This window comes from Bos indicus x Bos taurus, chromosome 6 (genome assembly GCF_003369695.1).
Source record: "Bos indicus x Bos taurus breed Angus x Brahman F1 hybrid chromosome 6, Bos_hybrid_MaternalHap_v2.0, whole genome shotgun sequence".
NCBI classification, from domain to species: Eukaryota; Metazoa; Chordata; class Mammalia; order Artiodactyla; family Bovidae; genus Bos; species Bos indicus x Bos taurus.
In genome coordinates, this window is record NC_040081.1 from 117,057,483 (window position 1) to 117,197,261 (window position 139,779).

The window sequence follows — 139,779 nt, forward strand, 5'->3', positions numbered from 1 at the left end:
CCAGAAAGAACGAAGGGATGGAGCCAAAGCAAAAACAACACCCAGTTGTGGATGAGACTGGTGATAGAAGCAAGGTCCGATGCTGTAAAGAGCAATATTGCGTAGGAACCTGGAATGTTAGGTCCATGAATCAAGGACCTAACGTCAAGGAATCTTAGGTCCAGCGAACTAAAATGGACTGGAATGGGTGAATTTATCTCAGATGACCATTACATATACTACTCTGGGCAAGAATCCCTTAGAAGAAATGAAGTAACCATCATAGTCAACAAAAGAATCTGAAATGCAGTACTTGGATGCAATCTCATAAATGACAGAATGATCTCTGTTCGGTTCCAAGGCAAACCATTCAATATCACAGTAATCCAAGTCTATACCCCAACCAGTAATGCTGAAGAAGCTGAAGTTGAACGGTTCTACAAAGACCTACAAGACCTTTTAGAACTAACACCCAAAAAAGATGTGCTTTTCATTATAGGGGACTGGAACGCAAAAGTAGGAAGTCAAGAAACACCTGGAGTAACAGGCAAATTTGGCCTTAGAGTACAGAATGAATAGGGCAAAGGCTAACAGAGTGTCACCAACAGAATGCACTGGTCATAGCAAACACCCTCTTCCAACAACAGGAGAAGACTCTACACATGGACATCACCAGATGGTCAACACCGAAATCAGATTGATTATATTCTTTGCAGCCAAAGATGGAGAAGCTCTATACAGTCAGCAAAAACAAGACTAGGAGCTGACTGGCTGGCTCAGATAATGAACTCCTTATTACCAAATTCAGATTTAAATTGAAGAAAGGGGGAAAACCACTAGACCATTCAGGTATGACCTATATCAAATCCTTTATGATTATACAGTGGAAGTGAGAAATAGACTTAAGGGGCTAGATCTGATAGAGTGCCTGATGAACTATGGACAGAGGTTCGTGACGTTGTACAGGAGGCAGGGATCAAGACCATCCCCAAGGAAAAGAAATGCAAAAAAGCAAAATGGCTGTCTGAGGAGGCCTTGCTGTGAAAAGAAGAGAAGCTAAAAGCAAAGGAGAAAAGGAATGATATACCAATTTGAATGCAGAGTTCCAAAGAATAGCAGGGAGAGATAAAAAAGCCTTCCTCAGTGATCAGTACAAAGAAATAGAGGAAAATAATAGAATGGGAAAGACTAGAGATCTCTTCAAGAAAATTAGAAATACCAAGGGAACATATCATGCAAAGATGGGCTCAATAAAGGACAGAAATGGTATGGATCTAACAGAAGCAGAAGATATTAAGAAGAGGTGGCAAGAATACACAGAAGAACTGTAAAAACATATCTTCATGACCCAGATAACCATGATGGTGTGATCGCTCACTTAGAGCCAGACATCCTGGAATATGAAGTCAAGTGGGCCTTAGGAAGCATCACTATGAACAAAGCTAGTGGGGGTGATGGAATTCCAGTTGAGATATTTCAATTTCTAAAAGATGATGCTGTGAAAGTGCTGCACTCAATATGCCAGCAAATTTGGAACACTCTGCAGTGGCCATGGGACTGGAAAAGGTCAGTTTTCATTTTAATCCCAAAGAAAGGCAATGCCAAAAAATGCTCAAACTACCACACAATTGCACTTATCTCACACGCTAGTAAAGTAATGCTCAAAATTCTCCAAGCCAGGCTTCAGCAATACATGAACCGTGAACTTCCTGATGTTCAAGCTGGTTTTAGAAAAGGCAGAGGAACCAGAGATCAAATTGCCAACATCTGCTGGATCATCGAAAAAACAAGAGTTCCAGAAAAACATCTATTTCTGCTTTATTAACTATGCCAAAGCCTTTGACTGTGTGGATCACAATAAACTGTGGAAAATTCTTCAAAGATGGGAATACCAGACTACCTGACCTGCCTCTTGAGAAGCATATATGCAGGTCAGGAAGCAACAGTTAGAACTGGACATGGAACAACAGACTGGTTCCAAATAGGAAAAGGAGTTCGTCAAGGCTGCATATTGTCACCCTGTTTATTTAACTTATATGCAGAGTACATCATGCAAAATGCTGGACTGGATGAAGCACAAGCTGGAATCAAGATTGCTGGGAGAAATATCAATAACTTAGATATGAAGATGACACCACCCTTATGGCAGAAAGTTAAGAAGAACTAAAGAGCCTCCTGATGAAAATGAAAGAGGGGAGTGAAAAGGTTGGTTTAAAGCCCCACATTCAGAAAACTAAGATCGTGGCATCCAGTCCCATCACTTCATGGTAAATAGATGGGGAAACAGTGGAAACAGTGGCTGACTTTTATATTTTTGGGGCTCCAAAATCACTGCAGATGGTGACTGCAGCCATGAAATTAAGAGACACTTACTCCTTGGAAGGAAAGTTATGACCAACCTAGATAGCATATTAAAAAGCAGAGACATTACTTTGCCAGCAAAGGTCTGTCTAGTCAAGGCTATGGTTTTTGCAGTGGTCACGTATGGATGTGAGAGTTGAACCGTAAAGAAGGCTGAGTGCTGAAAAACTGAAGCTTTCAAACTGTGGTGTTGGAGGAGATCTTGAGAGCCCCTTGGACTTCAAGGGGATCCAACCAGTCCATCCTAAAGGTGATCAGCCAGAGTGTTGATTGGAAGGACTGATGTGGAAGCGGAAACTCCAATACTTTGGCCACCTGATTCGATGAGCTGACTTACTGGAAAAGACTCTGATGCTGGGAAAGTTGAGGGCAGGTGGAGAAGGGGATGACAGAGGATGAGATGGTTGGATGGCATCATGGACTCAACGGACACAAGTTTGAGCAAACTCCGGGAGTGGTGATAGACAGGGAGGCCTGGCGTGCTGCAGTCCATGGTGTCGCAAAGAGCTGGACACGATCGAACGACTAAATTGAACTGATGTAACTGTAAAGCATGTGTCTTCAATTTTGGTTTCCACATGTTTAAAGTTGATGTATAGAAAGGTGATTGATGATTCTGTGCTGCCTACTCCACCAGAGCCCTCTGGAGAGGGAGGAGAGCCCTGCGGCAGTGCAGGGGGTCGAGAGGAGGCGAGGAGGGAGAGCACAAGCCAGCCTCCTGCCTGCAGGGGCCCTCAGGAGGAGGACTGCAGGGAGTCAGGAGAGGTGTGGCCCTCAGGGGAGGAAGGAAGCTGGACAGGAGACTGCCCGCCCACAGGAGAGCTCTTGTGGGAGAGAGGAGGTGGCCCTTCTCTCTTTCCGGCCTTCAGTTCAGTTCAGTTGCTCAGTTGTGTCTGACTCTTTGCGACCCCATGGGTTGTAGCACGCCAGGCCTCCCTGTCCATCACCAACTGCCGGAGTTTGCTCAAACTCATGTCCATTGAGTGGGTGATGCCATCCAACCATCTCATCCTCTGTTGTCCCCTTCTCCTCCTGCCTCCAATCTTTCCCAGCATCAGGGTCTTTTCAAATGAGTCAGCTCTTCACATCAGGTGGCCAAAGTATTAGCACTTCAGCTTCAGCACCAGTCCTTCTAATGATTATTCAGGGCTGATTTCCTTTAAGATTGACTTGTTTTCTGTCTTTGCAGTCCAAGGGACTCTCAAGAGTCTCCTCCAACACCACAGTTCAAAAGCTTCAATTTTTCAGCACTCAGCCTTCTTTATGGTCGAACTCTCACATCCATACATGGACTACTGGAAAACCATAGCTTTGACTACACAGGCATCTGTCAGCAAAGTGATGACTCTGCTGTCTAGGTTGGTCAGAGCTTTTCTTCCAAGGAGCAATTGTCTTTAAATTTCATGGCAGTCACCATCTGTAGTGATTTTGGAGTCCAAGAAAATAAAATCTGTCACTGTTTCCATTGTTTCACCATGTATTCGTCATGAAGTAAGGGGACTGGATGCCATGATCTTAGTTTCTTGAGGGTTGAGTTTTAAGCCAGATTTTCACTCTCCTCTTTCACTTTCATCAAGAGGCTCTTTAGCTCTTCACTTTCTCCCATTAGGGTGGTGTCATCTGCATATCTGAGGTTATTGATATTTCTCCCAGCAATCTTGATTCCAGCTTGTGTTTCATCTAGCCTGGCATTTTATATGATGTACTCTGCATAGAAGTTAAATAAGCAGGGTGACCATATACAGCCTTGACGTAGCCCTTTCCCAATTTTGAACAATCAGTTGTTCCATGTCCAGTTTGATCTGAATACATGTTTCTCAGAAGGCAGGTAATGTGGTGTGGTATTCCCATCTCTTTAAGAATTTTCTACAGTTTGTTTTTCTACAGTTTGATCCACACAGTCAACGGCTTTAGCACATTCAATGAAGCAGAAGTAGATGTTTCCCTGGAATTCCCTTGCTTTTTCTATGATCCAACAGATGTTGGCAATTCGATCTCTGGTTTCTCTACCTTTTCTAAATCCAGCTTGAACATCTGGAAGTTCATGGTTCACATACTGTTGAAGCCTGTGTTGAAGGATTTTGAGCATTACCTTGCTAGCATGTGAAATGAGTGCAATTGTTCAGTACTTTCAACATTCTTTGGCATTGCCTTTCTTTGGGATGGAATGAAAACTGACTTTTTCCAGTCCTGTGTCCACTGTTGAGTTTTCCAAATTTGCTGGCATACTGAGTGCAGCACTTTAACAGCATCATATTTTAGGATTTGAAGTAGCTCAGCTGGAATTCCATTACCTCCACTAGCTTTGTTCATAGTAATGCTTCCTAAGGCGCACTTGACTTCACACTCCAGGATGTCTGGCTCTTAGGTGAGTGATCACACCATTATGTATATACAAATCATTAAGACATTTTCAATAGTTCCTCTGTGTATATCTGCCACTTCTCTGCATCTGCTAGGTTCTTAGCGTTTTTGCCCTTTATTTGCCCTTCTTTGCTTGAATTGTTCCCTTGGGATCCCTGTGTTCAAGCCCACAGAAATCTATATCTCGTGTTTTCTCAGCTGCAAACTGCAGATTCCCAGGTAGGGGGCGGTCACCTGCTCCTCCCTGGCCCACGGTCCCGAGCTCTGGCACAGCCCTTTTCCTGGGCATGAGGACAGGCTAGTCTCCACCTCCCCCTCTGCCCGTCCTCCCTCAGTCCTGCTTCTCTGCAGGGCAGACTCGAGTGGAGTCAAGAGCATCTAGTGCAGTCTAGAGCATTGATTGGAGGCGCTTTGCAAACTGACTCCAGCCTTCTCCTCGAGGTTGGCCTCCAGCCTACAGCTGTTACTTGTTTGGACCTCAGGAAATAGGTGGGTGGGGGTGGCGGAGGGGTTATTTCCACACCCCTTTCAGGAAGTGCGGCCTTTCCGCGAGGCAGTGACTTCCTGGAGCCGCTCCTGACCCACGTGCGTGAGCGCATCCATCGCAGGGCCTCGCGAGGGCATTTTGGTCCCCTTTCAGCCTGACCAGTGGTAACCCCTGCCTGTGGGGCGGGTTCTGACCCGACCCCACCTCCGAGGGCGGTCCTGGCCCATCAGCGCGGCTCCAAAAGTCGGCGGCCCGGGTGCAGCGGCAATGGCGGGGCCGGCGGGAGACTGGCCAGAGGCCGGCGCGGCGACCTCGGTCCGGAGCGCGCTGGGGGGCTACCGCGCCTACGCCCGCCGGTGGGTCTTCCTGCTGGTGATCAGCCTGCTCAGCTGCTCCAACGCCACGGTAGGGGCTGGGCCGCCGGGCCGGCGGGGCAGGGCTGCAGGACAGGCCGGGACCTTGCCGAGCCCGGCCCGTCGACGTCCGGTGCGCGCCGAGCGCCGCTTCCCGTTGGAGAATCGGCCGCTGAGAACTCGCTCGGCCAGTCCCGGGACGCAGCCCTCCAGTTTCGCGACGGCGGAACCGCGGGGGAGGGCCGCCCGCGAGCTCAGCGCAGGCCGGGGGCGGAGAGCCCCTTCCTTGGCGGAGGCTGCGCAGGTAGAGCGGGTGTCCTGTCTGTCCTCGGGGGCCTGAGACCCGCGGTGGTTTCGACAGGATGCCGCTCCTGCCTCCGAAAGGGTCACTGTCCACGGCCACGGAGGGATCCTCCCGCAGTCTCCCTTCTCTGCCAAGTGCGCACCCACTGCAGCCTGGGCACCCGCTCTGCCCCCCTACCTGCCTCTCTTCCCTGGGCCCTGACCGCCCTCCCACGGTTTATGGCTCACTTCCAAGGTCCCTCACCAGAGGTCTTTCTTGCCTGCCCACTCAGTCCCTTTCTTCACAGCCACCCCGCTGGGGTCAGCAGAGACCCTTCAGCTGTTCTAGAACTGACCCCACTGCTGGCAGGGACAGTGCTCATCATCACAGCCCCTGAGACCAGAGAAGCCCCCGCGAGAACCAGGTCTGCCGGTTCCAGGGCCCCAACTCTCCCAACCTGCTGCTCCCCGAGACTCGCCCCTTGAGGGCCGAGGCCCTCTGCCGGCCCAGCACGTGCCACGGCTCAGCCAGCAGACCTTTTTCTGCTCCTCCAGCCCCGGGCTGTGCCATCCTGCGTGCCCTGGACTGCATGCTCTTCCCAACCTGAGGCTAGTGGCTGCCTGTCGAGCGGTCAGGCTGCAGAGCTATGGGGCCCCTGGGTCTCCTCCTGTAGGCTGCTTGAAAGAACACCGTTCAGCCTCACACTGGACCTCAGGGAGTTGGGCAGTGAGGGGTGGCCACAATCATGAAATGCAAAATGGCCGGGGGGTGGGGAGTGGGGCCTGAAGCTCAGGGAAGCCCCGAGTGGCAGAGGTCAGATGTAGAGACTGTGACAAGGCGGGGCTGGCAGGTGAGGGCAGCCCTGAAAGGTACCACCTCGGAGAGGTTCTTGGGCAACAGCTCGTCTTGGACGTCACTGCAACCTGTTCGGGACCTCTTTCCTCCTCCTTGCGGGCCAGCCCTGTGCTGGGACAAGTGCCATGCCCAGCCTGGGACTTCAGAGATGGTTTCTCTGCAGCAATCGGTGGTCTGTGTCTGAACACCGTGAAGCCAGGATGGGTTTGGGTGCAGTGGTTTGAGAGTGCAGAACGGGGGTCTCTCTCAGCCCCCTCCAGCTGCTTCAGTGTCTGGGGGTGGATGTTGGAGGCCGAGGCTGTGCTTCCGCACTTGTCTCGTCCGCAAGTCGTCATGGAGCAGACAGGAATCACACCAGGACTTGTCATGGTTCCCACGGGGGTCGCGGCAGGGAGCTCGGGTCAAGAGGTGCACCCTCGCTTACTCCTCCTGTGGCCAAGTGTGCAGGGCCCTCAGTCCTGGGCAGAGTGGGCAGCATGAAGGGCACGTGGGTGGCGGTTGCAATGAGGCCTCAGTGGCCCTGGAGTGGTCTGGGTGAGGGACAGCGTGGGGGACAGCCACCTACATTTTCAAAGGACGCACAGGGCCTCCCGGCAGGCTGGGAACACATGGAGGAAGTCCGCGTCCTGGGCACACAGTTCCCCCCACGTTGCTGTGTGTGTTTCAGACCTGTCTCCACCCTGCTGGCCACAGGTTCTGGGGGGGACCGAGGGGCGAGGCTGGCAAAGGTGGGCTGCGCTCAGAAGGCATAGCAGCCAGAGCCAGGCTTTCTCGCCGCTGGATCAGCTGGGCAGGAAGCAGGTGGTGGCACCAAGCTCTTTCTGAACCTAGAAGCTCTGTCCTGAGAAAAGGGAAGAAAAGGCAGCTGTTGCCCAAGGTCGCTGTCATGTGGGGCTCTGTGGTCAGAGCTCTGTTCGGGTTAGGAAGGCTGGATCCTGCGGCCTCTGCCGTGGGGGCAGGGTGTGAGGCCTGGGTGAGCTGTGCCTTCTCAGAGGTGGAGTCCGTGGGGCTTTGATTTGTGACACCTTCATTTCTGCACCAGGCCAGGACGCCTCCCCACTCCCTCCTGCAGTAAGCCCTGGTGCACCGGCGTGTCCTCCATGGGCACCGAGTGTCCATGGAATGGCCCCCACAATGTGCTCCTTGGCCTGTCCCATCCGGGCAAACTACATGCCCACGTGACAGGGAGCCGGGGGACCCTCTCCCACCCCCTGGCACTCCAGCTTTGGCCAGCACCCAGTCTAGGCTCCCCCCACCCCGGCATGGTGGCCATCTCTCTTCTGCCGTCAGCCCCAGGCCTTCTCCTCAGAGGGTCAGTCCTGGAGGCCTCGCTGTCCTGCAGGGTCCAGCCAGGTTGTCCGCCTCTGTCTGCCCCGGGAACATGCCTGCAAGGATGGTTCCGGTCCTCTGCCCCGACATGCTGTCTGAGCTCCCAGCTGGTGCCTCCTCTCTGGCCTGACCAAGTGAAGACCCCAGCCCTGATGGGACCCCTGGACCCTTTCTCTCCCTCAGACCAGCCAGCCGTGCCCAGGGCAGCCAGCAGCCGCAGTGTCTGCGGTGCCTGCCCCGGGCTGACTCCAGCCTGTGTCTCGCAGCTGTGGCTCAGCTTCGCACCCGTGGCTGACACGATCGCCCGGCACTTCCTCCTCTCCACCGAGCAGATCAACTGGCTGTCGCTCGTCTATCTCGTGGTGTCCATCCCGTTCGGTATGGTGGCCATCTGGGTTCTGGACTCCGTTGGACTCCGCAGGGCGGTGAGTCAGACCACACACCAGGGCCTGCTCTGGGACAGGCGGGTCCCCAAGCATGGGATCGAGAGCCACCCCCTCCTCCCAAGATCCGAGTCCTCAGGCAGAGCCACTGGGTGGTGAGTGGAGGCTGGGGCAGTGGGGGGCATCCCGGCTGCTGGGCAGCTCTTCTGACCCCACCCTTGCAGACCACCCTCGGCGCGTTCCTGAACTTCTGGGGGAGCATGATCCGCTCCATGCCCTGCATGGCCGTTGACATCCAGGACCCGTTTGTCTTCCTCCTGGGTGGGCAGACCTTCTGCGCCCTGGCCCAGACCCTGGTCATCTTCTCTCCAGCCAAGCTGGCCGCCTTGTGGTTCCCTGAGCACCAGCGAGCCACAGCCAACATGATCGGCACCATGTGTGAGTCTCAGTGAGGCCGGCATCTCCTCTGCTTCAGCGTGTGGCTGGGCGCTTCTGTGCACTCCCCGCTCTGGGGGCCGAGGGCTCCTCCGTGGATGGGGGCCCAGCCTACCTTCCTGAGCTGACGCACATCCCTGTCCATCTAGCAAATGCCCTGGGTATTCTGGTGGCCAACCTGCTGTCTCCCGCTCTGGTGAAGACGGAGGAGGACATCCCCTTGATGGTGAGGGAGCTCACAGGTGCACGCATGTGTGCGCCTCTGCGTATGACGTAGGCTGTGTGTTTGCATGTGTGTGTGTGCATGTTCCTGGGCTGTGTGTGCTAGTGCATGTGTGCGGGGTGGTGGGCTCGTGCACCCACGCTGCCCGTGTGAGTGTGCACTTGCATCTTCTGTGGACACGGCTGAGTGCACCCCGTGTACATGGGGCTTCCTCTGTTGCAAGTACTGGGCACCTTCCGAGCGTCAGGCACAACCCCAGGCTGCTGGGTGTTTTCCTTGGAGGGGAGAGAGCACCAGGGCGGCAAGAGGCTGGCTGCAGGAGGATGAGGCATTGCGAGGGTGGGGATGAGGACGTGGGACCAGAGAGAAAGGCGCTGAGGTGGAGGCGAGACTGAGGGGTGCGGCTGCAGCCAGAAGTGTGTGTCTGCTGAGCAAGGGGAGGGCGGAGGGAAGCGTCAATCCAGGTGGCATGCGGTTGGCTTGATGTGATGGACACCCTGGGGGGATCTGAAGGGAGAGTGATTCCATCTGGTCCAGAACAGCTCAGGGAACGAAAGGTGTGCCTGGAGTGTCCAGGGAGAGAGCCTGGGCTGTGATTCAGCTGGGGAGTGGGGTGCACTGAGGAGTGAGGGGCTTCTAGCTGGGGGATGGTTGGGGTCACTCACAGAGGTGGGAGAGGGGGTCCAGGTGACAGTTGGATAGAGCGCCCAGAGATGGTCGAGCTGAGGCCATCACTGTCGGAGTCACCCTTGGGTGAAATTTTCAAAGCCAGGTTTCTGAATGCAGCAAAGCAGAGGAGGCCCCGAACGGGCCCTGGGCTTGCTGGCGTCCACCTGGAACGACAGGCGAGGCGGGCAGTGAAGAGGCAGCAGCTCGTCTGGAGCCTAGGGAGCAGGCTTGAAGTGCCTGTGTGTGGGTGCGTGCATCCACGGGGACCTGTGCGTGTACACTCATGCCCACGTGCATGAGTGTGCATCCACGGGGACCTGTGTACGTGCATTCACGCCCGTGTGCGTGTATCCACGGGGACCTGTGTGTGCGTGCACTCACGCCCATGTGCACGTGCGTGCATCCAAGGCCACCTGTGTGAGTGCAATCACGCCCGTGTGCATGTGTTTGCATACACAGGGACCTGTGCACGTGCACTCAACGCCTGTGTGCATGTATCCACGGGGACCTGTGTGAGTGCAATCACGCCAGTGTGCGTGTATCCACGGGGACCTGTGCGAGTGCAATCACGCCTGTGTGCGTGTATCCATGGGGACCTGTGCGAGTACAATCACGCTCGTGTGCGTGTATCCATGGGGACCTGTGTGAGTGCAATCACGCTCGTGTGCATGTATCCACGGGGACCTGTACGAGTGCAGTCATGCCCGGGTGCGTGCATCCATGGGGACCTGTGTGCGTGTACTCATGCACACTCTCCCCACAGCTAGGCACCTACATCCTCCCTGCTGGCCTCACATTCCTGTTGGCCATTGCATGCCTCTGGGAGAGTGTGCCCCCCACCCCGCCCTCTGTGGGGGCTGCCCAGTCCACCTCGCTGTCGTTCCTAGCTGGGCTGAAGCTGGTTAGTGCTGCGCGTGCTGTGGGCCCGGGGGGTGGGGGCGAAGAGGGGGAGGGGCAGGCCACCCCTGGAGCCTCCGCCTGTGCTGCGAGGCTCTGGACTGAGCAGCCCCTCCCCTTTAGCTCACGAGGAACAAGGCCTACATGGTCCTGGCTGTGTGCTTTGGGGGCGGCATTGGCATCTTCTCCAACTTCTCAGCCCTCCTGGAGCAGGTCCTCTGCGTGAACGGCTACTCCAGCGTGAGTGCTGGCCCCGACCTGGGGGCCCCCCACCCGGACACAGCCTTGGGGGCCTGTTGACCTGCTGGTGGCTGTGGAGCGGCCCACGAACTTCCCAAGTGCTGTCTCCACACCTCCTGTTAGGGTGCTCCTGAGATGCTGTGAGTCTGGGTCTGCAGACAGTGGGTGGCAGCCATGGGCTGGGGTGCTGGCAGAGCCCGCCTGCTCCCACAGCCCTCCGCCAGCCCTGTGGGTCTGTCTGGTATCAGACTCACAGCATCTCGGCTGTGCCCGCTGTGGTCTGGCTTCAGCACTGGGCATGGGGTTCAGGCCCCGAGTGTTCCCAGTTTCTCAGAGGTGACAGGCGTCGAGGGCGTCTGCAGAAGCCAGGCCCTTTCTCTAGGACTTGTCCAGTTCCTGGGTGGAGGTGAGACAAGGCCGTGGCACACCCAGGGAGGACACCTCCCGTCCCCGAGCCTCCCACATGGTCCTCCTTGGGCCTCGGGTGCTGCTCAGTGACCCTGCCGTGGGTTCCCTGGTGGTGGGGTACACCTGGGAACAGATGGGTTCAGATAATGGACAAGGTGCCCCCTACCCTCCAGGAATTTGCGGGCCTCTGCGGGGCTCTCTTCATTGTGTTTGGAGTCTTGGGGGCAGTGGCTCTGGGCCTGTACGTGGACAGGACCAAGCACTTCACCGAGGCCATCAAGATCGGCTTCTGTCTGACGTCTCTGGCCTGCGTGGCCTTTGCTGTGGTAAGAGTCCTCTTGAGCTGAGACCACCTTGCAGAGGGTGAGAGTGGGGTGCCCCAGGGGTGGGGCAGCTGGCAGGTTGGCCATAACAGACACCCAGACCCACTCAGATCCAGGTGCCCCCGCCGGGGTGTCCCTGGAGTGGTGTGGGCGCTGTGGCCTCTCCAGCCCTGGCACTGCCCTGCCCCCGACAGGGCTCGGCAGGGCCTGGGGTCCAGGCTGGGGCACTCCTGACTCCTGCCCTGCCGGTCTGTGCGGCTTGCTGTCCAGGTGTCTCAGCTGCAGGGACAGACCATCGTGCTGGCCGCCATCTGCTCGCTGCTGGGGTTCTTTGGCTTCTCGGTGGCGCCCGTTGCCATGGAGCTGGCGGTCGAGTGCTCCTTCCCCGTGGGTGAGGGCGCGGCCGCGGGCCTGGTCTTTGTGCTGGGGTGAGTGCCCATTCCCATGGCTTTCCAGGGACCCAGGGACCCTCCCCTTGCCCCCACCCCCAGGACACACCATGGACGACCTGAATGCCTACTGCGTGCTGCCCTTGGGGTCCCTGGGGCAGCACTGGGGTAGGGCTGAGGGCTTCGTGGCTGTGTAGGCAGGCCGGGGGCGTTCTCATCATGGTGCTGCTGACTTCCCTGACCGTGCGCCACGCGGAGCCGTCTGTCTCCACCTGCCAGGATGGCCAGGGCCCGCTGGACTGGAAGGGTGAGGCCCAGGCCAGGAGGCTGACCCCACCCAGCCCTGGAGTCTCCCTTCCACTGGCCTCTTTCTCTTGGCAACCTCCACTGTCCTGGCGGGTGGGTGCAGGGCGCCCACTGAGGGGTGAGGTGGGTTGGGGCGGACCGAGGGCAGCAGGCAGAACCTGGAGCGCAGCCTGGTGGGAGCAGCCCTCACGGGAGCCCACCTGTGACCCCACATGAGCGGTTTTGAAGTGAGATCACAGACAGGAGAGACACAGTAAGAGACGCAGAGAAAGACAGAGATGGAGACAGAAAGCCAGAGAGACAGGAGTGCGGTCATGCTGCACGCCCACGTCCTCAGACCTGGTGGGTGACCCTGGGGCTCACGGCCCCTGGGTCTGCAAACCTGCCTCTTGGGGCCAGGCGGGGATCTGTGCCCAAGGCTGCTCTGGGGTCCCTTGCACCTGGGCGAGTGCCTCAGGCAGCGCTGGGCCGTCTCTCCCTAGCGCCCATGCTGCTGATGGCCGGCCTCTGCGTCCTCTTCAGCTGCCTCTTTGTGCTCCTCTTCCACACACCGTACCGGCGCCTGCAGGCTGAGGCCGACGCCAGCCCCTCCATTCAGGAGGATGAACGCCCAGCAACCGCAGCAGCCCTGGGCCACGCGCCCTACCTGGCAGCCACGCCCTGAGGCTCCACCGTAGCACCCTGGACCCCAGCAGCCCCTTCCTGGAACTGGTGCTCCTGGCCCTGGCTCCTTCCTCCTGGGAGCCCTCCAAGACATCTCAGGGGCCCTGTAGAGGGCCAGAGGCTGGAGAGCAGTTGGCATGAGAAAAAGAGGACCTGGGGATGTGAAGGGGAGGCAGGGACGTGGGCTCTGGTCCCTTTGGCTGGACCTGTTACGACTGAGGCTGGGACAATGTTGGCATCCTGGGGGGACCCAGGGTTGTGGCAGGGGGGCCCAGGGGATTCTCTGTGGCCGTAGCAAGAAGAGCTGCTGCTGTGCAGACAAGAGGCCACTGACCAGGGGTACCCCAGTGGCCACACCAGGCCCAGGGTGGCTACTGCAGGGGCTGGCCTGGCACTGGGGGGGCCAGGGCGAGGGGGGACTGAGTGGGTGTGGGACTCCGAAGGCCCCAGCGTGGCTGAGTGTGGGGTGGACAGGTGTGAGGAAGGCCCTCCTTGAAGGAGCCTGTGCTGGAGCCACCCGTGTCCACCTCTGCTGACCACTGAATGACCAGCCCTCCAGCCTGGTGCCGGCACAGATGGGCAGAGCAGGTGGGGCCAGGCTGGGCAGGAGGTGGAGGGTGGGCCGCAGGCAGACGCTGCTACTCCCTGAAGACCCTCCTGCCCCCAGGGGGTTACCCCTACCCCAGACCTTCTCCACCCCATGGACACTCCCACCCCCAGGAGGACACCTCCGCCCAACAGAGACACTGTTTGTGGGCAGGAAGGTTTGTGGGTTCACATTTATTCAACTGGCCACAGCCCCGTGGGGTGGGGTGCCTCTCGCTCCTCTTCCCAGGGGTGAACATGTGGCCCAGCACCTTGTAGCCCAGGCTGCCTACAGTACCGCTGGTGGAGAACTGGAACATCTGGTCGACCTGCAAGTTTGGTGCGGGGGGTGTCAGGCCCAGGACGGCATGGAGGGAGTGGAGGGTCCCCAAGGCTGCAGCCAGCAGGTGAATTACAGGAACTGGACTCCAGGCTCTGTCTTGTTTGTGTGTGTGGGGGGAAGAAGCTGGGGGAGACCCTGCAGGGAAAGGGGTGGGGCTGCGGCTGGCGTCCCCCTTCCTGGACACTGGGCGTCCCACCCTCCCGATGCTGCAGCTTCTAGGGGCTGAGGCACATCCCCCCGGAGCCCCGAGGGCCATGCTTGGGCCTCACAGAGGGCCTTGGGGAATGACGTAGGGCGCCAGGGGCCAAGCCTCTTCAGCAGTCATGTTGTCGGCCTGGGATGCGAGCTGCCACCTGCTGCTGAGGACAGCAGGGAGGGGCCAGGTTAGGCTGTTCTGGGGAAGGACTGGCCCTGAGCTGGAGCGCTGGCCCCAGAGGAGCCCTCTGATGGGTTCTCATGGGGGCAGGTCTGCCCCCTTCAATCCCACCTGCTCACAGGGCAGGTACCTCTTGGGAGCCTGTCCCTGGGTGAGTCCTGGGCACTAGGGGGGACCGCAGGGAGCCATCCCTGACTGCCACATCCCTGGGGCACCTGTTCATGAGGCTGAAGTAGCCCCCAGAGGGGCTAAAAACCCAGTGATGGTCTGAATGGCAGTGACTGCGGGCCCCACGAGGGTATGGGTGATCGTGCCCTGGGTTTCCCTGAGGGACTCAGGATCCTGGGCAGGCTGATCAAGACCTGAAAGCTGGGGCAGGTGGGGTGGGCCTGGCTTCCTCCCGCCCTGGTGCCCATGGTCATGCTCACTAGTCCTTGTTGGCGCTGCCCTTGCCATCGGGGTCCAGCATCTTCAATGCGCTGAGGACAGTCTCCTCGGGGTCCGTGCCTGCCCACAGGAAGCCTCGAGCCTTGGGCGTCTCAGGTGCTAGTCCTGCCCCTCACCACCCAGGGCTCCACGTCCTTGCCCACTTGATGCTCTCAGTGGCCTTCCCACTCTGAGTGCCTGAGAGACCCTCAGCTCCCACCCCAGGGTACTGTTCTTGGAGTCCCCTTGGTCCTGCCAGGCCCAGAGGTGAGCGATTTCTCAGTGAGGGACAGAGGCCCTACCAGCCAGTGGAGAGGTGGGCCTGGGCTGGGGGCCGTTCCCGGAATGCCAGGTCCTAGAGACTTTCAAGAGGTCTGCAAATTTGGGTTTTATGTGAGATATGCAGACATTAGGTGTCGAGTAAGTGCACACAGAGTGCTGGCAGGCCTGCAGCTGGCCTGGTGCTCACCCTCAGCTGCTCCCCAACACGTTCAGGAACACGGTGAAGTCGATGGGCCCCGAGGCCTCCTTGAACGTGGCATCCAGCTCCTCATCCTTGACTTTGATCTTGCCTGTTGCGGGAATGGGGGATGGGGGTGGGGGTGTCACGGGGCAGGAGTATCAGCTGCCCTGGTGGCCTTGTGGTTGGTACAGGCACCCCGGGGCTGCCCCGCTCCGTCATTCTCCAGGTGTCCCCAACCCCCGTTGCCATGGGAACTGTGTGTAAGCACAGCAGGTTAAGTTGGGTGACTGGCCACCACTGCCCACCTCTGTGCAGCCTCTCTGCACACCTGGGCTGGGTGAGCTGTGTCTTCCCTTGCGCTGACCACAGAGCTGGGGGACAGAATACCCCACCAGCGTGACCCCTGCTTCTCATTTCCTCCCAGAAACGAGGGTGAGGGCCTCTCTAACGTGGACCTTGAAACGTGGGGCTGCAAGGTCCTGAGGGCTGGAGTCGGGATACCGAGGGAGCAGACTCTGCTAGGCCGGCCTTCTCGGGAGGACCTGTGCCCCTTTCTGCCGGGGAGGCTCCAGGGGTGAGGAAACCCTAGCTCTGCCGGGGGCTGGGAATGGGGCCGGTGGTGGGCAGAGGGGCACCCACGGCCGTGCCGCCCCAGGAAGGGGCTCGGGCCACACGGTAGACCTGGCCTGTGAGTCCAGAGGGGCCAGACATGGCCATCCCCTCCGCTGGGAGCCAGCCTGCACTCAGGCTATACTTTGTACCCGGACCCCGGATTCCCTGCCCAAGCCTCGAGCCCCTTCCCGGGCCGTCCCGGGGGCTGGTCTGGGGGGACCGCGGCCCGGACAGGCCTGGATGTGGCTGCGGCCGCACTGGAGCCGCGGGCGGGGCGGGACAGGTAGGAGGGAGCTCGGTTTTTCACTTTGTACAGTGGACTCACAGTTTTCAAATATTTGTACCCGAGGTGTGCGGGCCTCGATTTGTGCTCAACCTGGTTCGAAAATGTCAGGGGACAGGAGGGTCGCACCTGCTGCAGGGAACGCGAACTCGCTGCCCGGCCACTGCCCATGCGGAAGCCGCCGCGCGCCGCGCCTGATGACGTCACCCGGGCGTGCGCGCGGGCCATTTGCCCTCCAGCCGCCAGGGGTCGGCACTCGGCGTCCTCGCCCTGTGGGCGGCGCATGCGCACGCCCGGCCGCGCCTCTGCGTCTGCGTCTCCGCGGTGTTCAGGGCCTTGCGGCATCCTCTTCGGTCCGAATTGTGCTTCCGGCGCGAGGGTCACGGACAGTATGGTTCCGCCGGTGCAGGTCTCTCCGCTCATCAAGGTGAACCAGGCTTCGCAGCCGCCGCCGCTGATCCGCTCTGCGTGGGCAAAGCGCGTGAGCGCCTTGGCGGGGCTTAAGGCCCCGGCCCGGCGCCCCCGACTCTCAGCACCCCCTGCCCTGACCCGGAGGCTGCGACCCCCCATCGGGCCGCGACGCCGCGGGTGTGACCCCCGCTCCCCCTACCCGGCTCCGCGCCCCGGACCCCGTCCCCCTACCCCGCTCCGCGACCCGGACCCCGACCCTGTGGGCTGAGACCCCCCCCCCCCCCGCCCAATCGGGCCCCGACGCCGCGGGCGTGACCTCCACCCCGTCCCCTCTCTCAGCGCCCCGGACCCCGACCCTGTGGGCTGAGACCCCCCAGGGGCGGTCCCCCCTGCCGCCCCTGACCGCTTTTCCCCACAGCTCGGCCGTTACTCCGCCCTGTTCCTCGGCATGGCCTACGGCGCCAAGCGCTACAGTGAGTGTCCGCGGGCGTCTGCGGCCCCCCGGCCGGGGCGGGAGAGGGGCGGCGTGGGAGGCCCCTGACCCGAGACCCGAAAGGGCCGGACCCCCGCGCGCGGCCGGTTGGAGGTTGGCCGGGCAGCACCTTGCAGCAGAGGACTGAGTGCGGGGCGGCTGGGTGCCTGGGGTGGCCGCGGGCGTCCTGTAGCTGCCCTCCGGGTCGGGCTCTCCGTTAGGAGGTGGGTATCAGGCCTTTACCTACATCCAGGTAAAGGAGAGTGGGAATCGGGCGCCCCTGGCACTCAGTGTACCTGAGGATGGCTTTGCCTGTGAACTGAATTCCCTTTAGAGCTTCAGTGGAAGCGTTCACTGGACGCCCCGCCCCCGCCTTCCCTTTGACAGATTACCTGAAACCTCGGGCAGAAGAGGAGAGGAGGCTTGCAGCCGAGGAGAAGAAGAAGCGGGATGAGCAGAAGCGCATCGAGCGGGAGCTGGCGGAAGGTGCTCATGCGTTTGGCTCTCCTAGATTTGTCCCCCGCCCCGCGGGGTTTTCAGAAACAGCTGCTGCTTCATACGGAGCAGCAAGTGGAGAGGAAAGGCTGCCTTCTCCATTTCCACTGGCCCCTGGGCCATCCTCTGCTGAGTGGGGTAGGGGTGGGGAAGGAGAGCCGTTGTTGGGGGCGGGTGCTAACCTGCCTTTAGTGAGGCTCGGCCCCTGGACCTTAGAGGTGAACTGTCTCAGCCTTAGAGGCCACACCACCGGAGCCAGGCTCCATCCTCCCTGACTGCGGCGACAGGTCCCAGTGAGGAAGGCTGAGGATATGGTGGAAACAGAGCATAGCCAGGCTCCATGAGATGAGACGCTGGATGGTTTAACCCCCAAAATCTAAGGTGGCCCTTTGGGGTGGTGGGCCTGTGTAATGGTGTGTTTTCCTTCTAACTTTCCAGCCCAAGAGGATACCATATTGAAGTGAGCCTGCCCTTCTCCTGAGCAGTGTGGCTGAATAAAGTTTTCTGTGCTCTGTGAGTCTCTGACTTTCCTTTATTGTCCCCAGTAGTTTGGTTTCTGGACTCAGACTCAGCTGTATGCCAGTCTTCTCAGATTATGTGCAGTGTGAGTGGAGAGGGATTCCAGAAAAACTAATCAATGATTCAGTGATGGGTGCATAAACCCGGTGGAACACAGAGGAACTTGATCGTTTGCTCTGGGGGCTGGGGGTGGGAATGAGGACGGGAGCCCCTAAGGATGCAGTTTGCAACAGAGGCGCAGCTCGCCCAAGCATCATGGGTGCTGCTGAGCTTCTCCGCTCATCCCTGGCTCAGACCCTTGGACGGGTAGGAAAGGGGGCAGGCTTCGCCACGTGGGAGGAGTGGGGGTGTCCTGATGCCCTTCGAGGTAGAACTTGGATTTCTCTTCTCCTTTTGCACATCCTCCTCCTGACCCCAGGTAGGGGATGTGGCTTCCTAAGGACTTTGCTGGGGTGCAGCTAGCTCTTCACTGGGCTTGGGCCTTTGTGCCTGAGAGGGCAGCAGACTCTGCCCCTGCCGGCTGTGCCTCTTCAAGCCCAGTGCGTGCGTGCCAAGTTGCTCCAGTCGTGTCCAACTCTGTGACACTATGGACTGCAGCCTGCCAGGCTCCTCTGTCCATGGGATTCTCCAGGAAAAGAACACCAGGGTGGGTTGCTGTGCCCTCCCCCAAGGATCTTCCCGACCCTGGGAATGAACCCTTGTCTCTTAGACCTTCTGTGTTGGCAGGAGAGTTCTTTACCACTGACACCACTTGGAAAGCCCACAAATGTTATGTATATAATAAGCGCGCGTGAGGCTTGGTGTCAAAAGTTGCTATTCCAGCTTTGTGCCTGGAGTGGACTTCCTAGGCTTCGAGCCCCAGTTCATTTGTTTTCCCTGTTTTCAGTAAAGGTGAGGCTGGAGTGCATACCCCCTAGGAGATCCTGAGGTTGGTGGGTGGCTGGCACTGGGTCTCTCTGGGAACTGGGGGGGACCCCAGTCCCATGCTCTTGTCCCCAGGTATCATTGTGAGCTGAAGGTTGTGTGGGGCCTGTGGGTCCCCTGCACACTGCTGCCGGGAGCGCTGGGAGAACACGGCATCTGAACCAGCCTTCACCCACGTGACCTTGCAGCACAGTTCGTGGCTGTAGCCAAGGGGAGTTTCCAGTGTCTGGAAACAATTGCTTTGAAGCTAACATTGCAAGTTAAAGTCCTTTATTTCTATCAGATATTTAGCACCCATTTCAAGTGTGAGCTGTGTTTTCTGTCTGGGTCTGACTTGGCTTTTCTTCCCGGCTGAGAACCATTTGGTTCTTGGAGGCGTGTGGTTGCTTCCATGAAGGAAACCTCAGGGGTGCAGGTGGACTTGGGCAGGCCACAGGTGCGGGTCCCTCAGCAAGGTTCAGACCAGGTCCTGGCAGCATTTATTAACACGTTATTTCTGCACAGATCACTGAGCTCTGATCACTGGTCTCACAACCTGGACCTTTCTGGCAGGATTTCTGGTTGGTCACAAATGAATGTCCTCTGCCACATAAAAAAGAGCAGCATGTTTTCTTTTGATTTTATTCTAAATTTCTATTCACATATTTGTTCCTAAACCAGATGAGAACTGGCATCCATGTATCCATTTCTCCACCTGTATACACATAAACACATGTGCAGTTGTGAACATATTCACCCAGTGCTCTCGGACACACAGCTCACAGATCTCCTGGTGGTGTGATTATGTATCCAGAAGTTGGATGAGGGTAAGGTAGGCTACACTGTTCAGATCATTGACTTTAGTTCATAAAAACACAAGCCTTAAAAAAGTTCAAAGTATCCAAAATGGTCTTCAGTCATTTTCTCAGGCTCCCTAACCTCTTGTACCAGTGGTTAGAGGCGGGGTCCCAGGGTGGGGGTGGGGTGTGGGGCAGGGGGCCCGCGGACCACCTCAGAGGATGTGGCAGGTTGAAGACCGGGGTGCCGGGCCGCCATTGCAGATTTCTGTGCCCACTGCAAGAGAAGACAAGACGGTGAGCGAGGACCATGAGTGGCCCAGCGCCTCCATCCTCCCTGCAGGGGGAAGGGCAGGGCAGGGGCTGGTCTGCCTAAGCCGATTAGCCCGGCTGATCCTAATTTAGTTCTGGTGACGCTCCAGCAGTGGCCTCGCAGCTGGCTGGTTTCTGTTGGTTCTCTCCCCTGCAGACGTTTCAGAGAATGGTGATGACAGCTGCAGAGCACAAGCAAGGCTCGAGGACTCTGATGTGGGGGCACCGGCTGGTGCCAATGGAGCCGTGCTCCCACAGTGCTGGGGGTGGGGTGGGAAACAAGCTCTGCGCCCGGGGCGGGAGCACCATGCGTGCTGACCCCTAGCTTGCTTCTTAGGTTCCATGGGTCTGCTGTTTCAGCTCTGAGGCTGGCGTGGGAGCGTAGATAGAGTTTATGAACTACTTAAGAGGGAACCGCTGATGGATGATGGGAACAGAGGACCTGAGTTGGCTTTCCTCCCCTTTATAAAGGTGACTTCCCTCCAGAATCCCTTGACTCGGACCCCGAGCAGGCCTTCAGACCGGGCTCATCAGCCACCCTGAGTCAACCAGCCTGTTCCTAGGGGATGGGCCTCACTCTGGAAGGGTGGCCGTCTGTGCAGCCCAGAGTCCAGGCACCCTGACCACAGGGCCACCCGAAGCCTGCCAGGGCCAGATGAGTGTCGCCTCACACCCGCCCCCTGCAGGCCAGGGCCAGGCTGCGTGGCCTTGGTTGAGGCTGGAGTGGAGCCCAGACCTTTCTTGGCCGTCATCTCTTTCTTCTGGTCCTCCTCCAGGGCCTTCACCTTGGCTTCGTACTCATCGGCCAAGGCCTTCCACTCCTTCCTGTTGTTCTGCAGCCGGTCAAACATGGGCAGGATCTCCTCGTGGAAGCGGGAGAACTCCTGGAAAGGAAACAGAAGTCAGACCACATCCCTAGTGGCTCCTGGGTGGGCTGGGCCAGAGGTGGGGTGCTTAGAGATGCCACATCCCCAGCAAAGACCTAAAAAGGGAGAAGGCCTTGTGGTTTGTGTCCTTGAGGTTGGAACAGGAGCTACAGGGTGAGGTCCTGAAGAACAGAAAACATCCAAGCAGAAAGGACATTCCCTAGCAAGGGGGCTGAGAAGGCTGGGCAGATGTGTGGGTCCTGGGGCTCCTTCACCCTCATGCAGACATCGCATGTCACACAGAGCACATGCTCACACATGCACACGTGTGGACACACAAGCTGTGCGGGTAGATGGAGGCGGGGAAGGCACAGGGGGGCAGTGCCTGGTGGGCCCCGGCAGTGAACCTGAGGACCAGCACGTGCGTCCTGGTCCCGCCTTCCTCCCAGCACTGACTCCAGCCCCTGGTGGAGGCAGAAAAGGGAGCTGGTGCTTCAGTAAAGGGAAGCACAAGGCCTTGGGGGCTGAGGTGGGGAGTGGGACAAGGTGGTCAGAACCCAACACCCTTCTTGGAGTATGGGGCTACCCCTGAGACTGCAGCCAACAGTCATGGCGGCTGACCTTTGGGAGGGCTCTGCCCCCACCCCTGGCCAGTCCCCAGAGCCGAGGTCCAGCGCCTGCGCCAGGTCCTTGGCTCGCATCCCACTGCCCCCGGCTCTGCTCAGCTGTTTGCGGGGCCGGGCGCACCCAGCTGGAGGCTGGACCACCCCCATCTTCCCAGAGCTCAGACCCTGAATGGATGCACCGCACATACCCTGCAGTCGGTGCCTTGACAACACTGTGCAGGCTCTGCATGGGGGTGCCTTTAGATGGGGTTCGGGAAGGGATGTTTGGGGTGTGACATCAGGGTGTGCAGGAGGACGTTCTGGGAGGGAGAGATTGGGGTGGGAAATTTCATGATCCTTCTGAGGAACTGACAGGGAGGGGACCCCCTTGGGGTGAGACTGACGGTTTTGAGTTTCAGTGCAGATTTGAGCGGGGAGGAGCCCCACAGCAGCCCCCGTCTCACCCTTCCCCTGCAAACCCAGCCAGGCCCTGGGCTGCCCTACTCACCTTGTACACAAACGTGCACACGAAGTCGATGAAGCCGACCTGCAGCTTGGGGAGCTCAGCCGCCTTGTTCCGGTCCATCATTGGCTTAAGGGGGAGCAGGGACACCGTGAGGCCTCCAACACCTCCATGAGCCTCAGGACTCAGCTCCACCCCAACGTGATGAGCCTGTCCATGTAGGGCTCACCTTGGAAGGGAAACCCAGGAGCCCCTCCAAGACACTGTGCCATTCTGGGGAGCTGCCCTAGGTGGTGCTGGGCCCCTGCCGCGCCAGCCCTGGTGTGGCGCTTGGAGCCAAGTTCCTCCAGCTCCCCCATGAGCTATCCATGGTCCTGACCCGAGACCTGGCCCCCAGCTCCTAAGGGGCAAAGCCCAGATACTCTGAAGGAGCTGATTTAGCGTCCAGCCTCTGGACTATCCCCCTGAGCTGCCTCCTGGCAGTCTCTTCCTCAAAGCTGCCCGTTGTCTGGAGCTCAGCGTGCTGGAGTGAGTCATGCAGGACCCTAGCGGTCTAGCCCAGGGAGACAGGCTGCCTGTCCTCCCATCAAGATGCCGGGTTGGTCAGGGCACCCTTTCCTGCAGTCTGCACCTGGCCCCCGGTCTTCGCAGCCCCATGCTCAGAGAGCTCGTCAGAGGCTGGAGTTGGCCTGTGAGACCAAACCTCCCTCCGTCTCTTCTGGTCATTGTTGGGCAGTGCTCGTGTCCTTATCCCCATGCAGGTACCAGTTCGGTCTAGCAACAGATTCCTGACCCCCACACTGCTGACCCAAAGATCCTGGCATCCTGTGGGCCTGTGGGCAGATGGAGCTCCAGGTACACCAAGACTGCCTCCCTCTCTCACCTCCACTCCTGTGAGGCCTGGTGACTGTGGGCATGGGTCCAAGCCCCCGTGTCCTTCCAGTAGTGGGCAGTCCTGCTCTGCATACCACCCCAGCCCTGCTGCACACTCCCCACCTCGGCTACTCTCTCCACGGCCACAGCCATGTCCAGGTGAGCCCTGGACTCTGGCCACCACTCCCCCTCCCAGCACTCTTCCCACGGGCCAGGCCTGCCACACCCTGAGCCTCCCTGGAGCAGCTCGCAGCCACACAGGGGCTCACCCCAGAGCTGCCTGGGCCCACGGGGGCTTTCGGCCAGGAGCTGCAGCCTGGCTCTGCAGCTTTGGCAACAGCTTTCCACCTCTGCGGGGGATCACATCTTTACCCAATCCTTGTATTTCCACAACTTTACCCAGATCCAGGCTCACGTCACATGACCCCACAAAGTGAGAGTTAGGCCCCAGGATTCCAGAACCCCCGGGGGTCCCCAGTCTGGGCCCAGCCCCAAGGGCCCTGGGAGCTCCCAAGGGCCGGGACAGGTGTGGAGGATACTGGAGGCGACACTCACGATGGGCTGCTGATCCAGAACCGTCCTCTCCAAGTCCCCTTGCTCCCAGAACTCAGCTGCCACCAGCAGAGCAACCTGAAAGGCGCACAGAAGGCAAGCACCGGTGGGCTCAGCGCTTGCTCAGATACTGTCCTGAGATCCTGCCAGGACGGCCGGGGCCCTCAGCCTTCTGTGTCCCAGACTCTGGTGGCCCAACTACTGAGGCTACACCGCTGTGGTGCCCAGGAGCGCAGCAGCCTCCTCCAGGGTGGCGGCTCTGGCTGGGCCCCAGAGCTGGGCAGCTGCCTTCGCCTCACCTTGCAGACAAGTGGGGCTGTTTCCCTCCCCCAGGCCCCACTTAGATGCAACCCCATGGGGACTGGCAAGACGTCTGGGGACCCACATGACTCTGACCTTGCTCTGGACTTCCCAGGGCTTGGTGATGGCAGACAGGTCACACGCCGTCATCATCATGGCCCTGCGGGCAGATGGAGCTCCAGGTGCGCCCAGCCTGGCCTCCCTCCCTGCCCCACCCTGCAAGGCCTGGTGTCCCTGGGGGCACACAGCCACGCGCCAGCGTCTGCAGTAGTGGGCGCCCCACCCTGTGCACCACTCCAGCCCTCCCCTGTCACCCCAGGCCGCCAGGGATGAGTCAGCAAGCGTTTCCTGGGGGCCCATGATTTACACATAGCTCCTCATTGGGCCCGGAGAAGGTGAAGGCACCCCACTCCAGTACTCTTGCCTGGAGAATCCCAGGGACGGGGGAGCCTGGTGGGCTGCCGTCTATGGGGTCGCTCAGAGTTGGACACCGCTGAGCAACTTCACTTTTCACTTTCATGCATTGGAGGAGGAAATGGCAACCCACTCCAGTGTTCTTGCCTGGAGAATCCCAGGGACGGGGGCGCCTGGTGGGCTGCCGTCCATGGGGTCGCTCAGAGTCGGACACGACTGAAGCGACTCAGCAGCAGCAGCAGCGGCCACACTGGGCCACTGGGACAGGCCTGGGCCTGGACTAGTTCTGAATCTCCACTTTGCAGATGAAAGAGTGGAGGCTCATAACGTGAGCAAATTATTTAACGGTGGACTCGGGCTGTCTGGTCCCAAACCCTGCAGCCTCCCCGAAAGGAGAGCGGCTGGGGTGGGAGCATGGGCGCTGTCCGGAAGTGAGCTGCCCTGCTCTGGGCTCCCAGTCCCGCCCTCGGAGCTTTGCAGGAGGCGCTGCAATCAAGGGGCGGAGCCGCGCGCCTGCTCACATGACGATCTCCTTCCTCGTGGTCTCCAAGGACAGGTAGTCCACCCAGCTCTTCCTGTCCTCGTAGTTCTTGGACTCATCCACAATCTTCTGGAACATCGTCCTTTTTCTGAACCCGAAGGACAAAGGGAGGGAGTCGACCCCTCGCCCCCACCCCCGCAGGACCCCGGCAACGTGTCCTTCTTGGTCTGAGCCCCACCCACCCTCCCAGAGAGGATCCGAGGCCAGAGTCCAGGCCTGGGGCGCCGGAGCGGGGCACGTCTGTCTGGGGCCCCAGGTACCCCTCTACCGGCTCCTTCCCAGCAGGGCCCCGGGGCGCCAGCGGGGCGGTGGGCGGCACCCACTTGAAGTAGAGCGCCAGGTCTGTGGCGATGATGGCGATGTCCATGAGGTGGATCACGTGCTCGTGCTGCCGCCGGTTCAGGTTCTGGTAGATGTTCAGGGTCTGCGGGGGTGTGGGGGGTGCTCCCGTCACAGCCGCGCCCCCTTCTGTGCCTGTCCCCGACTCCCTCCTGGAGGCCGTCCAACAGTCCCTCCCCATGTTGCTGGCCATCTTCTACCCAAGGGTCATGGGCCCCAGACACCGGTGGCCCCGTATTGCACTGGGGGGCATCTAACGCCCACCTTCCCTCAACACCCGGAATATGAGCCCCCGCCCTCAGGGGGCATTTCCAAACTGGAACCACCAGGGGTGCCATCACCCCCATTGCTTCAAAGCCTGCCTCCCTTCTCCAGCCCAGAGCGATGTGGTGTGGTTGCTGGCGGTGGAGGTTCAGGGGAGTGGGCGCAGGTCAGCTGGCCAGGGCCTACGGGAGAGTGAGGGGAGGACACGGACCTCCTCGGAGAGCAGGAACTTCCCGAACTCCAGGTGGTGTCGCTCCAAAATTGAGGAGCCGTGGAGCTTGGCTAAAGGGTTCTGGGACCTGTCACAGAGGTTTGGCTAAGAACAAGCAGCGGGCAGAGGCCCCAGGGCAGCCTGTGTGCCCAGCACCCCAGGGAAGGGGCGGCACCCTCAGAGGGCCCAGGACCCGCGCCTACTTCATCTGGTAGAGGTTGTTGGTGCCCCGATGGTCAATGTCATGGCACAGGCCGGCGGTCACCATGGCAAAGGCCTCCAGGTCCGTGTAGTAGCTCTTCAGCTTGCCTGTCTGCAGAGACAGGTGCCCAGATTCTTGCCCTGCCTGGCCCCCGGGGAGCTCAGTGGAGCCCGCCACCCCTCCCCAGCTTGGGTGCCTGCCACCCGCTTCCGGGCCCTTGAAGGCTGCACCTCCAGGCTCCTCCCAGCCCCGTCAAACAGGGTGCCCTCTCCCCACGCGCGCCCCGGCCACGCACCATGAGCAGCGTGAACATGGTCTGGGCCACGTTGAAGCCGTGGCGCCAGTTGTGGTAGGTGATTCTCCTGTAGCCCTTGCTCACGGAGAACAGGAACCGCACCAGGACCTGCGGGAGGTGAGACACGGGGTCCAGGCACCGCAGTGCCCGGTCCCAGCGACGCATTTCCAGCTGACGGCAGTGTGAAAGGCCCACGTCCCTGCCCGTCCCATGGCCCTCCTGTCCACTGGCCTCCAGCTGCCTTCCTGGGTGGCACCTCGGGGTGGACGAGGGGTGGAAGGGGTGTGGACGGGAGGCATGGAAGAGGGGCGGGCAGGGGGCCGGCGGGGGGTGGAGGAAGGGCGCGTGGGGGGCGGGCTGGGGGGGTGCAGACGACGGTGGACCCAGGGCGAATGAAGGGGGGACGAGGGGCGGATGTGGGTGGGCGGGGAGTGGACGGAAGCGGACGCCGGGCGGACACCGGGGGCAGGGAGCCGGAGGAGCGGAGCTGAGGCCGAGAACACTTCCAACGTCCACAGGATGCCTGGGGCCTCCATCCTGTTGCCAAACCTCAGGTCGGGAAAGGACCCCAGGCGAGGGGCCTGGGATACTTTAGAAGAAAATGTCCATTTCAGCCGTGGGCGTCTGAGTGGGGCAGGATGTGTGGGCACCGGGGCACACAGTGGTGGAGAAAGAGGTGGTTGGTTGCTGAAGGCCCAGAGGCTTAGGGGCAGCAGGAGGGTGAGCCTTCTCCGGACGGGCAGTTGAGTTTGGGTGATAGAACCCGGGCTCAACCACCGCGTCCACAGCCGTTTTTAGGGCCAGAAGTTATCTGGGATTCCTGCATTCTGTTAGTGTTTTCTATAATGTGTTTATGTGTGTTTTCCCTTAGTTTTTACCCCTGCTGCTGCCCCGTGATGTGTGTGATCAGACTGCCTGCAGCCCCGTGGTATCACGCTCTCCGTCCGTCCGTCTGTCCAGCCACGTAGGCTCCACACACTTGCCGTGTGTGTTTTGCCAGCCCACACTGTCCATTCTGTGCGGACATGGCTTGCCCCCAGACTTCCTGCGGGAACTGGGATCCGGATCATCTCTCTGTGACCTCCTGGGAAAGCTGGGACCCTGGATCACAAATGAGCCCTCACCTCCTGGGGGATCTGGAACTTTCGAACCACACCCAGCTCATAGTACATCTGGATACCGCATTTGACCAGCTCCAGTTCCGTGCACTCCAGGTCCGAGAAGTGGAACTCATAGATGTCGAACTTGGCGGGCCCCGGCAGCACTTCCTTCTGTGGGAGGGACGGTGGGGCTGAGGGGCAGGCCCGCCGGAGCCCCGCCTGCTCCTCAGCTTCTCTCAGGGATCCTCTGTCCAGCCTCAGACACGCCAGGTGTCTCTTAACTTTGGCTGCAGCCTGAGGTGCTCTCAGCCCCTCCTGGTTCAACCCTTTCCTCTCCCCTTCTCCCGCCAGTGGCCCAGCAGCAAGAATTTGCCCGCTGGGCAAGTGAAGTTGTGAGGGAAATACAGATACACACATGCGTGGGCACACGCAGATATCGGCAAGGACCTGTGAATACACAGGCAGGTGGAAGGATACACGGACGCACGCGATCACAGGGATGGGCGGGCGTATTCAGCACAGACACCGCAGGACCTCCCTCTGCCACCTGGGGTGGCACCTCCCCTCGCTCAGGGCTCCTTGGGCCCCCGGGGCGGGGCCAGACTCTGACCAGGATTTTCCCCAGCTCGTCCTCCTCGCAGTCGGCAGGCTCCTTCCCGAGGCGTTCTCTGGTTGGCTGGGAGAGAAGACGTGCTATGAGACGGTGATGGCGTCAACTGCACCTTTCGTGGCTGTGGGACTGAGTGATCCCTCGGGGAGCCCCAGCCGGAGCCTCTGGCCTCAGAAACGGTGGCGGCGGCCTCGGGCCGGCTCTTGTTCCCTCCACACCAGTCCAAGCTCTCTGCCTGGACGGTGATGGTGGAGCCCTCACACAGCACGACCAGAGGGGCTGGGGTCCCTGCTAGGGGCCTGCGGCCGGGCAGGGAGCCCCGGGCGGTGTGGTGTGTGCAGGTCTAGGCCACACCCCTGCTCCCCGTGGGAGAGCCGGACGCACCAGGATCAGCTGGATTTCCTCTCTGTCACATCTCACGTGGTACAGGACCATGTCTTGGGCGATGTCCTTGCGGTTCTCCAGCTTGTTCATCTTGTCGTAGGTGTCAGTGTTCAGCACCGACCAGCCCAGGAACTGTGTGAGAGACTGCAGGCGCACGTCACCCCCATGGGCGCCCTCGGGGCCGGCTCCCAGGCCTGGGTCCCACAACCCCCGGGGTCGTCTCCGGAACCCCGCCTGTGACAGGTGTTTACCTCCATCAGGACTTCATCCTGCTCATCGAAGGGCTTCCCGTCCTTCCTGTTGTAAAATGTCGCGACCCCCACGATCTCCTCCTTCTTGTTGACGATGGGCATGGAGAGGACGTTCTTGACGATCCACCCAGAGTCGTCCAGAGGCCCCTCCTGGCGGGAGAGTTGTTCAGAGCTGACCGCTGCCCTGGGTCTGACCCTGGCCTGGGCCTGCTTGTCACCCAGGGAGCGTGAACCTCGCTTCTTCTGCCCTCAAAGGGCAGAGGCTGGGTCCCTGCTCCCATCTGGCGGCCCACCATGCCCGCGAGCCAGCGGTGACCTCTTCCTGGAAGAGGGAAGACGTCCGCCAAGGTGCCTCACCGAGCGAGCGCTGCAGTCACATCGGTTCCCGCTCTTGGAGGCCGCCCCCACCCCGCCTGTCCCTGCGCTCGACTGAATGCTCTGCTGCTAAGTTCCCAATAATTGCCAAACAAGGGGCCTGGCATTCCCCCGGGCCCCACAGACGGTGTGGTGGGTCCCCGCTCACATTCCACTCATGGTTGGCCAGTGAAATATGGACCCTGGCCAGTTCCTGGAGGGGGCCCTGAAAGATAAAGCGCAGTTCCACCCGTCCACGTGACCTGGGCCTCCTTTGGAAAAGAGCCCACCCCGGTAGTGCGTCCCCAGAGGGAGCAGACGTGAACCCTCGCCGGGTGCAGCCGCAACCACCCAAGCAGCAGACCTGTGTGCACGGAACATGCTGTGCTGCCCTTAGCCTGTGAGGTCTGAGGTTGTTTCTTAAGCAGCAAAAACGAATTCAGTCCATCATTTCTGAACCACAACATTTTTTTCCCTAAAGTACAGTACACATTCCATTAATGAATAGACAGATACCTGAAAATTGAACATTTCGTCGGCAGGGGCATTCATAATATTACAGATCTGAAAAAGGATCAGAAACACAATTTCACTTGAAGCGGCCAAATATAGAGTATGATTCTAAAATAGACTGTCCAGTCTGATGAGCTTCTACGTAGGCAAAGCTGGGGCACTTAGGCCTCTGGGAAGGGCTGGGGAACTCACAAAACCGCTTTCTGCCACGTAGGTTGGAAGGCCGCTGGCAAGGGCCCAGTGGTCAGCTGGGGGTGAGCTGTGGGGAGAGAAGCAAAGGGCGGTGGGCAGGCGCTCGGGTGTGTGTGCGCTGATTCCCTTCCCCGGGCTCTGGGTGGGTGTGGGAAGCTGGCAAAGACTTGAAGAAGGGGAGGGCAGGCCAGGGCTGGGTCTGGGGACACCTGAGCTGTGTCGTGCCTCCTTCTCTGCCCGTGAAGAGGCCCCCTCTTCCTGGGAGCCACAGGCTTCCCCCAGGCAGGCCTGGCTCTGGGTCCTGCTTGCTGCATGGGCCCCGCGGGTGGGGTCCTGATGGGCTCTGGGGCTCGTACAGCTGTGCGGCTGTGGGGCTGGAAGTGGCCAGCTGCCGCCCCCTCTCTCCAGGCTGCCCTCAGCTCTGTTGGTTCTGCTGCCCTCTGGGCTGGTCCCTCCAGTCCCACCGCCTGCACCGCCCCCCGCACCCCCCGCCCCCGGCTGTGCAGTGTCAGGCCTCCCTGGAGACTCCGCCTGCGGGCTGGCCGGGTGAACCAAGATGAGACCCTAAGGGCCTCAAAGGCCAGTCGCTGCTGAGAGGGCCACCCGGACAGCTCTGCTGAGCCTTGAGTCCACATCAGTGTTCGTGGGACGTCAGGCCTCCTCGTGACCCCATGCATTTCCTCCCAGACCATTGAGTCAGTCTCTGTCCTGCCTCACCCCGCGGCACAGGGAGCGTCAAAGGGTGTGGGGGCGAGCCAGGGGCTGCGGACTCTGCCGTAACGGGCCCTCAGCCCCGTCCAGCCCGGGCCCTCGGGTAACACTTCTCAGAACCCTGACACTTACGGGATGACCTTGATGTCTTCCTTGCCGTGGAGGATGTAGTCTATGACTTTGTAGAAGAGGATTTCCTGAGAAGCAGACCGCAGAAGGCATGAGGGGCTCCCCGATGGGAACCCCACCACACACACCACACCCACACACATGACACACCACATAAGCCCACATAACGACACGCAGGCACATGCGTGGACTGTGCACATGTGTGGACCATCACTGACTGTCCTGGGACACACGTTTGTCTTCCCTCCAGCCACGTCCCCCACACACAGACTGGCCCGTATCTGTCACACAAGTGCGTGCAGCTGAGCCAGGCCTGTGTGTCCATCTTTCACAAACACACACACACACACCTGTCTCTCTCATATAACTGGGACAAGTTGTGGTCACAGCCGGCCTCTGTGCAGAGATTCCCACATGTACTTGGCTCACAGAACCCTTGGAGTCCCTGAGACAGCCCGTTGCCACCCCACTTGACAAGAGGGGAGATTGGGTCAAGGCTCTGACGTGTGACCCCGGTTGGATGCACAACGTGTGGCTGAGGTATCTGCACACGTCCCTACCCGACTCGCACCCCTACGTGGCCCCGCTCGGGCAGATGTTAGAGCGATTTAAGACGAGGGCAGCAGGTCTGCTCAGCCAGAGCAGATGTTGCTCAGTAAACCAGGCTGACAGCCCTCTTGAGGACCAGGCCTGGCCCTTGGCCCCAGAGCACTGCAAGGGGCTGGCGCTGGGGAGACGTCCTCAGGGGCCTGCCCTCTGGAGCGGTCAGAGGGCCAGGCAGCCCTCCACCCTGTCCTCGCCTCGCCACAGCCTCCCGAGCCTTCCCTCCCACCCGGGTCAGCTGGGGCGACCCCTCCCCATGGTGGAGCTGGGCCAGGAAGCCGGGTGCAGGGCAGGCCTGTCACCCTGCGACTTACTCGGCCGTCAGGTGTGCGGGGGCCCGAGTACGCCTGGGCCTCTCCCATCAGCACGGGCCACACATCAAAGAATTCCTGGAAGAGAAGAGAAGGGAGCGGGGCACCAGCTCAGCGGCAGAGCAGGACGAGGCGGCCAGGGGCCTGTGGGCGCCAGGGCCTCACCTTCTCCTTGGTCATGTCCAGGAGGCCCACCGAGTACCGGTCACAGTTCAGATAGGCCCGTACAGTGTAGAAGGCCTTGTGAAACTGCCTCTCGATGTCTGTCAGCTCCTCAAACACCTTGTTGGCCGACCACAGCAGCACCTGGGGAGTGACACACCACTGCGTCCGTGGCCACACACCCCCGTCTGCACAGCAGCACCCGAGTGAGGTCTGCCACACCCGAGACACACACTTTCACACACGCACACGGAGCCCGGGACGCGGACAGGGGCGCCTCTCCTGGCGTCTCTGCAGGGTGCCAGCGCCTGAGATTTGATCCAGCATGTGGCCCTCGGCTCCCTGCCTCAGGGTCCCCGGAAGCTTCCTGGCAGGTAAGTTCTCCAGGCTTTGGCCACATCCCCGCCACTCACTCCTCGGTGTTGGCCTCAGGCTGTGGTGGTGAGTGAATGAAAATTTAGATCAATTGCCATGAGCTTGAAAGGCAGAGCTCTGACCAGCCAGCCTTCCATAACTAGCCTGTGAGAAGCTGGGGCTTGAGGACACGAATTTGTTGTTTTCGGGACGTCAGGCACTTTTGTGGTCTCTGCAAAGCAAGTTGAGAGCGAGAATGCACTGACACGCTCTAGGAGGGCCTAGCCAGACCCTGCCCGGGACATCAGCCCCCAACCAGGCCGGCTGCTGTGCAGGGTCAGCCTCCTGCCCCCCGCCCCCCACCCCCACCCCCGACCTCTTCAGCAGCGCCCCGGGCCGGACCCTCTAGGCCCCACCCCTTCACACACACTCACCGCCTCCCCGCCTTCTGATCTGTAAGGAGGGCGGCCTGGTGCCCGGTCCCTTCTCCTCCACCACGAGGAGCCAGCCTCCTTGCCTGGCTCCCTTCCTGCCAGTTTGTGAGCATGTGTGACAATGTGTGCATCTGAGAGTGAGTGTGTGCACGTCAGTCACCTGTGCCTCTACCCTAGAGGCCTTCTGAGCTCTTTGGTACCAGTCCTGGTGAGAGCAGAACCCATGTCACAAATGTTGAGGGGTGGGTGGTCGGGTGCCCAGGTATGTCATGGACAGCTGAGCTTGGGGGTGGGGGTGTCTGGGCTGCAAGCCTAATTTTTGAGCCATCTGAGTACTTCAGTCCCAAAACCTGTCCTCTAGGAGAGGGATGGAGTGAGGAGGAAAGGGCGCGGGCATCACAGTGCAGCCTCTAGGGGAGACCTCACTCCAACTCCACCTTGCCCCTCCAGTGCCACAGCTGGACCAAGGGCCAGTCCCCACACTGGATGCTGCTCTGAAGCAGGCTATCTTGGCCCCAAGGAAATGGGTGCTCAGCGGATCAGGCAGCGTGTCCACAGTGGTTTGAAGCCAGGTGTGAGGCCCACCCCAGGCCTCTACCTTCCCCTTCTTCCTTTTTCTCTCTGACTTGAGTCTGGGGTACCGTCTGATGGGATGAAGGCATCTTAGGGGTTACCGGTAGCCACTGCCATACCAGGTTTTAGAGCGTTCCAGCCCCCAGCCAACACCCCGATCCCCCAGCCAGAAGGTCCTCAGCCCCCAGCCAACACCCTGATCCCTTCTGGAACTGCCCCACTGACTGCTGAGTGTTCTAGAACTTCGTCTAAATGGATTCATGCAGTGCCTGTCCCACGCCCACCCCCCTCTGCCTGTCCCACATCTGTCTGGGGCGGCTCTTCCCAGACCAGTCTGCCCTCCTGCCTCTGTGGGCCCTTGGACTGCTTGTCTCGACTGCTGCAAACTGTGTTGTCTCGGTGGTGCCCCTGGAGCCCCTTCTCTGTCTGAGTGACCAGGAGCCTGTGGTTGGCAGGAGCTGCAGTGTAGCCCTTCACAGATTCATCAGGGGCGCTCCTCTTTAATGTTCCAAGATGAAATCTGGGAGGGGCCACTTGGTGACCCTGGAAGTGAGGGGCATCCAGCTGCATCTGGGGACAGATAATGCAGAGGCCTGTGCTGCCCCTGGGGTGGGGAGGCTGGCCTGTGAGGCCTAAGCTCATGCTCATACTATGGGGGGGGGGATATCAGGCCGCTGGGAGGGCAGGGGGCAGATGGGAAAGGTGACCCAGAGGCCCTGGGCAGCTTGAGCTCCCAAGGCCCTTATTTAGGGGCAAGTTCTTCAATCTTAAAGAATTTTGAGAATCACTTGTTAAACACAGCCATTATTCAAGTTAAATAATGTTAACTTAAAAATTAAGAAAATTAGGGAATTCCCTAGCTGCTCACTGGTTGGGACTCTGTACTGTCAGTGCTGAGGGTTTGGGTTTGATCCCTGATCAGGGAACTAAGATCCCACAGGCCACATGGCCAAAGAATGGAAAGAAAAAAAAAAGAAATTACATGAAGGCAAAAATAATAAATATGCAAATGCATGTTTCCCCGTTTCACTACAGGTGACTGTTATCCGTATGCTTATGGCTTCTGACAGTGGAAAGAAGGGTCACCCTATGATACTTCTCCCAGCCATGTGTCCAGCAACATCAGAGTGGGAGCTGCAGGGACAGGAATCAGCCTGCACTGCCCAGGGGGGGCGAGCCCGCCCCACCTTGCTGCTCCCACTCACATGTCCTGACTTCCAAACACTTCCGCATGTTCACAGATCAGGAATACGAGTAGCTTTGAGCCTGGGTGCTCTTTATGTAGCCTTGTGAGTTGGGGCACCTCTCACCTCATCCTGGGAGCGGCAGTGCACATGCTCTGTTTTTATACCAGCCAATGGGTTGTGGACAAAGCATGGTCTGGGCAGCGTGGAGCCAAAGTTCTGTACCCTTGGGGCCTCTCGTCCAGCTGGTGCTGCAACATGGGCCGTGGGAACCGAAGCTACAGCTGGCCAGTCAGCCTCACGCAGCAGATCTGAAATTCCCACATCCCAGGGCCAAGTCTATGATTTCTTTGTTGTTTCTCTTGCCTCTGACTAAAGTGGCCAAGACACCTTCAAAAAGGGGTTGATGGGAGCCCCTGAGGCAGAGTCCATGGGAAGAATGACCAGGGCTGATCGACAGTGATTCTTGACCAGGGAGGGGGCCTAGGACCCTGGAGGATTGCTAAGATCTGTGCGAGGGAGGGGCAGGCCCTGTGCAGAGAAGTGCTTTAATTTGCAACTGGGGCTCCCCTACAGCGTGAGGAAGAAGTGGGCACCAGACTGAATCGCAGGCAATGTGGGAGCCAGGCTTTGTTCATTTCAGTCTTTTCTTTTCAAAGATAGCTGTGAGGTAGAGCTGTGAAGTAATTAGAGTTCTTTAAAATGCTGTTCAGAGTGTAAGGTCTCAGAGGTGGCTTTCTACTGGGGTTAGGCGACATCTGAGTGGAAATCAAAGTATTTAATTGAGACATGAACACCCATTGTTGGAAGTCCCCTTTATAATTCTCACATCTGTACATGAATGTGGTCTGAAGAGCTGGAAACATCGGGTCTCTGGATGGTCGTGTTTCCTAAGTGTCAGGGATTCATTTGCTGGAATGATATTTATTGCCTGCCTTAGGACTGGTATAACTGGATGATAGAACAGACAAAAATCCTTGACTCTTAGAATCATTTTCTAATGCGGGGAGTGTAGGCTAGAACATAAACAAACAAAGCAACCAGATGGCTTGTCACGGGGAAATGAGCAAATGCAGGGGGTCCAGCAGGTGGAGATCGATGGAGGGGGGAGATGCAGGGCTAGAGTGAGGAGGTGCTCAGGTCAGGGGAGACCTGTCTACAAAGGAGCCATGGGATGTGTGGGGCAGTGTTCTTGGCAGAGGGACCAGCAAGTCCATAAGCCCTTGAGAGGAGCATGGCTGGGGCAGGATGGTGGAGTATGGAGAGGTGGGCAGGGGCTGCAGGAGAGGCCCTGAGGGCCCCCCAGTGATAGGACCTAAGTTTTCAAAGTGTGGCTCTGACTGAGTTGAGTTGGGGTGGCTAATGAGAGAGGCAGAAGGAGCGGGACCCTGAGACAGTATGCAGGAAGAGGAGCTGAAAAGTGAGGGTATCCAAAGCAAGGGCTAGGGGCTCAGAACATGACAGGCAGAAAATTAGAAACTTGGCTTCTCCAGAGATCCAACTTCCCTGGAAGGAACACAGCCCCTGGGTGAGATCTGCTGGGGGAAGGTATGTGTGGTGGGGCAGAGTCAGAAGATGCTCCCAGGCTTGCCTCCCACACCCACACCTGGGCTGTGTGGGGTGGGTTTGAATCTTGGCCTGAGGCCACTGCTTGAAGCTGCAGATAAGAATCTGGGGAAATGTCCTCACAGCAGTTAGGTTAAGGGGCCTGGTTGAGAGGAAGCTGAGAGAAAGGCAGCCTCAAAGCCAGGGTAGGATGAAAGCCACTCAGAACCCCTCCCAGGGGGACGGCCAGGCCTCACCAAGGGCAGAGGAGCATGCGGTGAGCATATGGGAAGAAATAAGGGCTGGAATTTAATGAAATACTTGAATACTACCATCCAGGAGGTTCAACACACACCAGATGGGATGAATTCAAAGACACCCAGACTATAATCAAGCTGTTGAAAGATGGAGAGACTCTTGAAAACAATGAGAGAAGAGAATCATCACACACAGGGGATCCTCACTAAGTGTATCAGCAGATTTCTCATCTGCTCTCATTTCAGCACAGAATCTGCTGAAACTTTGGGGACTAGAAGGCAGTGACCTGGTGTATGGTGGTTTAGTTGCTAAGTCATGTCCGACTCTTGCAACCCCATGGACTGTAGCCTGCCAGTCTCCTCTGTCCACGGGATTCTCCAGGCAACTCCACTCCACTGGAGTGGGTTGCCATTTCCTTCTCCAGGGGATCTTCCCATCCCAGAAATCGAGCCTGGGTCTCCTGCATTGCAGGCAGATTATTTACTGATTGAGCTGGTCTTCCCAATCCAGGCATCAAACCCAGCTCTCCCATGTTGCAGGAGGATTCTTTAACAACTGGGCCACCAGGGAAGCCCAGTCTGGTGTATTCAAAGTGCTAAAATTAAAAAAACCAAAAACCTGTCAATTAAGAATCTTGTATCTGGGAAAACTGCCCTTTAAGAGTGAGGGAGGAATTAAGACATCTCCAGAAAAACAAAAGTTGAGGGAATAAATGACCACTACAATTTCGCAGCAAGAAATGCCCTCCAGGTAAAATGAAAGGACCTCAGAACTAGAATTATTATAACAATGAAAACTAAAATATTGCTGAAATAAATTAGAGAAGACACAAATAGTTAGAAAGACATTCTTTGCTCATGAAATAGAAGACCCAATGTTGTTACCATGTCAGTACTACCCAAAGTAACCTACAAGTTCAATTAATCCCTATCAAAATCTCAATGGTGCTTTTGCAGAAGTATAAAAACACATTCTGGAGTTATATAGCAGCTCAAGGGATCGTGAATAGTTAAAACAATCTTGAGAACAACTAAAGCTGGAGGACTCATATTACCTGATTTGAAAACATAGTACAAACCTACGTTAATCAAAACATGATACTGGCATAAAGACAGCCATATAGACCAATGGAAAGCTTACAGAGTCCAAAAATAAACCCTGGCATATATTATTTTTGACAAAAAAATCCAAGACCATTCAATGGGGAAAGAGTTCAGTTCAGTTCAGTTCAGTCACTCAGTCGTGTCTGACTCTTTGCAACCCCATGAACTGCAGCACGCCAGGCCTCCCTGTCCATCACCAACTCCCGGAGTTCACTCAAACTCATGTCCATCGAGTCGGTGATGCCATCCAGCCATCTCATCCTCTGCTGTCCCCTTCTCCTCCTGCCCCCAATCCCTCCCAGCATCAGAGTCTTTTCCAATGAGTCAACTCTTCGCATGAGGTGGCCAAAGTACTGGAGTTTCAGCTTTAGCATCATTCCTTCCAAAGAACACCCAGGGCTGATCTCCTTTAGGATGGACTGGTTGGATCTTCTTGCGAAAGAGTAGTCTTTTCAACAAATGGTGCCAGGAAAACTGGATATCCATAAGCAAAATGATGAAGTTGGACCCTTACCTCACATCATAAGCAAAAATAAACTCAAAATGGATCAAGACCTAAAAGTAAGATCTAAAACTATGAACTTAGAAGAAAATACAGAAAAAAAGCTTCCTGACATTGGATTTGGCAATGATTGCTTCAGTTCAGTCACTCATTCGTGTCCGACTCTTTGCGACCGCATGAACCACAGCACGCCAGGCCTCCCTGTCCATCACCAACTCCCGGAGTCCACCCAAACCCATGTCCATTGAGTCGGTGATGCCATTGAACCATTTCATCCTCTGTCATCCCCTTCTCCTCCTGCCCTCAATCTTTCCCAGCATCAGGGTCTTTTCAAATGAGTCAATTCTTCACATTTGGTGGCCAAAGTATTGGGGTTTCAGCTTCAACATCAGTCCTTCCAATGAACACCCAGGACTGATCTCCTTTAGGATGGACTGGTTGGATCTCCTTGCAGTCCAAGGGACTCTCAAGAGTCTTCTTGCTTATAACTGATTGCTTAGATATAACATTATGACTGACAACAAAAGAAAAAATAGGCAAACTGGACTTCCTGAAAATTAAAAACTTTTGTGCATTGAAAGACACCATTAACAGAGTCAAAAGGGAGGGAGAAAATATCTCCACAGCAGGAGAAAATATTTGCAAATCACACATCTGGTAAGAGATTAATACAAAGATTATGTAGAGAACTACTAAAATTCAACAACAAAAACAAACAGCCAGATTAAAAAATGGGCAAAGAACCTGAATAGACATTTCTCCAAAGAAGAAATACAAATGGCCAATAAACATGAAAAGATGATCAATATCAGTAATCATTAGTTAGTTCAGTCGCTCAGTCTTCTCCGACTCTTTGCGACCCCATGAACTGCAGCACGCCAGGCCTCCCTGTCCATCACCAACTCCTAGAGTTCATTCAGACTCACGTCCATCGAGTCGGTGATGCCATCCAGCCATCTCATCCTCTGCTGTCCCCTTCTCCTCCTGCCCCCAATCCCTCCCAGCATCAGAGTCTTTTCCAATGAGTCAACTCTTCGCATGAGGTGGCCAAAGTACTGGAGTTTCAGCTTTAGCATCATTCCTTCCAAAGAACACCCAGGGCTGATCTCCTTTAGGATGGACTGGTTGGATCTTCTTGCGAAAGAGTAGTCTTTTCAACAAATGGTGCCAGGAAAACTGGATATCCATAAGCAAAATGATGAAGTTGGACCCTTACCTCACATCATAAGCAAAAATAAACTCAAAATGGATCAAGACCTAAAAGTAAGATCTAAAACTATGAACTTAGAAGAAAATACAGAAAAAAAGCTTCCTGACATTGGATTTGGCAATGATTGCTTCAGTTCAGTCACTCATTCGTGTCCGACTCTTTGCGACCGCATGAACCACAGCACGCCAGGCCTCCCTGTCCATCACCAACTCCCGGAGTTCACTCAAACTCATGTCCATCGAGTCGGTGATGCCATCCAGCCATCTCATCCTCTGCTGTCCCCTTCTCCTCCTGCCCCCAATCCCTCCCAGCATCAGAGTCTTTTCCAATGAGTCAACTCTTCGCTTGAGGTGGCCAAAGTACTGGAGTTTCAGCTTTAGCATCATTCCTTCCAAAGAAATCCCAGGGCTGATCTCCTTCAGAATGGACTGGTTGGATCTCCTTGCAGTCCAAGGGACACTCAAGAGTCTTCTCCAACACCACAGTTCAAAAGCATCAATTCTTCGGTGCTCAGCTTTCTTCACAGTCCAACTCTCACATCCATACATGACTACTGGAAAAACCATAGCCTTGACTAGACGGACCTTTGTTGGCAAAGTAATGTCTCTGCTTTTGAATATGCTGTCTAGGTTGGTCATAACTTTCCTTCCAAGGAGTAAGCATCTTTTAATTTCATGGCTGCAGTCACCATCTCCAGTGATTTTGGAGTCCCCCAAAAATAAAGTCAGCCACTGTTTCCACTGTTTCCCCATCTATTTCCCATGAAGTGATGGGACCAGATGCCATGATCTTCGTTTTCTGATTGTTGAACTTTAAGCCAACTTTTTCACTCTCCTCTTTCACTTTCATCAAGAGGCTTTTTAGTTCCTCTTCCCTTTCTGCCATAAGGGTGGTGTCATCTGCATGTCTGAGGTTACTGATATTTCTTCAGGCAATCTTGATTCCAGCTTGTGCTTCTTCCAGCCCAGCATTTTGCATGATGTACTCTGCATATAAGTTAAATAAGCAGGGTGACAATATACAGCCTTGACGTACTCCTTTTCCTATTTGGAACCAGTCTGTTGTTCCATGTCCAGTTGTAACTGTTGTTTCCTGACATGCATACAGGTTTCTCAAGAGGCAGGTCAGGTGGTCTGGTATTCCCATCTCTTTCAGAATTTTCCACAGTTTATTGTGATCCACACAGTCAAAGGCTTTGGCATAGTCAATAAAGCAGAAATAGATGTTTTTCTGGAACTCTCTTGTTTTTTCCATGTTCCAGCAGATGTTGGCAATTTGATCTCTGGTTCCTCTGCCTTTTCTAAAACCAGCTTGAACATCTGGAAGTTCATGGTTCACTATTGCTGAAGCCTGGCTTGGAGAATTTTGAGCATTACTTTACTAGCGTGTGAGATGAGTGCAATTGTGTGGTAGTTTGAGCATTCTTTGGCATTGCCTTTCTTTGGGATTGGAATGAAAACTGACCTTTTCCAGTCCTGTGGCCACTGCTGAGTTTTCCAAATTTGCTGGCATATTGAGTGCAGCACTTTCACAGCATCATCTTTCAGGATTTGAAATAGCTCAACTGGAATTCCATCACCTCCACTAGCTTTGCTCGTAGTGATGCTTCCTAAGGCCCACGTGACTTCACATTCCAGGATGTCTGGCTCTAGGTCAGTGATCACACCATCGTGATTGTCTTGGTTGTGAAGATCTTTTTTGTTCAGTTCTTCTGTCTATTCCTGCCACCTCTTCTTAATATCTACTGCTTCTGTTAGGTCCATACCATTTCTGTCCTTTATCGAACCCATCTTTGCATGAAATGTTCCCTTGGTATCTCTAATTTTCTTGAAGAGATCTCCAGTCTTTCCCATTCTGTGGTTTTCCTCTATTTCTTTGCATTGGTCGCTGAGGAAGGCTTTCTTACGTCTTCTTGCTATTTTTTGGAACTCTGCATTCAGATGCTTCTATCTTTCCTTTTCTCCTTTGCTTTTCGCTTCTCTTTTCACAGCTATTTGTAAGGCCTCCCCAGACAGCCATTTTGCTTTTCTGCATTTGGGGAATGCGGATCAGAACCACAATCACGACTAACACCTGTGAGGATGACGACTGTTCAAACCAAAACAGAAAACGAGTGTTGGCAAGGACGTGGGGAGACCGGGACCCTGTGCACTGTTGGTGGGAACGGAAAATGGCACCGACACTTTGGAAAACAATATGGAGGTTTTTAAAAACATTTATACGGAATTACCATAGGATCCAACGTTTCCACTTCTGGTCATATACTTAAAAGCATCGGAAGCTGGATTTCAAAGAGGTACCTGTGCACCCATGTTCACAGCAGCATTATTCATAATAGCTAAAGTGCCGGAGCAACAGAAGTGTCCATCAACAGATGAATAGAGAAGCAAAATTGTGGTATATACACACAATGGTATACTGCTGCTGCTAAGTCGCTTCAGTCGTGTCTGACTCTGTGCGACCCCATGGACCCCTGGTGGGCTCACCAGGCTCCCCCGTCCCTGGGATTCTCCAGGCAAGAACACTGGAGTGGGTTGCCATTGCCTTCTCCAATGCGTGAAAGTGAAAAGTGAAAGGGAAGTCGCTCAGTCGTGTCCGACTCTTAGCAACCCCACGGACTGCAGCCCACCAGGCTCCTCCATCCATGGGATTTTCCAGGCAAGAGTACTGGAGCGGGGTGCCATTGCCTTCTCCGACAATGGTATACTATTCAGCCCTAAAAAGGAATAAAAGTCTGAACATGCTCCACCATGGATGAACCTTGAGGACATTATGCTCGGTGCAATAAGCTAATCACAGAAAGACAAATACTATAGGATCCCACTTATATGAGCTAAAATCATAGAAACAGAGAACAGAATGTGGTTTCCAGGGGCTGGGATGGGGGATCTGGGGAGTTGGTGTTTAAAGAGGATAGAGTTCCAACTTGGGAATCTGTACAGAGTTCTGAAGATGGATGGTGGTGGTGGTTGCCTGATATGAATGTACTTAATGCCGCTGAACTGTCAATTAAAAATGATTAAGATAGTCGCACACACACCCTGCAGCCCTCACCCCAAATTTTGTCTTCCTTTTCTGGGGACTGGCGATGACTATTCTGTTAGGCCTCCTGTTTGGCCCCTGTTTCATCTCTGACAGGGTCGAGTAGTTTCAGATTAAATTGCTGTTACTACAAGGATACAGCATACACAATTCTGATACAGAATTCAGATACAGAAACCTGTATACAGATACAGAATACCTCATCAAGTTAGATCGGGTAGAGAGAGACTTCTGCTCTGCTAGGCAGGACTATGCGCACACACAGCAGGAAGTCGTTACAGAAGGAAGAGACCTCCGCCCCAGTTCCCAAAAAGTATCTTGAGTATGAAGTCTCTCGGGGGGAACTGTTGAGGGAAGCACACTGACTGAAACCGCCCACCCCGGCCAAGCACCACAGTCACCATGCACATGAGTTATTTTATGACAGGAGGTCCTGGTAATGAACACAGAACTAACAGGCCACAACTGGAAGAGATGGGGAAAGGTCGGAAAGAGACACCATGTGTCTGACCCCCTCTCAGAACCCTTCCTGCTGGCATCCGTCCTGGCTGAGCAATGCGCGCACCACCAGGGAGAACTCTAAGTCACAGTGATTGGCCAAAGACAACCTGGAAACTACCCCTCCCCACAGAACCCGAGACTGAGAGCCACGTGGTGGAGCAGTCCTCCTGCTTTCCCTTACCCTGCTGCTTTCTGCGGGTGCCCTTTCCCAACAAATTCTCTTGCTTTGTCAAAAAAAACGTGTAACAAATTGGCCCCATGCTGTCTTTACACGTAAAGTCCAAACATTCAAGAAGAGCATAACATTACTATGGGCATCCCGTCTGTTACCAAAACCAGTAATGTGATTGTAGAGAAATAATAATGTAATCCACTGTCACTCAAAAAACAGAACAAAACAAACAAACAAGCAAACTATGATTGAGGTAGTAATTTTTTTATGTGTATTTTATCACAAGGAAAATAATTGCGAAAAAAGTAAAAGAATGGAAAAATATATACCATGCTAACACCAATCAAAAGAAAACTGAGGGAGCTATGTTAAGTTTCTACAAAGCAGAAGAAAAGATTTTTCTTCTGCAGAAGAAAAATTATCAGGAGTAAAGAGGGACAGCACAAGCTGGAATCAAGATTGCCTGAAGAAATATCAGTAACCTCAGATATGCAGATGACACCACCCTTATGGCAGAAAGGGAAGAGGAACTAAAAAGCCTCTTGATGAAAGTGAAAGAGGAGAGTGAAAAAGTTGGCTTAAAGCTCAACATTCAGAAAACGAAGATCATGGCATCTGGTCCCATCACTTCATGGGAAATAGATGGGGAAACAGTGTCAGACTTTATTTTTGGGGGACTCCAAAATCACTGGAGATGGTGACTGCAGCCATGAAATTAAAAGATGCTTACTCCTTGGAAGGAAAGTTATGACCAACCTAGATAGCATATTCAAAAGCAGAGACATTGCCAACAAAGGTCCGTCTAGTCAAGGCTATGGTTTTTCCGGTGGTCATGTATGGATGTGAGAGTTGGACTGTGAAGAAAACTGAGTGCCAAAGAATTGATGCTTTTGAACTGTGGTTTGGAGGAGACTCTTGAGAGTCCCTTGGACTGCAAGGAGATCCAACCAGTCCATTCTGAAGGAGATCAGCCCTGGGATTTCTTTGGAAGGAATGATGCTAAAGCTGAAACTCCAGTACTTTGGCCACCTCAAGGGAAGTGTTGACTCATTGGAAAAGACTCTGATGCTGGGAGGGATTGGGGGCAGGAGGGGAAGGAGACGGCAGAGGATGAGATGGCTGGATGGCATCACTGACTGGATGGACATGAGTTTGAGTGAACTCCGGGAGTTGGTGATGGACAGGGAGGCCTGGCGTGCTGCGATTCACGGGGTCGCGAAGAGTCGGACACGACTGAGCGACTGAACTGAACTGAACTGAAAGAGGGGCATTACATAATGATAAAGCGGTCATTTCTCCAAGGAGTCATTAATCCTTAATGTGTATACACCTAACAGCAGGGCATCAGATTGCATAAAGTAAAAACTAATGGAACTGCAAGACACATAGATAAGTCCACTATTATAGTTGGAGACTTCAGTGTTCTTTTTTCAGTTAATTGATAGATCCTGCAGGCAGAAACTCAGTAAGAAAATAGTTGAACTAAACAGCAATGGCTACAATGAATGTCTGCAGACAACTTCATCCGACAGGAGCAGAACACACATTTCTCTCAAGGTCACATGGAACAGTCACCAACATAAACCACATTCTGGGCCACAAAACACGTCTTAACACATTTAAGAGAATTAAAAATCATAAGAATACATTGTCATACCACAGGCGATAAACTAGAAGTCATTAAGAGAAAGATAGTTGGAAAATTCCAAAACAGATTAAACAATACACTTCTAATTAATATATGGATAGAAAAAGAAGTCTCAAGAGAAATTTTGAAAGATTTTAAACTAAGTGAAGATACAACTTAACAAAGTTCGTGGGATACCATGAAAGCAGGGCTTGGAGTGAAATCTATAGCATTGATCGCATGTATTAGAGAAGAAGAACAGTCTAAAATCAGTAACTTAATCCTAGGAAACTAGAAAAAAAGATTATTTTAAGCCTAAAGCAAGCAGAAGGAAATGACTAATCAGTAACAAATATTAAAAACCACTGTATGCCCCCAAGTTTGATAACCTCGATTAAGCAGTTTAGATCAAATGAACGTTTCGGTGCCTCGAAAGGCACAAAGCACCACCACCAGCGCAAGGAGAACAGAATGATCTGAATGGACCTGTAAGTACTGAAGATACTGGATCAATAATTAATGGTCTTCCAAAAGAAAGCACCAGTCTCTGACAGCTTCACTGGTGAATCGTACAAAACATTTAGGGATGAAATTATGCCAATTCACAGCAACCTTTTCCTGAATATAGAAGCAGAAGGAAAACCTCTAAAACTATTCTTTGAGGCCAGCATTACCCTAATATACAAACCAAATAAAGACATTACAAGAAAGAAAACTATAGGCCAAAATTTCTCAAGAACATAGGTACAAAAATTCTTAATAAAATATTAGCGAAACCAACTCAATAGCACATGAAAATAACCATGCCCCAGAACTGAGTGACGGCATGCCTCCCAGGTGTGCGCAGCTGGTCCAGCATTGGACAATCAGTTAATGTAGACCACCATATTACTGGGCGAGAGAGGAAAACATTAACGTGACCATATCAATTGGTGGAGAAAAGTACTGACAAAATCCAACCCTCATTCAGAATAAAATCTCTAAGCAAAGTGTAAATAGAGGGGAAATTTGTCAACTAGAAAAAATTCTACAAAAACCCTTCAGCGAACGTCATATCTGACGGTGAGAAACTGGTTCTTTCCCTAACATCAGGAGCAAGGCAAGGATGGCCGTGTCACCACTCACGGCAGCATCGTACTGAAAGCCCTAGCAGGTGCGCTAGGACAGAAAGAAAGAACAACGGAGAGAGATGGGGAAGGAAGGAATAAAACTGTCTTTACTTGCAGATGACATGATCATTCATGGGAAAATACCAAGGGATCAATTTTTAAAACTTCCTGGAACTAATTATTGTCTTAAGGTTATAAGATAATAAAGTTGACATGTAATGAAAGTCGGTTGCTTCCCTTTATATGAGCAGTGAACTGCTGGCACTTGAAATTAAAAACACAATACCACTTACATCAGCATAAAATTAAATACTTAGGCACAAAGTAACTCAATATGTACTGAATCCATATGCAACTTTGAGAAAACTCTGAAGAAATCAAGGACAATCTAAGTAAACAGATATTCTTCATTCATGAACTGGAAACTCCTTATTGTTAAGACGCCACTTCTCAACCTAATGTGCAGATCTAATCCAGAACCAGTTAAAATGTCAGCGAGCTATTTTGTGCATATGGACAAACTGATTTTAAAATTTATATGGAAAGGCAAAAACCACAAAATAGCCAGTACAATACTGCAAGAAAAAAAAGTTGATATTCCCATCTTCAAGACTATGAAGCTATAGTGATCAGTACAGCATGGTATTGGTGAAAAGTAGGAACACAGATCAATGGAACTGAAAAGAAAGCCCAGAAATAGATGCACACGAACCAGTCAACTGCAGCCTGACAAAGAAACAAAGAAATTCAGTGGGAAAAGGCTGGCCTTTTCACTGACTGTTGTTGGAACAACTGGATAGCATATGCAAAAAATGGTATGTAGACACAAACCTTGCAGCCTTCTTGAGATTAACTCATAGACCTGAGTGTGAAATGCAGAGTATAAAGCTGCTAGAAGGTGGCATAGGACAGAAGCCAGATGACTCTGAGTTTGCTGAGGAGTTTTAAGGTGTAACGCTCAACTACAATCCATCCTAGTAAAGTTATTTAATATATTATGTTTATTAATACAATTAATTATATTGTAATTAACATTATATTTAAATTAATATTATGATTATTAATATTTTACCATATATATTATACTTAATATATCAGTTTATATTAAATAAATTTATTAAAATTAAAAACATGTTTTCAGACTCATGGACAGTGGTTACCAAGGGGAAGGGGGTTGCAGAGGGGTGGAGTGGGAGGGTGGGGTTAGCAGATGTAAGTCACTGTGTATAGGGTGGATAAACAGCAAGGTCCTCCTGTGTAGCACAGGGAACTATGGTCAATACCCTGCTGCTGCTGCTGCTAAGGCGCTTCAGTCGTGTCCGACTCTGTGCGACCCCATAGACCACAGCCCACCAGGCTCCTCCGTCCCTGGGATTCTCTAGGCAAGACCATTGGAGTGGGCTGCCATTTCCTTCTCCAATGCAGGAAAATGAAGAGTGAAAGTGAAGTCACTCAGTAGTGTCCTACTCTGAGCGACCCCATGGACTGCAGCCTACCAGGCTCCTCCGTCCATGGGATTTTCCAGGCAAGAGTACTGGAGTGGGGTGCCATTGCCTTCTCTGAGTCAATACCCTATGGTAAACTATAATGGGGAAGAGTATTTGAAAAAGAATGTATACATATATATAACTGAATAACTTGGTTATATAGCAGAAATTAACATAACATTGTAAATCAACTATACTTCAATTTAAAAAAAGAGAATATAAAACTTTTTTCCCAAATGTACTGGTAAGAGAATGAAAAGACAAGCTATACCACTGGAGAAAATATTTGCAAAATACATATCTGATAAAGGACTTAAAACCCAATGTTACAAAAAACTCTTGAAACTAAACAATAAGAAAAAAACAATCTGATTTCAAACAGGCAAAAGATCTGAACAGACACCTCACCAAAGAGTAGGAAATACAGTTGACAAATAAGTACATGAAAAGATGTCCAAAGTCACTTGTCATGAGAGCTGTGAATCAAAGCAGCGGTAAGAATGAGCAAAAGCTGAAACACTGGCAGAGACGCAGACAGAGCCACAGGGACTTCCGTTCATTGTTGGTGGGGATGTAAAGCAGGACAGCCACTTTGGGACAGTTTCTCACAAACTCATACACAATTATATACCATATTATCCAGCAATCACACTCTTTGGTATTTACTCAATCGAATTGAAAATTCATGCCCACGCAAAAACCTGTCTACAAATGTTTATAGCAGTTTTATTCATGATTGCCCCAAACTGGAAGCAATCAAGATGTCCTTCTATGGGTGAATCGATAAATAAATTGTGATGCATCCAGTCTTTGGTATATTATTCAACAATGAAAAGAACTGGGCTACCAAGCCATGAAAAGACATGCAGGAACCCTAAATGCATATTACCAAGTGAAAGCAGCCAGTCCTGACACCCTCCATACTGTACGACTGCAAGTATATGACAGTCAGCAAAAGGCAAAACTAAGGAGACAGTGAAAATATTAGTTGTCAGGGCTTTGGTGGAGGTGGGGGTTTTTAGGGTGGTGAAATGATTCTTTATGACACTGTATGGGTAGATACATGCCATGATGCACTTGTCGAGATCTATAAAAAGCTACAGCACAAAGAATGAACTGTAATGTTTGCAAATAAAAAATCATTTAGTAGATTGGAGGATTCCAGGAAAGAATGCAGACTGTGACAAGGGAATGCAAGAGACCTCCTCACGGAAGGGGCAGGGAGAGGCGCCGCCCTCAGCATTTTGGAAATGATGGCGCCTGCAAGAGCAAAGACAGAGTGCACACCCTCTGGGCTCTGGTGATGGACTTGCCTTCTGTGGGTCCCAGGTTACAGCTGTGACCCTGCCGCACACGCGCACCGAGAAGGGACAGCCCAAACCAAGAGCAGAGCCGGGAGCCGGGGGAGGGGCCTGAATGACTCGCGAGGGGCGGCGGGAGACATCAGCAGGAGTGAAGACGCAGGTGGCGACGGCAGAAACCGGCTCAGCTGTGCGCACGCGCCCAGGCCTCTGTGCTCCGCCGACGGAGGGCCTGGAAGCCACGCCAAGGTCACACCTGGTGCTCTGGACGTTGTTTCTAAGACTGTCTCCAACAAAAGGAGCCAGTCCCCTTGAGGAATGGGTAATTCCAGGACTGGGCAGAAAAATGCAAAGGAGACAGGAGCATTTTGTAGAGAGTAAGGATGCGCGAGAGTAAGGAAGTTACGTGGGAAGCACTAAGATGCACAGAAGCCCGAAACGAAAAGCCCACCCAGCCGCCTACCAGCTGAACAAAAGCCACGCAGAGTGATGGGTCGGTGGGCATGCAGAGGGCACAGGAGCCACTGGGAAGAGGAGTTGAACAACATAATCAGTCTAGTCATGCTGGGTTACACTAAAGCATAAAGAATACCCCTGTGTCCAGACTAATGGACAAATGATAACAGAAAGAAGGAAGTAGGCATCAGCCTCTGGTACAGCCCCGTCCCCACAGTGTGGAGCCCCCGTCCACCCAGTGGCCCTTCTAAGAGCACTTTGCAGCTGTCCGTGGGCTCTGCCGGCCCCACGCCCGGCCTTGCTCTCAGCCCCACACTGCAGTCCAGCCCTGCTGGCTGCCAGCCCTGCCGGGCCCCCTCTCACCCCCTCCCTCCCCCGAGCGTCCCCCCACCTCCCCCTCTGCACAGAGGAAGGTGGGCCGGACCCCGCTGAGGCCCCGAGGCCTCCTCGCTCAGGGACAAAGCAGACTCCAGTCCTGGAGGCAATTTCTTTCCTGTGTGGCTGGGGCAGAGTCCACCTACAGGCTTGGCTAAAGAGTGCCGGGCCTCTCTGACCCTGCTGTACCTTCATGATCCGCCCCTGCTCCTTCTGGAGAAGGCTGGAGGTGGCTTCTAAGGCGCAGTGGTGACGCCAGGTTTGCAGGTGGTCACAGCCCTGGGCCCGAGGGCAAGGCCACCGGCCTCCCACAGGGTCCTGGCTTCCGTGCCCTCAGCTCCGCATACTCACAGCTCTGACCCACAAGCACAAATCCCTGGGCCCTCTCCCTCAAGGTACCCAGGTGCCCATGGCACCTCGTGCCTCTGTCCCGAGAGACGCCTGGGCGCGTGCGGTACCTGGCCACGGCGAGTCTCGCAGTTGTGCAGGTAGTTCAAGTGGTAGATCTTCAGGTTTAATGTCCCGAAGTTCAGGTATTTCAGGAAAACCTGAAACAGAGGTTGTGGCAGCAGCAGTGAAAAACCCCGGCTTTCAGACGCTCGCCCAGGTATGTGTTTGCAGAGGAGACGCCCAGCGGCTGAGAGCGGGGACCACACGCCCTGCAGCGACCTCGCCTGTGGGCTGACTTGCAGCAGGTGAGCCCCCGGGGCCATGCGAGGAGAGCGGCCACGCAGATACCGCCCCCAGGCACAGGCGTGCGCACCTGGAGGGTCCCCAGACACTCACGTCTTCATCTTCACTTGTGAAACATGGGCCATCCAGCTTGTTCACAGCCATGATCACAGCCACGACATCTTTGCCGTTCATGATGGGTGTGGCCAGGATGTTCCTCGTCACATAGTCGGTCAGCTCATCCGCGAAGGAGCTGAAGTGGGGGCACTACAAGATGAGAGGAGAGAAGGGAGAGGCCATCGCTCTGTGGACCCGGAGTCCTGGTCCCCCTTGTCCCTGGGGGTCACGGCTAAGCTGCCCAGGCCAGTGCTAAGACCCAGGGGGCCACGCCCTGGGTATCAGGAGCCTGGGAAGCATACGCAGACACAGCCCATGGCCTGTGCTGGAGGTTCCAGCTTGGCTCAGTCCTTATCACCCCATCTCAGAGCCAGCGACCCCCAGCTCTCGAACCTCAGACTGCAGAGCTTGGCTACGAGCAGGCCCAGCACCTCCGCATCTGCTGCCGTCCGGCTAACTGGCCTTCCAGATGCCTCCTGAGTCTGTCTAGTCCATGTGTCCCCAAGCTCCTCCTGGTCCAGGCTGCAGTCTCCTCCTGCCCTCAGCCGCCCTGAGCCCGCTTCCATGCTCAGGACCTGTCTGCCAGCCCCGCGGACCTCCTGGGCCCCTGCTCCAGCAGGCATCTGCTCCACGGGGTTTCATGCCCCAACGATGAGACCTCTGTCCATGTCTGGCCCCCAGGGCAGGTTCCCCTGGTCTCGGAGTTGCTCTTCAGGGCCTCTCCCTGGTCAGGGGCCAGTTGAAGAAAATAGCTCATCTGAGCTTTGTCCTGGTCCAGTTGCCCCTTGCAACCTGGACCTCATGCCCAGAAACACCTGCCCGCCTATACCCTTTCCAAGGATTGGCATCCACACACCACCCCAGAGAGGGAACCTGGGCCTTGTCTCCCTGTCCCTCAGACCCAGGCAAGCCCTGTGACTTCTTTAAAGTGCCCCCAACCCTGTGCCTACTGCCCAGGCCTGGGCCTGCCTGCCTCCTGGTCCACCTGCACACAGCAACTGCTCCCCATGACAGTCTACATGCCTCAGTGACGCGGGTTCAGAGACCCTGGCCTTGCCGGGCACCACCACTCTCCTCTGCGTTCGACCTCCGCCCGCTGTCTCCCCACGAGCCCTCGGTTCTCAGCGGCCACCTGGCGGCACCCCCTCCAGCCCCTTGGACCAGAACCTCAGAACCAACAGCACAGGTTTGGGTCGGGGGGTGGGGGGTGGAGGCTCACAGAGGGGAGGGGTGGGATGAAGTGGGGGAGGGGGAGGGAGGGCCGGGGGGCTCTCGGTGCAGCCCCCCAACTTCTGCAGGATGTTTTCCTGGTAATTTACGCTCTGGACCCTCCGATTCTTGGGTGACCCATTTCCTAAAAAGGAAGTGAAGATGAAGCTAATCCCAGAGATTAGCATATTCAGGTCGCTGGACCGAGGCTTGTTTGAGGAGATAAGTTTAAGAGGATTGCAGTCAGGAGTCAGGGGCCTGGGGGTCTGTCCAAAAGTCTGTTTTTGTCTCGAGGGACAAGGGGTTGCAGCTGCTCTGGCAGCGGCCTGTCCCTGTGGGTGCCTCCCTCTGGACCCGTTGCAGCAGGGAGGGGGCGGAGCCGCTCTCAGGCGAGACCTGTGACTCTCCCGAGGGGTTGGGGAGGACGGAAGAGGTGGCCAGCCCTGCCTGTGCCCATCGTGGGGCCCTACCCACATGCCCCGCAGGTGTTGACCCCAGTCCCGCCCCTCGGCCCCTGGGCGCCCTGGGCCAGCTTCTTTATTTTTTATATATTTATTTTTTTTCTGGCGGGGACACTTTTGGATCTCCTCCCCTACCAGGGACTGAATCTCAGGCCACGGCAGAGAAAGCGCAGCATTCTAACCACTAGGCCAGCAGGGAACCTGGACCAACTTCTGAACCTCCAAGCTTGCCCAGCCCGGCAGGCGGTGCGGTCTCTGACGAGGCTGTGAGCTCAGGGCTCTGGGGTCCAGCGGCCCCGCCTTTCTGGGCCTCTGCACTGGTCTCTGCCCAGAGATCTTCCTGCCCTAACCCTGCCCCGGGGGTCGTGCCTCAAGGGGCAGCAGGAGTCCTCCCTGCCACCTCAGGCCTCCCCCGGCAAGCTCTGAGCTGGCTCTGCTCCGCTCGCTGCCCCCGCTCCGCTCGCTACCCCCTAAAACCTGAGCACCCCTGGGGCCTGCGGACCCCACCTCCATCACGTCCTGGACATTCACCATCTTCTTGGTCTGAGCCACGTGGCCCACGACCCCGATGTCCAGCGGGAAGACGATCTCGGAGTCAGGAGGCACCAGGCAGTCCTCCAGGACGCTGTCGGGCTGCACGCTGAAGAGGCGGGTGGCGAGCTCGGCCACACCGTTGCGCTGGCGGTACATGAAGAGGCTGCAGCGGTCGGCGTGCAGGATGGAGCAGAGGCGCCGCAGGATCTTGAAGACCACGCGCTCCATGTTCACGTTCTCCTGCATGTCCTGCACCAGCTCGAACAGGGCCGCGCTCTCCTCCACCTGGCACAGCTCTCGGAAGCTGGTGCAGCCCTCGGGGCACCCGTCCTCGCAGGCATTGGCCACATCCTCCGGGCTCAGCTTCCTCCCAAAGTACTGGTCCGCGAAGCCGGGGTTCTGGTCCAGGAACCTGTGCACCTGCCCCTCACTGAGGCTCATGGTGTCCGGCTGCCCGTCCGAGAGCAGCACCCGCCCCTGCGCACAGGGCCCTCCAGCAAACACTGCCATCAGCAAAGCCTGTCTTAGTGGAGATTACCACGCCAGCTGACCCACCCACGCCTGCCCTCCCTCCCCGTGGGGCCCGGACCGCCTGCTTCCTGGGAACATCAGACCACCTGGGCTGGGGGCTGCGGGGTAATAGCTCAGGGCCTTCTGCCTGTGGCAGAGGTCCTGGCATGGGGGCAGGCCCTCCCACCCACCCCCAGGGAGAGGTGATGGCTCAAATGCCATGAGGGGCCACCCAAGGATCGGGGATGGTCCAGCAGCAGCCCCAGGTCTCCTGGGCCCCCAGACCCGGGCTCAGGTGTGCTGGGCGGCGGGGCAGAGCTCTGCTCGGGGGGTGGGGGTGGACCCCTGACTGCGCCGCCCACCTTGGGGAGGGAAGTGGGGAGAGGGGAGGAGGGGTGGAGGCGGGGCCCCAGTAGGGGGCTATTCTCTGTCAAGAGCCTGCATCTCTAGTTAGGAGTGGTCTCCACGAGTGCCCACCACACTCCTCTCTTCTCGGCCCAGCCCCTACTTGTTGGGACCCTTACTCAGGCTGCCAGGCCCTCTGCTCACACAGAGCCCAGGGTGGCTCTGCCAGCAGTACCCAGTGTTACGGACAAGATCACACCTGAGCGAGCATCTGGGCCTCACACAGGGACCCGTGGGCCCAGACAGCAGCGGGGGCCTCCGGCTGAGCGCCTTGCCACCCTCCCTCCTCAAGGTCCGATCCCAACCTCCTTGTGAGCTGAGATGAGATGAAAAGGCTTGGGTTACAGCTGGAGGACTCACCCCAGGTCTGCCTGACTCTCCAGTTGCAGGAGTTCCTTTCACTTCCCTTCACACAAGAAACCATGTGCAGATATGTGTACATGCCTGTGAGTGCACATACTGGGTGTGCACGAGGATGCATGCATGTGAGTGTGCATGTGTGCTCGGGGACCACAGCGCAGTTAAGGGTAGGAGCTCTGCCCACCAGCGTGCGCATCACTCAGCAAGGTCGGGGGGCTGGTGTTCTGGGCTCGCCTTCTGCAGCAGCCAGAGGGGTGCTGAGCACCCTGGCCAGAGGCGGAAGCTGAGAGGTTTAGCTAGAGACCAAGTCATGGAGGGCCGGGAGGAGAAGGGCCTCGTCTCTTTGTCTTTCTTATGCTACCGTGTCTATGTCGTCATCATGCTCATAACTAGGAGGCAGGGCTGTGTGACTGAGCTGGTGGAAATGTGTGGACGTGACATGCATGTGTGGGCGTCCATCTGTGCGCATGCGTGTGGGAGTGTGGCGCTAGCACCTCCACGGTTGCACAAGCTTGCTCAGCACCAGTCTCCATTCGGGGGGCCTTCCGTGTGGGCCCTGGGCGGGTGCCCGGCAGCTGCATCAGCCACAAAGGCCCAGCTGGCCGAGCTTAGGGTGCTGGCCTGGAGCCGCTCTGTCCCGCCTCCGCTTCTTCACGCAGCAGAGGCCTTTCAGGGCTGCACTGAGGGCCCCACTCTCCCAGATTAGGGAGCGTGGCCACGGCTGGGGGCAGCGAGAGGTGGGGCGGGGGCACAGGTGCCGTGGGCCAGAGCTGCAGAGCTTGGACTGGGGCCCAGGCTGAGGGTCACCTCGCTCTAAATCCAGCCCTGGGAAGCTTCCAGGGCCCCCTCCCACCATGAGCCGGAGTCCAGCCCGCGCTGGATGTGAGGGCCGTGCCCGTGACGAGGTGGCCATCTGGCCAAACGGCCCAGAAGAGCCGGATTTCTGGGGGTGCGTTTCCCAGGCCCTGTGCTCACCCTGCCAGGGGCCACCTTCCCTGTTTCTGCTTTTCCTCTCTCTGCCTCTGCAGGGCTGAGGGAAGGAGGAGTGATTCTCCCCTGTGTGGGGGCAGAGGGCCTGGCCCTGGGCTCGGGGCAGAGCACCCATGCAAGACCCGTGGTGGCCGTGGGTGGGCGTGAAGGGGGCCCACAGTGACTTGCTGGTGGGTTTTGCTGCCCCCTGAAGTGCTCATAGGTATGGGAACTGAGGTGTTAGTGCCCTGAGGAGCCCTGGGCACATGGTGTAAACGCCTGGCCACCTCATCTGCAGGGGGGCTCCTCCCCGGTCACTTCTCAACGTGCCCACTGGTGGGTCCCAGGCTCTTGAGCAGCCCCAGGGGTGGGCTCGATGCAATTAGATGTTCCATTTAGGGGTGCCTTTAAGGTGTGCAGAGAGGGGTGTCCGAGAGGCTCCTGTGGGGTGCACCCGTGAGCTTCACCTTTGAGAGGCAGCTGTGCAGTGCACACGTTGCTGTTCAGTCGCTCAGTCGTGTCCGACTCTGCGACCCCATGGACTGCAGCATGCCAGGCCTCCCTGTCCTCCACCATCTCCTGGAGCTTGCTCAGACTCATGTCCATTGAGTCAACGATGCCATCCAACCACCTCATCCTCTGTTGTCCCCTTCTCCTCCCACTTTCAGTCTTTCCCATCATCAGGGTTTTTTCAAATGAGTCTGTTTTTCACATCAGGTGGCCAAAGTATTGGAGCTTCAGCTTCAGCATCAGTCCTTCCAATGGATACTCAGGACTGATTTCCTTTAGGATGGACTGGTTGGATCTCCTTGTTGTCTAAGGGACTCTTGAGAATCTTCTCCAACAGCACAGTTCAAAACCACCAGTTCTTTGGTGCTCAGCCTCCTTTACGGTCCACCTCTCACATCCGTACATGACCACTGGAAAAACCAGAGCTTTGACTAGATGGACCTCTGTCAGCAAAGTGATGTCTCTGCTTTTTAATACGCTGTCTGGGCTGGTCATGGCTTTTCTTCCAAGGAGCGAGCGTCTTTTAGTTTCATGGCTGCAGCCACCACCTGCGGTGACTTTGGAGCCAAGAAAAGAAGTCCCTCACTGTTTGCCTTTTCCATCTATTTTCCAAGAAGTGACGGGACTTGATGCCATGATCTTCAATTTTTTTGGTGTTCAAGCGTCCATCAGGCACAGCAGGTAACTTCTCCAGGTGAACTTGGAAAGTGTTTGAGGAAATGTGAGGTTCCTGCTAATTTTACCTCATCACAGTGTGGGATTTTATCAGCAAGTCCGCCCGGGGAGCTGTTGACAAGGCGTGTCTGGATAGCTATCGCATGGAGAGAGTTCTAGGTCCTTGTCCCAAACTGTGGAGAGGATGCAGTTTCATAAGGAGCAAGTGCCCTGAAATTAAAATGAACCAGGCAAGAGGCTGGAAAGGGTGAGGAAATCGGAGTTCGCGTTCCGAAATATCATTTACTCTGTGGTGCAGAAAACGGACACGTCCATTAGGACCTTGTCCTTCCACAAGATGTGTCACTGGAGGGATGAGGGGCAGGTGGTAATGTGGGGGGCAGAGGGGAGCTTCAGGGGCTCGGACCCAGGCTGGGGTGGACATGCACCCCTGCCCCCACCCACTGCCCGACACCAGGGCAGACTCTGGCCAGCAAGCCTCTTGGAAATGGAACCAGGAGGTGTGTGGCTCAGCTGTGGTGCACAGGGCAGGGGAGGTGGGGACATGGAGAGAACAGAGGTCACCCTCGGGGGCCTGGAGGGAGCGGATGCGGAGCTGGAAGAGTGGGCCGGGTGAGGGAGCCCCTCTGAGTCTGTGCTGGTCTGGGCAGTGGTGTCAGGAGCCGAAACCTCTTCCCTCTCTGCTGCCATAATCTTCAGAGTAGCATAGACTTGGGTCTCGATGCCTGGAGCCTGCAGCATGGAGTGAGGACCTACACCCTTCCAGGGGGGTGGCTGCAGGGCAGTAGCATGAGCTGCGGGGTGCGCAGAGGGCAGGCACAGCAGCAGGAGGCAGGATTGCTTCCTCCGAAGACGATCGGAACACCCCGGGCCCCGCCCTGCAGGGTCTGCAGAGGCCCCAGGGAGACTAAGGATGACTGCGGTCCTTTGTGAGCCCACCCGCAGCGGCAGGGGCAGTGGTGGTGCCCATGGAGTGGCTGAGTCTCCCGGCTGGGCCAGGGGCTGGCCTTCCAGCCTCAGTCACCTGCCAGCTGACCATGGCTGCAATGTGACCATGGGCAAGACTGGCAGAAGTGCCCAGCTCAGCCCAGCCCAAATGACTGACCCACAGACTATGAGACACGAAGCTGTTTAGGGCACCAAGATCTGGGGCACCTGGTCCTGTCCTGTGTGGCTGATCGCTGAGGAGAGCCCGGGGCAAACACCTCACAGGAGAGTCGCAGTCCTGGGTCAGCATGCTGGGCAGAGAGCACACCCTCGTTCACCAGGAGCCAGAGACGCAGCTAGTCAGGCAGCAGGTGCGACCACTTGGCCCCGGGCCCTGGCACAGCTGAGGAAGGAGGGAGGAGAGGAACGGAGATGCAGTTGTGGCCTCCCCTCCAACCTCCCCTCCCCACTGGCTACGGATTGCCCCACGGGGCATGGGCGCCCCAGCCTGCAGGCGTGTCCCAGCCTGCAGGGGCGGCCACTCAGAAACCTGGGTGGCCTCCCGCCCACCAGGGTGGCAGAAGTGGCAGGGGAAGCAGCCAAGGGGGACTGTGCCTGCCCCCAGCACCAGGCGGGTGGTTGGGGGGCTGAGGTGGACGGGAGACAGGGCCTGGGGAACAACCCTGGGGCCACAGCGGGGTCTGAGGCAATGATCCCATGGGTCAGCACCGAACAGGAGGCAGCTCTCCAACTGACACTGAGCATGTAAGAAGTGACATCGTTGGAGAGCCAGCAACGCCGAGAATCATGCCGCCACCTCCCTGGAGGGGCTGGTGGGTCTAGTGGAGATGCGGCTGCACTCGCTAGAGCCAGGAGCTGTGCCAGGAGCTTTGCCCTTGCTGGCGATGTCGCTCCCTCCAGACTGCCTCCTCTCTGCACTCATGTCCAAGGCAGCGATTCTGTACCCAGACCCAGGGCATGGGTCATCTCTGGCTTTCCATCACTTTTTAGGGGCTGCACACAATTCCATTTTGTGGAGCTTCCCTGATTTACTTACTTAGTCTCCTGTTCATGGACACTTAGGATGTTTCTGTTTGGGTTTTGAGGGGAGGTAAATGCTGCAGACGGTGATTGCAGCCATGAACCTAAAAGATGCTTGCTCCTTGGAAGAAGAGCTATAACCAACCTAGACAGCATATTAAAAAGCAGAGACATTACTTTGCCAACAAAGGTCCGTCAAGTCAAAGCTATGGTTTTTCCAGTACTCATGTATGGATGTGAGAGTTGGACTATAAAGACAGCTGAGCACCGAAGAATTGATGCTTCTGAACTGTGGTATTGGAGAAGACTCTTGAGAGTCCCTTGGACTGCAAGGAGATCAAACCAGTTCATCCTAAAGGAAATCAATCCTGAATATTCATTGGAAGGACTGATGCTGAAGCTGAAACTCCAATACTTTGACCACCTGATGTGAAGAACTGGCTCATTTGAAAAGACCCTGATGCTGGGAAAGATTGAGGGCAGGAAGAGAAGGGACAACAGAGGATGAGATGGTTGGATGGCATCACCAACTCTATGGACATGAGTTTGAGTAAACTCTAGAAGCGACAGGGAGGCCTGGCGTGCTGCGGTCCATGGGGTCACAGAGTAGGACACGACTGAGTGACTGAACTGAACTGATCGAAACACTGTCAGTTCTCCACCCCAGTCCTGGAACAGCAGAGAGCTCAGATAGAGGGAGCGTCACCTTTGCTGCCAGCCCTACAGAGAAGGCGTGACTTCGGGTGCTGGCAGGAGGCCTTGCTAACACTGCCTGCCTCCCTGGCCAGAGCTGGGAGCAGCCCACACTCACTCAGGCCGTTACCTACATGGATCCAGGGCAGAGGGCAGAAGAGATGGAATCCTTCAAGCTTGCAGAATTTTAATAGCTTCGCTTAACTCAATCAGAAAAGGACCTGTGGCTATGACTGCAACCAAGTGGCATTCCGCCTCCATGGGGTGGGTTGGGGGGTCATAGGAGAGCTTTGGGGGCAGGGAAGTAGGGGCAGGCATCCCCATGGCACCACGGGGCTTGATCTTTTTTAAAACTGTAAAGAAGGTCCTGGTGGATCAACTTCTGCCTTTTGTTTTTTTAGCCTGGAATCTGTGAAAGGGAATCTATTTGGAAATAGTCTTCACAGTGGTAATTGCTCAGTTGTGTCTGACTCTTTGTGACCCCATGAACTGTGGCCTGCCAGGCTCCTGTGTCCATAGAATTCTCCAGGCAAGAATACTAGAGTGGGTTGCCATTTCCTCCTCCAGGGGATCTTCCCAACCTAGGGACTGAACCTGGGTCTCTTGCATTGGCAGAAAATTCTTTACTGTCTGAGTCATCAGCGAAGCCCCCTACAGTCTTTGCAGATGTAACCCAGTTAAGATGAGCTCTACTGGATTCAGTTCAGTTCAGTTCAGTTCAGTCGCTCAGTCATGTCTGACTCTTTGTGACCCCATGGACTGCAGCACGCCAGGCCTCCCTGTCCATCACCAACTCCTGGAGTTCACTCAAACTCATGTCCATTGAGTCAGTGATGCCATCTAACCATCTCATCATCTGTCATCTGCTTCTCCTCCCACCCTTGATCTTTCCCAGCATCAGGATCTTTTCAAATGAGTCAGCTCTTTGCATCAGGTGGCCAAAGTATTGGAGTTTCAGCTTCAACATCAGTCCTTCCAATGAATATTCAGGACTTATTTCCTTTAGGATGGATGGTTGGATCTCCTTGCCATCCAAGGGTCTCTCAAGAGTCTTCTCCAACACCACAGTTCAAAAGCATCCATTCTTTGGTGCTCAGCTTTCTTTATAGTCCACCTCTCATATCCATACCTGACTACTGGAGAAACCATAGCCTTGACTAGATGGACCTTTGTTGGCAAAATGATGTCTCTGCTTTTTAATATGCTGTCTAGGTTGGTCATCGGAGAAGGCAATGGCACCCCACTCCAGTACTCTTGCTTGGAAAACCCCATGGACGGAGGAGCCTATTAGGCTGCAATCCATGGGGTCGCTAAGAGTCGGACAGGACTGAGCGACTTCACTTTTCACTTTTCACTTTCATGCATTGGAGAAGGAAATGGCAGCCCACTCCAGTGTTCTTGCCTGGAGAATCCCAGGGACGGGGGAGCCTGGTGGGCTGCCGTCTATGGGGTCGCAGAGTCAGACACGACTGAAGTGACTTAGCATAGTATAGGTTGGTCATAGCTTTTCTTCCAAGGAGCAAGCAACTTTTAATTTCATGGCTGCAGTCACCATCTGCAGCAATTTTGGAGCCCCCCAAAAACATAAAGTCTGCCATTCTTTCCTCATCTATTTGCCATAAAGTGATGGGACCAGATGCCATGATCTTAGTTTCCTGAATGTTGAGCTTTAAGCCAACTTTTTCTCTCTCCTCTTTCACGTTCATCAAAAGGCTCTTTAATTCCTCTTCACTTTCTGCCATAAGGGTGGTGTCATCTACATATCTGAGGTTATTGATATTTCTCCTGGCAATCTTGATTCCAGCTTTTGCTTCGTCCGGCCCAGCATTTCTCATGATGTACTCTGCATAGAAGTTAAATAAGCAGGGTGACAATATACAGCCTTGCTGTACTCCTTTTCTACTGGATTAGGTGTTGTCTTTATAAGAAAAGGTACAGAGGAGAAGGACATTCATGGATGGAGCTGGTCTAAACCAGCCACAGCCTCATCCTAGGGCCAGAGGCTGGCAAGGATCAGCTTGGAGCCACTGACGGCTGCCGCTGGTGAGAGGGAGGCAGCCGGGCCATGCCGGTCAGTCGCGACTCCCTCCTCTAGGGCATGTACAGTGGCTGCCCGGACCTGGCTGTCCTGGGACAGGCAAGTGTGAGGGCAGGGTCAAGGCCGCAGGAGGAAAGAGCTGAGAATGTGAAGGGAAGCTGGAGCCCACCCTCCTCAACAGGTGTTGGCGCAGCCCTTTGACAGCTTTTCTGAGCCTATAGGGGATGTTCAACTGTTATTGTATGAACCAGGGCTCCCCAGAGAAACAGACCAGTGGGTTCTGGGGCCGGAGTGTGACTCTCAGAGTGGGGCCACCATGGGCAGTGTCCGCATGAACAGAGAACAAGCTAAAAGGATGGGCCCTAACTTCAGAGGGGATATAAGACTGACTGAGACAGAAAACTCAGGCGATGACCACAGACACAAGGGCCAAGAGGATACTGAAAAGTCCTGTGACCAAATATTCTGGTTCAAAGGATTTGTCTGCCCAGAAGAAACTGTGACTGCAAGTTAGATAACAAGTACGAAGTTGGGATAAAACACCACTGCCAGCGGGGGTCATAAAGCAGTGGCTGACGGTCTGGTAAGAGGATTAAACTTCATCAGCTCCATCCCTGCAATTGACCTCAGGCAACTGACCTGTGGCTTTGGCTAATGGAATGTGGGAGTGATACCAGGGTGCTTGGCCTTCTCCTATCAACAGAGGCCAGACAAGAAATTCAGGCAAGGCTTTATTGGGGTCCTTGCTGCAGCAGAGGGCAGTGAAGACAAATACGTTCCCAAGAAAAAGAAGTGCAAAAAAGAAAAATGGCTGTCTGAGGACACCTTACAAATAGCTGAGAAAAGAAGAAACGCTAAAGGCAAAGGAGAGAAGGAAAGATAAACCCATCCGAATGCAGAGTTCCAAAGAATAGTAAGGGGACATAAGAAAGCCTTCCTAAGTGATCAATGCAAAGAAATAGAGGAAGACAATAGAAAGGGAAAGACTAGAGATCTCTTCAGGAAAATTAGAGATGCCAAGGGAACATTTTATGCAAAGATGGGCTCAATAAAGAGCAGAAATGGTATGGACCTAACAGAAGCAGAAGATATGAAGAAGAGGTGGCAAGAATACACATAAGAACTGCACAAAAAAGATTTTAATGACCCAGATAACCATGATGGTATGATCACTCACCTAGAGCCAGACATTCTGGATTCTGAGGGGAAGTGGGCCTTAGGAAGTATCACTATGAACAAAGCTAGTGGAGGTGATGGAATTCCAGTTGAGCTATTTCAAATCCTGAAAGATGATGCTGTTAAAGTGCTGCACTCAATATGCCAGCAAATTTGGAAAACTCAGCAGTGGCCACAGGACTGGAAAAGGTCCGTTTTCATTCCAATCCCAAAGAAAGGCAATGCCAGAGAATGCTCAAACTACCACATAATTGCACTCATCTCAAATGTTAGCAAAGTAATGATCAAAATTCTCCAAGTGAGGCTTCAACAGTACATGAACTGAGAACTTCCAGATGTTCAAGTTGGATTTAGAAAAGGCAGAGGAACCAGAGTTCAAATTGCCAACATCCGTTGGATCATTCAAAAAGTGAGAGAGTTTCAGAAAAACATTTACTTCTGTTTTATTGACTATGCCAAAGCTTTTGGCTGTGTGGATCACAACAAACTGGAAAATTCTTAAAGAGATGGGAATACCAGACCACCTTACCTACCTCTTGAAAAATCTGTATGCAGGTCAAGAGCAACAGTTAGAACCGGACATGGAACAATGGACTTGTTCCAAATTGGGAAAAGAGTACGACAAGGCTGTATATTGTTTCCTTTCTATGTAGAATACATCACGTGAAATGCCTGGCTGGATGAAGTAGAAGCTGGAATCAAGATTGCTGGGAGAAATATCAATAACCTCAGATATGCAGATGATACCACCCTTATGGCAGAAAGTGAAGAGGAATTAAAGAGCCTCTTGATGAATGTGAAAGAGGAGAGCGAAAAATCTGGCTTAAAACTCAACATTCAGAAAACTAAGATCATGGCATCTGGTCCCATCACTTCATGGCAAATAGATGGGGAAACAGTGGAAACAGTGGCTGACTTTATTTTTTTGAGCTCCAAAATCACTGCAGATGGTGACTGCAGCCATGAAAGTAAAAGATGCTGTTCCTTGGAAGAAAAGCTATGACCAACCTAGACAGCATATTAGAAAGCAGAGATATCACTTTGTTGACAAACATCCATCTAGTCAAAGCTGTGGTTTTTCCAGTGGTCATGTATGGATGTGAGAGTTGGACCACAAAAAAGGCTGAGCACCAAAGAATTGATGCTTTTGAACTGTGGTGTTGGAGAAGACTCTTGAGAGTCTCTTGGACAGCAAGGAGATCCAACCAGTCCATCCTAAAGGAAATCAGTCCTGAATATTCATTGGAAGGACTGATGCTGAAGCTGAAGCTCTACTACTTTGGCCACATGATGTGAATAACTGACTTATTGGGAAAGCCCCTGATGCTGGGAAAGATTGAGGGCAGAAGGAGAAGGGGATGACAGAGGATGAGATGGCTGGATGGCATCACCGACTCGATGGACATGAGTTTGGGTAAAATCCGGGAGTTGGTGATGGACAGGGAGGCCTGGCGTGCTGCAATTCATGGGGTCGCAGAGTCGGACGCCACTGGGCGACTGAACTGACTGACTGACTGCTCAGAATTTGGCCCAATTGAGCAGGTACGCGGTTATTTTTGGTCCTATGAGTTTGTTTGTATTTTGTTGCTGGAGGAGAGGTGTGCACGTGCGGAAGCGAAGGGGCCCAGGTCCCAGCCTGTCTCAGGAGGAAGCAAGAAAAGCCCTTCTAAACAGCCATGGGGCTCCACTGCCTTTTATCCCTCTTTGCTGAACACATCACATCCCCAAAGGGGCTGTTTGGGTCCTAGAATGAAGAAGACAGACCTGCGACGGGTGAAGTATGAATGAAGGATACTTTGACTGTTGTAAGCCATACTCATCTGAATCTGATTATTATCGCAGCACAGCACAGGAAGTTAACTTCTTTTTTAACCACAGATCAGAGTTGGGTTAATCTTGTTCCCCAGTTCATGACACACTATCACCATTGGTCTAATCCCTCTTGTATTTTATCTTATCCACATGTCCTATTTATCCACCTATCTACCCACCCACCACCCATCTGCTCCCTCAGCTCCTGTCTTCCAGTTTGAGTACTATCTTCTAGTATCTTCCATCAGGTAGCACCTTAAAAAGTTATGGGGGCATATAAAGAAAAAATGAATTTTTTTAATGAATTCAAGTTCAAATTAAGGGAATCAATTCACTCATTGTCAATGTAAGGCACTTATCAATGTTTAAAGGGAAATTAATGCATTAAAAGATTGTATAAGGGCTCCCCCGTCCCTGGGAGTCTCCAGGCAAGAACACTGGAGTGGGTTGCCATTTCCTTCTCCAATGCATGAAAGTGAAAAGTGAAAGTGAAGTCGCTCAGTCATGTCCAAGTCTTCGCAACCCCATGGACTGCAGCCTCCTCCGTCCATGGGATTTTCCAGGCAAGAGTACTGGAGTGGGTTGCCATTGCTTTCTCTGATAAGAAAATAAGAAAGGTCTCAAATCAGAACTAGAAAAGAAAGAGCAAACTAAAGCCAAAGTAAGCAGAAAAAAGAGGGGAAAATAAAAGAGCAGAATCAATGAATATAAAACCAAAAATAAAGAAAATAAATTAGAATGTAGTTTCTGGAAATGACCAAAAACTGACAAACCTCTAGCCAAACTGATCAAGAAAAAAAAAAATGCAGTGAAGGCTGGGCGATGGCAGTCTTGGAAGGCCCGCTTGCAGAAAGACCTGAGCCCGCGGTATCCCCGCGGTAGACTGGATCGGGGTGGTGGGCTCCGGGTCCTGAGGGATGGAGCACCATGCAGGTGACCCTCATGTGTCAGTGCTGCAGTCAGCCTCTGAAACTGGACACGAGCTTCAAGATCCTGGACCATGTCACCATCCAGGAGCTCCTGCCACAGCCCAGCTGAAACCAGGAGAGACCCAGGAGGAAGAGGCTAACTCAGGAGAAGAGCCATTTATTGAAACTCGCCAGGATGGTGTCTCTTGCAGATTCATCCCCCCGGCTAGGATGATGTCCACAGAGAGTGCCAAAAGCTTCAGTCTGATTGGGGAGGCATCCGATGGTGGCACCATGGAGAACCTCAGCTGAAGACTAAAGGTCACTGGGGACCTTTTTGACATTATGTCAGGCCAGACGGATGTGGATCACCCCCTGTGTGAGGAACGCACAGACACTCTTAGACCAGCTGGACACTCAGCTCAACGTCACTGAAAATGAGTGTCAGAACTACAAACGCTGTTTGGAGATCTTAGAGCAAGTGAATGAAGATGACAGCGAACAGCTTGGGTTGGAGCTAAAGGAGTTGGCATTAGAGGAGGCGAGGCTGATCCAAGAGCTGGAAGATGTGGAAAAGAACCGGAAGATAGTGGCGGAAAATCTCAAGAAGGTCCAGGCTGAGGCTGAGAGATTGGATCAGGAGGAAGCTCAGTATCAAAGGGAATACAGTGAATTAAAAGACAACAGCTAGAACTGGATAATGAGCTGAAGAGTGTAGAAAACCAGATGTGTTATACCCAGATGCAGCTGGACAAGCTGAAGAGAACTAATGTCTTTAATGCAACCTTCCACATTTGGCATAGTGGACAGTTTGGTACAATCAATAACTTCAGACTGGGTCGGTGGCCCAGTGTTCCTGTGGAATGGAATGAGATTAATGCTGCTTGGGGCCAGACAGTGTTGCTGCTCCACGCCCTGGCCAATAAGGTGGGGCTGAAATCTCAGAGGTGTCGACTTGTTCCCTCTGGAAACCATTCATATCTGGAGTCTCTGACAGACAAATCTGAGGTCAGTATTCCCCAGTGCTGAATGAACCTGAAGTAGGACCAAAGTGAGCAGAATGGAAGGGATGGGAAGAATGGAAGCAAAACTAGTGTGCAGGTGGGAAAGCTGAACATGGAGCAAGACCCACGACACTGATGGGCAGGGTGGACCCAGCACTGCAAGCAAGACAGAGGGACCACCTGCTCCCTGGAGAAAACGCTGACTCTGATGGTGTGGGGGACTTTCTTGGTGCAGAACTCAAGCCTGCTCTCCAGTCTCAGGGAGGTTTTCCCTTATGTCCTTGGAAAGAAATAGGAATGCTTTCTTTGATCAAATTTTGTAGGAGCCCAGAGACAGATGGGCACCTTACTTAAGAGAGTAAGGCTGAGCTGCTTCCATCACCCCAAAACAAAGCGTTTCCTTTCTTCTGCCTGCCTCCCCTCCCCACGAGTGAGGCGTGCCTAGGAAAACAGTGCAGAGTGCTGCCGCCCTCACTTACCCTCTGCTCCAGGCTTCTCATCTGTTAGGGTGTGTCTCCTGTCCCTGTACTCCGCAATGACAATGAGGCTCTTGTGACAGCCTTCTTGATGCTGGGCTTTCAAGCACATCCAAAATACACTGCTGTCCCTTGCCAAGAGTTAATAGATAAAATGACGTGAATGGTCCCATGATCAAGTCCCTGCCCATTTGCCTGAACTGACTTAACTTAGATCTCAGTTACTAATGAGTTCTGGTGTGTTCACCTGCAGGACAGATGTGGAGAAAGGCAAAATTGAAGATATAGGAGGCAGTGGTGGCTCCTATTACATCAAAACTCAGTTTAACTCTGAGGAACAGTAAAGCTCTCAAGTTCATGCTGATGAATTTTAAGTAGGATCTTGCTTGGGTATTCTCACAGTTTTATAACAAATGACTTTCTTTTTTCCTTAGGAGTTCATTTGCCTTAAAGGCTTTCAATTTTATTTTGTTTGCAAAAAAAGAAACTTTTAAATTCAGGTACTATTAAACAGCATATGTTTACAATACCAAAAGAGAAAAAAAATCCACAAAAGCCACTTTATTTAAAAATATCATATAACAGGTAGTTTCCAGAACCACGACATGCCATGTGTAGCGTCTGGTCTTTGTCACAGTTTTTACTCTTAGCCCCATGCCTTCCTTTCCCTTTGTCTCCTCAAAACAAATAATTTAAGTTTGCCTTTTTTTTTTTTTTAACTGAGTTGAATTGAGATTGATGTGTTTTCACTGGAGTTTGTCTCTCTCAACTTCCTGCACTTAGAACATGAACTAGAAACTTTTGTCTCCACTCAGAGGATAAACAGTGTGAGATACACAGTTGGATAGCATGAGAAAATGACCCAGGCTTTGGTCACCATGTGATGTGATCAGAAGCTTGAAATTGAACACTTCTTACTTGGTTCCAGTACTGAATGCCTGGTCTGCTCTGTGTTAAGAGATATGAAATGGTGTTTGATACTGTTTAAGACCTTGTGGGGAGATTTAATTATTTGTAATAAAAGATCGACTGCAGTCTGGTAACTGCCTAGAGAAAAAAAATGCAGAGTATCAATATTAGGAATGAAAGAGGGAATTTCACTACAGATCCTACAGACATAAAAAAAAAAAACTTAAAAAAATTTAAAACTTTTACTCTTTCAGCTTTATTGAGATATATTTTACATACAATAAAAATCACAACTTTTAAGGGAATATTGTGGACAACTTTATGCCAACAAATCTGAAAATTTTATTGTAATAGACAAAAGACACAAATTACTAATGCTTATTCAAGAAAATTATATAACCTGAATAGCCCTACAACCGCTTTTAAAAATTGAACTTACAGTTAAAATCATCCCAGAAAGAAAACCTTAACCCCACATGGCTTCACAAGTGAATTCTACCAAACACACTGGAGCTCCAGCACTGGTGCGGCTGCCACCTTGCACTGTCACGCCCTGTGTGAGTAAAGCTTGTTCCACCCGGTGCTTGACTGCTTCACGTTTTCCCTGCTGCTGCTGCTGCATCGCCTCAGTCGTGTCTGACTCTGTGCGACCCCATAGACGGCAGCCCACCAGGCCCCGCAGTCACTGGGGTTCTCTAGGCAAGAACACTGGAGTGGGTTGCCATTTCCTCCTCCAATGCATGAAAGTGAAAAGTGAAAGTGAAGTCGCTCAGTCGTGCCCGACTCTTAGCGACCCCATGGACTGCAGCCTACCAGGCTCCTCCATCCATGGGATTTTCCTGGCAAGAGAACTGGAGTGGGGTGCCATCATGTTTTCCCTGGTGATGCCTAAACCAAGATATAGTGAGCAAAAGTATTTGTATTCCTGATAATAGGTACCAGATGCTACTTGCGTGAGAAAAGCCAAGTGGAATTTAGCTCAGGAATACAATGAATGTAATTTACCATACTAACAGACTGAAAAGGAAAAACCATATAATAATCTCAGCAAATACAACAGCAGCAACAACAAAAAGTTGAGAAAACTCATCACTTGTTCATGATTAAAAAAAAACTCTCAGAAAGCTAGAAATAGATTTCAACCCAGTGAAAATTTTCTCCTCAGAAGCTAGAGCATACATCATACTTAAGGATGAAAGATAAAAATGATTTCCCACTGAAATCAGGAACAATAGGAACTTCCCTGGCTGTCTAGTGATTAGGACCCCAAGCTGCCCCTGGTCAGAGAACTAAGACCCCACATGCCATGGCGCAGCTAAAAAAATCAGGAATAAGGCAAGGATTTTTACTCCTGTAACTTCTATTTGCTACTATGCATAGGAAATAGGGTCTAGCCCATATAATAAAGTAAGAAATAGAAATAAAAGGCATGCAGGTGGGGAAGGAAACATTAAAATTGTTTCTACTTACCTGTGATATGATTGTTTATATAGAAAATGTTAAGAAATCTAAAATAGCTGGTAGTATAAGTCAATCTAGCAAGGTTGCAGGTTTAAAAGGCAACTTAAAAGTCAAATATATCTCCATATCCTTGTAACAAACAATTGGACAACAAAAGGTTATTTAAAGTAATAATTAAAGAAGGATTAAGTATATAAAATACTTAAAGGTAGATTTAACAAAACGTGTGCAAGTCCTTTATACTGAAAACTATAAAATATTGAGAGAAATTAATGAAGATCTAAGTAAATGTAGAGATAAACTGTGTTCCTGGAGCAGAAGATTCAATATTGCTAACATATCAGTTATGCTCAAATTAATCTACAGGTTGAATATGATTCCAATCAAAATCATACGGTTAACATTACTAAGAAGACTGCTGGTAACACCAAGGTTTGGTGAAGGGATGGCGTGTGGGAAACTTTCATACACAGCGCAGGGGAATGCAGGACGGCACAGCCACTGTGGAAAACAACTGGTCAGTTTCTTATAAAATTAATATAAACTTAAGACAAAACCTAGAAATTCCACTCCAAGAAAAATTAAAACACACCTTCACAAAAGACTTGTGCATGAAGGTTATTAATTAACGTGTTGATTAACTTGTGATTAACATGTTGATTTGTTAATTAATGTTATTAACTTGTGCATGCACGTTATTAATTAACATGCATTAACATATTAATTCATAATAACTCCATATGGACAAAGTCCATCATTTTATGAATTATAAACAAATTTTGGTGGAATTCTTCTCAACAATAAAAACGAAGCATTGTCAAGTGAAAGAAACCAAACATGAAAGACAATATATTTTATGACTGCAAGTATCTGAAATTTTATACCAAAACTATAGCACGAGAAAGCAGATGAGCAGTTCTGTAGGGCCTTGAGTGGAGCAGAGCATTGCCAGAAAGGGGAACTTTGGGGGTGTTTGGACTATTCCTGTGTCGTGCTGTGGTGGAGACTCACACCAACGTGTACAGTTGTCTAAAGTCACTGAGTCAAACACTTAAAATCAGTGATTGTTATTGCACATAAATTGTATCTCAATAAAAATGGGCACAAAAAGCTGAGCATATACATTATATTACTCATGATCAAATAAAATCCACCCTCAAGTGCATCAGTGCACAAGCATAAGAAAGTTCACAACAGCTTTATTCATAATCTCCCAAACTAGAAACAATCAAATGCTCATCAACAGTAACGTGGATAAACTCTGGCACATTTACACAATGGCTTAGTACCAGCTTTGACAGAGATAAACTAGAGACACAACAGGAGGCATCAAGTTGGATGAAAGAAACAAGATGTGCAACAGTCAGGCTCTATCATTTCACTTGTATAATAAAAAAAAAACGGGCAAAGCCAAACTAAAATGTTCAGGGATGTATACTTAGGTGATTAAAGTACAAATAAACAGAAGGAAGCGGTTCGATGAGGTCAGCAGGACCTCTGGGGGAGGCTGAGGTGAGCTGCACCCTTGAGTCTGCAGTGTTCTGTTTCCTGATTTGGTGGCAAGGACACAGATGCTGGTTTATGTCAGTAAACTGTTACATGCATGTTTTATGGGTTTTTCTGTGGCTCTATTATAAGACAAAAACTTATAAAATAATAAGGTAGATTCTGTGTCTCCAGAATTCACAGGCTCTGATTTGTGAGACTGAGGTCTTCAGATTAACCATCACCTGTGCGGAGGTGGCCGCACTTGTACAGGAAGATCTATACTGACCATTCCCTAAAAAAGGGGCTTAGAATTAATAATGAAAGAAAAATCTGAGCACTTAGCCAGTTAAAAAGATAAAGGAGGAAATACTGAAAAGTAAAATGAAAAACAAATTAGAAAAAATAATTAGAATCAGCCAAATTAATTGAAGTAAACACTGTAGGAAATTGGATTTTACATGCTAATAAATATGTAAATATTGAAATTTAACGTTAATAGGAAAAACATTCTTCACTTGATGCATGATTACTGCTATAATAAAAAAAAAACACACGTGACATTTTAAACCCGTTGTCCTCTCTGGTTCTCTGTTCTTAGACTGCGACAGTTATGTGTCCCGCACAGAGATGCCACGAGGGTCCCTGCGAGCTCGCTTGGTATGTGGTAGGCTTTGTGATTCTTAAAATCACTCCTTGCCACCCACCCCTCCCCACGTAGAGTCATTTCTCATGAGGGTGCTGCTTCTTTCTGGCATGAGCTCCCTGCCTCAGAGTTCACCACGGCCCTCAAGTCACCCCCTGGACCCCACTGTGCCAGGGGCTGTCGGGGGGACAAGCTTCACAGGTGAGCCTGTTGGGGCCTGGGGGAAAGGACTCTGCCAGAAAGCAGGGGAGGGCCTCCCTGGTGGCTCAGCGGTAAAGAATCCACCTGCCAATGCAGGGGACATGGGTTCGAGTCCTGGTCTGGGAAGATCCTACACACCTCGGGACAACACAGCCCATGAGCCACAACTACCAAGCCTGAGCCGCAACTGCTGAAGCCTGTGAGCGCTAGGGCCCGTGCTCTGCACCCTGAAAACCATGGCAGTGAGCCCCGAACACCACACCTAGAGAGTAGGCCCCACTTGCCACAACTGGAGAAAGCCCATGAGCAGCAACAAAGATCCAGCACAGCCATTAAAAAAAAAGCAGTGGAATTAACATCCAAACTATGCATGGGTTGTAGAGCTGAGAGTGGCGCGATGACAGGGTCCCTGGGAGCTTTGTGTGGCAGGGCCTGCAGACTGCTGTCCCTTCCTCCTGCAGACACAGAGGGGAGACAGACACATTCATCAAGATAGCTGACCACTGTCCGCGTTCCAGAGGAGCAGCCAAAAGAGATGGCCAGTCGGCCATCTGCCAGGCTGTGGGGCAGGAGCCCGAGAGTATGTTCTATGAGCACCGTGATGGGGCACCCCGACCCCTACATGCTTCCAGCCCCCAGCCCAGTTTTCTCACAGCAGTGCGTCTAGAACACCCCACAGTACCGGGCCCTTCTAAGGTCTCCTCACCCTCAGGACAAAGTCCGAACTTGCACAGCTCAAGGCCCTTCATGACAGGACACCTGCTGGTCACTGCCTGCAGGGCTCCACACGCTCTGCTTCTGGCTCCTGGCCCGAGTGCCCTCCCTCACTGCAGCAGGGAGGTGGGTCCTCGCCGTCCTGTGGGCCTGGTCTGCGTTACTTGGCCCTGTTCTCCTCGTGAGCAAAACTGGACTGACATGAGATACGTCACAGGACAGCAACCCCAGGTTGGCAGCAGCTTACCCATTCATTCATCTGCTCACTTGTCCACTCCACATGGCCAGGACGGGGCCTGATGGGGAGTCCTGATGGAGAGGGGGTGGGGACAAGCTGGACATGGACCCTGCTTGCACTGAGCCCCCAATATGGTTGGGAAGACAGACATTTAGACCACTGGGAGATCCTGCCTGTGATGGGGAACTTTGGCCAGGAGCTGAGGGGCAGGGAGGCAGGGGTGCAGGGAGGAGGGGTGCAGGAAGGAGGGGGTGCAGGGAGGTGGGGACCAGGGAGGTGGGCAGAGTCTGGGTTTGGGATGGAACACCTCTGTGAGGAGAGCAGAGCCACCTGCCTCAGGGTTCGTTGCCAGGACTAAACTAGAAAGTCTTTGGGAGCACTCTTTTCACTGTTCAAAGGACAGTGGGCACCCAACATAAGAGAGGGCAATTAAGGGAGCTGAAGCTAAGGTCTAAGAAAGGGGACAGCAGAAGCTAGGTGAGGATGTGGCCCGGGGAACATAAAGCAGAAACGGGAACAGCATATGCCAAGGGCTTGCTTTGGTAAGAGGCACCACTCATTTAAGGAACAGTGGTCAGGGGTCGAGTGAAGGGCTGGCAGAAGCAGGCTCTGGAGGAGAGAGGAGGCCAGATCCTGGAGAAATCCTAAACCACGAGCCAGCCTGGGTCCTCGGACTTGAGAGGCTGCTGCACGGCAGCCCCCAGCGTGCGCAGGCCGACTCAGGTCTCCATCCAGGCCGGGCTCAGGACCAGGCAAGGCAGCTCACTTCCTCCAGCAAAGCCTCATCAATCTGGTTGCCGCAGCACAGCATAGGGAATGGAGAAGCTGCTCCATCCTCCACGGAGGTGGCTGCAAACCTCGTCTCCCTGGAAACAGAAATAATCATTGGAAGTCAGCTCATGGCAACTCCGCTCACACGCGTGGGTGCCACGATTATTATACAAGCTGATTTACACACTGTCCTTTAAAACCTATACCCCATAAATGTGAAAGAAAGCTCACTATCCCTACTTTTCTGGCAAGTCGTCCTGCATGAGGAGAGGACTGAACGAGAAGGTTCAGCTGACGCTCTAAAATCTGCACTCCCTGCTAAAAATACAGCGAAACCTGCTCCTTCTCCGCGCAGCCACTGCCGTTCACGTCCGTCCCACGCAAATGTCCAGAGAGACGCACGAAAGGCCTTCACATATATTCACTGGGCAGATGGTTTCCGTGAAACGTGGGCGAGGGTCCCCTTGCGCAGGCTGCCTGGCGAATGCGGATGAGGCTTCCTCCAGACGGGAGGGCCCTCTGGGGGCTGGTGCCCCTGCCCACCGGCCACCGCCGGACATTGTGTAGGAAAGGGCCCGACGCTGTGAGCTCTGGGGGAGCCTCCACGGGCCAGAACTTGCCGAGCGGGCGGCAGGAACGGGGGTGTGTTCTCAAAGCACCCCTGCATCTCCCCCGGCCCCTCCTCCCGCATCGCGTTCCCTAGCTGCTGCGCCGCCCGCTTCCCCGGGATCCAGCGCGAAGTTATTTAACGCTGTAATTAGCCGGTAGGGTGAGTCATCGGTCCCCGGGCCTCGCTGCAGAAGCGGCAGAGCCGGTGTAAAAAGAACCGAGGGCGCTCGGCGCGGTGGGACCTCAGAGGGCTTGCAGGAGACGCGTTCCCAGGCCTCGTTTCAGCAGGCTGGGTGCCCGAGAGGCCCGGGCAAGGCCATCTCCACGCTGTGCTGGGCCCCACGCCTTCCTCTCCCACCGAGAGCGCCGCGTCGGTCGGAAGGAGGCGATTTACCCTCCCCCCCGCGGCACCCCCCCCGCCCCCCCCCCCCCCGCCCAGTCTCCCGCGTTGCTCTCAGGCCGTGAGCCGCCTTCCGATGAATTAACTCATTCGCACCCGCATCTGCGGGCAAGTCCCGCATGATCCCTGAGAATCCCTGAGGGCTCGGACGAGACTCCTCCAGGGCTCCCCGAGGCCTCACTCCCCCGCCCCCGCACTGGGCCCCGCGCTCCCCGGCGGCGCCCTAGGGTCCCGGCACCCGAGCGCCTCCTCCGAGCCCTCCCCTCCACCCCGCAGCCGAACTCCCGCCCTCCTCCCGCGAGTAGCCGGCTCACCCCTGCCCGGGCTCCTCTCTTCCCTTCCGTCCCGCCCGCCACCCCCGCACGCAAACCCCCGCTCCGGGGTCTTCTTTCTTCCCTTCGCCCCGGACTCGCCCCTCCCCGCCCACACTCAGGCGTTCCCCGTAGCCCTCAGCGCGAGGGTCCTCTGTTCCCGCACTCCAAGCCAACTTCCTCAGGCTTCCTGATCTCTGACAGGCGGGGGGCGAGGAGTGAGACCCCAGCCCTGTGGCCTGCGGAGCGCGCCCGCGGGGGCCCGAGAGGTGGGAGGTGCAGGGGGTGGGGCCTGGGGGCGTCAGGGGCGGGCGCCCAGGGGTGGGGAGCGGCGTGCCCAGAGAGGCCGGGGCGCTACTCGGGGGAAGAAGGCGGAGAGACGCGGCGCGGGGGGCTTCTCCTTGCGGGGGTGTCCGAGGGGTGTCCTACCGGCGACGCGGGTTGGGGGGGCGGGGGAGGGCGGTGCCTGGGCCGGGCGCGCCGGGCCGCGGGCGGTGGGGGGAGCTGAGCGTCCTGGGAGGGGCGCCGCGGGCTGGGGAGGGGGCGCGCGCGCCCTGCGGTCCTCCGCGCCGCATCGGTTCCCTGCGCGGGGCCGCGGCGGCGGCGGCGGCGGGAGGCGGAGGATGCGGGCTCCGACTGCGGCGGCGGCGGCGGCGGCGGCGCGGGCCCGGGAGGACGCGGGAGGATGAGGAGGAGGCCGGCGGTCCGGCCGCGCGGCGCCGGGAGGAGGCGCAGGCGGCGGGGGCGGCGGCGGGCGGCGGCGGGCGCGCGGGGTGCGGGCCGGCTCGGGCGCGGAGGATGAAGTGGAGCGTCCGCGGGGCCTGCGCCGCGCTCTCCTCCTGCCTCCTGCTCGCCTGCGCGCTCAGCGCCGCCGCCGTCGGCCTCAAGTGCTTCTCGCTGGGCTCGGAGCTGCGCGGGGAGCCGTTCCGGCTAGGGGCGGCCGCCGGCGCCTTCTATTCGGGGCTGCTGCTGGCCGCCGGCCTCTCGCTGCTCGGCGCCGCCCTGCTCTGCTGCGGGCCCCGGGACGCGCCCCTCGCGGGGCCGGGCCCGGGCCCGGGCCCGGGGCTAGGGGTCGCCGCCGGCTCCGCGGGGAGTGCGGAGGCCGCGCCGGGCGACCCGGGGGGCGCCGCTGGGCCCTCGGGGCCGGTGAGCAGCCAGAACCTGCTCCTGCTCGGCGTCCTCGTCTTCATGCTCGGGGTCCTCAGCGCCTTCGCGGGCGCCGTGATCGACGGCGACACCGTGTCCCTGGTGGAGCGCAAGTATTCCCACTACTGCCTGCCGCCGCGCGCGCCGGCCGCGGCCCCCGGCCCGGCCCCGGGCCCTGCAGCCGCCGGCCCCGGCCCGGCACCCGGCGCGCCGCGCACCCGCGGCACCCTGGACAGCGCCACCTCCGCCAAGTGCCGCCAGCTGAAGGACTACCAGCGCGGCCTGGTGCTCTCCACCGTCTTCAACTCGCTCGAGTGCCTCCTGGGCCTGCTCAGCCTCCTGCTGGTCAAGAACTACAAGTCGTCGCAGGCCCGGCGAGGCCGGCGCGGCCGGCGGAAGGGAGGACGGGCCCTGGCGCGGTCCCGCGGCGGCCCGGGGCTCCGCGCGCAGCCGCCCGCCTCCCGGGCGCGGCGGGGCCGGCGGGGCCGGCGGGGGCGGAGGCTGCAGCCGCGGCCCAGCGAGGCTTCCATCCTGTCTCCGGAGGAGTCGGACTTCGCCGCCCCGGGGGACTGCGCGGGCTTCGCGACGCACCACGCGGTCTCCTACATCAACGTGGGCGTCTTCCACGCGTTTGACGAGGCGGGCGTGGAGGTGTGCTGCGGGGGGCACCCGTCTGTGGAGCTGCCGGGGTACGCGCCCTCGGACCCCGACCTCAACGCCTCCTACCCCTACTGCTGCCGCCCGCCCTGCGAGGCGGCGCGCCCCTGGGAGCCGGGCCGGGCCTGCTGAGCCCCTGGGCCTGTGCGGACGGCCGTGCCCGTCTCCCTGCCCTGCCGCGGCGGCGAGGGAGGTGGGGGGCTGGCGGGGCGCAAAGCCAAGCCTCTCCGTGGCGCCGCAGCTTCAGGGCGGTCTGGCCCAGCGCCTCTGGGGGCTCCCCGCCGCGAGACTGGCCCTCCAGTACTATTATTTCTGTGTTTGGGAGGTTTCTCTTCTTTTCTGTGTCTGCTCGTATCCGGACTCCATTTTAAAGTTTACAACAAATGTTTTGGGGTTGGCTCGCCCCCACCGCACTTCTCTTTGGCAAGTCCGTTCCCTGGGCGCCCCCGAGGCCCAGGCCCGGGTGAAAGCTCACCCAGCGAGCGGGAAGAACGCTGACTGAGAGGACAGAAAGACGGAGCGGCTGATACTGTCGGAATGGAAGACGTGAAGAAGCACCCACAGCAACACTTTGTACACGGATGTGCCTGCTTTTGTTGATAACTTTCTTACTGTAAAGCTCTCCATAAACAGTGAAAATGTTTGGTAAATTTATTGCAATTTAAAATTGGTGAGTTCCTTTATTAAATTAATTGCTATGTTATTGGAGATATTCATCAAATTGGGGTTAGAGAATGTCAACACACAAATCAATTTGGGGGGAAAATGATTGAATTTGGTTGACAGATATGAGTTTGAACAGTTGTATTATGCTAGATGGTTGGCTAAGTCCAACCTCTTTCTGAGGCTAAATTTCTGTCTGTATATCAGGTCCCATACATTTCTTTTTCTGGACACTGGAGATTGGGTTTTTACGGCAAAACTGAGCTTATTTTGGTTAATACATATGAACAATCCAATCCTATTTTGGAAATCACAGTCATAGTTTTTCTGGCAAAGATTATTATCCTGTTGGTTAATTCAGTAATCTGGTAATTTTGGACATTATAGCATTTCATTTGAAATATACCCCTTAAATAGCCTTAATTGATGTGAAGGTCATACTTTTAAATCATTAGGATAAACTTGTGTGTGCCTATTTAAACACAACGTGAAACGTGTTCCGAACAGTGGTGAAATGTGTTTCTGCCCAGTCCTGTGGTTCTGACTGGGATCCAGGTAGGCTCTGGGTCTTGGGGAAAGGTGATCCAACTACCGTGTGCTGGAATTGTGGTGCCAGGCAGGTGTGCTGCTAATTCTGAACATGCTGTAAGCAGAGTCCCACTTTGGCCCAAATGGTGTGACCCTCCTGCAAAAAGAGTTGAGGATTCACCCTGTGCTCTGCTAGGGTGAGCACAGCACAGGACACTTGAAGTGAGAAAAGCTAAGGAAATAATGTGTAATCTCTCTAAAGTGTATAGGGGTCCACTTCTAATTGTGGAAAAACAGCCAGACTTGGTGTTGGAGATGTGGTTTCCAGGTGTGGGCTCTGGGATGAGACCAGCTGCCCTGCCCAAGGCCAGAGTTCCTCTGTACCCCAGGTGACCGAGTCCAGCATCTAACCATGACCGGCAGGGCTGCCCAGCTGCAGCAGAGGCTGCTAGAGAGGAGAGGCCCGCTATCCACGCAGAGAAGTGGAGACCTGCCACTGTTCAGTGGAGGTGGCAAAGCTGTTATGCTGATGCTTGGACAATTACTTAGAAACTTGGGGATTCTGATCAAAGGGGCCTTGGGCAATGACTTCTCCTTGTTATGTTGATGCCATCCGAGAAAAAAGAATCATTCCGGGCCAATCTCCCAGGTCCTCATACCCAGACCTCTTCACATAGTGTCCATACTAGGCCTTGAGATTCAGCCAGGCTGAGGGCTCAGCCCAACTAGTTCCCCTGAGGGTCCTTATCACCTGATCCCCCGCCCCGGCCCCCACACCACCAGCCCACTGGCCATCAACCTAAGCAGAAAAAGTGATAAGTGGCAGCAAAAGAGACTTTTGAAAAGCTTTTCCCCATCTGCCTAGATCAAATCAATAAGGCAGGGCTGCTCGCCACTCATGGAGCACAGACCTCAGGTGCAGCTGCAAGGCTGACTTCCCAGAACCACATGAGGAGGCAGCCAAGCCAGGGTGTGCCCAGTGAGTGGGCACATGGTGAGCTCTTGCGGAAGGCTGCTGGGCAGGGACCACTGGAACAGAGCAAACTCTTGAACAGCGCGGACATCTGATGTCAGACCTTCCTGTATCCTTCCTGTTTCCTGAGGTTCTGTCTCACACGATTTGTCTTTCAAACATGCAGGCAAAATCAATGACCTCTCTCAAGTTTCAGACTTTCATTGGGATGGGACAGAAGGCAGAATGGGATGGGGCAACTGAGGGCATCTAGGGGTACAGACAGTGGCTTCCCCCTGTCAAATGTACGTGTGACCAAGAAGCTAGATGGGATTTTTAAAGATGTGTTTCTAACTCCAGAATATGGTTAAGTCCGCTTTATAGAGGCTGATATAATGATATGGGATCCCAGCGTTTTATTTTTTAAAGTTTGCTAAAGAAATAAAACCTTCAATATCCCTTCACTCAAATTGTTCTGAAGACTAGCACTCAGGGAGGCAGTGGAGAGTCACCACCTTGCTTCCTTCTAATTGCTTGTGATGGCTCCAGAGTCCTGGGAGGTTAGCCAGCTCATTCATGCTTTTTCTCCTTTTTGAAAATTTATATTAGTTGTTTAGAATTGATTCTTATGCTCCTTGGAAAATAATGCCAGCTCTTGGAGCGTTTTTGAAATATGGGTCTTATTCTACTTTTCAGAATAATAATAAACTCTTGGCCTGGTGGAAGCCAAACCAAGAGTTTATATCATGGTGAAATACCAAACTTAAATAAACACATTTTTGTGTTTTTACTTTGTTTAATGCTCTTTGTAAGTTATTTTAAACATAAAGTTTGTTTACATTTAAAAGAATGACTTAATTAACAGCACATGACACAGTCACCAGACAAACCTGTGTTTTCTTAGTGTTGATGAACAAGTGCTCCTAGGGTGCCCGGGCTCATGTGCCTTCCTCAGGCAGAGGAGGTGCTCCTGGCCACACAAATCTAGACTTCAAAACTGAATTTTTGACTGATATAATTAAGCAATCATTTCATTTAAAAAGTTAGTAAATGATGCTTGTGGTGAAGATCAAACTGCTGGTTATCAATGTTTTTACTCTTGGCTAGTGTCATGATGCCATACAGGTGGGAACCTCAAATATGTGCAAATGCACACACATGCACACATGTGTGCATGCATACATGTGCATGCAGTGTACACAAAACCACACGTGCACAGGTGTGCATATGCGTGGGTATGAGTATATGCACATACATATGATTGTACATGCAGGAATACATTTGTGACAGATGCATGCACATATGATCATGTGCACATATTACATGAGTGTGCCAGCACATAGGAATGCACACATGCATCTGTGCACACATATACCTGTGTTTACACTCCCAGACATAACATTTGCAAACACATGCACCAGTGCATGAACACACACACACACACACACACACACACACACACACACACTGACTCCTGGTGTCTGAGGGCCAGGCCAGTGGCCTGCCTGGGACACCAGGAGCTCTAGGTGCCGTGTGTCGGTGGAGTGGCCTGGCTGTGGGCTGGTACCCCTGGCTGAGGCATCGTGGAGCATGCTCGTGGGGAGCACTCCTTGGAGGATTCTGTGGGTGCTGAGCTGCATGTCAGCCTGCACACTCTGTCATATCCAGGTGGGATACGCTGGTGGGATGGCTCCTCACCCAGATGCCAGCACAGCACAGCCAGCCACACCAGGGCAGCGTTGAGGTTGGGGCCAGTGTTGGTGGGAGTGTGCAGGTCAAGTTCCCAGGCTCCAGGGCAGCAGTGTTGCAGAGACCTCTGAGTGACCTCCAGGGAGCCCTGCTCTGGGCACAGGCCCCTTGCAAGCCCTCAATGTTATTGCCTCAAAGCACCATTTTCTCACCAAAATATGAATGAAAATAAATAAGAGACTCTAAGCAAAATGAATTCTGGCACATAAATAAGTAGAAATTCTTTATATACCTGTGAACTTCTTTTTATAGGAGAGGGAGCCAGCAGCCTAATGTTAGGTGGTTCATTTTCTGGATGATATGATATCTTTGTTTAATTTGCCACTTTTCAGCACAGTAATTACAGTAAAAACTCACCAAAATGGAAAATAAAAATCTAACTTTGAAAAGTAGTGCCCATACATCCTTACATCCCCAGTTTGAATTCTAAGGACTTCCTGGGGATGGTGGGAGAAAGCCTGGGGGTTCCTGTCACTGTTTTTAATGGTTTTCTCAAAATCTCCACATCTGGAGGGTCATCCTCACACAGGTGAGTTTCATCTAGAGAAATTCTGTCTCTGCCTTTTCATCTACCGTCGCTCCTCTGCAGAATGCCAACAGAAATCCTGTTCCTTTTGAATTGATGAAGTCTGTGTTAGAGCAAAACACTTTCCACACAACGGTCACTTCCTCTCTGTCTCTGGGTGACTCTGGTCCTGGTCCAGCAGACTGTGTGGTCAAGCCACCTGGGCTACATCAAGGGCAGGAGCGCCAAACAGGCCGGTCAGGGATGGAGGCCACTGTGGCCCTTCCCTGTGCTACCTGTGGCTGCAGGAGGGGGCCCTGCTCCCGACACCCAGGCCCAGCTTTGACCTGTGCACCTGCTGTGTGCTCACACTATTCCTACAACACCAGCCTGGGTCCTTTATCAGCTCCACTCCTGATAAAACTTTCTTCTAAAACATGTGTCAGATTGTTGTCCTTCCCAGGAACTTTCAAGAACTACCTTTTCTGAAGAAAAAGTAAAACCTCATGGACCTGACCCAGTCTGACCTTTCAGCCTTCTCTGTGGGGCACAGGGGGCTCTTGTCTGGGGCCCAGAGAATAAGTAGGTGTGGAGACTGAAGCTGGTGTGCACTATGGACATGTCAGGAGGAGGGTGTACAGTGGGGAGGCAAACCCACTGGTGTCGCTGAGCAGGGAAGATGATATGGAGTACCAGGATGTAGGCCAGGAACATTTCAGAGGCCTGGACCATCGCAGAAGCCTGGACCACCTCAGGGGCCTGGATCGTCTCAGGGGCTGGGACCATCGCATGGACCTGGACCATCTCAGGGTCTGGATCAATTCAGGGGCCTGGACCATATCAGGGCATAGACCATCTCAGGTGCCTGGACCATCTCAATGACGGAACCATCTCAGGGACGTGGACCATCTCAGTAACTTGGACCATCTCAGGGCCTCGACCATCTCAGGGACCTGGGACATCTCAGGGAACTGGACCATCTCAGGGGATGGGACCATCTCAGAGGCCTGGACCATCTCTGGGGCGTGGACCATCTCAGAGTCCAGGACCATCTCAGGGGCCTGGATCATCTCAGGGCCTGGATGATCTCAGGGACATGGACCATCTCAGGGCATGTAACATCTCAGGGGCCTGGATCATCTCAGAGGCTGGGACCGTCTCAGGGCCTGGACCATCTCGGTGACCTGGACCATCTCAGGGACCTGGACCATCTCAGAGGCTGGGACCATCTCAGGGGCCTGGACCATCTTAGTGACCTGGACCATCCAGGGACCTGGACCATCTCAGGGGCCTGAACCATCTCAGGGACTGGACTATCTCAGGGACCTGGACCATCTCAGTGACCTGGACCATCTCAGGGGCATGGACCATCTCAGGGCAAGGGCCATCTCAGGGGCCTGGACCATCTCAGAGGTCGGGACCATCTCAGAGGCTGGGACCATCTCAGGGGCCTGGACCATCTTGGTGACCTGGACCATCTCAGAGGCTGTGACCATGTCAGGGGCCTGGACCATCTCAGGAACTGGACCATCTCAGGGACCTGGACCATCTCAGGGCAAGGACCATCTCATGGGCCAGGACCATCTCAGGGGCCTGGACCATCTCAGGGGCCTGGACATCTCAGGGGCCTGGGCCATCTCAGAGGCCAGGGCCATCTCAGGAGCCTGGACCATCTCAGCACCTGGACCATCTCAGGACCTGGATCATCTCAGGACCTGGACCATCTCAGGGGTCTGGACCATCTCGGTGACCTGGACCATCTCAGGGGCGTGGTCCATCTCAGAGGCTGGGAACATGTCAGAGGCCGGGACCATCTCAGGGGCCGGGATCATCTCAGGGGCTGGGACCATCTCAAGAGCCTGGACCATGTCAGAACCTGGAGCATCTCAGGGACCTGGAGCATCTCAGAGATCTGGACTATCTCAGGGCATGGACCATCTCAGGCGGCTGGACCATCTCAGAGGGCTGGAACATCTCAGGGGCCTGGACCATACAGGGGCCTAGACCATCTTGGTGACCTGGACGATCTCATGGGCCTGGACCATCAGGGACCTGGACCATCTCAGGGGCCAGGACCATCTCAGTGACCTGGACCATCTCAGGGGCATGGATCATCGCAAGGCATGGACCATCTCAGGGGCCAGGACCATCTCAGAGATTTGGACCATATCAGAGACCTGGACCATATCAGGGACCTGGACCATCTAGGGACCTGGATCATCTTGGTGACCTGGACCATCTCAGGGACCTCGACCATTTCAGGGGTCTGGACGATCTCAGGGACCTGGACGATCTCAGGGGCATGGAAAATCTCAGAGGCTGGGACCATCACAGGGGCCTGAACCATCTCAGGGCATGGACCATCTCAGGGGCCTGGACCATCTCAGGAACTTGGACCATTGCAGGGGCCTGGACCATCTCAGAGGCCTGTATTATAGCAGGAGCGTGGACCATCTCAGGGACCTGGACCATCTCAGAGGCCTGTATTATCTCAGGGGCCTGGACCATCTCAGGGGCCTGGACCATCTCAGAGGCCTGGACATATCAGGGACCTGGACCATCTCAGGGGCCTGGACCATCTCAGGGCCTGGACCATCTCAGTGGCATGGACCATCTCAGGGGCATGTACCATCTCAGAGGCTGGGACCTCTAAGGGGCCTGGACCATCTCTGGGCGTGGACCATTTCAGGGACCTGGACCAGCGCAGGCACCTGGATCATCTAGGTGACCTGGACTATATCAGGGACCTGGACCATCTCAGGGGCCTGAACCATCTCAGGGCCTGGACCATCTCAGGGATATGGACAATCTCAGGGCAAGGAGCATCTCACGGGCCAGGACCATCTCAGGGGCCTGGACCATCTCAGAGGCCTGGACATCTCAGGGACCTGGACCATCTCAGAGGCCTGGACCATCTAAGGGGCCTGGATTGTCTCAGGGGCCTAGACCATCTCAGAGGCCTGGACATCTCAGGGACCTGGACCATCTCAGAGGCCAGGACCATCTCAGGAGCCTGGACCATCTCAGGACCTGGACCACCTCAGGGGCTTGGACCATCTCGGTGACCTGGACCATCTCAGGGTCCTCGACCATCTCAGAAGCCAGAGGCATGTCAGAGGCCGGAACCATCGCTGGGTCGGGACCATCTCATGGACCTGGACCATCTCAGGGACCTGGACCATCTCAGGGACCTGGACCATCTCAGGGTCTGGACCATCTCTGGCGACTGGACCATCTCAGGGACCTGGCCATCTCAGGGTCTGGACCATCTCAGGGGCCTGGACCATCTCAAGCGGCCGGGACCATCTCAGAGGCTGGGCCCATCTCAGGAGTGTGGACCATCTCAGTGACCTGGACCATCTCAGTCTGGAACAATCTCAGAGGCTGGGACCATCTCAGGAGCATGGACCATCTCAGAGGCCTGGACCATTTCAGGGGCCTGGACCATCTCAGGGGCCTGGACCATCTCAGGGACCTGGACCATCTCAGGGGCCTGGACCATCTCAGGGCGTGGACCATCTCAGGGGGCTGGACCATCTCAGAGGCTGTGACCATCTCAGGGGCCTGGACCATCTTGGTGACCTGGACCATCTCAGGGACCTGGACCATCTCAGGGCCTGGACCATCTCAGGGGCATGAACCATCATCAGGGCATGGACCAATCAGGGGCATGGGACATCTCAGAGGCTGGGACCATCTCAGGGGTCTGGACCATCTCAGGGCGTGGACCATCTCAGGGGCCTGGACCATCTCAGCGACCTAGACCATCGCAAGGGCCTGGAACATCTCAGGGACCTGGACCATCTCAGGGTCTGGACCATCTCAGAGGCCTGGACCATCTCAGGAACCTGGACCATCTCAGAGGCCTGGACCATCTCAGGGACCTGGACCATCTCAGGGCCTGAACCATCTCAGGAGCATGGACCATCTCAGGAGCATGGACCATCTCATGGCATGGACCATCTCAGGGACCTGGACCATCTCAGGGACCTGGACCATCTCAGGGACCTAGACCATCTCAGTGACCTGGACCATCTCAGGGGCATTGACTATCTCAGGGCATGGAGCATCTCAGGGGCCAGGACCATCTCAGAAGCTGGGACCATATCAGGGACCTGGACCATCTTGGTGACCTGGACCATCTCAGGGGCCTGACCATCTCAGGGTCTGGACCATCTCAGGGACCTGGATCATCTCAGGGCGTGGACCTTTTTAGAGGCGTGGACCATCTCAGAGGCAGGGATCATCTCAGAGGCCTGGATCATCTCAGGGACCTGGACCATCTCAGGGCGTGGACCATCTCAGAGGCCTGGACCATCTCAGAGGCCGGGATAATCTCAGAGGCCTGGACCATCAGGTACCTGGACCATCTCAGTGACCTGGACCATCTCAGGGCCTAGACCATCTCAGAGGCATGGACCATCTCATGGCATGGACCATCTCATGGGCTGGGACCATCTCAGAGGCTTGGACCATCTCAGGGGCCTGGACCATCTCAGGGGCCTGGAGCATCTCAGGGCGTGGACCATCTCAGGGGCCTGGACCATCTCAGCGACCTAGACCATCGCAAGGGCCTGGAACATCTCAGGGACCTGGACCATCTCAGGGTCTGGACCATCTCAGAGGCCTGGACCATCTCAGGGGCCTGGACCATCTTGGTGACCTGGACCATCCAGGGACCTGGACCATCTCAGGGGCCTGAACCATCTCAGGGACTGGACTATTTCAGGGAACTGGACCATCTCAGTGACCTGGACCATCTCAGGGCCTGGACCATCTCAGGGATATGGACAATCTCAGGGCAAGGAGCATCTCACGGGCCAGGACCATCTCAGGGGCCTGGACCATCTCAGAGGCCTGGACATCTCAGGGACCTGGACCATCTCAGAGGCCTGGACATATCAGGGACCTGGACCATCTCAGGGGCCTGGACCATCTCAGGGCCTGGACCATCTCAGTGGCATGGACCATCTCAGGGGCATGTACCATCTCAGAGGCTGGGACCTCTAAGGGGCCTGGACCATCTCTGGGCGTGGACCATTTCAGGGACCTGGACCAGCACAGGCACCTGGATCATCTAGGTGACCTGGACTATATCAGGGACCTGGACCATCTCAGGGGCCTGAACCATCTCAGGGCCTGGATCATCTCAGGGATATGGACAATCTCAGGGCAAGGAGCATCTCACGGGCCAGGACCATCTCAGGGGCCTGGACCATCTCAGAGGCCTGGACCATCTCAGGGACCTGGACCAACTCAGGGACCTGGACCATCTCAGTGACCTGGACCATCTCAGGGCATGGACAATCTCAGGGACATGGACCATCTCATGGCATGGACCATCTCAGGGGCTGGGACCATCTCAGAGCGTGGACCATCTCAGAGGCCTGGATCATCTCAGGGGCCTGGACCATCTCAGAGGCCTGGATCATCTCAGGGTGTGGACCATCTCAGAGGCTGTGACCATCTCAGTGGCCTGGACCATCTTTGTGAACTGGACCATCTCAGGGACCTGGACCATCTCAGGGACCTAGACCATCTCAGTGACCTGGACCATCTCAGGGGCATTGACTATCTCAGGGCATGGAGCATCTCAGGGGCCAGGACCATCTCAGAAGCTGGGACCATATCAGGGACCTGGACCATCTTGGTGACCTGGACCATCTCAGGGGCCTGACCATCTCAGGGTCTGGACCATCTCAGGGACCTGGACCATCTCAGGGCGTGGACCTTTTTAGAGGCGTGGACCATCTCAGAGGCAGGGATCATCTCAGAGGCCTGGATCATCTCAGGGACCTGGACCATCTCAGGGCGTGGACCATCTCAGAGGCCTGGACCATCTCAGAGGCCGGGATAATCTCAGAGGCCTGGACCATCAGGTACCTGGACCATCTCAGTGACCTGGACCATCTCAGGGCCTAGACCATCTCAGAGGCATGGACCATCTCATGGCATGGACCATCTCATGGGCTGGGACCATCTCAGAGGCTTGGACCATCTCAGGGGCCTGGACCATCTCAGGGGCCTGGAGCATCTCAGGGCGTGGACCATCTCAGGGGCCTGGACCATCTCAGCGACCTAGACCATCGCAAGGGCCTGGAACATCTCAGGGACCTGGACCATCTCAGGGTCTGGACCATCTCAGAGGCCTGGACCATCTCAGGGGCCTGGACCATCTTGGTGACCTGGACCATCCAGGGACCTGGACCATCTCAGGGGCCTGAACCATCTCAGGGACTGGACTATTTCAGGGAACTGGACCATCTCAGTGACCTGGACCATCTCAGGGCCTGGACCATCTCAGGGATATGGACAATCTCAGGGCAAGGAGCATCTCACGGGCCAGGACCATCTCAGGGGCCTGGACCATCTCAGAGGCCTGGACATCTCAGGGACCTGGACCATCTCAGAGGCCTGGACATATCAGGGACCTGGACCATCTCAGGGGCCTGAACCATCTCAGGGCCTGGACCATCTCAGGGATATGGACAATCTCAGGGCAAGGAGCATCTCACGGGCCAGGACCATCTCAGGGGCCTGGACCATCTCAGAGGCCTGGACATCTCAGGGACCTGGACCATCTCAGAGGCCTGGACCATCTAAGGGGCCTGGATTGTCTCAGGGGCCTAGACCATCTCAGAGGCCTGGACATCTCAGGGACCTGGACCATCTCAGAGGCCAGGACCATCTCAGGAGCCTGGACCATCTCAGGACCTGGACCACCTCAGGGGCTTGGACCATCTCAGGGCCTGGACCATCTCAGGGATATGGACAATCTCAGGGCAAGGAGCATCTCACGGGCCAGGACCATCTCAGGGGCCTGGACCATCTCAGAGGCCTGGACCATCTCAGGGACCTGGACCAACTCAGGGACCTGGACCATCTCAGTGACCTGGACCATCTCAGGGCATGGACAATCTCAGGGACATGGACCATCTCATGGCATGGACCATCTCAGGGGCTGGGACCATCTCAGAGGCCTGGACCATCTCAGAGGCCTGGATCATCTCAGGGGCCTGGACCATCTCAGAGGCCTGGATCATCTCAGGGTGTGGACCATCTCAGAGGCTGTGACCATCTCAGTGGCCTGGACCATCTTTGTGAACTGGACCATCTCAGGGACCTGGACCATCTCAGGGACCTAGACCATCTCAGTGACCTGGACCATCTCAGGGGCATTGACTATCTCAGGGCATGGAGCATCTCAGGGGCCAGGACCATCTCAGAAGCTGGGACCATATCAGGGACCTGGACCATCTTGGTGACCTGGACCGTCTCAGGGGCCTGACCATCTCAGGGTCTGGACCATCTCAGGGACCTGGACCATCTCAGGGCGTGGACCTTTTTAGAGGCGTGGACCATCTCAGAGGCAGGGATCATCTCAGAGGCCTGGATCATCTCAGGGACCTGGACCATCTCAGGGCGTGGACCTTTTTAGAGGCGTGGACCATCTCAGAGGCAGGGATCATCTCAGAGGCCTGGATCATCTCAGGGACCTGGACCATCTCAGGGCGTGGACCATCTCAGAGGCCTGGACCATCTCAGAGGCCGGGATAATCTCAGAGGCCTGGACCATCAGGTACCTGGACCATCTCAGTGACCTGGACCATCTCAGGGCCTAGACCATCTCAGAGGCATGGACCATCTCATGGCATGGACCATCTCATGGGCTGGGACCATCTCAGAGGCTTGGACCATCTCAGGGGCCTGGACCATCTCAGGGGCCTGGAGCATCTCAGGGCGTGGACCATCTCAGGGGCCTGGACCATCTCAGCGACCTAGACCATCGCAAGGGCCTGGAACATCTCAGGGACCTGGACCATCTCAGGGTCTGGACCATCTCAGAGGCCTGGACCATCTCAGGGGCCTGGACCATCTTGGTGACCTGGACCATCCAGGGACCTGGACCATCTCAGGGGCCTGAACCATCTCAGGGACTGGACTATTTCAGGGAACTGGACCATCTCAGTGACCTGGACCATCTCAGGGCCTGGACCATCTCAGGGATATGGACAATCTCAGGGCAAGGAGCATCTCACGGGCCAGGACCATCTCAGGGGCCTGGACCATCTCAGGGGCCTGGAGCATCTCAGGGCGTGGACCATCTCAGGGACCTGGACCATCTCAGGGACCTAGACCATCTCAGTGACCTGGACCATCTCAGGGGCATTGACTATCTCAGGGCATGGAGCATCTCAGGGGCCAGGACCATCTCAGAAGCTGGGACCATATCAGGGACCTGGACCATCTTGGTGACCTGGACCATCTCAGGGGCCTGACCATCTCAGGGTCTGGACCATCTCAGGGACCTGGACCATCTCAGGGCGTGGACCTTTTTAGAGGCGTGGACCATCTCAGAGGCAGGGATCATCTCAGAGGCCTGGATCATCTCAGGGACCTGGACCATCTCAGGGCGTGGACCATCTCAGAGGCCTGGACCATCTCAGAGGCCGGGATAATCTCAGAGGCCTGGACCATCAGGTACCTGGACCATCTCAGTGACCTGGACCATCTCAGGGCCTAGACCATCTCAGAGGCATGGACCATCTCATGGGCTGGGACCATCTCAGAGGCCTGGACCATCTCAGGGGCCTGGACCATCTCAGGGTCTGGACCATCTCAGGCGCCTGGACCATCTCAGGGGCCTGGACCATCTTGGGACCTGGCCATATCAGGGGCCTGGACCACCTCAGAGGCTGGGACCATCTCAGGAGCCTGGACCATCTCAGGACCTGGACCATCTCAGGGACCTGGACCATCTCCTAGGTCTGCACCATCTCAGGGTCTTGGACCATCTCAGGGGCCTGGATCATGTCATAGGCCTGGACATATCAGGGTCCTGGAACATTTCAGGGTCTGGACCATACAGGGGCCTGGACCATCTTAGGGCGTGGACCATCTCAGGGGCCTGGACCATCTAAGAGGCCGGGACCATCTCAGTGGCTGGGAACATCTCAGGGGCCGGACCATCTCAGGGCCTGGGACCATCTTAGGAGCCTGGACCATCTAATTGACCTGGACATTGTAGGAGCTTGTCTTAGTTCCCTGGACTGCTGTCACACTTCATGGATTAAAACAACAAATATATATTATCTCATAGTCTGGAGGCCAGAAGTCTAAGGTCAGGTAGTTGGCAGGGTTGGCTCCTTCTTGAAGCCCTAAAGAACTCATTCTCTTCCTCCCTCTAGGCTCTGGGAGCCAGCAGTCCCAGGCATACCTGGGCCCATGCACATACATATCACGTTATACCTGACCCCACTTTTGGTGTCCTCCGGCTCTCTCTGTGTGCCCTCTCTGCTTCTTATAAGGACTTTGTTGGCTTTAGGTCCCTCTCTAGTCCAGAGTGATCTGCAAAGACCCTATTTGCAGATAAGGTCATGTTCTAGGTGAGTAAGAATTTGGGGGACTGAATTGAACACTTTTGAACCTGGTACAGAACTCTGGTGCTTGGTCTGTGCCCTCCTTCCTGCCTGGGGCCAGCTGCTGAGAATACCCAGGGAGGGCACCCCTTCTCTGAGCCAGGGTACAGGGGTGAAGCTGGTGGTGCCCTTGCCATCTGTCAGATGAACATTAAAAAAAAGCTGAAACAGTGAGATTAATCACCCAAGGGGGGAAAATTTCTGAACATTTGGCATATTTGCAAACGTTTGCATATAAGAGCACCAGTGACTGTGTTATTTCATAAATCCCGCCTGGCACGTTACTTCCTCTTCTCAGCAGCTTGGGGAGGTGGGGGTAGGCATGATCTCTGTGTCAGAGGCTGGAGTCCTGCTGGAGACTCCACTCTCATCCAGTGAAAGGCCAAAGACTATGTTCTCTGAAGGGGTCTCTCTGCCTGGGGCAGCATAGACTCAGCAGTGGCCTCAACTTTGCTCATTTTAAGGACTTTTTATCCACCTGCTCCTTCTCCTCCCAGCCTTGGCTCACACAGTCCCCTCAACACCTGTGTCCATCCCTGGACCCTCACCCCCCATCTCGTGTCCTGGCCCTGCTGGGACATTGTCTTTGCTGGGAGCCTCTTCCAAGTGCACCTGCAGGGCCGTCTGAACCATCGACCCTGGAGGCAGTGCCCCCTGCTCCTGTGCAGCAGGCTGGCCCCAGGAGCCCCTTCTGCCTTTGAGCATAGCTCAGGTTATTTTTCCTTAAATGCAAGACTTCAGTTCTCCTTCGTCTACCACCGTGGAGCCGCCCAGAGCTGTAAGCTCTGCCACCTCCTGCCTCCTTCACCTCTTGCCATCGCCAACCCATCCTGGAGGCAGGGAAAAGCTCCAGGAGTTTCCTGAAACCCCACCCTCACCTGAGCAACCAATTAGCCTTGCCCAAGCCCACACCAGCCTGAATCCTATGCCCACCACCATCTCTGTCAGTGTGGTGTCATCTGACCAATGGCTAGTTTGTGTTGCGAGCTCTTTATGGGCCAGGCCCTGTGTGAAAAGCACTTTAAGATTGCTGCCTCCCTTAATCGTGGAAACAGCATTTCAAAGGTAGGAAAACCTAAGCTTAGGGAATGGGCTGTGTGCCTGGGATGGAGCTGGTGTGAGAACAGGGGTCTGAACTCTGTTCTTCACTGTGCTTCGACCCCTTGCCTTGTTCTAGCCACAAGTGGGACCAAGGCTCTTTTTTCAAGTGGCATTTGTGGGAGTTTTGTGAGCCCAGGTTTGGCAGCGTAGCAACCTCCAGCTCTCTGCAGACCTCTGTGCTTTCAGCGAACGGCCTGCTCACTGCCCTCCTCAGGGTCCCTTAGGACCCTAAACTCAGACTTTTGCCAAAACTCAGCCTCTTCTTATTCTCCATTGAGGGGCCCCGCCCCTATGCCGGTCACCAGGGCTGTCAATTCAGCCTCTGCTAATTCATCTCTGTGTTCATTCAGTGGCCACCCCGGGGACTGGATGTCAGGAATTTCAGAGGGTGCCCCATGCTCCATCCTGTCACTTGCCCTGATGCAAATGCAAGTGCCACTCTTGGGAGACTGGAGGGTAAAGAGATTTTTGTGTATCTTTTCCATACTAAGTGCAGAAATCTGGTTGTATATTATACATAAGGCACATCTCAAAGTAGATCGGCCGCCATTCAAAGACTTGATAGCTGCGGTGGTGAGTTGCTGCAGACTGGTCTAACTTAGTGTCATGGCAGTCCAAGCTCAGGTTGGAAAAGAGTTTACAGACACAGAGCATTTAATACAGGAGTGAGTTTATTGAGAGCAGACAGCAGAGACAATGAGGGCCCTGAGAGCACAGCAGCCCACCTCCTGACAGGCCAAGGGAGAGCTGATGCTTTTCATGGGTTGTGAAGTGAAAGGTGCTCAGTTGTGTCTGACTCTTTGCGACCCCATGCACTCTACAGTCCATGGAATTCTCCAGGCCAGAATACTGGAGTGGGTAGCCTTTCCCTTCTCTAGGGGGTCTTCCCAACCCAGGGATGGAAGCCAGGTCTCCCGCCTCACAGGCGAATTCTTTACTAGCTGAGCCACAAGGAAAGCCCAAGAATACTGGAGTGGGTAGCCTAGCCCTTCTCCAGTGGATCTTCCTGACCCAGGAATCGAACTGGGGTCTCCTCCACTGCAGTCAGATTCTTTACCAATGGAGTTATGAGGGAAGCCCTTTTCATGGGTTAGTAGCCAATTTTTATTACCTCAAGACAAAAAAAATTCCTGCTGGAAGGGTGGCATTAAGTGGTGGGTTAGGGCGTTATATGGTGACTACTGGATTGGGCCTCTTTGCCTATTTTGGAGTTAGGAAGCCTGTTAAGTGATGATCGAGGGTACTTTTGGCAATGGTTACAAAGAGTTTCAGTAAGTTCTGGAAATGGCCTTGGTTCTGGGCCCTGCTTCTGTGGCCTTGGTGCAAGGTGACACCCCCTCACCATCTGGGTTACCCTCACCTCTTGCTCGTCGTGGGTCACACCTGCAGTGCTTTTGTGCTTCCACAACAAAAGTGTGTGTCTGTGCACATTATATAGTGTTGCCTGCATGTTTTGTAAAAATTGAAATATCGTTGACTTACAACATTGTGTTAATTTCTGCTGTACAGCAAAGTGATTCCATTATACATATTCTTTTTTTATATGCTTTTCCACTACGGTTTATCATAGGATATCGAATACACTTCCCTGTGTTCTACAGTAGGACCTTGTTGTTTCTTCATCCTATATATGGGAGTTTGAATCTGCTAATCTCAAACACCCAGTCCATCCCTCCTCCGCCCGCCTGCCCCCACTTGGCAACCACACGTCCGTTCTCTATGCCTGTGGGTCGGTTTCTGTTTTGTGAGTACGTTCATTTGTGTCATAGTTTAGATTCCACATGTAAGTGACGTCGTGTGCTGTTTGTCTTTGTCTGACTTACCTCAGCACGATAATCTCTAGTTTCATCCATGTTGCTGCAAATGACATCATTTCATTCTTTTTAAAACAATGTCTGTTGTTTTAAATATTTAAAATGTTGTGTTGGTTTCTGCTGTATAACAACTTAAATCAGCCATAATTATATATATATGTGTGTATGTATGTATATATATATATATATATATATATATATATATCAGTTTAATTCAGTTGCTCAGTTGTGTCTGACTTAGTTGGTTGAAACCCCATGGACTGCAGCACGCCAGGCCTCCCTGTCCATCACCAACTCCCAGAGTTTACTCAAACTCATGTCCATTGAGTCGGTGATGCCATCCAACCATCTCATCCTCTGTCATCCCCTTCTCCTCCTGCCTTCAATCTTTCCCAGCATCAGGGTCTTTTCCAATGAGTCAGCTCTTCACATCAGGTGGCCAAAGTATTGGAGCTTCAGCTTCAGCATCAGTCCTTCCAATGAATATTCAGGACTGATTTCTTTTATGATGGACTGGTTGGATCTCCTTGCAGTCAAAGGGACTCTCAAGAGTCTTCTCCAACACCACAGTTTAAAAGCATCAATTCTTTGGCACTCAGCTTTCTTTATAGTCCAACTCTCACATCCATATGTGACTACTGGAAAAACCATAGCCTTGACTAGATGGACCTTTGTTGTAATGTCTCTGCTTTTTAATATGCTGTCTAGGTTGGTCATAACTTTACTTCCAAGGAGTACCGTCTTTTAATGTCATTGCTGCAATCACCATCTGCAGTGATTTTGGAGTCCCCCAAAATACAGTCAGCCACTGTTTCCACTGTTTCCCCATATATTTGCCATGAAGTGATGGGACTGGATGCCATAATCTTAGTTTTCTGAATGTTGAGCTTTAAGCCAACTTTTCACTCTCCACTTTCACTTTCATCAAGAGGCTCTTTAGTTCTTCTTCACTTTAGTTCTTCTTCACTTATGACATTTTGTCATAAGGTGTCACGCTTATGACACCGCCATAAGGGTGGTGTCATCTGCATATCTGAAGTTGCTGCTATTTCTTCTGGCAATCGTGATTCCCGCTTGTGCTTCATCCAGCCCAGTGTTTCTCATGATGTACTCTAAGTTAAATAAGCAGGGTGACAATATACAGTCTTGATGTATTCCTTTTCCTATTTGGATCGTCTGTTGTTCCATGTCCAGTTCTAACTGTTGCTTCCTGACCTGCAAACAGATTTCTCAAGAGGCAGGTCAGGTGGTCTGGCATTCCCATCTCTTTCAGAATTTTCCAAAGTTTATTGTGATCCACACAGTCAAAGGCTTTGGCATAGTCAATAAAGCAGACGTTTTTCTGGAACTCTTGCTTTTTCAATGATCCAGCAGATGTTGGCAATTTGATCTCTGGTTCCTCTGCCTTTTCTAAAATCAGCTTGAACATCTGGAAGTTCATGGTTCACATATTGCTGAAGACTGGCTTGGAGAATTACTTTACTAATGTGTGAGATGAGTGCAATTGTGCACTAGTTTGAGCATTCTTTGGCATTGCCTTTCTTTGGGGCTGGAATGAAAGCTGACCTTTTCCAGTCCTGTGGCCACTGCTGAGTGTTCCAAATTTGCTGGCATATTGAGTGCGGTGCTTTCACAGCATCATCTTTCAGGATTTGAAATAGCTCAATTGGAATTCCATCACCTCCACTATCTTTGTTAGTAGTGATGCTTCCTAAGGCCCACTTGACTTCACATTCCAGGATGTCTGGCTCTAGGTGAGTGATCACACCATCCTGATTATCTGGGTCATGAAGATCTGTTTCGTACAGCTCTTCTGTGTATTCTTGCCACCTCTTCTTAATATCTTCTGCTTCTCTTAGGTACATGCCATTTCTGTCCTTTATTGAGCTCATCTTTGCATGAAATGTTCCCTTGGTATCTCAAATTTTCTTGAAGAGATCTCTAGTCTTTCCCATTCTACTGTTTTCCTCTATTTCTTTGCACTGATCAATGAGGAAGGCTTTCTTATCTCTTCTTGCTATTCTTTGGAACTCTGCATTCAGATGCTTATATCTTTCCTTTTCTCCTTTGCTTTTCATTTCTCTTCTTTTCACAGCTATTTGTAAGGCCTCCCCAGACAGCCATTTTGCTTTTTCGCATTTCTTTTCCATGGGGATGGTCTTGATCCCTGTCTCCTGTACAATGTCACGAACCTCATTCCATAGTTCATCAGGCACTCTATCTATCAGATCTAGGCCCTTAAATCTATTTCTCACTTCCACTGTATAATCCTAAGGGATTTGATTTAGGTCATACCTGAATGGTCTAGTGGTTTTCCCTACTTTCTTCAATTTAAGTCTGAATTTGGCAATAAGGAGTTCATGGTCTGAGCCACAGTCAGCTCCCAGTCTTGTTTTTGCTGACTATATAGAGCTTCTCCACCTTTGGCTGCAAAGAATATAATCAATCTGATTTCGGTGTTGGCCATCTGGTGATGTCCATGTATAGAGTCTTCTCTTGTGTTGTTGGAAGAGGGTGTTTGTTATGACCAGTGCATTTTCTTGGCAAAACTCTATTAGTCTTTGCCCTGCTTCATTCCCTATTCCAAGGCCAAATTTGCCTGTTACTCTAGGTGTTTCTTAACTTCCTACTTTTGCATTCCAGTCCCCTATAATGAAAAGGACATCTTTCTTGGATGTTAGTTCTAAAAGGTCTTGTAGGTCTTCATAGAATCGTTCAGCTTCTTCAGCATTACTGGTTGGGACATAGCTTTGGATTATCATGATACTGAATGGTTTGCCATGGAAACGAAGAGATCATTCTGTCGTTTTTGAAACTGCATCTAAGTACTGCATTTTGGACTCTTGTTAACTATGATGGCTACTCCATTTCTTCTAACGGATTCTTGCTCACAGTAGTAGATATAATGGTCATTTGAGTTAAATTCACCCATTCCAGTCCATTTTAGTTTGCTGACTCCTAAAATGTCGACGTTCAATCTTGCCATCTCCTGTTTGATCACTTCCAATTTGCCTTGATTCATGGACTTAACATTCCAGGTTCCTATGCAATATTGCTCTTTATAGCATCAGACCTTGCTTCCATCACCAGTCACATCCACAGCTGTGTGCTGTTTTTGCTTTGGCTCCATCTATTCATTCTTTCTGGAGTTACTTCTCCACTGATCTCCAGTAGCATATTGGGCACCTACTGACCTGAGGAGTTCATCTTTCAGTGTCCTATCTTTTTGCCTTTTCATACTGTTCTCAAGGCAAGAATGCTGAAGTTGTTTGCCATTCCCTTCTCCAGTGATATATATATATCTCACCTCCCTGTTGAGTCTCCCTCCCCTCCCCCATCCCACCCCTCTAGGTCATCAGAGTGCAGACCGGGCTCCCCGTGTTACACAGCAGCTTCTCAGCAATGCTCGTGGTGTATATGCTCATGTGTGTATGTTGGTGCCACTTCCTCCATCCGTCCCACCCTCTCCTCCCCCACCGCATCCATAAGTCCCTCTACATTTGCGTTTCCATCCTTCCCTGCAAATAGGTTCACCAGTACCATTTCTCTAGATTCTGTATACATGCATTAATATACAATATTTGTTTTATTTTTCTGACTTACTTCACTCTGTATTTTAGGTTCTTTCCACCTCACTAGAATGGAGTCAAATTCATTTCTTTTTATGGCTGAGTAATATTCCATTGTGTATATGTGCCACATCCTCTTGATTCATTCATCTCTTGGTGGACATTCAGATTGCTTCCGTGTCTTGGCTATTGTGAACAGTGCTGCTACTAACATAGGGGTACATTTTTAACCTTACTCCATGGTCTCATACTGAGAAGAGTTGCTGGACCCAGTTCCAATGACTGCATGTGGAGGCTTCTCCTGACCAAGCAGCTCTCTGTGGCAGTATGGAATCCATGAATCCCACTCAGTCCTGATGCTATCAACCCAGAGATAGAATCAGATCCCACCCTCCACTTTCGACAACACCAAACCCAGGGCCAGGTTGCTGCCTGTGCCTCTGACTGACTGACTGTCAATTAGAGGCATCTAAGAGCCTCTCCTCTGGTCATTCCCTTAATTGGATAGAATGGCTAGCAGAGTTCAGGGAAACTTTATGTTTACTCACTAGTTTAGTGATTTACTATTAAAAAAAATTAACGGATATGAATTAAGAAGCAGATGAACAGACATGCAGGGCAAAGTCCTGAACAAAGGCCTTCTTTTTTTTTGTGGAGCTGGGGGCCCAGCACGCTGGCACATAGAACCTTCCTGGTTCCCTGACTTGGGAATTCTCAAAAAGGGTAAGAAAGCACTTTTTTTTTTTTTTGCAAGTAACACTTTGCTTTATTTTTTAATTTTTTTTGATAGTAAACTATGTCTGGATTTTATTATTTTTTTAAAATTTTATTTTATTTTTAAACTTTACATAATTGTATTAGTTTTGCCAAATATCAAAATGAATCCGCCACAGGTATACATGTGTTCCCCATCCTGAACCCTCCTCCCTCCTCCCTCCCCATACCATCCCTCTGGGTTGTCCCAGTGCACTAGCCGCAAGCATCCAGTATCGTGCATTGAACTTGGACTGGCATCTCGTTTCATACATGATATTTTACATGTTTCAATGCCATTCTCCCAAATCTTCCCACCCTCTCCCTCTCCCATAGAGTCCATAAGACTGTTCTATACATCAGTGTCTCTTCTGCTGTCTCGTACACAGGGTTATTGTTACCATCTTTCTAAATTCCATATATATGCGTTATTATACTGTATTGGTGTTTTTCCTTCTGGCTTACTTCACTCTGTATAATAGGCTCCAGTTTCATCTACCACATACATCACAGCAGGATCCTCTATGACCCACCTCCCAGAATATTGGAAATAAAAGCAAAAATAAACAAATGGGACCTAATTAAACTTAAAAGCTTCTGCACATCAAAGGAAACTATTAGCAAGGTGAAAAGGCAGCCTTCAGAATGGGAGAAAATAAAGCAAATGAAGCAACTGACAAACAACTAATCTCAAAAATATACAAGCAACTCCTACAGCTCAACTCCAGAAAAATAAATGACCCAATCAAAAAATGGGCCAAAGAACTAAATAGACATTTCTCCAAAGAAGACATACAGATGGCTAACAAACACATGAAACATCACTCATTATCAGAGAAATGCAAATCAAAACCACTATGAGGTACCATTTCACGCCAGTCAGAATGGCTGCGATCCAAAAGTCTACAAGCAATAAATGCTGGAGAGGGTGTGGAGAAAAGGGAACCCTCTTACACTGTTGGTGGGAATGCAAACTAGTACAGCCACTATGGAGAACAGTGTGGAGATTCCTTAAAAAACTGGAAATAGAACTGCCTTATGATCCAGCAATCCCACTGCTGGGCATACACACTGAGGAAACCAGAAGGGAAAGAGACACGTGTACCCCAATGTTCATCGCAGCACTGTTTATAATAGCCAGGACATGGAAGCAACCTAGATGTCCATCAGCAGATGAATGGATAAGAAAGCTATGGTACATATACTCAATGGAGTATTACTCAGCCATTAAAAAGAAAACATTTGAATCAGCACTTTTTTTTTTAATGGGAGGATTCATTATACAGTCATGATTGACTAAGTCACTGGCCAATAGTGATTGACTCACCAGGAATCAGGGGGCAGGCCTGAAAGTTCCAGCTCTCTAATAACCGGGCTGGTTCTCCTTGTAACAAGCCTCCATCCTGGTTGTTGTTCAGTTGCTCAGTCATGTCTGACTCTTGTGACCTCATGGATTGCAGCCCGCCAGGCTTCCCTGTCCTTTACTATCTCCTGGAGTTTGCTCAAACTCAAGTCCATTGAGTCGGTGATGCCAACCAAGCCTCTCATCTTCTGTTGCCCCCTTCTCCTCCTGTCTTCAACGTTTCCCAGCATCAGGGTCTTTTCCAATGAGTCAGCAATTCAAGTCAGGTGGCCAAAGTATTGGAGCTTCAGCTTCAGCATCAGTCCTTCCAATGGATATTCAGCACTGGTTCCTTTATTTTTCTTTAAAATGGTATATTAACATGCAATAGGGGCTTCCCTGGTGGTTCAGATGGTAAACAATCTGCCTGCAATGTGAGAGACCCAGGTTCGATCCCTGGGTCGGGAAGATCCCCTGGAGAAGGGAATGGCAACCCACTCCAGTATTCTTGCCTGGAGAATCCCATGGACAGAGGAGCCTGGTGGGCTATAGTACTTGGTGTTGCAAATGATTTATATCTTTATTTTTAATTGAATATATTTATTTTAAATGTCTTAGTTTTAATTTTAAATGCCATAAATGCTGACAGATATAGCCCACATAAACCCAAGCTTCTGGGACCCCTGGTGGTTCCTGGATCATAAAGGCCCTGAGCTTTGCAAGGGGACCCTGGCAGCATGTGAGCCTCATCCCACCGAGTCCCTGGACACTAACAAATCTGGAAACTGTATTCTTCAATTTAAACACATATATTTGGGTAACTTATCCAGAGGAAATTAAAAGCTCAGAAGTTCCCAGAGTGATTGTCAACAGGGAAATATGATGCATATCCAAACCAAGTATTTTAAAATGAGCTTTTTAAACTACTTACTACTCAATCTAAATTCAAGTATAGTAATCAAAGAAATTGAAGCTATTCATCAACCTTACAGAATTAACATCTTTTTTTTAAAGAATAATCTTGCATTTAAACAGATATCCTTCATGACACAAACCCATGAAGTAAACAAAAGAGTTTAAAAATATATATTTTTTCCAGTGTCTTAATAGCTCCATCTAAGACTTTGTGTTGGTTTGGTCCATGGCTGTGAAGAATATACAGACAGCAGCTGTGATGAGTAGATGCATTCCCTCATAGAGAAGTTTTGGAGAAAACACACTCCATATAAATAAATGATAACGCAGGGACGTCACCAAAATGATATAGACAGAAACTGGAATAGAACAAATGAGCGCGTAGCAGAAGCAAGCATGACTCAGTGCCGAGCCGCTGTCAACAAAAAGGGAAACATGCATTAGAGCATGCCACTCTGGATCGTGTAAGTCATGAACACACATGTAACCACCAGAGCACGAGCCCTGGAGTGAGTCCTCAAGCCCAGCCTTGTGTTCCACTTGGGATCCAGTCCCTCAGGCAGGGGTTCTGGGAGAGCTGGGCCTGAGGCATCGCCTTCTACCCTCCTGGGGCCTCGGCCCCAACACCCAGCACAGGAAACCCCTGGAGATGGGCCTGGTGGACAGGCCTCGGCTCTGCTGCCCTCCTGGGGTGCCAGGGCATCTGTGCTCAGAGGGAGCCTGCCGACCCCATGGCCCTCTCGACCCGACAGGGAGGTAGGAAAACTCAGGACACTGCCTTGCTTGGGTTTCAACATCATGGATAGGGAACGTGACCCATTTGGAAGACTCTGACTGGGTTCCTTCCATAGTGACAGCCCCAGTGAGGAGGCAGTTCCTGTAACCTCAGCATAAGATAATTTGCAATTGAGGGGATGAACGGAGGCCCTGCAGCTAGGCTGTCTGTCCCCACTGCTAAGCTCCAGAACAGATGCCAGCTCCTTAGTAGAGGGGCATGGTCTACCCATGGCCTAGTTTTTGAGCCATTAGAAATACATTTTCAGAGCTTCCTTGGTGGCCCAGTGGTTGAGAATGTAGACTTCCAATGTAGGGGACATGGCTTAGATCCCTGGTTGGGGAACTAAAATCCTACATGCTGCAGGGCAGGAAGACCCCGCGCCTCAACTGGAGAGCCTGCCTGCAGAAAACTACAGAGCCCATGTGCCACAGTCAGAGAGAAGCCCGCATGCTGCAGTAAAGAGCTCATGTACCTCAACTAAGACCAGACACAGCCAAAAATACAAAAAAATAAAAAATTTAGAAAAATCACCTCCCTCTTAAAAAAAAAAAAAGGGGGTTAGCTGCTCAGTTGTGTCCAACTCTTTGTGACCCTATGGACAGCAGCCCCCCAGGATCCTCTGTCCATGCGATTCTCCAGGCAAGAATACTGGAGTGGGCTGCCATTCCTTCTCCAGGGGATCTTCCTGACCCAGGAATCAAAAAAGAAAAGACATTTTCTTTTTCTACCCCTTTAGTCTGATTATAGTTTTCTGATTTTACTGGAAAAATAAAGACAGAAACAATGCATGAAACTTGACTGAAAATGAAAGAGAAAAACCTTTTCTAAAATAAAAGAGAAACATTCCTTAATTAGGGAAAACATATACAACACTCCCCAACTGACTAAAATGCTTTCAACTCACTTAAAAAACATGCTAACATCTTTTTTTTCTCCCCAATACAAGTGTAACAGATGTCAAGTGCCAGGAAAATCAAGCCATGATTTTAGCTCCAGGGAAGCTGCTCTTCACAGAAAACTGGGCTCTCATGGCCTGGCCTTCACCTGCCCTGTCCACCTGCTTGGCTGGCCTGCAGTCACAGACGTGGTGCGTGCCGAGCCGGTACCACAGCAGGCAGCCCTCCAGGGCAGGGAGCGCACACCTCACCTGCTCACGGTCCAGATGTGTGAAGGGACCTGCCAGCTTCCTTTCCCAACCAAACCCACAGCTCAGGGGCGATCTCATAGCCAGGGAGGGTTCACGTGCAGTATGAATAATGGAAGGGCATCCCAGGCCACACACCCACTCCATGTCCTTCCACGGCCGCCAGCATGCACCCGGCTCTCAGGCGTGGACGACCAGACCAGCAGTGGCTGTGAATTGGGGGAAGTCTGTCCACAGACGTCCCAAAGGCCACCTGAAGGGACTTCCCATCCTCGGGAAGCCTGCGACCTCAGAGCAGGAGCTCTCTCCTCAGCAGGAGCCTCCCCAAAGTCTGACTCGAGTCCCGCCAGCCTCACACTGATGCTCACCTCCACCTTTAATGTCCACAGGGACATGAGTGTGGGGGTGGAGGGCAAGGCTCCCTGAGGCCTGTGTCTCAGGACCTGGTCTGGGGGTGAACCTATGGGACTGAGAAGAACACGTGACGGAGGCCAAAGAAGTGGGGTTCAGACGTCGGGTCAGCAGTCACCCCAGTAAGGCGCTACTCTCTGGGGTAGAGAAGTGGAGGCTCCGAGGCAGGAGGAGACAGGAAGCTCACCCTCCCCGGGGCTGGAAGGGTCCTCCTGGGGCTTTCCTGACCAGCACAACCGCCCAGTGTGTGAAGGGGAGCATGTGAGGGGTTCAGAGGCGCTGAGGGAACCCTGACATACAGACACTGCACTCCTCCCACTCCAGCACCTCACAGGGGTCCACAGCCCCGGGCAGCAACACCAGCACCCTGTCTGACTGATGAGGGCGGCCCAGCGGCAGGCTGCCACACACCACTCAGGCCGCACACTGCCAAGTGGCCTGGGCACCCAGGTGAGCATGTGGACGGAAGCTGGAGGCCCTTCCTCACGAAGACCCTTTCCGAGGGGAGTGGTGTAGAAACAAGGAAGGAAGCATGGAATGTGAGGCGGTGGGAACTCTGTGGAGTAAACGGGGAGGGGAAGGATGGACAGCATGGTGGGCTGGCCAGTCTGATAGGAAGGAGCCTTTGGGGCTGGTGACCGCCGGCTTCCATGGGGGCAGGACAGGCTGACAGAGTCACAGCCCCATGGGGAGCCCCTTGGGACCGTCCAGGTTCCCCTCTCCAGCAGGGATCCTGGAGGTGAGAACTAGCTCCTGTGAGAACGAGAGAACTCCTACTTTCTTATCCCCAGTGGACACCCCCTCCCTGGGCCCCAACCAGGTCCCCAACAGCTAGATGAGATGAGAAGGGGCTTTCCATCCTGTCCATCTGGAGACCCAACTTGGTATGATCTAGAAGAAGCCAGCAGGGAGGTCTGAGCTGTCCCTTCACAGACCTGCCCCACACCCCACGCTGGCCACGCACTGTGGACTGTTCATTCTTATTTAAGGAAAAGAAAACTGATGAAAAAGACCTCTGAGTTACTGGGAGCAGGAGTCAACCTGCCATCAGATTAAAGATGAGGAGCCTCACCTGCTGGCTTCTGAGGTCAGGAAGTTCACCAGGTGGCTGGCCCACAGCACAGGCCCTGAGTATGTCGCAAATGCCGTCAGGAACATGGCTGGGATCTCCATGTAGGCATCCAGGCCCACGAAGCCTGCTGAGATGTCCACGGTGGCGATGCTGTTGGAGTTTCCCTGGACGAGGGCAGAAGCAGTGCTGACGCAGCTGGTCCTGTACCATGGCCATGAGGGCTCACGAGAGCCGGTTGTGGGGACATGGCCCCAGGAGCCCGCTGCCCGTTCACTCCCGGCTCCGGGGCTGACCCTGGATGATGGCCCTCTACCTGCCTGCCTCACTCCCAGGCTTGGGGAGCAAGTGGAATGTTTTTTACCTTTGAGAAACTATACAATGTAAGTCTGCTGATGGAGTGTGAAAAGCCCCAAACTTCTATCTGTCAACTTCAGGCAGACATACCAACCTCCCTCCTCCCTCCTTGGGGACCCTGTCTGAGGGGCTAAGGGTGGTGTTGCCACATGGCTTACAGGAGCAGCAGGACACTGCTGTCAGGGAGTCTCAGGCCCAAGATCCTGGCCACTAACAGGACAGCTCGTCCCACCAGGGAGGGCGGGGACTTGAATCCAAGCGAGGCTCTCCCGAAGTTTGGTCCCCCACCTTTCAGTCTTCACTGACGCTGGTGGCCTTTTCTAAGACACTCGCGCTGTTTACAGGCCTGACAGCACAAATGTCTGTCCTAGCACAGTGAAGGCCCTTCCCAGGAACTTTTTACCTGATGGCCCAAGGACATGGGTCCAAGCTAGGTGAAGCCCACCGCCTCCTCCCCTGGCTGTATGCCATCCTGGGCCATCACTGGGTGGTGGCGCCGACCCCCAAACATCTCAGGCCATGCCTACTCCCCGTGCATTCACTGTCCACCACTGGCCCATCCCTGGACAACAACCTCCTTTCTGCAGCTTCCCCATGACCCCCTCTGCTCACATCCGTCTGGGCTCTCCCTGACTTTATGATTCCCTCCCTAGAGACTGAGGAGACCTCGGAGCTGCTGAGAGGAGGAGAAGGAAGAACAAGAATCTCAAACACCATGGCGAAGGGAGGCAGGCTGACAACAGAAAAGTGGCTCTGACCCCAGGCGGTCGCTGGAGGTGCTGCCAAAGCCGACTCCGCGGTCAGGGAGGGCTGGCCTAAGGTGTGGCCCGCACGCTCTGGGGCTTCCCTTGCGTTAGGTCACTAGGTCCTCAACAGTCTGATGCTGTGTGTGTGGGTTGGGGGAGAAGGGGTGGTCTAGAGGCAGAGAGAGACTGAGGGGCCCATGGAGGGCTGTGGATACTAACTGGGCACCATGCTCCTGACCTTGTACCATGAGGAGTCGGTGAGCTGAGGGCTGGGGAAAGGGTCAGTGAGCCTGTGAGCCTCCTGCCAGGAAACCCAACAGTGAGAAAAGGACATCCCAAGGGAAGGGCTGTGGGAGGGGAGATGAGAGAGGCCCCGGGGGCCCACTGTGCTCCTAAGGCCACACAGCTGCCCACTCGTCTGACATGTCGTAGGGCCTGCCGTGTGAGGGCTGACCTGCGTTGGTTTTGCTCCTTGGGGACCTGAAGCTTGTCTGATGGTGCCTGCTGCAGGTGCACCCGTGGCTGTCAGACACATGTGCTTTGGCTGCCTCTGGGCAGTGCCTGAGATGTGCCAATATCATAAACTGTCATGGAAGCTTTGTGTCCTGCTGTGGGATGAGGCCACATGCGGCAGAGAAGCAAACAGAACGTCAGAGACTGTCTCCTTGCTTGGGGGCGTGACTGCAGTCAGTCTTCCTGACACTGAGGCCTCAGCGTTGGGCAGAACTGTTCAGTTCACAGGGAGCCTATGGGCACCTTCCTGATCAGGCGGCAGGGTCTGCTGTGCCACCGGGGGCAAGTGGGAGACTCTGGTGAGCTGAAGGCTGAGGTGGAACTTGGTCCCTCCAGGGCCAGGAGCTGGATGCTCTGTCCACCTGTCCACTGCAGTCCCGAGTACACGGTTGCACCCTGAGGTCTACCCTGGAGGTGGCTGGGTCTGCCTCTATGGGCTCCTCAACACTGAAGAGGAGATGCGACAAGCACGGGTCCCAGGAGAGTAACAGCCAAGTGGGAGCCCCAGCAGTGCCCACTGCTGAGAGCCAGGGAGCAGGGAGAGCAGCCACCAGCCAAGCTGGCAGAGCCAAGCACTTCACTCCCCTGACCGCCCGTAGGAAGCAGACCTGCAGAGCAGCTGCATGCTGGCACCAAGCGTGCCTGTCTTAAATAACTAACTGTACTTTATCTTATAAATATATGCATGATTTAAGCATAAGTCACCTTGCCATGCCAATAGTTCTTTTACTAAACTTCCTGGCTTATGGTAAAATTTTCTTAAAGAAAAACTAAAAGATAAACAACATAAAAATTAATAGTCTTCTACCCATGATAATGATGAAAACCTACCTGAAAATAGAAGAATGCTTGACCAAACCAGTAATGCATCACAGTGACCTCAGCTACGTCATGCCTCAGGGGCCTCCAGATGAACTGAGCCATGATGGTCTGGATTGCGAGGCTCAGCACCAAGACGGGGAGATTGTGGGGTCTGAGGAGCAGTGTTGCCAGGAGAACTAAGCCGCTGTGTATCTCCCAGAGGCCCACAGTCCTGGCCGTGAAGTCTGCAGCAATGATTTGAGATTTAAGCAAGTCTTTGGTGCCCGTGAACAGAATGCCAAGGACAAAGACATAAACAAAACGAGCCTCGGTAATGCCCCTAAAGAAAGCAAAACAAGTCAGATTCATTAGCACCAGCTACAAAAAAATCAAATATGTATTTTCCCAAGTATGCGTCTACTGAGCTGAGCTGACAACACAAGCTTCAGGACCCACTCACTGTGGGGGGCTCTGTGGAAGTAGGGGTGTCTGCCTGTGCACATCAGACCCCCAGGACCCCCAGAGGCCGGCAGGCCTGTCCTTTACGTGTGCACTTCTCTGACGGAGCTGGCTGACAGGAAATTGTGCTCACGTGGCCAAGGATCACCTGGGTGAAAGATCAGAACCGTCACTTGTGGCCAAAAGAGCTGTCCACCTGCTTTGCATAGTTAATTGGAAAAACTGCTGGAGTAAGATAAGGTCAAAGAGGGAGAAATCTGCAAAGGCCCAAGTAAGCAGAGACATTTCAAGAAGAAAGGGGCTGGGACCTGTAGCAAGGAGGACACTGGGCAGGCTGACAGTGAACAGGAAGGGGAGCACCACTGATGTCTTGAAGGGGCCCCTCTTGCCCTGACCACCCAGCTGTGCCTGGACATCCAGAACCACTGAAACGAGGCCTTCCACCCCAGCCAGGTCCGGGCTTCAGAGTGGAGAAGAAAGTCAGGAGTTAAATGTAGAGGGTTCCAGAACACCGATGGACAGCAGCACTTGCGGGCACTGAAAGGAGAGAAACAGCTTTTAGGGAGATCTAGAATCGGGGCAGCTTTAGAATCAGGGCAGATGTAGAGCCAGGAGGGAGTCTAGAATCAGGATGGACCTGGAACCAGGATGCATCGAGAAGAAGGATAAATGGGGTGGGGAGTGGAAGCATTTCACAGAAACAATGGGAGCCAGGCAGTGCAGGCTGACGAAAGGGTGCGCTGGTCTATGTTTTGGACACCAACAAAGTACATACTGTCGTCACCATGAAAGGTAAGGAAGAGATCCATATCTTGACGTGAGTGATGCTGAAATAAGGTGCATCCAAGAGGAAGAGGAATTTACTCATGTATCACCCTTTGATTTGTAAGTAAGTTCATTTGTATCATTTTTTAGATCCTACATATAAGCAACATACACTTTGAGATTTAAACAAACAGCTCTGAATTGCATGCCCTCACATGTGACATTCAGTCTTGACATCTGCACAGAACTCTGACTTTGAGGTAAACGGCCTTTAAGGTGTCTCCCCACCACGCCCACCCCACCTGACCTTCCTTCCATAGGTTAAGACCTGCCACTGGGCTGTCACCTCAGCCAGGCCCTCAGCACCATCTCAATCCCCCACACCAGGTGACAGGCCCTGTTCCCAGGAGTGCCCCCTGTGCCTCTCGGCCACCCAGACAATCTGGCCACAGCTCTCAGAACTTGCCCTGACACGCTTTCAGAGAGGGCAACACTTGTTTTTCTTTCTTTGACTAGCAAAGCAACATCAAACATTTAGAGAAAACCTACCCTTCTCAAACTATTCCAAAAAAATTGCAGAGGAAGGAATGCTTCCCAAGTCACATTATGAGGCCAGCATAACCCTGATATCAAAACCAGACAAAGATATTGCACACAAAAAATTATAAGCCAACATCAATGATGAACGCAGATAATAAATCGTTAACAAAATAGTAGCAAAACAAATTCAACAAAACATTAAAAGGATCATACACTGTGATGAAGTGGGATTTATCCCAGGGATGCAAAGATGGTTCAACATCCAAAAATCAATCAAAGTTATATACCAAGTTAACAAACTGAAGAATAAAAACCACATGATCCTCCTCAACAGACGGTGGAAAAAGCTTCTGATAAAATTCAACATCCATTTATGATTTAAAAAATTCTCCAGAAAGTGGGTATAGAGGGAGCACACCTCAACATAATAAAGGCCATGTGTGATAAGCCCACAGCTAACATCATACTCAGTGGTGGAAGGATCTAGACTAAGAACAAGACAAGGATGTCCACTCACCACTTTTATTCAGCATAAAATTGGAAGTCCTAGCCATAGCAGTCAGATAAGAAAAAGAAATAAAAGGACTCCAAACTGGAAAGGAAGAAATACAACTGTCACTGTTTGCAGATGCCGTGATATAATACACAGAAAATCCAAACTGCCACGAGGGCCATCAGTGAGTTCAGTACAGCTGAAAAATACAAAATTAATATACAGAAATATCCTACATTTCTATAACTAACAACAAATTATCACAAATAAAAAGTAGGAAAACAATCCCACTGACAACCACATCAAAGTAATAAAACACTTAGAAATAAATCTAAGAAGGCGATAAAAGAACTATACTCAGAAAACTTAAGATACTCATGAAAGAAACTGAAGACAGCACAAACTGATGTAAAGACATGTTTAGACATACCATGTTCCTGGATTGGAAAAATTAATATTGTTAAAACAATCATCTACTCAAGGCAATCTACATATTCATGTAATCCTTATCAAAATACAAATGGCATTTTTCACAGAACTAAAACAGGTAATTCTAAAATTTTAAAACTTGTAAGGAAACACAAAAGATTTCAACTAGCCAAAACAATCTTGAGAAAGAACAAAGCTGGAGGTATCACAAGCCTTAACTTTAAACCATACTCCATAGCTGCACTAATCTAAACCGTATGGAACAGGCACAAACACACACATCACACACACACAGACTGAGGGAATGGACTGGAGAACCAAGACGAACCCACACTTACGTGGGGAATGAACTGACGACATAGGAAGCAACAATATACAATGGAGGAGAGACAGTCTGTTCAGTAAGTGGTGCTGGGAAAACTAAAAAGCTACACGCAAATGAATCAAACCGGACAACTCTCTCATGCCACACACAAACATAAATTCAAAACGGATTAAAGACCTGAAACCAGAGACCTCAGAGACTCATCCAAAACTGCTGGCCAAGCACCTCATTTTTTACTATGTGCAACTGTAAGTAATGCTTCAGAGAACACACCCATATCCCAGTCTCTTGCTTCATGTCTGGTTGTATTTTGAGATGAATTCTGTAAGAGTACACCCAAGTCAGAGGGTTGGACAAAATCAAGATTCTTAACACATTTTATGAACAGCCTTCCAAAATAGGGTCTGCTCACCCCAACCCTGTGACTGTTAAAAACAGAGAAAGCCCTGTGACGTGCAGAAAGTGGTATTGACAATTTGCAGGAGCCAGCTGCAGGAGCTCATGTAAATTATGGGAAAGTTGGGCTTTCTGACATGCTTCACCCCCAACTGCTAGGAGTATCCACTCCTTATTATCCTCATTACTAGTTACTTCTTAGTGAAGCAAAATGAAATATTTTAAATTCTTTATTTTTAAACAATCCCTTATTAAAAAAAAACAAAACACCCCAGTGACCTTACTTCCAAGTTATTTGTCTCTCTCCTACCAAAAAAAGAGGCTAACAGAACTGGCTCACTGAAATGTTCTCAGTAACTATTGACAAAATCACAATTCACAAAAGCCCAACTCTAATGATCTCAAGACTGCATGGCATTTTTAGTACATAAAACATTACAACAGGTCTAAAAACAAGTGCTTGTGTCTGCTAGTACACTTACTTTGAAATGTCTTTGTTGTCTTGTTGCCATGGGAACAGCACATTTCCAATGGCCGCCCGGTAGCAATAGATGCCCAGCAGGCCAAACGCCATGGCCACTTTTGATGTGAGGGAGCACCTCTTCTGAACCAACACAAAAATCATGGTGAGGGAAAGTGCGGCCAGAACAGAGAGTTCAGCCTTATGATCAGAGCTGGAATGAAATGTAAGATGCCAGAAATTACCACCAAGGACAGCTAGTGATGCTATGGGCCTACACACGTGGCTAAGAACGCAACACATAAAGGGCCGTTAGCCCAGACTCTCACTGCTCACTCCCAACTGGTCCCCATCATCAGCTCTGCACGGGTCAGGGCAACACTGCCTGCTGGCTCTCCTTTCTGGGGCTGCCTCGCTTTCCCCAACCACAGGTGAGGAGGTTCTGGGCAAAGGAGACATGTCCTGGCACCATCCTCTTCCATTCACTTGTCAGTGCAGAGGGAATCACTTGGGAGTGTCTGCCCCCTCGCAGGTGCCCCAGCAGAGAGGCTGGGCACACGGCTGTCACAGCTGTCTCTCTGCCTGGCCTTTGCCCATGCCCCCTGCTACCTTGGTGAGCTGTCCTGGGCGGCAGGGCTTTCCCGTTTTGTTCACTGCAGGTCATGGTCATGAAGCCCAAACACTCAATACCTCTGAAGTGAGTGAGTCAAGATACACACCCCACACGGAGAAACTACTAGGAAAGATGCAGGGGAGAGGAGGCCAGTGCCAGGTGGGTCCTGGGGGCGGTGACAGGGTTACACTGGGGCCGCCACTGCTGCTCTGCAAGCTGTGCTTTATGCAGACCCTGGATCATTGTCACAGATGGAAAGCAGAGCATAGAGGCAATTTCGGGTGTCTCTGGGTGCCTCTTGAAGGCTCTGTCCTGGAGCAGGAATCACCAAAACTGCAGCCTCCTCACAAATGGACTGGGAAAGTCATGCCCCGATGGAAAGGCACAGGGGGCCAGTGTGCTGAGGGAGGGTCCAGACTGAGGCGTGGGCACAGCCTGGAGAGGGGGCAGGGGCAGTGGGGGTGCCCTTGCATGCACGCCTGCTAGTGCATCTGGGGGTGGAAACCACCAAGCCCTCCTGCAGTGCTGTCATGTCCCAGGAGAATTAGAAGGTCATTGTGCTACTCCGGCGCTCTCGCCCTCACATGCTCTGGCTCTGCCTGCCACCCCTCAGCTCCCCTCTGCTTTTGCACCCCAAACGGGGACAGGCCAGGACACTCTTTTCAAGGCTGCTGTGAAAATGGAATGAGTGGGCACACAGCAGGCACCTGAAAATTGCTACCTGGGGTTACTGTGGTTGCCAAAGATTTGCTAGTACTGTTATCACTGGGGAGAAATTTACCATAGGAATTATTTGGCCAGAGGAATAAATAATCTTACAGCCTTTGGCGTACAGTTCCAGAAGGACTTATCCAAAAGGACTGTGCCACTATGTGGTCCCAGGATGCACTGACGCTCACCAAGCCCTCACCAGGTGTAAAACTGCACTTTGTGATTTGACGCTCCCGAATCACCAGTGGGAGCGTGCCTTTCTCTGCTCTTTCCTCTGGGACTCCCTCCCTTAGGAGTGTGTCTACCACAGTTGTGAGTCTTGCGTTCTGCCAACAGTTCTCAAGAGGCTCTCCCCAGTGACACGACGGTGACCTTTGTTGGTCTCTCTTGGAAATATTTTTTCATCTTGCTGTGCTCTTACTTTAGTTGTTTTTTAAGACCTCGTTGACAGTAAAATTGATGACACAGCCAAATCTTGGTCTTTTCTACCCTAGTTTCTTCTCTTCACTTCAGTCCTCTGTATTTGCCATACTTTCCACTGGGTCACCTGGCCACCCGTGAGAGGCCGCAGAAGCAGCTGAAGACACGCCTCCAGGCTCCAGCCAAGGCAGCTGCCCCTCTGGGGGTGGGGTGTGGGGGAGGCAGGGGGACAGAGAGGGGTGGGGGCACAGGGCTCCTGGTCAGCCTGTCACCCCAGCCCCACACCATGGGGCACAGGGCAGCGAGTGAAGAACTATATCCTGCTGCAGTGATCATTATAAAACTCACTGGTTTTCAAACAGGAACACTTACAGTGATTCAGCAATGAAAAACCAAACTACCAGGCTAGCCTCAAATAAATTCACCTTTCAACTCAATTCATGGGTCAGTCTTCTATTTCTTCAGATTTCAAATACCACTTCTATCCTGAGTAGGAAAAACAGGTCTTTGGAGCGTCTGGCCCAAGGCCACAACTCATGCCCTCACCTGGTGAGCCAGTGCCCCAGGTCGGGCCGGTGGGCCCACTGCACACCGGTCTGGTTCAGGGACCGCAGTAGCCGGCAGCAGGCCAGAACCAGCCAGGGGCTCGCCAGCACCATCCACCGCTCAGAGCCTCTGAGGGCTTCCAGGGAGGAGGGGTCTGCGGGCGCTCGGCTGAGCTCCCACCCCTCAGGGCCAGCACGCTTGCCCTGCAGGGCCACTGCGACCCCGTCAAACTCCTCTCCCGTGTGTGGGCAATGCTGAGGGGCACAGTCGTCGCCAAGAAGGCACTTTCTGTAGATCTGGTGGCACAGAGCTAAACACAGTGTGTTGACGAGGAAGTACCAGGTCTGGTGCTCCTCTTCGATGAAGCTGCTTGCGCCCAGACTCAACACATGGCCCACGGTTCCCAAGAAGCTGAGAAGATCTAACTCTGACCACCTTGAGGTGGACTGAGGTGGATTCTGTGAAAAGGAAAATGCATTTTGTAAGGAAGAATCTGAACAGTTCACCTTCTTGCTGCACGAGCGTACAGTGCTCACTCACAGAAGATAACCTGCTGCTCCTCACGCCCCGCACCCACTTCACCCCATCCCCCTGGGTGAACCAGAGGACCTGGGGACAGCAAGGCGACCCTGCCCCGGACGGCAAGCCTGCAGCTGAGGGACAAGGAGACTGAAGAGGTCTGGACCCCCCTTCTCGACAGTGCCAGAGCTCTCAGCCCGTCCTTCACACCCCATCCTTGCCTCTCACAGCCACGGCCCACCACTCGACCACTCGAGACCAAAGAACCCCAAGGGCATACTCCACCAAACCAGACGTCTAGCTTTTCCATGAACTTGCTGGAAATCCAGAGAGTTTCCATTACAATGGTAGGGTATCATAGTACTAGCCCTTAAATACACTAATATAAAGCATTTTAAGTTAAGATGAGGACTCAATGGCTCTCACTCAATACTGCTGGCATTCATTCCGTTACCTGCGTGCACCTAGCACATGATGGCGACGCGGTGAACCTGGTCAAGCCCTGGAGAATTAACTCCTCTGGGAAACCCCACGCTTGAGCAGGTATGGAAATGTGTGGGAAATGACAACATACGCGTTCCCTCAGCCACCAGCACATGAGGAGGGGTGGGTGTCTATGGCCCCATGACCAGGAGCTGCCCTCTGGGGCCTAGAGTCATTGCCCTGGGTCCCTCAGGCCCTGGGCACTGTGAACCAAGCAGGACTGCCCGTGTCTCTCTCACCAGCCCGCCACCACAACCAGCTGATGAAAGAAGGCGTCAGAGGCCAAAAGCTGCAAGAAGTCTAGAACAGGAAACTGCATTTTCTGAGGCAGAATGAGGATGAGGTCTGAGTTTCTTCTTGATCTCTGTCAGTCAGCTGCTTGCTCCTCTGTGCAGCCACTCTAGAGAGGCCCCCGGTCACAGTCCCAGGGACCCTGTCCTTCCAGCTCAGAAAGAAGGCATGAGGCCTGACAACACAGGTGAGTGCGTGAAGCTGGGATGGTCAGGGCCTGGGAGGCTCGCCACTGAGAGTGTGTCCCGTCAGCTCCCATGAAGCGTGGGCCCTTTCCTCAGCTCCCACCAGCACCGTGCCTGCTACACGCTAGGGGTCTAACCCACATCTCATCAGTGCAGCAACAAGAGCAGCCCACCTGGAAAGCCAGTCCTACCTGACTCAGACACTTCCCACCGGCAAAAACCCTGGTGAGAGCAGACATGCCCGCGCAGAGCAGTGCGGCGATCAGCGTCATCACTCCGCCCGCAGCCAGCCACGGGAGGCTGCACAGGTAGCATGAGCTGTCAGCGGCGGTGCACACGACGACGTGGAGCGCTGTGAGCGCCAGGAGCAGCAGGTAGAAGAGCAGAGAGCACACGGGCGACAGCAGGGGGACGTCCAGCTCAGCCCTGCTGCTCAGCGCCTGCGGGACACTGAGCAGGAGCAGGATGAGGGCCTGGAACAGGAAAAGCGGGTGTCCACGACTGCGCAAATAGGGCGCGTGCCTGTCCCCTTCCAGAAACACCGAATCTCCACGTCCTTTGACTACCAAACGTTGGCGGAGCTGTCTGCCCAGCGACGCAGTGACCCTGCCCGGGGACCCGTACCTCCAGGACCAGGACGGTCCCCACCGCCATGGAGTAGACGTCATACTGGGCCGCTCGTCTGCTCAGCGACAGCTTCAGCGTCCTCAGTGCGTCCAGGTACTGCCTGCGAACCTTGGCTCCCAGGTTGAAAACGACTTCTGAGTTATTTTCCTCCAAGTACAATCTGATCCAGTTTCTGTGCAATCTTTCCGACACTTTAAACTGCTCAAATCCAGGCTCTAAGAAGAAAGGGCCACACACACAAATCACCGACACGCACACACACGTGTAATCTGTGAGTCCTGCTACTGATGGCACGTGGCAGAGCCTGACACTCATCAAGACGAACTCCCGGGAGGGTTGGCCGCCCCTCAGGAAAACCCCGACTGCGGTGACGCCGGCCTGTGCCCACCCCGTCCTTCCTCCCACTGCCCCACTCGCACGGACAGAAGCCCCTCCTTCTCAGCCTCCTGCTTGCCGCCTTCTCCCTCTCCTCTCTCTCCACTCTTCTTCCTCATGGAGCAAGAGTGTGACAGCCATAAAAGTAGAGTACTAAGAGGCCCTCAGTTCTACAGAATTCCCCCCAACCCTCAGGCTCTGTGTGATGACGGGACAGGAAGTGCCTGATGCCTGCGCCACTGCGGCCCTTTCCCCAAGACTGGTGGGCACCCCTGCTTTTCACTGTCAGCGCCCCTTTTACTTGCTCCCCTTCTTCACAGACCCTCTCTGGGAAAGGATGCAGTCTCCCAGCCCCTCCTGCCACAAGGCTGACGTGCCCCACCTGCTAGATGATCCATGGCTGATGCAAAGCCAGGGCGGCGAAACAGCCCATCAGTGGGCCCCAGCCCTGGCTGCAGTGGGTTCCCACTGGGACGGTGGTGGCAGGCTGCCCAAAGCCGGGAGCTGCCCGCTTCCTTTCAGGGCTGAACCAGACTCAGTCGTGACTCGATTGGCCGGCAGAGCAAGAACTTCTTTTCTAAGGCTCCCTGGTACTTAACGTGCTTTTCCAACTTAAAGAACTGTTTCAAGGTGGTCTGCACCATGCCTTTCAGGGGCCTTGGCCCAAACCACCAGCAGTGTGCCCACTCCAGCCTTCCCCAATCACAGGCTGGCATCCTTGCTGCACAACCGAGTGTGGGCTCAGATGTCTGCAGCCCCACCACTGCCACTGGAGCCAGGGGACCTGCACCAAGTGCTGGGGGCAGGCGTGACCCCCAGCCCACTTGGTCCTCTCCCCAGGACCAGTGGGACTGGGATGACTACATGCCCATTTCAGAGAGGAGGCGACTCAGACACCAGCTCATGGGCTGGCAGTGAGAGCTGGGCTAAGTCTGGATCCAAGCTGTCTCCCTTACTTGCTACCCTCTACCACCCCGAAGTCACAGACATGGGTGCATCTGTGTTGGGACCCTACTGCCTGGAGTCACAGAGAAATGGGGGACCTATGCACGCACCCAAACAAAACCTGAGTGCTGACTACATGCTAGGCGCATCAGGTTCAGGTCCTGCCAGTGGGGCCTGTGGTTGTCACACACGTGCAAAACCACACACAGTGAGAAATGCTGTGGAGGGAAAGTAGAGGGAATAGCGAGAGACTCTGGTAACACAAAGGGAACTGACATAAGACTGAGGTTAAGTGTGGGGGACAAAGGCGGTCTGACAGTGAACTGAAAACATGACGGACGCCCAGGAACCACCAGGTGAGCAGGGAGAGCAGCATCCACAGGAACAGCACATGCAAAGGCCCTGAGGCGAGCAGAGCCCCCACTATGACCGAATGACAGTCAGGTGAGTGCGCTGCTTCAGACTTGGCTGGACGTCACAGCAGGCCTCGAGACCTGTCTCACCGTCAGACACGTGCCCAGCTCTGTTTCAGGAAACGCTGTCACCGACAGTGCAGATGACGGGCACCCTGGAGGTGCGAGGCCCTGTGCGGCCTTCTCACCCCGGGGACTGGCCTCAGTTCGTCTTGCAGGCTCATTATGGCCACATCCACTGCAGCGCTCAGTTCACTATCCCGTTTTTGGTTTCCTCTTTATTAGTTCTTGTTATATGAGAAGGGACGCATGGTGCCAGCAACTGATTTGCAAGTTATTTGCTTCTGGTCCAGACTGAAACATGCACGCAGCCGGGCCACATCTCTGACAGAGCTACCTACAGGGGGGTCTCATGATCTAAGAGCTGACGCTCCCCAAGTCCTCTTGCCATTCAGGATGTCTGGTTCCCAACCACTCTCTGCTGGAAGGATGTGTCTTCCACACCCAACCCAAGGTCAGATTATATCTCAGCACAAACTCATGGCATTCACTCTACTTGGCAGTACCCCACTATATCAAGTAGGATAACACGCCCACATCCCATTGAATGTTGCCTCAAACCAGGAAGTGACCTTCTTGGCATCCAAACAAGCCCAGCCCCAGCGTTAAACACCAGCCTTGACATACCTGGATGGGCCAAAATGAAATCTCTAAAGCCATGACCTTCTGTTCTGTGTCATCCCTCAGTTCAGGTCAGTAGCTCAGTCGTGTCCGACTCTTCGCGACCCCATGGACTGCAGCACCAGGCCTCCCTGTCCATCACCAACTCCCGGAGCTTGTGCAAACTCATGTCCATTCAGTCGGTGTCATCCCTACCAAGCTATAAATATCGTGTTCTTCCTCCCAGCTCAAAAACAAGAATACCCCGCTCTTGGCGCCCATTCAGCTCAGACGACAGCCTGTATCTGCACCCACACCAGCCAGGCATGTGACCTCCTCTGTCAACAAAGCTGCTGAGATTTCACCTGCCACTTGAGAACTGACCACTTCTCAATTCCTCATTTTACTTTTGCCCACGCCCTGCGGCTTGCAAGATCTTAGTTCCCCGATAAGGGATTCAACCTGTGCTCCTGCAGTGGAAGTGAGGGTCCTAGCCACTGGAATGCCGGGGAATTCTCCTCAGTTCCTCACTTTATTTTACCTTGAACCCTATTCAACACATCCACTCACTCCCTCCTTCTTGAAGTTCTTTCTTTACTTGGCTTTGTCAACACCAGTCCCACCCTGGCCCTCCAGCACATACACAAGCGCCCTGCCTTACAAACTCGCTCTTTACACAGCCTTGGCCACCTCAGTGATGGTCACTGCTTCCTTACAGTGTTCAGCTGAAAACCAAAGTTGCTTTTTATGCCACTGGCTAGTCCTCTTTGCACTGCCTTCAAAGCAGACCCAGAAGCACCCCTCTGTCCTGGATTCTGCTGCCTGGGCCCTCGCCCTCCACCTGCACTGAGCACCTCGCCCTCCTACAGAGGAGGGTCTCACACCATCCACCTCACCCTCCTACAGTGCAGCAGAGAGCCCTCCTCACGGGCACCTGAGACGGCCTCTGAAAACGCAAGGGGAAGATTCTAGGCTCTGCACGACACCCTGCAGGAGCTCTCCACTTACTCAGAATGGAAGCAAGAGCCACTGGAATGCCTACAAGGCCCTCGGCCCTCATCTCCTTCTGGCTCCCCTCGGTTCACTGCTCTAGCCACGCTGGCCCCTGGTCACTCCCTGACTGTGTGGGCACGTCCTCACCACAGGACCCTGCCTGGCACAAGGCTCCCCCACAGGCCACGTGCCCCACGGCCCTCACTCACCCGCATGCCCACCCTTCCCTGGTTCAGCCTTTTCCTAAGGTGCCCGTCACCACCTGGCACCCTTTCCTGGCCATCTTTCTCTTTTTCCCTCTCTGGATGAGAAGCTCCATGAGGACAGAGCTCTCCTGCTGTGCCTCTAGTGCTCTCAACAGCCCCTGGCTGAAGAGGAACATAGTGAGAAAATTCAGCATTTGCTAAATAAATAAATTTATGACTTTTTCATACTGTTCATGGGGTTCTCAAGGCAAGAATACTGAAGTGGTTTGACATTCCGTTCTCCATTGGACTGTTTTGTCAGAACTCTCCACTACGACCCATCTGTTTTGGCTGGCCTACATGGCATGGCTCATAGTTTTATTGAGTTAGACAAGGCTATGGTCCACGTGATCAGTTTGGTTCAGTTCAGTCATTCAGTCGTGTCCGACTCTTTGCGACCCCATGGACTGCAGCATGCCAGGCCTCCCTGTCCATCACCAACTCTGGGAGCTTGCTCAAACTCATGTCCATCAAGTCAGTGATGCCATCCATCCATCTCATCCTCTGTCGTCCCCTTCTCCTCCTGCCTTCAATCTTTCCCAGCATCACGGTCTTTTCCAATGAGTCAGGTCTTTGCATTACGTGGCCAAAATACTGGAGCTTCAGCTTCAGCATCAGTCCTTTCAATGAATATTCAGGACTGATTTCCATTACAATGGACTGGTTGGGTCTCCTTGTAGTCCAAGGGACTCTCAAGAGTCTTCTCCAATACCACAGTTCAAAAGCATCAATTCTTTGGCGCTCAGCTTTCTTTATAGTCCAACTCTCACATCCATACATGACTACTGGAAAAACCATAGCTTTGACTAGATGGACCTTTGTCATGGCAAAGTAATGTTTGGTTAGTTTTCTGTGCTTGTGGTTCTCATTCGTCTGCCCTCTGATAGATAATAATAAGAGGCTTATGGAAGCTTCCTGACAGGAGACACTGACTTTGGGGAAAACTGGGTCTTGTTCTGATGGGTGGGGCCATGCTCAGTAAATCTTTAATACAATTTTCTGTTGATGGGCGGGGCTGTGTTCCCTCCCTATTGTTTGGCCTGAGGCCAGACTACTGTAGGAGTAATGAAGATTGGCAGACTTTATTATTTTGGGATGGGAATGAAAACTGACCTTTTCTAGTCCTCTGGCCACTGCTGAGTTTTCCAAATTTGCTGGCATATTGAGTGCAGCACTTTCACAGCATCGTCTTTCAGGATTTGAAATAGCTCAACTGGAATTCCATCACCTCCACTAGCTTTATTCGTAGTGATGCTTTCTAAGGCCCACTTGACTTCACATTCCAGGATGTCTGGCTCTAGGTCAGTGATCACACCATCGTGATTATCTGGGTCGTGAAGATCTTTTTTGTACAGTTCTTCTGTGTATTCTTGCCATCTCTTCTTAATATCTTCTGCTTCTGTTAGATCCATACCAATTCTGTCCTTTATTGAGCTCATCTTTGCATGAAATGTTCCTTTGGTATCTCTGATTTTCCTGAAGAGATCCCTAGTCTTTCCCATTCTGTTGTTTTCCTCTATTTCTCTGCATTGATCGCTGAGGAAGGCTTTCTTATCTCTTCTTGCTATTCTTTGGAACTCTGCATTCAGATGTTTATATCTTTCCTTTTCACTTCTCTTCTTTTCACAGCTATTTGTAAGGCCTCCCCAGACAGTCCTTTTGCTTTTTTGCATTTCTCTTCTATGGAAGTGGTCTTGATCCCTGTCTCCTGTACAATGTCACGAACCTCATTCCATAGTTCATCAGGCACTCTATCTATTACATGTAGGCCCTTAAATCTATTTCTCACTTTCACTGTATAATCATAAGGGATTTGATTTAGGTCATACCTGAATGGTCTAGTGGTTTTCCCTACTTTCTTCAATTTAAGTCTGAATTTGGCAATAAGGAGTTCATGGTCTGAGCCACAGTCAGCTCCCGGTCTTGTTTTTGCTGACTATATAGAGCTTCTCCATCTTTGGCTGCAAAGAATATAATCAATCTGATTTCGGTGTTGACCATCTGGTGATGTCCATGTATAAAGTCTTCTCTTGTGTTGTTGGAAGAGGGTGTTTGTTATGACCAATGCATTTTCTTGGCAAAACTCTATTAGTCTTTGCCCTGCTTCATTCTGTATTCCAAGGCCAAATTTGCCTGTTACTCCAGGTGGTTTTAGAAAAGGCAGAGGAACTGGAGATCAAATTGCCAACATCTGCTGGATCATGGAAAAAGCAAGAGAGTTCCAGAAAAGCATCTATTTCTGCTTCATTGACTATGCCAAAGCCTTTGACTGTGTGGATCACAACAAACTGTGGAAAATTCTGAAAGAGATGGGAATACCAGACCACCTGATCTGCCTCTTGAGAAATTTGTATGCAGGTCAGGAAGCAACAGTTAGAACTGGACATGGAACAGCAGACTGGTTCCAAATAGGAAAAGGAGTTCGTCAAGGCTGTATATTGTCACCCTGTTTATTTAACTTCTATGCAGAGTACATCATGAGAAATGCTGGACTGGAAGAAACACGAACTCGAATCAAGATTGCCGGGAGAAATATCAATAAACTCAGATATGCAGATGACACCACCCTTATGGCAGAAAGTGAAGAGGAACTCAAAAGCCTCTTGATGAAAGTGAAAGTGGAGAGTGAAAAAGTTGGCTTAAAGCTCAACATTCAGAAAACGAAGATCATGGCATCTGGTCCCACCACTTCTTGGGAAATAGATGGGGAAACAGTGGAAACAGTGTCAGACTTTATTTTTCTGGGCTCCAAAATCACTACAGATGGTGACTGCAGCCATGAAATTAAAAGATGCTTACTCCTTGGAAGGAAAGTTATGACCAACCTAGACAGCATATTCAAAAGCAGAGACATTACTTTGCCAACAAAGTTTCGTCTAGTCAAGGCTATGGTTTTTCTGGTGGTCATGTATGGATGTGAGAGTTGGACTGTGAAGAAGGCTGAGCACCGAAGAATTGATGCTTTTGAACCGTGGTGTTGGAGAAGACTCTTGAGAGTCCCTTGGACTGCAAGGAGATCCAACCAGTCCATCCTGAAGGAGATCGGCCCTGGGATTTCTTTGGAAGGACTGATGCTCAAGCTGAAACTCCAGTACTTTGGCCACCTCATGCAAAGAGTTGACTCATTGGAAAAGACTCTGATGCTGGGAAAGATTGAAGGCAAAAGGAGAAGGGGACGATAGAGGATGAGATGGCTGGATGGCATCACCGACTCGATGGACATGAGTTTGAGTAAACTCTGGGAGTTGGTGATGGACAGAGAGGCCTGGCATGCTGCAGTCCATGGGGTCACAAAGAATCGAACACAACTGAGCGACTGAACTGAACTGAACTGACTGAATGAAGATAATGAAGACCTCCTTCAAAAGGATTTGTGTACCACTGTTGTATTCAGTGCCCTGACCCTGCAGCAGACCAGGCCTCTGCCGGAGACTCCTGCACACTCACAGATAGGGCTGGCTCAGTCTCTTGTGGGGCCATTGTTCCTTCGTCCTTGCTCCTGGTACACACAAGGTTTTGTTTGTGCCAAGAGTCTGTTTCCTCAGTCCTGTGCAAGTTCTGTAATCAAATTGTACTGGCCTCCAAAGTCAAATTCCCTGGACGTTCTCAGTCCCTTTGCTAGATCCCCAGGTTGGGAAACCTGTCGTAGGTCCTAGAACTTTCTTAACAGTGCGAGCATTTCTTTGGTATAATTGTTCTGCAGCTGTGGGTCGTCTGCTAGGCAGCTCTATAGTGGGGCCAATGGCGACCTCCTCCAACAGGGCTTATGCCACATGCTCCATGACCCACATCTGCTGTGGTCAGAGCCCCTGCCCCTGCGGCAGGCCACTGCTGATCCATGCCTCCACAGGAGACGCACTCAAAAGAAGGTCTGGCTCAGTCTCTGTGGGGTCTCTCGGTCCTGGTGCACCCAAGGTTTTGTCTGAGCCCTCTAAGCGCCTCTGGCAGATATGGGGTTTGATTCTAAATGCGATTTTTGCCCCTTGCTCCTTGGAAGAAAATCTATGACCAACCTAGACAGCATATTAAAAAGCAGAAACATAACTTTGCCAACAAAGGTCTGTCTAGTCAAAGCTACTGTTTTGCCAGTGGTCATGTATGGATGACAGAGTTGGACCATAAAGAAAGCTGAGCACCGAAGAACTGATGCTTGTGAACTGTGGTGTTGGAGAAGACTCTTGAGAGTCCCTTGGACTGCAAGGAGACCCAACCAGTCAATCCTAAAGGAAATCAGTCCTGAATATTCACTGGAAGGAATGATGCTGAAGCTGAAGCTCCAATACTTTGGCCACCTGATGCGAAGAACTGACTAATAAGAAGTAACGCACAAGGACCACTGCAGTGCCCATCACGGGAGCAGCAGGACAACACCCAGCACCATGAAAGCATACAGCAGGACGCACATACTGGCAGCTGCTAACTGGCTTACCTTTGTTGTATGATGGAACATTCTCCTGCAACAACTTGCTAAGCTGTACTGTATTTAAATGTAAGAACCTCAGCTGTTCCCGCATTGGTCTTCCTTCTACAACTGGGAACATAAGACCGCCAGTGTTGCTCTTCGGAATCGGCAGACCCAGGCCTATTGAGAGTGTTGCAGCCAAATCAGTCTGTTGAATGCGTGTTGGATGTCTGACATCACCTAGAAAAAAGAAAACGGTTTAGGTGACAGGCTCTAGGACATGTGTGATGGTAGTCATTCTTAAATCTGACCTTCTACAAGTAATGTTAATCAAATCACCCTGTGTGCTTCCTACTAACCACAACCTGGCCTAAAACAATCAAAACCACAGGATCTGAATCTACTCATGCCTCCAGGTCAGGTGGGATTTACCAGGTGAACAGAGGACATGTTAACAGACAATGCAGAAAGAGACTCCACAGGACAACTAACCAAATTCTTCAACAAATAATCACGATAAAACAGGATGGGGATGGAGACTTGTAAGTCAGAGGAGACCTAGAGACATGTCAACAACAACTGAAATTATTTTAAGAAGAATGTGAGCAATTCAAGCCTAAGGGTGCTCTTGAAAACTATGGAGGTTTTGGAGGTAAGTAACTAAGAGGAAGCTGGCAGCTTCCTGAGAGCAACAAGCTGAACCACAGGCCAGCTGCAAGTGTATCAGCCAAGAAGGGCTCCCCTGGTATCAGAACAACCTTAAAGACTGGCCTTGAGAAAGACTCTTGCAAAGTTGCCCAAATGTGATGAGATCGGACCGCGGAGAACACTGATTATCAACTGTCAAAAACGAGGGTGCAGTCAGCCTGCAGTAAGTGGAGCCAACAGCTGGGTGGGTCTGACAGCAAGAGAGGCAACATTTCAGGGTCACCATGGAAAGTGACCATCATAGAGCTCTGCTGGCTCCGCCAATTCCCAGGCTGCAGTGCCCTCACAGGGATGATGGCAGAGATTGCATGTGTGGGGGTCAAGGTTTCACTGGAGCGGTCTAGTCAAAGTACTCAATAAATCAACCAAGCTAGGCTTCAACAGTACATGAACCAAGAACTTCCAGATGTTCAAGCTGGATTTAGAAAAGGTAGAGGAACCAGAGATCAAATTGCCAACATCTGCTGGATCATAGAAAAAGCAAGAGAATTCCAGAAAAAAACAGCTGCTTCATTGATTATGCCAAAGTCCTTGACTGCGTGGATCACAACAAACTGTGGAAAATTCTTAGAGATGAGAATACCAGACCACCTTACCTGCCTCCTGAGAAACCTGTATGCAAGTCAAGAAACAACAGTTAGGACCAGACATGGAACAGCAGACTGGTTCCAAATTGGGAAAGGAGTACATCAAGGCTATATATTGTCACCTTGCTTATTTAACTTATATGCTGGGCTGATTAAGTACAAGCCGGAATCGAGATTGTCGGGAGAAATGTCAATAATCTCAGATACGCAGATGACACTACCCTTATGGCAGAAAGCAAAAGTGAAAGTGAAGTCGCTCAGTCGTGTCCGACTCTTTGCGACCCTGTGGACTGTAGCCTACCAGCATTCTCCATCCATGGGATTCTCCAGGTGAGAATGCTGGAGTGGGTTGCCATTTCCTTCCCCAAGGGATCTTCCTGACCCAGGGATCGAACCTGTGTCAATTGAACCTGCCTTGCAGGCAGATACTTTAACCCCTGAGCCACCAGGCAAGCCCTAACAACCTCTTGATGAGTGTGAAAGAGAAGCGTGAAAAAGCTGGTTTAAAACTCAACATTCACAAAACTAAGATCATGGCATCTGGTCCCATCACTTCGTGGCAAATAGATGGGGAAACAATGGAAACAGTGAGAGACTTTATTTTTTTGGGCTTCAAAATCACTGCAGATGGTAATTGCAGCCACGAAATTAAAAGATGCTTGCTCCTTGGAAGAAAAGCTATGACAAACCTAGACAGCATATTAAAAAACAGAGACATTACTATGCTGACAAAGGTCCGCCTAGTCAAAGCTATGGTTTTTCCAGTAGTCATGTATGGATATGAGAGTTGGACTACAAAGAAAGCTGAGTGCAGAAGAATTGATGCTTTTGAACTGTGGTGTTGGAGAAGACTCTTGAGAGCCTCTTGGACTATAAGGAGATCAAACCAGTCAATCCTAAAGGAAATCAGCCCTGTATGTTCATTGGACAGGCTGATACTAAAGCTAAAGCTCCAATACTTTGGCCACCTAATGCAAAGAGCCGACTCATTAGAAAAGACCCTGAAGTTGAGAGTTTGAAGGCAGGAGGTGAAGGGGACGACAGAGGATGAGATGGTGGGATGGCATCATTGACTCAATGGACATGAGTTTGAGCAAGCTCCAGAAGATGGTGAAGGACAGGGAAGCCTGGCGTGCTGCAGTCCATGGGGTCACAAAGACTCAGACACGACTGAGCAACTGAACAACAAAAATAAAACAATGACAACAGGCCCTGTGAGGAGGGCTAGAGTTACTGCAATATAGCATTTAATGTTTGGTTTTCATCAAAAACTACATGCAATTATGCAAAGAAACAGGAAAGTATAGCTGAAAGGGAGAGAAAAAAAAAGCAGGCTGTACAAGCATCTTGGGAAGGGTCCATATGTCAGAGTTAACAGACAAAGTCTTCCAAGCAGTCACTGCAAATGTGGTCAAAGAACTACAGGGAACAGGCAGATCTCCTTGCCTAGGGAGGTAGTAAAGGCAGGTATGATGGCAGGGTCCCATCCTTCAGAGGTTATCAATAAACAGTTAGGAATTAGATGGAAACTTTGAAGGTGAGAAGTATAACTGAAATGAAAAATTTACTATGAAGGCTCAATAGCAGATTTTCAACTGGCAGAAGAATCAGCAAAGACAGACTGATAAAAATTAAATAATTATACAATAAACAATTATACAATCTGAGAAACAGAAAATCTCCCAAATTTGACAAGAAACATTTATTTACACATCCAAGAAGCTCAATGAACTCCAAGTTGGACAAATACAAACTACAAGGAGTGAAGTGAAACTAATTAGATTAATGGTTGATTTCTCATCAGAACCACAGAGGCCAGAAGGCAGGAGGACAGCATGTGCAAAGAGCTGAAAGAACCAGAATGCTATACCCAGAAAAACTGCCTTTCAGAAAGCAAGGGGAAATGAAGACATCCTGAGATGAAAAAAGCAAAACAGACAACTCATTATTAACAAACTCAGGACTCAAAAAACTAAGATCATGGCCTATGGTCCCATCAGTTCATGGTAAACAGATGAGGAAAAAGTGGATTTTATTTTCTTGGGCTCTAAAATCACTGTGGATGGTGACTGCAGCCACGAAATTAAAAAGGTGCTTACTCCTTGGAAGGAAAGCTATGACAAACCTAGACAGTGTATTAAAAAGCAAAGACATCACTTTGCCTACAAAGACCCACATAGTCAAAGCTACAGTTTTTCCAGTAGTCATATACGTATGTGAGAGGTGGACCATAAAGGCTGAGTGCCAAAGAATTGATGCTTTTGAACTGTGGTGCTGGAGATGACTCTTGAGAGTTCCTTGGACCGTAAGGAGATCAAATCAGTCAATCCTAAAAGAAATCAACCTTGAACATTCATTGGAAGGACTGATGCTGAAGCTCCAACACTTTGGCTACCTGATGCAAAGAGCCAACTCATTAGAAAAGACCCTAATGTTTGGAAAGATTGAAGGCAAAAGGAGAAGAGGGTAGCAGAGGATTAGAAAGTTGCATGGCATCACCAAATCAATGGACATGAGTTTCAGCAAACTTGGGGAGATACTGAACAACAGGGAAGCCTGGTGTACTGCAGTCTGCCGCTGCTGTAAAGTTGCTTCAGTCGTGTCCGACTCTGTGCGACCCTGTAGACGGCAGCCCACCAGGCTCCTCTGTCCCTGGGATTCTCAAGGCAAGAATACTGGAGTGGGTTGCCATTTCCTTCTCCGTACTGCAGTCTATGGGGTCACAAAGAGTGGGACACGACTTAGCCACTGAACAACAATAAACCTGCCTTACAAGAAATACTAAAGGAAGTTCTTCACACTGAAAGCTATTGACTCCAGATGGTAACCTGGATCCACTTAAAAAAAAAAGGTAAAGAGTATCAGTAAAGGTAACTATGTAGTTATGCTGCTGCTAAGTCGCTTCAGTCGTGTCCGACTCTGTGCGACCCCGTACATGGCAGCCCACCAGGCTCCCCCGTCCCTGGGATTCTCCAGGCAAGAACACTGGAGTGGGTTGCCATTTTCTTCTCCAATGCATGAAAGTGAAAAGTGAAAGTCAAGTCGCTCAGTCATGTCTGACTCTTAGCGACCCCATGGACTGCATAAAAGATAGCATAAAATGTATTTTTCTCTTAAATTCCAAAACAATTATATAAAACTGTATGTATGTATGTATCAAACCATATATATACATTGTCAGCCTACAACATATAGAAATGGCATGCCATGTTTCCAAAAAGTGGAAACAACCCAAACATCTATCAGTTGATGGGTGGATAAACAAATGTAGAACATATATACAATGGAATACTATTCAGCAAAAGAAAGGAATGAAGTCCTGACACCTGCTACAGGATGAATGAACCCGGAAAACATTACCCCAGTAAAAGAAGTTGGTCACTCAAGACCATTTATTGTTGTTGTTTTGTTCAGTTGCCAAGTAGTGTCCGATTCTTTGTGACCCCATGGACTGCAGCACACTAGGCTTACCTGTCCCTCACCATTTCCCGGAGTTTGCCCAAGTTCATGTCCATTGAATTGGTGATGCCATCAAACCATCTCATCCTCTGTTGCACCTTTCTCCTGCCCTCAATCCTTCCCAGCATCGGGGTCTTTTCCAGTGAGCTGGCTCTTCCCATCAGGTGACCAAAGTATTGGAGCTTCAGCATCAGTCCTTCCAATGAATATTCAGGGTTGATTTCCTTTAAGATTGACTGGTTTGATCTTCTTGCAGTCCAAGGGACTCTCAAGAGTCTTCTGCAGCACCACAGTCACATAAGACCATTTATTACAGGGCTCTATTTGTATGGAACGTCCAGAAAAGGCAAATCTGTAGAGACAGGAAGATTAGTGTTTGGTGGTGGCTGAGGATGGGGATGATAGTGGGTTGGAGGAAGTGGAGATGACCAGTAAAGAGGTGACGCTATATCCCAAAATTGACACTAACGATGGCTAACCAACTCTGAATGAACTAAACGGCAGGTGTGGAGTCCTGGCCCAAAAAATAAGCTTGATAAGAACACAGACTATAACTACTCTCAAAGCAAACAAACAAGTCAACAAAACAAGGAAGAGCTTACTGTGGGCACTGAGGTCAGCCATGTGAGCAGCCCACGCAGGCAGTCCCTAGGCACAGTCACCCTGGCCCTTCCTAAAGACGTGTCAGACCTCCCAGGGAGGATATCCTTAAATGCCCATCTGAGCCATGAAACATCAGCAGTTAAGTTAAAAATAACCCTAAGATTCCTATAATATTAATGACAACAGGCCAGCCTCCCTGTCCCTGCTCTTCCTCAGACTATAAGCTCCCTGTCTACAGTGCCAGCACAGCGCCCAGCTGACTGCGGGTGCTCAGTGTCGTCTGCAGGATGGGTGGACAGATGGATGCAGAGGGTGCATCTGGCCCGGGGCTCTCACTGAGGTAGACAAGCCCCACGGGACCCTGCTCTGGGTGTGCATGTGTCGGAGGCCAGTGCTCCCGTGGGTGCTGTGCACACTCACTGGAAGGCAGGCTCCAGCTGGGCACCCAGTAAAGGCTCAGGGGAGCCAATACCTGATGCCTTTGGAGTCAGACGTCTAACAGGAGGTAGTGCTGTAAACAGACAAAAGGAAACGGGTGGCGCTTCTTCCCCAGCCGGTCCCGGCTCAAGTGGAAGATTCATTCATTCAATACTTTCAGTACCCATTAAACACCAGGCAATGCTGAGGCCCAAGGCATACAGTGATGCATAAAACAGACCTGGCCCTGCCCCACTCTAGCTCACAGCGAGAAGGCGGATGTTCACGAGTCACACAGTTCATTCTGTGATTATAAACCATGATAAGGATGATGGTGGAGTGGACGAGTGCTGTGAGAGACGACCTCAGGGCAGGTGACCAAGGACAAGCGTATGAGCAGGCTGAGGGGCTGAGGAGGACGGGTCAGGGCATGTGAGGAAGAGCTTAACACCTGGAGGACGTGTGGGAGAGGCCAGGATACGATGAGGAATGGGGATGTGCCTCCAGACAAGGCTGTGAGGGAGGCAAGAAGCCTCACGTGGGGTTTTTACTTTATCCGAGGTTCAGCTTCTAAAAGGTGGTATGTCTGGGAGCCTGGGACAGACTGGCACAGGTGAGGAGCAGGGAGAGGGCAGACCAAGGCAGACATCCAGGTTTCCAACCTGAAGAACGGTGTGAATGGCACCATCCGCTGATGGGGACACAGGGAGGGCCGAGTGCAGGTGCGGGGGTCTCATCTGCTCTCCCTGTGGGAGATCCAAGAGGGCGTCAGTAGGAAGTAGGGCTGACAGTTTGGAGGGCGAGAAAGAGGCACAGCTGGAGGATAAATCCAACAGGTGTGAGCCCATTCATGGCTCTTAAAACCATGGAAGAGCATGCGATCATCTCAGGGGTAAACGCAGAATCAAACAGAGGCAGTCCAGAAAAAAGGCTAGGGCAAGGTTGCTGAGCCAGCCAAGAGGACTGGACAGCAGAGTGAGAGGTGGAGGGGACCCAAACAGGTGGGAAGTTCCAGGACCAGGGGTCAGCAGGGCCAATGGTGCTGAAAAGTACCAGTGTCCAGCGTGGAAACAGCCGTGAGCTGATGGCCTGCATGTCCTAAAGGGAGGCGGCAGGGGTCTTGTGCAGGCCTGTGCTGAGTAAGGGGCCGGTGTGCCTGGGTTGGAGAGCTGAGGTGTGTCGCAATGCTGACAATGGGCTCTCAGACAGTTCTACTCTGACTGGCCCTACGACTCTAGCTGACATTGCTATCTATTCAAGATAGTCTCAAATAATAGATTCTTTTTCTTAAGTTTAATTTTTTATGTTTCTCTCAATTCATACATGCAGTTCAGATGTCCCTAAGCCTCTGGCACTTTTTATTATTTAGATTTCCAGGCAGTGACATTCATACCACACAATTCACAAAAGGAACATCTGTATTTTAGGAATCAGGGCAGGAAACATAAACTCCAAATCCTGACTGGTCCTGCCCCATTAATTTTCATTCTCATTATGCAGGGTTTTTCAAACTTACACAGGTTCTAAAAATGATTTTTAAAATTAAAATCGAAGTATAGAAAACAAAGAAATAAAGAACAGGTTTAAACTGTTAAACACCCAAATCTCACCAGGCTTCCTTTCGAATGCAGAGCTAACCAAGACCAGAGCAGTGTTTACTTCCTCCATGGAAGAGGCTCCATGGCCTCCAGCTTCAGACATGCCATGATCACCACAGAGAACCAGCAGACTGGGCAACAGAGGATCTCTCTCCTGTGAGGCAAAGGGAAGGCATTTCAACTGTACCCAGACTGGGGAGAACACATGATCTTGTTAAGAAAACTACTTCAGATTTCAGCTTTGCTTTGTAAATAGTAGCTCTTTCTAAATGAGTTACTGTTATTATTTTTTCTAACCTATGAACTTACAGATTAAAGGGTCAAGGTCAAGTAATGTCATAAACAGGGACTCCACTGGCAGTCCAGGGGCTTCCCTGGGGGCTCAGCTGGTAAAGAATCTGCCTGCAATGTGGAGACCTGGGTTCGATCCCTGGGTTGGGAAGATCCCCTGGAGAAGGGAAAGGCTGCCCACTCCAGTATTCTGGCCTGGAGAATTCTGTGGACTGAATAGTCCATGGGGTCACAAAGAGTCGGACACGACTAGGCGACCTTCACTTTCACTTTCTGGCAGTCCAGTGGTTAGGACTCTGCCCTTCCACTGCAGGGGGCTTGGGTATGATCCGTGGTCAGGTAACTAAGATGCCACACACGGCCAAAAAAACCCCCAAAACTAACAACAGTACTGTCTTAAGTAAGACAAACGGGATTAAATGGAGGTCACAGAGCACAGGGCAGTCTTCTTATCTGTCACACACAGCTGCCCTCTGCCCCTAGGGCTCTGGCCGGTGGCTCCTGCTGCCCCTGGGATGGACCTGACAGGCTCCAAATTGCCCGTGCTGCTTCTCTGCCTGGAACATACCTTCATACATGGCTTACTGGCACTCCCACCTGCTTCAAGCCTCTGCTTACCACTCACATGTCCTCAAAGACTGCTCTGATCATGCAGTTTAAACTTTTGGCCTTTCTCTCACATGTACACTCCTCCCGCCCTATGTTCTGCTACAGTATCAACTTCTGTCTGGGACACCTCTGACTCACTGATTACGCTCCCTGTGTTCCCTCCTGGCTAGAGGCTAAGCTCCTCAAGTGTCTGTACAGGCACAGTGACACAAGGCATTCAGGAGAAATTATCTGGATGAACAGGTGGAGATACTAAGAGCCACTCTTCGGCAGGGCTGCTGGGTACAGCGCCCAGCACATGGCAGGTGCTACTGTAGGTGAAGGTTGCCTGAGTGCTGGTGGGCATGAAGCTCATGCAAGGTCGCCTGAGTTCACTTCGGAAGCTCCACTTCCCCCAGGAAACACTGGCACCTTGACAGGCTCACCTCTGCCAGCAGTGCGGTGTGGATCTTCATCAGGATGCTGTCCATCTCACTGAGCTTGTGCCCAACCAGGGGGCTGCTGGGCCCAGAAATGTGGCCGATGTGGTCCAGCCCGAGATAGTGCAGGATTAACATATCCCAATCCTGCCTTTTTAGTACTTTATCCAAATGCCTTGTAACATTATTATCCACCTTTAAAGGGAAAAAAGCACATATCAATAGCTTCCCTAATTTCCTTTGTGTTTACTCTTCAATGAAAAGTGACATGGCTATTTTCAAATCTAGTGGTTTTTTTTAGGTACTCAGAATCGTGGGAGTTTGCAAAGACCACAAAACAAAACAAACCTCCAAAATAAAAACTGTCTTAAAAAATGTTTGCATTAGATCAAGCTTTCATTAATATTTCTATGTCTCTAAGTTATGAACACAACATATTATAATTTAAATGCACAAGGGTTGTTCTGACAGAACAATTCTGTAAGATCACTACTGGAGCATAAACTAAAGCTGACCAGATGACCAAGTTCAACAGGTACCAGGTCATTACGAGGCAACTAAAGGCTAAGGGCAGTTGGGTAAGACAGAACAATGCCCAGGGTTCAAGAAACCAGCGGAGTGAAGCTGAGGGCATGTGTGTCCTGTAAGAACGCTATTCAGGGAGGAAAGAGACACACACTCAGTGGTTCCCACTCAAACAGCCCCCGACAGACCCATTAGCCTGGAGAGCCCTGACTCCTCAGATGGCCTTTCTCCCTTCCACTGAAGAATCTACCATGAAGAGAAGTACTTTTGAGAGGTCATACGCAGGAAGGGCAGTAACTGCTGTGTCTATACAGGTCACCTTCAGTGAAGCAGACACTCCATAAGGCCAAGCAAATGGACCCATCCAACGCCAGCTCAGACTTGTGGTGCCTCTGCCCCAAGGGCCAGCTTTCTCACCGTGGGTCTAATCATGCCCTTTTCCTCTTTGGAGGCTGCGCACCCAGCCCAGGGTCGATGCCTCTTGGGACCAGGCTCACCCAGCACACTCATGCTGCCAACCCCATAAAACAGCTGTGAGGCATGATCCCTGGCAGACCATGGAGACCTCGGGCTCTGCCATGCACAGATGCTGTCAAACTCAGGCTGAGGGACTCCTCCTGGGAAGCCCTTCCTGACTGTTGGTACCCATTGACAGGTATCCATCTGGGCTTTAGGGTCAGAGAACTAAGCTCACACCTCTGTCAGGGTTTATATTTCTGGCTTGGAGCTGATAATGGGAAGGAACAAGTTTTTCAATCTCTCCATACTATTCTTATTGTATTAATAAAAGCCACATACAACGCAATGTTGCCCCTTGCTAAGAACAGGGTGCCAGGCTGTCTCATTGGATATATTTTTCTTAAAAACTGACCTCTGTATAATCTGATACAAAAAAAGAGGTTGTTCCATCATATTCCACAAAATGCTTTGGAAATAATTTCACCCATGTTTCATCTCCATAAAAGATGATTCTTTTCCCAGCAGCTTTGGCTCGTGTGATCACATTGTCTTCCATCAACGTAGGAGAATTGAGGTTCCTGACGACATCGATGAAGCCAGGGAGGCTCCCTGTCAGCAACGCCTGTAGGAGGGAGCACTCAGGAGTCAGTCCATGGAATCTGCCTATGGTGTCCAAGTGTGGTGTGGTGATCAGGGACAGAAATGACTTGATGACTAAAGGAGGCAAGCATAAAGCTAAAGTGACCCCAGTACTGAAGGCTGGGTCAGTGTTAAGACAAAGCAGGGCACAGATTCTGAGAAAAACCAGCAAACTAAGTAGTGAAGAACTGACCATATTTCAGTTAATGAGAGGATAAAGGAGGCGGCTGTGAGGTAGCCAGATGATAGCTGTGGTCAAAAAGGCAGTGATGGATTTTAAGAACTGAAGCAGATGGCAAAGGGCGGGAAGAACTCTGTATATCCAAACCCACTGACTGGTCCTCACCTAAGCTTCAGATCTGCTTCATGCAACAAGCAAACTCCTGACCCTAAAATCCAGCAATTCTATTGTTCACCCCTGAGAAAGAATAGCTTCCCACTCACCCAGGGAGGAAAGCAGCCTCTAAACAAGAATTATCTCACAGTAAACTGGCCCAGGGATGCTGGTAGGACACATTCCCCCCGCCCACCAACCCACCGCCAACACACCATAATTATTGAAAAAGTGGGTGGGTGTAACATGTCCTCACAACTTTCTGATACAGAATTAAGTCAATCACTCCCCCACCCCACCCCTGCAGTTGAGCAGAGTCTAAATGGGTCACGGGTCTTTGGGATCTGGAGTGAGCTTGCAACCCACAACACTGGCATCCAGGGACCTGTGTGATAAAAAATAAATAGGAATCTGGACAATGTGAACAGTGTAACAATTCTGCCAAGACCTCTCTATCAGCAAATTAACAAAAATGAATTAATCTTGGACTTGGAGAGTGAGGAACTTGGCAAATCCTCTCCCCCAAGAGCAACGATAAATCTGGATATAACTGTCAAAAACAACCACTACAGGACTTTAAAAACTCAGTAAGGATATACACACTGAAACGTTCTTGTTCAAAACAAACTTTCAAATTCCAGTAGAAGCTGTGAGTACTTGTGGTGTTTTATCATGGGCTGAGGTGACAGAATTCCAGCTGAGCTATTTAAAATCCTAAAAGATGATGTTGTTAAAGTGCTGCACTCAATATGCCTGCAAATTTGGAAAACTCAGCAGTGGCCATAGGACTAGAAAGGGTCAGTTTTCATCCCAATCCCAAAGAAGGGCAATGCCAAAGAATGTTCAAACTACTGCACAATTGTGTTCATTTCACATGCTAGCAAGGTTATACTCACAATCCTTCAAGCTAGCCTTCAGCAGTACATGAACTGAGAACTTCCAGATGTACAGGCTGGGTTTAAAGAAGGCAGAGGAACCAGAGATCAAATTGCCAACAATCACTGGATCATGGAGAAAAGCAAGAGAGTTCTGAAAACAAACAAACAAACCAAAAAACAAAAACAAACACAAAAAAACCCCATCTCCTCCTTTACTGAGTACACGAAAGACTTTGACTGTGTGGATCACAAAAAACTGTTGAAAATTCTTAAAGAGATGAGAGTACCACCTTACCAGCCTTCAAGGAGTACGCCAAGGCTATATATTGTCACCTGCTTATTTAACTTCTATGTAGAGTACCTCATGTGAAATGCCCGACTGGATGAATCACAAGCTGGAATCAAGACTGCCAGGAAAAATATCAGTAACCTCAAATATGCAGATGATATCACTCTAATGGCAGAAAGTGAAGAGGAACTAAAGAGCCTCTTGATGAAGGAGAAAGAGAGTGAAAAAGCTGGCTTGAAATTCAACATTAAAAAAACTAAGATCATGGCATCTGGTCCCATCGCTTTATGGCAAATAGAAGGGGAAAAACTGTACATAGTGGTAGATTTTATTTTCTTGGGCTCCAAAATCACTGCAGACAGTGACTTTGCCAACAAAGGCCCATATAGTCAGAGCTATGGTTTTTCCAGTAGTCCTGTATGGATATGAGAGTTGGACCATAAAGAAGACTGAGAGCCGAAGAATGCTTTCGAACTGTGGTGCTGGAGAAGACTTCTGAGAGTCCCTTGGACTGCAAGGAGATCAGACCAGTCTAAAGGAAATCAACCTGAATATTTGCTGGAAGGACTGATGCTGAAGCTCCAACACTTTGGCCACCTGATGCAAAGAGCCAACTCATTAGAAAAGACTGATGCTGGGAAAGATTGAAGGCAAAAGGAGAAGGGGGCAGCAGAGGATGAGATGGTTAGATAGCATCACTGACTCAACAGACATGCATCTGAGCAAACCCTGGGAAATAGTCATGGACAGATGAGCCTGGTGTGTTCCAGTCCACGGGGTTGAAAAGAGTCAGGCATGACTTAGTGACTGAAAAACAAGTTCCCCTCTCGCACACTTAGCCATGAGTACCAGGAGGGGCCCACCCAATTCGGCGCTCCATCGAAAAGTCCCATGCCAGGGACAAACTGAAAACGGGGAAGGCCGTCATGGCTCTCTGAGGTGTCAATGCTGGTTGTAGAAACACAGAACAGAAAACGCAGAAATGGAGTCTGGGGTATGGGATAATTGCTGCAGACCTCTGTGAGCTCCCACACAATCCTGGAATCTGGAAGGCTGCGTGCATACATGGGGTGAGGGTACACCCAGGAGAGAACAGAGAGCACTGTTCGGATAACTGAGAGAGCTATCTGTTCCTTCCAGCTGTTTGAGACTTGCTCAGACAGATAGTAAGTTAGGGAGATGCATAAACTGACTTTAGATGAGTGTGTGGCCCAAACCACACACCGGTCCCTTTGCCGAGGGCAGAGGCCACATCACATGTGTGTTTAAGCACAACCTCTGACCAGTCATTGGGTCATCACTCAGCCATGCTCACCTGGCTGCCCCTCAGGAAGACTAGCTTTAAAAAAACAAACAAGAGCAGACATCTGTGAGTGTACATCTCAGGATCTCATGAGAAACAGACTCTAGAACCAGCTTCAGCAAGCCACCAAAACAACAGTGACAACCGCCACCACTCCTGGGACGGGGATCAGAACCCAGAGCTGAGGTGGGAGTCACACAGATGTATACAGCTGTTAAAGCTCATCAAATTATGTTATACTGTACTGTATGAAAACTCTGTCTCAATGAGGTTATTTTTTAAAACTTGACCTTTTCATCTGAAAAATCTGCTCTCTAAAGGCAACCAGTTACTTTGGATGAATATCTTTTCATCCTTTTGTTCTGTATGTATATAATCACAAATATATAAAGTATACATTTTATCAAAATGGTAACTATATAAATAATTCTGCAACTTGCTTTTTTCACTTAAATCTTTCTGCAGAAAGCATACAGGTATTTCACCTTTTTTTTTTTTTTTAAACAGCTACAGTACTCCAGAGTTTGGAGGTACAGTATATTTATCCAAGACTGATTTAATGACCACTGCTTTTAAAAAGCTTCCAGTTTGGAAGTGCCATTGGAGCTGTGGTGTGAAGGCATAGTGTCGTCTAGGTGAGGCAAAGTGGGGCTTTCCAGAGTGAAACGCAGCAAACTGTGAAAACCCCACCGTGAAAGGGGGTGGCACCCGTGGGGAACCTGTGATCTGCTGGATAAAAGACACAGGATAGGGAAACGGGCTTAGATGAGGCTGAAGAGAGAACAAAGGCAGGACCACGCACCCTGAGGCCTGAGTTAGGAGGCACAGTGTGAGCCGCTGGGGGTTGCTGGGAGTGGAGCAGAGCGACCTATCTGTTCAGACAGGTTCTGGGTGAGAAGAGGTGCTGGCAAGGGTTTTACAGGCTGAGATCATAGCAGACTGGACGAGGGTGGGAGTAGTCCAGGCTGAGTCTAATTCAGTCACATGAACAGTGTAAAGAGATCTGTTCGCCTCATTTCTTGTGAAGAGTGTTATCATCAGCCTTTCGGTGTCTACAGTGTGCTAGACAGACTGTTTAGGCGCCTTTGAGCTGATTACTAGCAGAGGTAAGACTCTCTCCCTTTCAGTCGCTTCCTGTGGATTCTTTACATCCTTTGTCCAGCTGCCACCACACTGTTGCCTCTGACCAGATCTTCCTGACATACTATGGGATTTACATCTTGTTTGCTGTGTTAACTGTAAATGATTTCCCTCCTTTATCGTCAGTTGACTTTTGTTTATGATGTCTTCTACCACTTAGGGTCGAATCTGTCCATCCCTCCCTCTGGGCTTTCATAAGACACTTCCCTCCTCCTCCCCCCACTAGTCTGAGCTCACACTGACATTTTCAAGAAGGGCGGGACTAGCTGGTATCCCCTTCAACCCAGGACACACGCAGGCAGCAACCGAGTTACAGCTGAGAGCCTTGGAACTTTGAGTGAGCGCCCTTCTGTCAGCTCCTTGGAGGCCTTCCCGGGGCTGCTGTGGTCTTGGGAGCAGTAGTTTCTTGTCTTCTGAGAATTAAGGAGGGCTCTGCAGGGACGACTGAAAGAGAATCTGGCCTGGCCACCTCATTCTGCAGTGTCACTGAGAACACGTGTGACCAGCAGAGGTTCTGGAAGCAGACAAGCACAGGCTCATGCTCGGTTTCTAATGTCAGCTGTGAGATTTTCACCACTTAAATCCTGCTTCCTCATCCAGGAAACGAAGAGAGTGGCGCCGAAGTCACGGAGCCTTGCCCATGGGCTGTGGTCAGAGGGCAGAAAACAGTGCCTGCACCACGGGCATGCTGCAGCCAGTGGTAACTGCTCATTATGACAACTACAAATTCCCCCAAAAGGAAAGGCATTCATGAGTTAGTTACATTGTTATAGAAGTAAGTTACCGTATAATCTTGGCTTCCCTGATAGCTCAGTTCCTAAAGAATCCACCTGCAATGCAGGAGATCCTGGTTTGATTCCTGGGTTGGGAAGATCCCCTGAAGAAGGGAAAGGCTGAGAAGTCCATGGACTGTATGGTCCATGGAGTCACAAAGAGTCAGACACGACTGAGCTACTTTTACTTTCACTTACTGTATAATCTTAACACAGAATAGAGTTTGAACATGCTACTAGGAACTTCCCTGGTGGCTCAGACAGTAAAGCGTCTGCCTGCAAGGCAGAAGACCTGGGTTCAATCTCTGGGTCAGGAAGATCCCCTGGAGAAGGAAATGGCACCCCACTCCAGTACTCTTGCCTGGAAAATCCCATGGACAGAGGAGCCTGGTAGGCTACAGTCCATGGGGTCACAAAGAGTCGGACACGACTGAGCAACTTCATTTTCACTTTTCACTAGAGACATCAGTCTTGAAATTTTAAAACTGTGTTTCATGACAATTGTATCAGCACCTCCAGATGAACTAAGTCCCTTCCCTTAGTGGAAGCAGGGCAGGGGACACACTCTTTATGTGTGCCTTACCTGATCCTATCAATTCCGGAGCTGTAAACCCCTAACTCCAGGATGGAGTTCCTGTATACTATTTCCTCACTGGTGAAGAATGAGGAACAAGAACCTACAAGGACCCAACACAAAACACTGGTTTGGTGAAATGAAGCAACCTGGAGAAAGGAGGACCACACTGGTCGATATGCAGGACTGAACAGAACCTAGAGCAGGCATGCTCAGATACTTTCCCTTACAAAACCGCCCAGATTCCTAATGACACTTTTCCTATCAAAATGACAGAGGAATGAGTTCCTTCCACACTTCTGCTGACAGGACAGACAGAGAATCAGTGATCCTGATGGTCATGAGCCTGGATGCCTTTCTTTCAGCTTCCACGGGACTCTTCAGCAGAATGACTGCTCACTGAGAAGCTGTTCCTGAGCAACCTAACTAGAGGGGGCCTCTGCCACTGCCCATCACTCTCTTCATGTTCTCTTCCTCAATTTCTTCTGTAGCACTTACCACTTACTGAAACTGTTCTGACTATTTATTTGTATACTTACATATTTTCTGTCCCCTCAATTAGAAAGTAAGCTTCATGAGTTTAGGATAGTTGCTGTCTTGTTCTTCACTGAATCCCATGAAGGGATTCAGAAAAAAGTTTGTGAGCCAATAAATAAAGCTTTATCCTTTCCTTTCTCTATAGTTCTTGAGTAAAGCACTGCATGTCAAGTCTCACCCACTAGGCTGAACACCTGAAGGTGGTTTATACAGTAAAAGCAGAGATATCTGCTGAGGCCAGGGCATGCTGATTTGGTCACTGTATATACTAAGATACTGGATGAGTCATTTAATTTATTTGAGTTTGCTTCCTCATCCATAAAATCAAGAGGTTGAAGTAGATAACCCTAGAGGCTCCTCTCAGAAATCTGACTGACTCACTGATGATTAAAAACAGCAGGCTAGCAAAGAAGATGGTATCTCTTGGATTAGACTGGCCGAGAAGATCTGGCTCTAAATCTGTTATGCTTCCCATGAAGCATGAGCTCTGGCTACCTGACAGAGGGCATAAATCATGAGTCTTAGTTCCAGTCTCTGGAAGGCTTCATCAGCATTCTATTGCCCCAGCCAGGAGGACAGCACCAAAGTAGTTTCCACTTAGCTAAAACTGGGACTCCAAGTAAAAGACAATAGAACATTCTTCTAAAGCTCTCAAAGAGCCAAACCATGATCTATAATATATTAAGTCAAACTGCTTACCTTGATTCGAGGCATAGTAACTGTAGGTGGCTTTGCTTCAGCCACAAAACTGAGAGATGATCCTTTTTCCACAAGATAAGTTGTGTAGGGCATAAATTTCACACCCTTTGATCCAAACACAAAATCATCTCTCAAGGCATCTATCAGCAGAATAACAACTTTACTGAAGAGCGGTGGTGGAAGCTCGGTCCAGTTGGAACTGGCTCCTAAAGTGTTTGAAAATGAAAAAGGAAATTGAATTTTAAACTCTTTTTTAGTATCCAGGAACTTTATAATCTGGTTTCTCCCTACTTCTCCAGCACATACTCTGTCACATCTACACATCCTGACCCAAAGGAAAGGGCCTGTTCTTGGGAAACAACGCTGGGGTCAGAGGGTGGGTGACAAGTAAGCTCAGGAGCCCCCGTAGAGAGGAGAGAATTGTCCTTAGCATTGTGGGGTGTACTGACACCGAGGAGTTCCTTCTTGCGAGTCCTACAACGGGATATCAGGGAGCTTGATACAAACAGTGCTGCAGGGAACGGACGGGCGAGCATTTACAAACTGTCTTTCCATAGTTATTAGCTAGTATTGTGTGGACTTGGGCCAAAACGCGAGTTCTTTTACCTAATATTTATTGCTGGGTATTTGAGGGCTCTACGCAGGGAGGTCTTTACTGGAAAAAACGGGCCCTTGGAGGAATGCCACAGAAGAAAACACGAGAGGTCGCAGGAATCTTACCTGCTGTGTCTTACTGAGCAAAAAGGATGCCTGGAACAGGGAGTGACCCAAACATCTGCTCAGGGAAGGGGGTTGCGGTTCACTGGATGAGTACAGCTGGGGAGAGTCTTACTTTTTACGGGTACAGAGAGCTTACTTTGCGGTGACCAGGGACGAAGATCTTAGTGCGGCTGGTACTGGTGCTGGCCACAAAGTTGTAGGATACAGAAAAGGAGGCTGGAGCGGCAAGAAGGGGATCCTAGGAGGTCGGGATCAGAATGGAAGAGACCCCCCGGGAGCCCCGGGCAGAAGATGAAGAGGCGAGGCTCGTAAGGGCAAAGTAGGGCCCGGGGAGCAGAGACGCTGTGGGGAGGGGGGCGCAGTCGTACCAGCAGAGGGTTCGGGCGCCGGGGACTCTGCTTGCCGCTCCGCTCCGGAAAAGACGGGAGCCGGGAAGAAGCCCCGGAGGAACAGCGCGACGCCGAGGACCTCGATCACGACGCAGCCGGCAGCGAAGGTCCCGGAGCCCAGCCGCATCGTGCCCACCCTCCGCTCCGAGATCCGGATTCCCGGGCACCGGGTCACTTCTCGCCCAGGAGTAGAGGCACTCGACTCCACCGCCGCCGAGCAGGCGGGATCCGCAGCGCCTGACAGAGTCCCTGCGTCCTTTCCGCGTCCGCCGTCGCGCCGGAAATACGCACCAGGAGCCAGCCGCTTCAGGAGAGGCGGCCCAGGGCTCAGACTGCACTTCCGGTGCGCTCCAGGTTCGTGTTGTGAAAGAGCTGCACTCAGCGTGCCAGCAAATGTGGAGAACTCAGCAGTGCCCACAGCGTTGGAAAAGGTCAGTTTTCATTCAAGAAGGGCTATGCCAAAGAATGTTCAAACTATCGCACAATTGCCCTCATTTCACTTGCTGGCAAAGTAATGCTCAAAAATCCTTCAAGCTAGGCTTCAACAGTATGTGAACCGACAACTTCCAGATGTACAAGCTGGATTTGGAGAAGGCAGAGGAACCAGAGATAACATTGCCAACATCCGTTGGATCATAGAAAAAGCAAGGGAAAACATCTGCTTCACTGACCACACTAAAGCCTTTGACTGTGTGGAGCAAACGAACTGCGGAAAATTCTTAAAGAGATGGGACTCTCAGACCACCTTACCTGCCTCCTGAGAAATCTGTATGCAAGTAAAGAAGGAACAGTTAGAACCGGACATGGAACAATGAACTGGTTCCAAATTGGGAAAGTGCAGTTCAGTTCAATCACTCAGTCGTGTCTGAGTCTTTGTGACCCCATGGACTGCAGCACCCCAGGCTTCCCTGTCCATCACCAATTCCCAGAGCTTGCTTGAACTCATGTCCATTGAGTCGGTGATGCCATCCAACCATCTCATCCTTTGTCATCCCTTTCTCCTCCTGCCTTTAGTCTTTCTCAGCATCAGGATCTTTCCCAATGAGTCAGTTCTTTGCATCAGGTGGCCAAAGTATTGGAGCTTCAGCATCAGTCCTTCCAATGAATACTCAGAGTTGATTTCCTTTAAGATTGACTGGTTTGATCTCCTTATAGTCCAAGGGACTCTCAGGAGTCTTCTCCAACACCACAGTTCAAAAGCATCAATTCTTCAGTGCTCAGCTTTCTTTATAGTCCAACTCTCACATTCGTACATGACTACTGGAAATACCATAGCTTTGACTAGATGGACCTTTGTTGGCAAAGTAATGTCTCTGCTTTTAATATGACGTCTAGATTTGTCATAGCTTTTCTTCCAAGGAGAAAATGTCTTTTGCCCCTCCTATTGTTTTGTTGGGGCTTCTCCATTGCCCTTGGATGTGGGGTATCTTTTTTTTTTGGTGGGATCCAACATTCTTCTTTCGATGGTGGTTCAGCAGTGAGTTGCAGTTTTGGAGTTCTCCCAGGAGAAGATGAGCGCTTGTCTTTCTACTCCATCATCTTTATATCATGCCAAATCAGGAAAGGAGTACGTCAAGGCTGTATATTGTCACCTGTTTATTTAACTTATATGCAGAGTACGTCATGCGAAGTGCTGGGCTGGATGAAGCACAAGCTGGAATAAAGGTTTCTGGGAGAAATATCAATAACCTTGGATATGCAGATGATAGCACCCTAATGGCAGAAAGCAAAGGGGAATTAAAGAGCCTCTTGATGAAGGTCAAAGAGGAGTGTGAAAAAGCTGACTTAAAACTCAGCATTAAAAAAACTAAGATCATGGCATCCTGTCGCATCACTTCATGGCAAACAGATGGGGAAACAATGGAAACAGTGAGAAACTTAATTTTTTTAGGCTCCAAAATAACTGCAGATGGTGATTGCAGCCATGAAATTAAAAGA

General features: G+C 52.2%; 6 protein-coding genes, 1 long non-coding RNA gene and 1 pseudogene across 17 annotated transcripts; 4 read left to right on the forward strand and 4 right to left on the reverse strand.

The window, feature by feature from the left end:
* Window positions 1-5,234: 5,234 nt before the first annotated feature.
* Window positions 5,235-13,963, forward strand: SLC49A3 (solute carrier family 49 member 3). Of its 7 annotated transcripts, XM_027545291.1 has the most exons (10): window positions 5,235-5,596; window positions 8,278-8,436; window positions 8,619-8,832; window positions 8,979-9,055; window positions 10,485-10,622; window positions 10,742-10,858; window positions 11,440-11,592; window positions 11,860-12,017; window positions 12,176-12,285; window positions 12,767-13,963. In XM_027545291.1, exons 1-10 carry the CDS (start codon window positions 5,459-5,461, stop codon window positions 12,946-12,948), a joined length of 1,446 nt encoding a protein of 481 aa, XP_027401092.1. In that variant the 5' UTR covers window positions 5,235-5,458; the 3' UTR covers window positions 12,949-13,963. The 7 variants fall into 7 exon arrangements, 5 of the variants coding, with proteins under 5 accessions (XP_027401092.1, XP_027401088.1, XP_027401089.1 ...); XR_003511628.1 differs by lacking the exon at window positions 5,235-5,596 and having other exon boundaries at window positions 5,855-8,436; window positions 11,860-11,980; window positions 12,081-12,285; XR_003511629.1 differs by lacking the exon at window positions 5,235-5,596 and having other exon boundaries at window positions 5,855-8,436; window positions 11,860-11,980.
* MYL5 (myosin light chain 5) lies at window positions 13,712-16,380 on the reverse strand. The gene is made up of 5 exons (XM_027545324.1): window positions 16,371-16,380; window positions 16,165-16,305; window positions 15,167-15,249; window positions 14,680-14,780; window positions 13,712-14,010 (listed from the first exon to the last, which is right to left on the reverse strand). Coding segments are annotated over exons 1-5 (336 nt in total). The 3' UTR covers window positions 13,712-14,009.
* Window positions 16,320-17,930, forward strand: ATP5ME (ATP synthase membrane subunit e). 2 transcript variants are annotated; one of them, XR_003511630.1, is made up of 4 exons: window positions 16,320-16,623; window positions 16,865-16,919; window positions 17,306-17,404; window positions 17,852-17,925. XR_003511630.1 is itself a non-coding variant. In XM_027545293.1 (4 exons), exons 1-4 carry the CDS (start codon window positions 16,427-16,429, stop codon window positions 17,875-17,877), a joined length of 216 nt encoding a protein of 71 aa, XP_027401094.1. In that variant the 5' UTR covers window positions 16,332-16,426; the 3' UTR covers window positions 17,878-17,930. The 2 variants fall into 2 exon arrangements, 1 of the variants encoding a protein (XP_027401094.1); XM_027545293.1 differs by having other exon boundaries at window positions 16,332-16,462; window positions 17,852-17,930.
* Window positions 17,931-19,463: 1,533 nt separating this feature from the next.
* On the reverse strand, window positions 19,464-51,898 carry PDE6B (phosphodiesterase 6B). The gene is made up of 22 exons (XM_027545418.1): window positions 51,389-51,898; window positions 49,209-49,361; window positions 48,881-48,970; window positions 31,193-31,333; window positions 31,031-31,105; window positions 30,117-30,181; window positions 29,274-29,340; window positions 29,085-29,132; window positions 28,215-28,364; window positions 27,964-28,107; window positions 27,580-27,645; window positions 26,994-27,140; window positions 25,870-25,977; window positions 25,576-25,685; window positions 25,373-25,460; window positions 24,882-24,982; window positions 24,539-24,646; window positions 23,700-23,763; window positions 23,307-23,381; window positions 21,924-22,007; window positions 20,681-20,828; window positions 19,464-19,909 (listed from the first exon to the last, which is right to left on the reverse strand). The coding sequence occupies exons 1-22, from the start codon at window positions 51,854-51,856 to the stop codon at window positions 19,848-19,850; spliced, it is 2,562 nt and encodes an 853-aa protein (XP_027401219.1). The 5' UTR covers window positions 51,857-51,898; the 3' UTR covers window positions 19,464-19,847.
* A 7,672-nt stretch (window positions 51,899-59,570) lies between these two features.
* Window positions 59,571-64,468, forward strand: LOC113894665 (annotated as a pseudogene).
* A 4,000-nt stretch (window positions 64,469-68,468) lies between these two features.
* Window positions 68,469-72,368, reverse strand: LOC113894603. The gene is made up of 2 exons (XR_003511631.1): window positions 70,328-72,368; window positions 68,469-70,076 (listed from the first exon to the last, which is right to left on the reverse strand). It is a non-coding gene; the product is annotated as an uncharacterized LOC113894603 (long non-coding RNA).
* A 1,047-nt stretch (window positions 72,369-73,415) lies between these two features.
* Window positions 73,416-77,400, forward strand: LOC113894604 (transmembrane protein 271). Its single transcript, XM_027545294.1, has one exon. It carries the CDS (start codon window positions 73,463-73,465, stop codon window positions 74,597-74,599), a length of 1,137 nt encoding a protein of 378 aa, XP_027401095.1. The 5' UTR covers window positions 73,416-73,462; the 3' UTR covers window positions 74,600-77,400.
* A 20,252-nt stretch (window positions 77,401-97,652) lies between these two features.
* On the reverse strand, window positions 97,653-138,112 carry PIGG (phosphatidylinositol glycan anchor biosynthesis class G). Of its 4 annotated transcripts, none has more exons than XM_027545296.1 (13): window positions 137,821-138,112; window positions 136,733-136,938; window positions 129,979-130,188; window positions 128,589-128,777; window positions 127,276-127,417; window positions 119,919-120,131; window positions 111,856-112,073; window positions 111,423-111,704; window positions 109,754-110,211; window positions 107,486-107,677; window positions 103,627-103,936; window positions 101,183-101,346; window positions 97,653-98,192 (listed from the first exon to the last, which is right to left on the reverse strand). In XM_027545296.1, exons 1-13 carry the CDS (start codon window positions 137,966-137,968, stop codon window positions 97,979-97,981), a joined length of 2,946 nt encoding a protein of 981 aa, XP_027401097.1. In that variant the 5' UTR covers window positions 137,969-138,112; the 3' UTR covers window positions 97,653-97,978. The 4 variants fall into 4 exon arrangements, with proteins under 4 accessions (XP_027401097.1, XP_027401098.1, XP_027401096.1 ...); XM_027545297.1 differs by having other exon boundaries at window positions 110,093-110,211; window positions 111,405-111,704; XM_027545295.1 differs by having other exon boundaries at window positions 111,405-111,704.
* Between the last annotated feature and the right edge of the window lie 1,667 nt (window positions 138,113-139,779).

Excerpts from the sequence above, each read along its gene's own strand:
- SLC49A3 (XM_027545287.1), top strand. The coding sequence starts at position 7,783 with ATGGGCACCGAGTGTCCATGGAATGGCCCCCACAATGTGCTCCTTGGC. Across the intron at positions 10,623-10,741 it reads TCCTAGCTGGGCTGAAGCTG|CTCACGAGGAACAAGGCCTA; the intron begins GTTAGTGCTGCG and ends CCTCCCCTTTAG. Across the intron at positions 12,018-12,175 it reads GGCCTGGTCTTTGTGCTGGG|GCAGGCCGGGGGCGTTCTCA; the intron begins GTGAGTGCCCAT and ends GTGGCTGTGTAG.
- MYL5 (XM_027545324.1), bottom strand. Across the intron at positions 15,250-16,164 it reads GTTCGCGTTCCCTGCAGCAG|GCAAGATCAAAGTCAAGGAT; the intron begins GTGCGACCCTCC and ends TTCCCGCAACAG. Across the intron at positions 14,781-15,166 it reads ACTTCACCGTGTTCCTGAAC|GCTCGAGGCTTCCTGTGGGC; the intron begins GTGTTGGGGAGC and ends GAGACGCCCAAG.
- ATP5ME (XM_027545293.1), top strand. The coding sequence starts at position 16,427 with ATGGTTCCGCCGGTGCAGGTCTCTCCGCTCATCAAG. Across the intron at positions 16,463-16,864 it reads AGGTCTCTCCGCTCATCAAG|CTCGGCCGTTACTCCGCCCT; the intron begins GTGAACCAGGCT and ends TTTTCCCCACAG. Across the intron at positions 17,405-17,851 it reads CGAGCGGGAGCTGGCGGAAG|CCCAAGAGGATACCATATTG; the intron begins GTGCTCATGCGT and ends CTAACTTTCCAG.
- PDE6B (XM_027545418.1), bottom strand. The coding sequence starts at position 51,856 with ATGAGCCTCAGTGAGGGGCAGGTGCACAGGTTCCTGGACCAGAACCCC. Across the intron at positions 23,382-23,699 it reads CCTGGGAAGTCCAGAGCAAG|GTTGCTCTGCTGGTGGCAGC; the intron begins GTCAGAGTCATG and ends TGCGCCTTTCAG. Across the intron at positions 22,008-23,306 it reads TTCTGGATCAGCAGCCCATC|CCAATGATGGACCGGAACAA; the intron begins GTGAGTGTCGCC and ends CTCCCCCTTAAG.
- LOC113894604 (XM_027545294.1), top strand. The coding sequence starts at position 73,463 with ATGAAGTGGAGCGTCCGCGGGGCCTGCGCCGCGCTCTCCTCCTGCCTC.
- PIGG (XM_027545295.1), bottom strand. The coding sequence starts at position 137,968 with ATGCGGCTGGGCTCCGGGACCTTCGCTGCCGGCTGCGTCGTGATCGAG. Across the intron at positions 130,189-136,732 it reads TTACTATGCCTCGAATCAAG|GCGTTGCTGACAGGGAGCCT; the intron begins GTAAGCAGTTTG and ends TCCCTCCTACAG. Across the intron at positions 107,678-109,753 it reads CTGGGGCACTGGCTCACCAG|CTCTGATCATAAGGCTGAAC; the intron begins GTGAGGGCATGA and ends ATTTCATTCCAG.